This window comes from Podarcis filfolensis (assembly GCF_964270895.1).
Source record: "Podarcis filfolensis genome assembly, chromosome: 8".
Taxonomy (NCBI): Eukaryota; Metazoa; Chordata; class Lepidosauria; order Squamata; family Lacertidae; genus Podarcis; species Podarcis filfolensis.
In genome coordinates, this window is record NC_139611.1 from 49,459,160 (window position 1) to 49,597,035 (window position 137,876).

At 42.5% G+C, this 137,876-nt stretch overlaps 1 protein-coding gene and 2 long non-coding RNA genes across 4 annotated transcripts; 2 read left to right on the forward strand and 1 right to left on the reverse strand.

The window, feature by feature from the left end:
- Positions 1–40,270: 40,270 nt before the first annotated feature.
- On the reverse strand, positions 40,271–44,677 carry LOC310769996. The gene is made up of 2 exons (XR_014551915.1): positions 43,196–44,677; positions 40,271–42,354 (listed from the first exon to the last, which is right to left on the reverse strand). It is a non-coding gene; the product is annotated as an uncharacterized lncRNA (long non-coding RNA).
- Positions 44,678–45,163: 486 nt separating this feature from the next.
- CDYL2 (chromodomain Y like 2) lies at positions 45,164–117,670 on the forward strand. Of its 2 annotated transcripts, none has more exons than XM_083629824.1 (7): positions 45,164–45,463; positions 89,251–89,845; positions 98,844–99,061; positions 103,118–103,290; positions 107,874–108,084; positions 108,575–108,718; positions 112,819–117,670. In XM_083629824.1, the coding sequence occupies exons 1-7, from the start codon at positions 45,425–45,427 to the stop codon at positions 112,975–112,977; spliced, it is 1,539 nt and encodes a 512-aa protein (XP_083485950.1). In that variant the 5' UTR covers positions 45,164–45,424; the 3' UTR covers positions 112,978–117,670. The 2 variants fall into 2 exon arrangements, with proteins under 2 accessions (XP_083485950.1, XP_083485951.1); XM_083629825.1 differs by lacking the exon at positions 45,164–45,463 and adding an exon at positions 45,569–47,109.
- On the forward strand, positions 111,043–111,947 carry LOC310769997. Its single transcript, XR_014551916.1, has 2 exons — positions 111,043–111,483; positions 111,717–111,947. It is a non-coding gene; the product is annotated as an uncharacterized lncRNA (long non-coding RNA).
- Positions 117,671–137,876: the final 20,206 nt, after the last annotated feature.

Consider the following 137,876-nt stretch of genomic DNA (forward strand, 5'->3'; position numbering starts at 1 on the left):
CATTCAGCAAAGGAATTCCCAGTGGTTGATTTTTAAAGATGCTCCAAGTTTCGGTTGCTTCCAGGTTCCCTTCACCCCATAGTTCAACGACAGCACTTTCCTTTATGCTCTGCAAAAGGGCTTTCCAGAGTCCTCTGACTACTGGAAACAGAATGGTGGGAAGAGATCTGCAGTTGAGAATCTTTGGCCCTCCAGATATTGCTGAACATCAACTTCCATCAGCCCTAACAGCTGGGATAAATGAGAGTTGTCGTTCAGCAACATCTCTGGCACAGGGGAGCAAAGGTTCCCCACACCTGAGCTAGATTGATTTTGGTCTCACCTACCTGGTTCATCCTTACGTTCTTATCCATGACATTTTTTGCCACAGGAGACAGTCATATTTGGTTGATCTTCCCCACTTAATCATCTGATGGGATTGCTAGCAAAGAGTGGAACCTGACACAGAGTACTTTCCTCATCATATAATTCAATTTTAATATGAATTCATTCTTCCGCCATCGTTAACAGTTAACATGTCCCATTTCTTCCCAGTTCTAATTTACCATCTGAGGACTTCATTACTGACTCTCTCTTTTTTAGATGCCTTGAAAAAATGAGCTGGTGTTCAAGAAGATAAGAGGCAATATCCCACACTACAGATCAGCTGTGTGCTTTTACAAATGAGATTCTGGCACTAGAAATATTAAACTGTTGTTGTTTGGCAAAGGCTTAGCCATAGGCTGCAGCTGCACTGTGTTTGAAAACCAAATTGATTGGCAGCACACTATATAATTGAGCTTGTTTTCTACTGCTAGGTGAGGGAATATTTTCTCCCTTTATTTTGATGTTTCTACTTACAAGCTACCAGATCTGCAAGCTGGTTAAACTGAAATTTCTGGCTTTAAACACATGCATACATATTTCACTGTCTAAATTTATCAAAGTTTTATACCCTGCTTTTCTGTCCCCTAAAACAGAGGTAGGAAACCTGTGGCCCTCCAGATATTGTGGGACTGGAACTCCACTGATCCTTGACCATGCTGGCTGTGACTGATTGCAATTGTCATCCAGCCACAAATGCCAGCTCCCCAGCTCCCAATCTTCTCTTGCACAATCTGCTTTTTAAAATGCTTCTTGTTTGTTTTTAACTGCCGTTGGTCTCACAGATTGAGCAGCGATATTCAAGAGACACTATATAGTATCATTGGATAAAGCTTGCATCAAATCTCCAAATCTTGTTGATGTCTTCCAGCAAATTGTAACAGAACACAGGCCCTATTTGATAACATCTACAATTAATAACTACACACAATCAACATACCATGGTTGGTTTGACGGTCAATGCAAAGTGAAAGTTCTGGCTAAGGGATTGCATGAGAATCCATGGAAAATTTGATCAAAGGTACATTGGAATACAAGAGTCTGCTCAAAAACAAGAGAGCTGAATATACAAAAATCCAGTGGCAGGAACTGGGACTAGCAGTAATGGAGCAGGGGGGATACAAATTATGAGAACTGGTTGCCCGGGGTTTAAATGAAGTGAGATCATCATTCCTGCCTCTGGTTGGGTTATGTAAAAATTTCTTCAACATACGTTGGTGTCAATCTGGGCAATCACATGTACCAGCAGTGTGTGTGGATTTCTCAAACCTACCTGAATGGCCACTAGTCTCCTGTAATGAGACAATGGCCTTTATTTCCTGCATGAAATCAAATAAAGCTCCTGGAGAAGATATGCTTCCACCTGAGCTCTATAAGGAATACATAGAATGGTGAACACCTATCCTGGTAGGCTTATTTACCTAAACAACACAGACTATGAGAGATATTTCAGATTGGTAACATTGACTGCAGACTTCTGCTATTGATCCAAGAACTATGCAGCAACATAGAAACGAGGGTCAGAGTAGGTTTAAATGGTGGTATGACTGATGCTTTTAAAACATCATGAGGAGTGAAGCAAACTTACTCTCTTGGAAGTGTCATATGGAGGCAGTGAAAGTCAAAGCACAGAAAACCACAGGGGCATTGATGAAATTCTGTTGCAATAAGGGAGGACAGCTGATTGAACCTACTCTAAAGATATTTGGTGGCTAAGTGCTTACTCAAATGCTCTGTGGTGTTGAAATCTGGGGCTCTATTTGAATTCCATTAAAGTTTTGGAAATTGTGCAGAATAATCTTTTCCCCCCCAGAAGCTATACTCTCTACCATCAGGAATATCAGCAGCTCTTCCTTCGTTCAGAATCCAGGTAGCCAACAATTCAGGCAAGAGTGGACTGCACTCAGTTAAAGTATATTTTGAAAATAGCTACTATGCCTATTGAGCATTTTTCTGCACTGTGCTATATGGAATTGGGCAATAACCTATCATACCAGTTTTGTATACAGTGGTACCTCGGGTTACATACCCTTCAGGTTACATATGCTTCAGGTTACAGACTCCACTAATAGTACCTCGGGTTAAGAACTTTGCTTCAAGAAGAGAATAGAAATCGTGCTCCGGCGGCGCGGCGGCAGCAGGAGGCCCCATTAGCTAAAGTGGTGCTTCAGGTTAAGAACAGTTTCAGGTTAAGAACAGACCTCCGGAATGAATTAAGTACTTAACCCGAGGTACCACTGTAGTTAACAAGCAATCACTTCTCTGTAAGAATGTGGCCTCCATCTGTGCTGTTAGCAGGAAATGGATTATTAATAGCTTAAAGAAAATATCTTAATTTGCTCCTCAAAATAATAATAGCAAGACCAAGTCTAGGTCTTTAATCACTGTAATAGTCAGGATTTTAGAAATCATGTGGAATACATCATCCCAAAACTTCCTTACAGGCTAACACTATAAGCAAAATATCAACCATTCTCAAATGTGACCTGTGTGTTTCATTCAGGTGGTCCAGGAAAGATTGTGTGTCATGAACTGACAGGACAGCAGGGAGGAGAAAGAGGATCTTAGTGAGGGATATAGCCATGACTGGGGGACAATGGGGCAAGCTGGAGATGAAGAAGGAGAGGATGGTGTAGAAAGTACTCACGGGATGACGGAGGATGGCAAGGGGATGGAGGTCAGTGCACAGGAACCAGAGCAGCAGAACCCATCACCAGAGCCAGAGGGGCTCCTGTCTCCCTGAACATGGCCGGCTCTAATGCATAAGAAGCAGCAGGAGGAACACTCTAGGACAGTGGTGACCAAACTTGGCCCTCCAGCTGTTTTTGGCCTACAACTCCCATTATCCCTAGCTAACAGGACCAGTGGTCAGGGATGATAGGAATTGTAGTCCCAAAACAGCTGGAGGGCCAAGTTTGGCCACCACTGCTCTAGGAGGTGGAGGCAGGCCAGAGCCCAAAGCCCAGATCACTAGCTGGCCAGGTGGAGCATGTGAAAGAAGGTGTGTGATTCCTCAGCTGGAGTGGGCTTGGAACATTTGAGGGTGACATGCCTTGTCAAACCCAGCTGCTGCAATCAGCATGCAAGGTATAAAAGAGAAGCAGAGGTGACATGTTGGGTCTTCCCATGTCTTGGGTTTTCCAGGGAGCTCTTTAGGACTGTGCTTGTGCAGGACTGATCTTCAGGTGCTCTGATCCCTGGATCAGCTGCAGAGGCAGGAACCTGACTTGAATGTACTTTGGACCTGTTGGCCTGCCAGAATCTGCCATGGGATTGTGCAACTCCAGCGGGACTTGCCGCCAGGTACCCCATGGTTCAGGACATTGTGTAACCATCTAGAATATTTGTACTTGACCCTACATTTGGTTCCCTCACCCACCCATGGCAGAGATGAAGGCAACTTTGACCAGGGCAAGGCTATTAAGGATCTAACTTGGGATGCACGATTTTCTTTAAATGGTGCTGGTGAACTCTACTAAATTTTCTCTGAAAGCGGCCAGTTCTCAGCAGCCTGGGATAGGGCGAATGATTTTCACAATGTGGCACTGGTTTTGACAATTCCTACACTGAAAGAAAACAGTGAGTTGCTTTCATTCATAGAAAAAAAAAATTCTTCATTCTTTTACCAGTTTTCAAGTGGCACACACACATTCACACATGCCCACACCCACGTATGAGAATTGCTCCTAGGACATGGTTATCAGACCCCTCACTACCCTGGTCTACCTCCCCTGGATTTCCTCTAGTTGGTCAATTTTATTCTTAAAACATGACACCCATAACTGGACACAGGACTCCAGATGGATGAAACTGCCAGTTTGGTTTCTCTCAGTATCTCATTTTTCCAGCCTTAATTTCAGTTTGCAATTTTTTAATTAAAAAAACACACATTGAAGTTTATTTGTGTCTAAGTGTGCACAATGCAGTTTGTATGCAATTTTGCCTAATATAGACATTTCCCCCTTAACAGAATAAATTTTGTATGATATATACACTAATATAAGCATTTATATGCGCGCCCTAGTAAATGCAATTTTATACACATCACTTGAATAGAGAACTATATTGGAGAAGTGCATGTTTCAAAGGATGGCTGCGTTTCAGTACATGCATTATTTTGGAGAGTTCAAATTTGTTAGGTCCTTGTTTAAATGCAAACTAAATCAGATTTCTCTCCCATCCCTATCCCTGACCAATGCAGAATAAAGCGGGATGATCAGGCTATATGCTATTGCAAACAGGAAGATGGGCTGCACGGACCTTAGGTCTTGCCCAGCAGTTCTCTTCTGATGTTCTCAGCATTTCAGAAAACTGTCAGAGAGGTCAGACGCTTTCCACGTTCTGTGTATTTGCTGTGACCAATAGGATTGGGAGCTCCCTGCTCTCAGTCTCACACGTCTGGCATCTCAGTACAACATTAGCGGCAAGGGGGCTATAGAACAGGTGGAGAATCAATAAGGACCCGCTGAAAGTTATTTGCAGATGCTAGGGGGAATGGGAAACCACAGCAAGAAATGGCACATACTACTTATTCAATAATAAAAGGACCCTGCTGGAAATGGAAGAGGAAGCATTTTCTGCAAAGCCTCCAGGTTTTCAGGGGGAAGGGCTTGTGGGAGCTAACAGCAGCACCAGTTTCAGCAGCAGCTACTCAAACATTCCAGCAGGTTTGAAATGGCAAAATTCTGAAGATAAAGAATTCAGGGAAGGGTCACCATGTATCCTACTTTTTGTCCATGTATTTTATGGATCTACTGCAGCTTCTAAGTTATACTCAGAGTAGTTCCATAGAAATTAATGGACCTAACTGAGCAGGTCTAACATAGGATTAGGGATGGACAATTTTTATTTCTCTGTTTTTCTTTTTTCCAGTTCTTATGATTTCTGCATCAGCTTGTGGTTGTTTTTTCCCCCTCAAAACAAAACAAAAGTTCTTGTTAAAATTTGCCAGCATTTTTGTGCAAATTTCTCCTAATATATTAATTATTGCAAGCAGATTTCACTAATATAATGCATTATGTATCTCTCTATAAAATTTTAACTTATATATACTTTTTATGCACACTTTCCCCTAGTAAGTCACATGATGGACTGTGTGAAAGTTGCTACAGATTTACCAGTGAGTACCTTAGTTAGCAGGGAGAATGCATAGCTATAATGACTCATTCTTCTCATCAAAACCATGCCTGTTCCCTGCAAATGCTCATTTAGCTAAAAGCCACTTTTTGATTCTGGGTTTGTTCAGCTCCATTCTACTCAGGGACTAGCTGGAGCTATTTTTGTTGCTTAATCACCTGCGTTCCTATAGTTGCATAATCAATCTGTGTAGACGGAGATTTGCTAGATGACTGAACAAATGGAAAGAGTTCAGGCCAGTGTATGGGTTTGTAAACACAGCCCAAGAGCAGGCTTGGTTCAGAAAGAAAGAAAAAAGTGGTTACTGGGAGGAGGAAATAGCCACGGAGTGGAACTCACAAAAACACACAGGCCCACAGAAAACAAAATCTGAAAGCAAAGGAGAGATTCAAATAAAAGTGATTTTCTCATTCATTTACCACAATGGACAGAGAAAAGCATCCTCTAATACACTGGTAATATGCTACACATGAAAATATTCCCACCCTGCACACACATACAATGTATTGGTCAATTTTGCCTTTTTATTAACATGTGTAGGTGTTGTGTTTTATGATTATTTTATGCTGTTAGGGACATTCTTCTTTGTGTAAGAACATCTTCCATCAAGATTGCCCAGGGACTGCAGAGCTGAGGGGCAGCATACTCCGGCTTCTACCTCAGTCACAAAACTAGGACACCCCTTGCTTCTCAGGAAACCCATGAGGGCAGAGGGAAGACCATGGTGTAACTCAGACCCTCCAAGTGTTCCTATTTCCCAGGGACTACCCTGATTTAAAGAAGCCGTCCCTGTTTCTGTTTTGATTCCAGAATGTCCCACTTTTCCTTAGGATGTCCCTATTTTCATTGGAGAAATGTTGGAGGGTTGTCTGAAGGCGATCCTGTAGAGGGAAGGGTTTTTTTAATGTTTAATGTTTTATTATGTTGGAAGCTACCCAGAGTGTCTGGGGCAATCCAGTAAAATTGTGTGGAATATAAATAGTAAAATTATCATTATGGAATGGGACATCCCTATGTTCATTGGAGAAATGTTGGAGGGTCTGGTAACTTCTCCTGTATCAAAGGCAAGAGGATTCTGAATTCCAACTGCTGCGTATCACCATTGGGAGAAGGTTACTGAGCTCATGTTCTGCTTGTTGGCTTACCACAGGCAATTGGTTGGTCACTGTGAGAACAGCATGCTAGTCTAGATGGGCCTTTGTTCTGATCCAATATGACTGTTCTTAAGCTGTCAGTGTGTAAGACAATCAGTAGAGGTAACTTACTTACTTACTTTATTACATTTATATTTCACCTTTCCTCCAAGTACTTCCACTTCTCACTTATCTCATACCCTCCAACATTTCTCTGATGAGCATAGGGACATCCCATTCCATAATGATAATTTTGCTATTTATACCACACACATCTTATTGGGTTGTCCCAGCCACTCTGGGCAGCTTCCAACATAATAAAACATTAAACATTAAAAAAAAAGAACTTTCCTGTACAGGATTGCCTTCTGAAGGCTTGGAGGTTGGATAACTCCATAGAACTCCAACATTTCTCCAATGAAAACAGGGACATCCTAAGAAAAAGCGGGACATTCTGGGATCAAATCAGAATCCAGGGCGGCTTCTCTAAATCAGGGATGTCCCTGGAAAATAGGGACACTTGGAGGGTCCGTTATCTTCATGATGCCATGTTAAATCCATTTCATTTTGGAAAGCTTGTAGAAATGAGGCCCAATTGCCCATCTAGTCTAGCATCATGTTCTCAAAGTGGCCAGTCAGATGCCTCAATGGGAAACCCACAAGCAGGACCCAAACACAAGAACACTCTCCCCTTATGCAGTTTCTAGCAACTTATACTCATAAGTATTGCTGCCTTCAAATGTGGAGGTAGCATATAGCCATGTTGGCTAGTAGCCATTGACAGCCTTGTCCCTCATGAATTTGTCTGATCTTCTTTTAAAGCCACCCAGGTTGGCAGCCATCACTGCCTCTTGTGAGAGTAGATTCCATAATTTAACTCTGGATTGTGTGAAGTACCATTTTCGTCTGTCCTGAGTCTTCCAACATTCAGCTTCAGTTGATGTTCCCGTGTTGTAGGGCTATGAGTAAAGAAGAAAAGCTTCTCTCTGTCCACCTTCTCCACTCCATGCATCATGCTGTACACCACTATCATTTCGTCTTTCACTTGCCTTTTCTCTAAACGAAAATTGCCCAAAGGAAGATGCTTTTACCATTTTGTCGCTGCTGCACTATACATGCAGAGCCCCTTCCCCAAGTGACATTATGCCTGTTTTGAAAGCTGAAGGAGTGGACAGGTACATGGGGCAGCATAGCAGACCCCCCCAAACCCAATCAACACAGCAACTGTTACAATATCATTTTCCCCAACCAAGATGGCTCCATTTATAAAGCTGAAACCTTCAATTAAGTGTAATGTGCTAAACCCAGCAATTCAGGAGAGACATAAAATTGTATAGACCAAATCTAACCACCCAGGAGAATTCATAAAGCTAATTATCCCTTGTTGTTCACAGCTCAGATTTGATCTAAATGCAAAATATTTATACAGAAATGTTTTTTTCACTTAGCACTCTTTATGGTAGCTATCTGATTTTGCCAAACTTATTGCTTCTGTGTCATGCAGTACTTAAAAAAAAATACAAAAAGACATATCATTTATAAAAATATTGGAGTTGCTTGGGGGGAAGCAGAGAAACTGGGGGGGAAACAAAGAAACTGGTGGTTAACGATGGCAGGCGAATAATTCTTTATGCATTTTTCACTGAAAAAGGCAGCTTTATTATGACATATGATGGGAAACAGACACACACAATTTTGATATTGGCTTTGATTGTATTTACAATTTTGTGTGTGTATGCCAAATATTGTCTTTGAGTAATATACAGGGAGAAGAATGCTCACAATGTGCTGTGTGTTTGTTTTTGGAGAGAATATGGAACGGGACATGAAATCTTAAATGTAAGGGGAACTAGGGACTGAAGCATAGAAAGACAGGGGAAGAGCTGTAGCTTAGTGGTAGGGCATCTGCTTTGCATGCAGAAGGTCCCAGGTTCAATCCCCATATCTCCAAGAAGGGCTGGGAGTGAACCTGACGTGAAATCCTGAAGAACAAGATGGACCAGGGGTCCAACATGGTATATATTCTAGTTGGGATGGTGATGGTGATGGTGATTTGGTTGGTTGTTCATTGGAACAGGAAAGAGGATGTACGTAGGTTAAAGAACACCCCCCACAACCCAAAACCAACAGCAGTGATACCATCTTCTTTCTCACACAACCAAAAAGATGAGAGAGGAAAAGATGTTATATTTGCATCATACTTATTGATCTGCTCAGGTGACCAGTTCATCTGAATGAGAAGCATGAGAAAATAGTGAAGAAGTAGGGATATATTTTAATATAAGCCGATTTTGGTTGCAAATCCAAGCAAGTTTAAATGCCACTGTCAGGTTGCAAGCAGGCTAACTGTATTCAGGATTGCTGCAGTAGAGAAGCGCTTGATGAGATGAGGGGTTTTCAGAAGTACATTTTGGCAGATTATTCAGAAGTGCCATCAGGAATGTCTCAAAGTCATTTTCTCTGCCATTTTCCTCATCAGCAACCACAAATCCCCATCATTCATATCAGTTCTCAGGTAAAATTATGCCTTCAGTCACTTTCTTGAGGTGCAAAAAGCTTATTTCTGTGAGCAAGCACAGTGGTGGCTAATGTAAGTGCCTCCCCTCACCCCCACCTCAATTGGGTCAGTCATGGTAAAAATGTGGGTAAAACCTCAGCGCCTAGGACTTGCCGATCGCATGGTCGGCGGTTCGAATCCCCGCGGCGGGGTGAGCTCCCGTCGTTCGGTCCCAGCTCCTGCCCACCTAGCAGTTCGAAAGCACCCTTAAGTGCAAGTAGATAAATAGGTACCGCTTTATGGCGGGAAGGTAAACGGCGTTTCCGTGTGCTGCTCTGGTGCCGGTTCGCCGGAGCAGCTTCGTCACGCTGGCCACGTGACCCGGAAGTGTCTGCGGACAGCGCTGGCTCCCGGCCTCTAGAGTGAGATGAGCGCACAACCCTAGGGTCTGTCAAGACTGGCCCGTACGGGTAGGGGTACCTTTACCTTTACACTGTGGTAATGGCACTCTTGTAGGTATAGGGTAGTTGTTCAAATGCTTTATAAGTGTGGGTGTTCTGTTCAGGAAAGGTTTTGGTTGTGGGGGGTGGAAGGTGGTGTCACTGCTGTTGGTTTTAGATTGCATTTTTATATGTATTTATTTTGTTTGTAGTGGGGTTTTTATGTTGCGTTTATATTGTTATGTTAAAGTTTTGCCAATTCTTAGACCACAATTTAAGACAGGCATAGCTTGGGCAAGGTGGCAATACACAAACAGTCAGAATGTTTACTGTAAGTAATCACTTAGACGAATGGGTAAGCCAAGGATTAGGATGCTTCGAAGACCATCTGCTGCTTTATAAACCTACCAAGGCCTTTGTAGATCGTTGATATGACTGTTTTTACATTGTATGTTGTATTTTATTTTACATTTTGTGTATCACTATGGCAACCTTTGAGCTCTTGTACTGATGTACTCAGGGTGACTGTGAAGGATTTGGAATTTCAGTCACTTTCTCTTGGGCTTTTGGTTGCAAAATATAGAATATAAAGGGGTTGCTTTTTCCTTTAAGGGCTCTTGTGCATAGGAGGGTCAGAAGATCATATGGAGGTTAAAAGTTCAGTGGGATGTTTTGCTCAGGGAGTTGTTCACAAGAGAGTCAAAAGTTTAAGAGGGGATGTTATGCTGAGGAAATTTTGCCCAGGAGGGTCCAAAGGTTCATCCCAGGCAGCTAGAAATTAAAGAGAAAGAGAAACTAAACCAACACTCTCCTCTCCTTCTGAATCACTAAAAAGTTGGAAAGGAGAGAGTGTGCAAATACTCTATATGTCAAGCTAGAAAAAGTGGAATAGGTGGAAGGTTGTGGAATCAGAAGTTTGAAGAACTTCATGAGACAGGAAGAAAAGTTGGAATAGTGGAGGGCACTGGCACTGCAGGAAGAAGGAACCAGGAGAAGGTCATGAAGTGATCCAGAAGCTAAACTTAGCAATGTGAATGGATAAATATTGGTTTGGTCAGGGAAATAATTTAGTAAAGGTATAACTAGATATGTTTATTTTAAAATTTTCTCTTATGGGTAGCAATTTCCTTGAAAACTGTGTAATGTGTTGTCTTTCTAAATCCATAAGTAAATGCCTCATGTCTTTGGGAGAGAGGGGAATTAGTCTAAGGCCTTGTTATGCACCCCACACCTATGTACCATATGACTCTACTCACTATTGGGAGTAGGTTGGGTCACTTAAAGACCAGAAGGTTAAAGGGCTCTTTAGTGGAAGCAGCCAGAGAAAAATTAACATATTCACTTGGCAGTGGTGAAGTTAATACAAAGGAGATGTTGGTTTGACTGGTTTGCTTGCCTCCCTTCTCTCTTATGATGCACTGTGTAATCACAGTGACTAACAACATAGGTATAAACAGTAATAATGAAATACTCAGCTGATGGGTATATGCATGCAAGGCTGTGTATTTTGTATATTGACCACCATGCTTCTTGATCTTTCTTTTCTGCCAAGTGTGTGGAGTCAGTTTCTAAAACTCACTTAAACATGAATCACGCAGCAGTCTCAGAAGGATGAGCTTGCATTAGTCATAAACAAACACAATGGTGTAATTACAAAAAGACATCTACGGTGAGCAGGAGGAGGAATGAGAGCATGAAATACAGTTATTTTTGTCAGCAAAAACAGTGCACATACATTAAATCAAATTAACGTCAACATTCATAGCCAGCAGAGGGAGCCTGGACAAGTGCTTAACACCCTGAGAAAAAGATTAATAAAAATAAACTTTTTAAAAATGCAAATACCTCCCCCGCCCCTTTGCACATGTCAGGTGCTTTGCTGCCTTCTGTGATTTAGAATTACTTGGTACATCAAATGCTTCATGCCATTGGGAGTTCAATGCCTCTTCCTAGTGTTACTTTTCTATGAATGATTCTGTTGAGCTTTGGAAACATAGTCAAAGCTTGATTTAACAGATCAAAATGTCAATAAAGGTAAAGGGACCCCTGACCATTAGGTCCAGTCGTGGCCGACTCCGGGGTTGCAGCGCTCATCTCACTTTATTGGCCGAGGGAGCCGGTGTACAGTTTCCATGTCATGTGGCCAGCATGACTAAGCCGTTTCTGGCGAACCAGAGCAGCGCACGGAAAGGCCGTTTACCTTCCCGCCGGAGCGGTACCTATTTATCTACTTGCACTTTGGCGTGCTTTCGAACTGCTAGGTTGGCAGGAGCTGGGACCGAGCAACGGGAGCTCACCCTGTCGCAGGGCTTCAAACCGCCGACCTCCTGATCGGCAAATCCTAGGCTCTGTGGTTTAACCCACAGTGCCACCCGCGTCAATAGACCGGCATAAAGGCTTCTTGCTTCGTTCAGCCCATATTAAATGCAAATGAATCTCAGGCCACCTCCTCCCAGTATTTGAAATCCCATGGTGTCCAACATATGGTTGGACATTGGACCCACACATATTACCCTCTGTTGTGAGAATGGTGTAACATGTAGCTTGATGTGTGATTACCTCCATGCATATATCTGGCCAATCCATGTAACCTCTTCATTCCACATATTGAGAAGGGAGAATAATGAGATTTATATGATACATGCTTACTTATGTATGTGCATATGTTCCCTGTAATATTTATGCTATACTTTCCCCAGCTGCATATCAGACAAGTGCTGCTTCTGTTGTCTTCTCAGCACCTGTTGAAGATCTTCCTTTTGCTACAAGTCTTTTAATTGGATATGGTTACACTTAGATGCCTCCCAAATCTCCAAGCAGTAGAGAGAGTTCAGGGGCACCAGGTGCGCTTATCAGGGTCTGTGTTTCTTTTTGGATAATGAGGCACAGCAGAGACTGTGGTGTCTTTATGATATATGGTTTATTTACACATATACACAACCTAAGTCTAGAGGGAGAGAGGGCAGAGTGTTCACATCCCAAGAGGGTCCTGTTCCTTCCATTGCTGCAGCTTAGATACCAAGAGACTGCAAACATTGTGTCTGAGTCACTCTGCAGCATAAAACAGAACGCCCGCCTTCTGCTCTGGCCCCTCTCTCTCAGACTTGCAAAACTGACACTTTTTCCTGCTCATTTTCATCAGGCAAACTGAAATCCTACACCCTTTAAATCCTTCTGTATCTTCCCACTAACACACAGCTGGAGGAAGGGCTCCTTGTCTTGCATAGTCTTTGCCTTCCTAATGGACTCATCTTATTTCCCTCTCTTTCCAGGGAAGTCCTGGAGTTTGTAGTTCTGTGAGGGGAACAAGAGTCTCCCCAATAACTCCCAGCACCCAAGGTTATTTGGGGGAATCCAGGAGTGCTGAAGTGTTGTCAGTGTGCTTTAAATGTATAATGTCCCTACTCCATGGGTAGGCAAACTAAGGCCCAGAGGCCAGATCCGGCCCAATCGCCTTCTAAATCCGGCCCGCGGACGATCCAGGAATCAGCATGTTTTTGCATGAGTAGAATGTGCCCTTTTATTTAAAATGCATCTCTGGGTTATTTGTGGGGCATAGAAATTCGTTCATTTTTTTTTCCAAAATATAGTCTGACCCCCCACAAGGTCTGAGGGACAGTGGACCGGCCCCCTGCTGAAAAAAAATGCTGACCCCTGTCCTAAACCGTTTAGTAATATCTGTTTCTATGTTGCTATTTTTATCTACCATAGAATCATAGAATTGTAGAGTTGGAAAGAGACCACAAGGGTCATGTAGTCCGACCCCTGCAATGGAGGAATCTTTCACCCAACGAGGGGCTCAAACCCACAAACCTCAGATTAAGAGTCTCGTGCTCTACCGACTGAGTTACCATGTCACCACCTCATTCTTAAAAACCTAAAGCAGGATGCTGACATGATAGGAAGGACATAATTCTAAGTCACATGTTGTTGGACTACAGCTCCCACCATTCTTTAAACTATAACTCCCATATCCCCTCACCATTGGCTGCTATAACTGGGGCTGATGGGAGTTGGAGTCCAGCAACATCTGGCAGGCCACAGGTTCCCTAGTCCTAGTCTAACACTTTGACTGGATCATGTTCTATATTTCCTTATTTCAATCACTTTATCTGATCTTCTAAGAACCTACAACAGCCTTTACTATTGGCAATGACATTATTAATTCAGGGCTACAAGAGACAGTTAAGAGTTTGGTGCCTTCCTTCATGTGCTACTATTCTCTTCCGCAGTGGCAAAGCATCAGAGCTGTTCACCCTGAACTGCAAGAAGCCACGATTCTGTTAATGTTCTTTGAAGCAAGGAAGGCAAACCTTACTTTGCTTTCTGTTTATTTGCTGATCACAAGTATCGATTGACAGTTTCTATTTATATAGAGGGTTTGCAAGCTAACTGCAATCCACTTCTAACACCATCCTAGCTTAAGCTAGAGAATAGCTCAATCCATCCAAACATTGGAAATTTGTTTCTATTTGTAATAGCAGTAAATTTCAAGAGCTCTGATTCAAACTATGGCTGTTAAGAGCATTTTATGCATTGCTGTGTTTAGGACAAGAGTAGGCAAAAGGTAAATCAGGATCAACTGGGAGATCACTGAATGATAACCCAGAGGGTTTCTGACTCCCAATTAAGTTCCCATATCGGAAATTAAACTTTTTCATCCTTGAGCAGTAATAAATGTACATTTCTGGGTTTTTTAAGGATTTTATAACAGATCCCATTAGATTCTTACAACATATTACAGCATCAGACACAACATTATATTCAGCCATTGCCCTGAAAATGGAGTTTAGGCAACACATCAAAAATAATGTCCAAATAACAAGTTTCTATTCCAGATAAGCATTTATATAGAAGTTTATATACAGTTTATGCTAAACAAAAAAAATTTCTAATGTGAGAGGAGTCCTCTGTTTTCATTTTTAGCCATGTACATAATAAAGTTGTATCAGTCGGCTATAAAAGAATCTCTGTGCTCCAAACCTTGTGCCAATTTTATTTTATTAGTCAATTTTTCTATAAGTGCTATTTTCAATATTTTATTGTATCATATTGTCAAAGAAGCATCCTCCATATTCTTCCAGTATCTTGTGATTATGAGCCTGGCCGCTTGTAAAAGATAGCATTAAGTTACAGTTCAAACTCTTAATAAGTTATCTTCCATGAAAAGACTTAGCAGTGCCAGCTCTGGACAGGTAGAGGCTTTTTGTCTGGTAATTGCTTTTATTTCAACAAATAGTTCCTCCTAGAACTGGGCCATTTTCACATGTGTCCATCACATAAGTTGAATAAAGCTTAACATTCCATATTCTCTCTAGCAGTTCAGCAAATAGGAGGCGGCAAAACAGGCCAAGCATATAGGTGTGAGATACCATCTGTGCAATGTTTTAAGTGTGACCTTTCATTGAGGTTGTGACAGATTTAGAAAGAAATTTCTCCCACACTCAAGTCCAGACCTCTTCATTGATAGCAATCTGCCAATCAGCTTCTCACATCTGCTTTAGACCATTATCCAGTCTGTTAAGATTGGCATGCTACGCAGTCTAGACACTAGACACTGTTCTATATTTTGGGAGTCCAACAAAAATTCAAAATGGGCAAAGTCCCTCAGCCTGTTCTGTGGTGTGGGTTTGGCATATAACATTTTCACTTTGGCACCATATCAACCAAGGGATTCTACATTCCTTAAGTTGGGATTTGCACATATCTCTTGGGTGTAGTTGGGGTAGAAGAAAGAGATTTCTTCTGGCTGTACAGATGCCATTGTTAGGAAAGGTTTGGCTTCCTGGACTGTAGTCTCCATTTCCTTGAGGAAGGACTTCTGGCAAGAGATGGGCTGTACCTCACAGTGGTTGACAAGAATGTGTTTGCTAAGAGTCTCACGAACCTGATCAGGAAAGCTTTAAACTAAATTCTGAGGGGGGAGGAGACTATATTATGAATCACAAAGGAACACCTGGTATTAGGAATAATAATTGATGCACAGGAAACTGAGGTGGTGCTACAGAAACCTGCTAAAGGGCTGGAAACTACAAGAAGGAAACAGCAAGAGGGAATGACTCATGATTTTGCTTGTCTCTATACTAATACACAGAGTATGGGAAACAAGCAAGATGAATTTAATATCTTAGTACAGAATGGCAAATATGGTCTAATAGGCATAACTGAAACCTGGCGGGATGAGACTCATGACTGGGATGACAGTTCCATGAGTTCTTTATCAGGTAATAACCCAGAGAGCCCCGTCAAGGAGATATTCCCCATCAGATTCAGGGGGTCTTGGCTGTCCTGAAGGTCCATAATCTGTCGTCAGATCTCTGATGGCTCCATGTTTGTCAAAAAGTCAGGACTAGGCATGACAAAGTATTGAGAATCATTGGATAAAAAGCACCTTTTGTATTTTCCATAATATGCCAGTGGCTTTAACAGGTACTGAGATTTCTTCTGAACAAGTGGTGAAATTCATTAAGGGAGCTTAGAATGTGAGCAACTTGCCCTGAAAGCAACTGACAATGTATTATGACAAGAATGGCATTTCAATAGATAAATTATTAGCCTATTAAAGGTTACAGCCTGTCCTAATGACCCATGATTAACAGTCTGCCTCACACTATTATTTTGAGCACTGAAGGAATAAGGTTTGCAAAAGGCTTTCGGCAATAAAAGTGCTGTATAAATGATGACAGTAAGGACAAATTTTGAAAGCAATTAGAATGAACCGTTACTTCCCTGCCACTTAAGCTCCAATCCTTTACATACTCATTTACCTGGAAGTAAATCCCACGGAACACGGTGGCAACCTCTGATGTGTAACCAGGGCGTGCCAGGACATGGCAGGGTGGGCTTGCATAGATGCTTTACCTTCTTTCCAGGCTAAGTGCTCCTGCATTCCCACAAATGTCCGAACATAAGTAATACCAAACATATGGAAAGGAAGTCCATTCTTGTGCTTGGTTTCAGAGGAGGCATTTCTTCATGCTTGATGAAACTGATAGAAGCGCACGCTACTCATCAACTATGTTCTCTCCCAATTAAAATATAAAAGCAAATACCAATCTCTAAACTGCAAATGCTTTCCTGTTGAATTATCAGCAGTAAAATATTGTAGCAAACTAAATAACACAAGATGTACAAATAGTCCCATTAAGTAGCCTCAGAGGTGATGTGTAAATAAGATTATTTTTTTTAATTTCTCATCAAGATTCTGCATGTTCCAGTCCAGCTAATTTGTATCAACTTGGTAGCAGTGGAAATTTAATTAAAGAGATCAATAAATCATGATTCTTTTTTTTCTTTTTTTGCAGTGCAAACTTAACTTTAAAAGCTCGTTACATTTATAATTCGACAGTCTGAAGCTTCCGCTTGCCGCCAAAGCTGCAGGGGAGTAATGTAGAGACAATATTCTCTTATCCGTTTCAGAACACAGCCTAAGAAGATATGAATGAGGAAATGAAGATAGCCTGCTTGTAAAAAAAATACACACTCTGGACTAAGAGAATATCAGGATCTAAATATAGAGAAACTTAGCATACAAGTTAGACAACCATAACACCTAGGAATACACCTTCAAAGTGCAGTAGACAGTTGTACCAGCTAACTTTTACTTAGAGTGGACCCACTGAAATTAATGGACCTAAGTTAATTATGTTTCTTAGTTTCAATGGGCCAATTCTGAGTATGACTGACACTGGATGCAGTCCAAGGGTTTCATTCCTGTTATTTTTTAAAAGCAAGGTGGGGAATATTTTTTGGCCTTTTGATCAAAGTTCCAAAGACTACTTGCCAGTCATGGGCAGAGGCAGAGGCAAAAAGTTGGTGGAGTAACAAATGTTAATTTTGCCTTTGAACATTACACTAGTTTCCACTCATATCAATGCAGATAAGCAAGAGGCATCATCAGAGTTCAATTACTCATTTCAGGTAGGCCAAAACACTCATGTGGAGGGTAAGAAACAGAGCCACTAGGGGCTGGGGCTGGGCAAGAAGTCTGCCCTGGGGGTACTCTGAGGACCAGCTAGACAGGATCAAAGGATCACTATGACCCCCTGAGCAGTGGCCTTGCAACGGGGGTTGTGGGGGAGTGGTTCGTCCAGGGTGCCATGTCTGGGGGGGTGACAAGAAGGCACCCCGCAGGGGCTCGCACCGCCACAAGCAGCCATCGCGCCACCGCAGCCGCATGTGGAGGATCCTCCGTTCGCAGCTGCAGCCGCAAGCAGAGGATCCCGGTGGCACCGGCAAACTGCTGTGTGCGGCATCACAGGCATGCACTGTATGTAACAATGATGCACATGCGTTGTACATAGCGGTTTGCCGCCGGTGCCGCTCGAGTGCCGTATGAATGGCAGTGGGACCCCTCCGTCGCCGCTACAGCCGCATGTAGAAGATCCTCCGTTCTCAGCTGTAGTGGCGCCAGAGGGATCCCGGCACCGTCTGTACAGCACTGGAGTGTCGGCGGCAAATCGCTATGTACAGTGCATGTAGCGATGCCACGCATGTGCCCTACATAGCGACGCCCTGCCCCAGGTGTCACGACGCCTTCGTTCACCCCTGCCCCTGAGTTCCCCACCCCGAGTTTAAAGATGCGCTCAAGGCTGGTTTTAGAGTTGAGGGTTCTCTTGTCCATGTGCCAGCCAGTGAGACCCAAGGGACAGCTGTGCAGCCACCATCTTAGCCCCCCCCCCAAAAAAAATGCCCTGCAAATTCTGTTGTGCTGGTTATTGTGGGTAAAAGCATGGCAGCTCACAGCCACTATGTTTCTATGGTGACCACCATTTCTTCTTGCCCACAGTGCACTGGGTTGATATGGCAATAGTACATAGGGAAAACTAATATTGATCCATAGTCACTGGAAGTCTAAAACAGAGGTTCAGGCAGTAGTGGGAGCCAGCAGGTGTCACCATCAACCATGAACTTTGCAGCCTCTGAGGATACAGGATGGTGAAGCCGGGGAAATACATCTCATGCTGTCTATAAAGACTTATCTTCTACAGCTACCAGCCACTACTGAAAATTGATATTTTAATCACAGGGATCTTACCTTTCTTCAATTTATTCAAAACAAAGTCCCCCTGTGTCCACTGGTGCTTCCCTCCCAGGTAAATGTGCAGAGCATTGTAGTCCATGCTGGGGTGTGTGTGTATGTGTATCCCTCAAGGCTTTGCATTTCTGATAATAACACTGGCCACACTCCAGACAAAAATGAAACAGTGCCTTAAAAAAAACACCCTACTGATGCTTTTTACGGTAACTGAGCAGCACACAGCAGTTTTACAGAGTGATGTATTTCCTTTTTATCACGATAGGCAGCCAAGTTTCATGTGATCTTATTTTCAACTGCAAAATTACTTCCTGTAGTGACTTCAACTGCTCAAAAAAAAAAAAATTGCAAAGAGCCCAGCTCTGCAGGAAACAGTCTTGCCCTATTTAAATATTTTCTCATTATACAACTTGCTTCCATCCAGATTTCCCCTCCCCCTTCCATTTCCAAACTCTGAAAACTTTATTTGGTTAAGATCCTAATGTACAGTAAAGTTTTTCTTTTCTTTTTTCCCTTTCATGCTTTTTAAAATAATAATACCCAATCTCTTCAAAGAGAGCTTTTATTATACCTGATGAATATTTACGCTATCTTTTCCAACATCAGCAATAACAAAATGAGGCAACAACTTCTGGTAGCTTCAGCAGATCTAATGAAATTGAGGTTCATGTGAAAATGAAATTTGGATTTTCTACTCTGATAGAGGCCAACGTATTCATTCCAACAGTTTTATAAAATAAACACACTATGCACTAGTGACTTTTTTCAACTAGAAGCTTTTTATTAGCTGTGTTACATATATCAGGTGTGTATCAGGTGTGCGTTACATATATCACATCTAAAAAAATTTATAACCATGCTAGGATTTTTTATCATATAAATTCAGCTGTTTGAGGAAAGACCAGGAATGGGTGAATCTGTCAATTTGCATTTCTCTCGATTGCTCATTTTTAAAGTTTTCAGTTGAGTTCTTCACATTTCCAAATCAGTTTGTGATTTTTTAAAAAAAAAAGTCCTCATGAAAATTTATCAGCATTTTGATGAACATTTCTCCTAATCTGTGTATATTGCATGAAAGTTTCCCTAATATGCACACCTTTGCAATACAGTTTTCCCAACAGGAAATATTTTCTGTTATTTTCACAAATTTTATTATGCAGATTTCATTTTAACCCATGCATGTTTTTGTACATGTCACACTACTGGAGAACTGCATTGCAAAATTCAGAGAAATGTGAATTTTAGTGTGAAAGGCTATGTTTCATTTTACATATTGTTTCTGAATATGCAAGTTAGGTAGGTTTGTCTTTAAATGCAAACTGAATCAAATTTCTCCCCCTTCCCTATTTCAATTCTCTGTAAAATCTTGCTAGTATTTTTTTATCAGATATATTCAGATGATTCTATTTAGGAAGAGATAAAAATGCAATAGGGACGCGGGTGGCACTGTGGGCAAAACCTCAACGCCTAGGGCTTGCCAATCGTATGGTCGGCGGTTCGAATCCCCGCGGTGGGGTGAGCTCCCGTCTTTCGGTCCCAGCTCCTGCCCACCTAGCAGTTCGAAAGCACCCCTAAGTGCAAGTAGATAAATAGGTACCGCTTTATAGCGGGAAGGTAAAAACGGCGTTTCCGTGTGCTGCGCTGGTGCCGGCTCGCCAGAGCAGCTTCGTCACGCTGGCCACGTGACCCGGAAGTGTCTCCAGACAGCGCTGGCCCCCGGCCTCTTAAAGGAGATGGGCGCACAACCCTAGAGTCGGACACGACTGGCCCATACAGGCAGGGGTACCTTTACCTTTACCTTTAAAGATGCAATGGCATTCAGAGATGCCATATATGCAAACAAATCTTATGAGAGTCCAATAAAAGTAGTTTCAAGCACAATGGAATACTGGGTCCCCTTAACAGCAAAAGTTACATTTAGACCAGATTGACTTTGGAAGCTACCTACTTGGTAGACCAGTTCCCACAAGAAGCTATGGCAGTGGCAGCTTTATCAAAGTTTGGTCAATATGGCTTAAAACACTTCCATTACAGGATAACTGCCTTGGCTAACCACTCTTTATCTTATTTGAAAGCATGCTAAAAATAGAAGGATTGAGAGGTTTGCAGATCCTACATGGAGAATAGTCAAGGTGTTAAATAAAAACCCATCTGTTCTTTAAAAATAAGAAATAAAGTTTTTACTGATCAAACCCTAAACTCTGTACCAATAAATGTTGAATTCTGCTTAAATTATGCCATTTCACAAACTTTGCTTCTATATGGACGCTATTATTATTATTATTATTATTATTATTATTATTATTATTTTAAAATTTGTATGGTACTTCCAAATGCCTTGCATACATTATACATATATTTGTATTTATTTAGAGAAGGTCTGTAGCTCAGCAGTAGAGCATGTGATTTGAATGCACAAGGTCCCAATCTCAATCTCTGGCATCTTTAGGTAGGGCTGGGAGAGAGAACCATGTCTGAAACCCTGGCACTGCTACCAGTCAATGTAGACAATATTGTTACACTCATATATTTGCATGTACACATTCCTACACTTGAGGCCTTCCTTCATTTAAATATCCAATAAATGCCGCCATCTCTGCAATCCAGCCTGTGTGCAGGATTGCAGCCCTAGACACTGCCCCTTTTAGCATATTTTAACTCAGAGTAAGTTGGCACAATAAGACCAATTGTTTATTTTCTCTCATTTGTGGCATCAAGATGTAATTACATTACAAGCAAAAAAAAAAGGATTCACCCTCCCTTTTTTCCGCCATAATGGCAAACTCCATCTGGAATTGAAAAATCAGCTGTGTTTTTCCTTTTGCTTGAGAAACATCACTAACGATAAAGATTGTTCATTTGCAACTTGCGTTTCACAAAATCTGTATTCTTGAGGGAGAACAGAAGCCAGCTAAGCCTCCCAGAAAAGTGAAAGTAAACTTATTGAGGTGACATTCAGTAAAACAACTGCATTATACCACAGATAATATGCACAAATTATATATACAGACACACACATACATCCAAATAAGCTAGTGAAGTGAAATGTCAAGCTTAAATTAAACACTCAATAAGTTCTAAAAGTATGTTTGAGACCTGGGGCATAATTTCCTGTATGCACAGATTTGGCTCACTAGGCACAGCATCCCTGGGAGTAAGAGGAAGATCCAAGGAACACCAACGCAGGCTAAAAATGACATGAATTCAAGAACCAAAAGCCTGGAGAAACAAAACTGCCTTAGCATGGAGCTGAAAAGCCAGCAGTGGTGCCAGGTGAGCATTGTCCTGGAACCTTCAGGATCTTCTCCTCCATCACCCCTAAATCAGGCTTGAAAGAAGCACTGCATTGTAGCCAATGGAATCAGTTGGGGTGTAGGATTGATTGCAGTGTGTGTGTGGTGCTCACAACAATTTCTCCTGTTTGCAGATATTGGCCACCTGTGGCCCAGAACAATCTGTGGCCATTGGGTAAAAAGGTCATGTCGAGGAATGAGCTAGATTATACATTTGATGAAGTGAATCCATCAATCCATTCATGTCATTGCATTTATGAATTGCCAGAAGGAGCCCAATGTAGTATACAATATAAGATAAAACAGAAACATAATCATGGGGTGTATCCAGCTTAGTCCCACTCAGAACAGACCCACTGGAACTAATGAACTTAAGTGGGTAATGTCCATTTACTTCAGTAGGCCAGCTCTGCACAGAAATAGCATTGGATACCACCCTGTATATTTATAAAATAACAAAATCATTAAAACACAAGAGGGCACTTACTGCTCTTGGTCTCGGCAGGAAATGTAATGATTTATTTTTATCTGATGATGCTTATACTTTATTTTGTTAGTATCTTTGGGCATCTCTATGTTGGAAATGCAGGTTATAAGCCTATTTATAAATAAACAAAATAACACAGTGTCTTTCCTAACTAATAGGTTTGTATATTGCACTGAAAATGCTCCATTAGTAATCATATAAAATATTTGTTTCACAGGCACCTAAACTGCACCTTATTTGCTATGATCAAAACACATAGGACACAAACCATGAACAGCTAATAATTTGCTGTATTATTCTCCCTCCAGTCTGTGAAATCCTTTCGGGAGTTTGTGATTAATTTGTGATGGAGGACTGGGAATATGACTAACATGCAAAGCTATAAATTGCATCAAAATAAAAGGAGATAGCTGTAATGCTGTGAGGGGGTTACAGTTGGGTATTCACTGCAAAAATATGACAAGTTAAGTGTCTATTAGCCACTAATGTCATCATGAATAAAGGATGTTTCGCAATATATTGTGAAGGCATAGATTTAAACAGAAGTAGTCTGACATGAGAGGTTTTATTTTAATAAGAGTATTATAGTTTCCACAGTAAAAGAATGAATGATATATTATTTAGTGTGGTGCAGTGGTTAGAGTGTTGGACTAGGACCTGAGAGACTAGGACCTGAGAATCATAGAATTGTAGAGTTAGAAGGAACCTTGGGGGTCATCAAGTCCAACCTCCTGCAATGCAGGCATCTCAGCTAAAGCATCCATAACAGATGGCCATCCAACCTTTGCTTAGAAACCTCCAAGGAAGGAGAGTCCACCACCTTCCAAAGGAGTCCTTTCCACTCTTGAACAGCTCTTACTATCAGGAAGTTCTTCCTGATGTTTAGTGGGAATCTGCTTTCTTGTAACTTGAATCAATTGTTTTGAGTCCTACCCTCTGGAGCAGGAGAAAACCAGCTTGCTCCATCCTCCATATGACAACCTGTTAGATATTTTTAGGTGGCTATCATAGCTTCTCTGTCTCCTCTTATCCAGGCTAAACTAACCCAGTTCCCTCAACCATTCCTCATAAGGCATGGTTTACAGGCCCTTGATCATATCAGTCGTCACATGTTCCAACTTGTCAATATCCTTCTTAAATTTTGGTGCCCAGAACTGGACACAGTACTCCAGGTGTGGTCTGACCAAGGCAGAATAGTATAGTACCATGACTTCGCTTGATAGAGACACTATACTTCTGTTGAAGCAGCCTAGAATAGCATTAGCTTTTTTGCTGCTGCATCACACTGTTGACTCGTGATAAGTTTGTGGTCTACTAAGACTCCTAGATCTTTTTCACATCTTTGAGTTTATCATGGAAAGTTGTGGTATAAAGGTCAAAAGAAAGATACAAAAGACACAGTTGGTCGCTTTATGTGCCTGTACTTGGTCTGTGGTTTTGGTGTGCTTTAGTGACTCATAAGAGCCCTATTGAATCAGGCCCAAAGCCCATCCAGTTCAGCAAACTGTTCTCAGTGGCTAGCCAGCTGCCTCTGGGATGTCTGGAAGCAGGAAGTAAGTGAAGCAGCACTCCTCACCACCACCTCCCAGCAACTAGGTATTCAGAGGCTTACAGCCATTGCGGCCAGTAACCTTTGATAGTCTTATCCTCCGTGGATTTGTCTACTCCTCCCTGAGATGAGGCATTCTCCGTGGTGGTACCCTGGCTACAGAACTCCTCCAAGGGAAATCAGACAGTCCTCCTCTTAACCTGCATTCAGGAAACATTCGACTTTTCTTCTTATTCTATTAGAATGCAAAATCAAGCATAGAACAAAATAATCACAGAAAGTAGGTAGGAAATATCAAAGCAGAGAGAAAACTGGGGTGGGTGGAGAAACATTCATAATACTGTCCAGTCCTTTAAAATATATTTTTTTCAGGGCCCTGGTCTATAGTTTATGAAGGTTTTACACTGCTGGTTTTTAATAGCTGCCTGCAACATGTTATAATGTTGTCATACATTGTTTTTGTCTGATTTTATCATTGGGAGCTGCTCTGAGTTCCTTAAGGACGGAAGGGTAGGTTATAAATTTGAAACACTAATATCATAGACTAGGGGTGAATAAATCTGTCCGTTTCAATTCTTCTTACTTCCTTATTATTCCAATCTTTGGTTCAGTTCTCCACATTTCTGCATGTGGTCATGAAAATTCATCAGCATTCTCCTGATATACACAATTTGAATGCAGTTTTACCTAATACACATTTCTGCACATTTTCCTTAATTTTGTATGTTATTTTCATTAATATATACATTTTAAAGCACACTTTAACAAATTTGTTCACAAATTTGGAGAAATGCAAATTTTGAAGTATGTCTGTGTTTCAGTTCACATGTGGTTTCAGGAAGTGCAAATTAGGCCTATTCAACTTTAAATGCAATTTGAGTAAAATTTCCTCCCAGTGTCTGCTCAAAGAAAATATTGTGGCCTGTCCCAGTTGCTCCCAGGGTAGGCGCCACTTTTGCCCTGAATTGCATCACTCACAATGTATACACATGTAGAGAACGTTCAAACAAACTCGGTTCCCACCAGTCACCTGTTTCTAGATTTTTTGCTAGGAAAAGACACATCCATTTGTGTGCATAGGTCAATCAACCACAACTTGACTGCAGTGAAGAAGTAATCCACAGTTTATATTCTTGAGCACAAGATTGGAAAGCGGTTTCTTGCCAGTAAAGTCCCTCACTTCATTTAGCTTTTTTTCCCCCCACCAGGAAGCATTTCTGGAAAAGGAGTGGCAATTGATGGAGACATTCCATTGTTGTTGCCTCTATAAATTCTTCTATGAGGGCCAGCACAGGCAATCACAGAAGAGACAAAAGGTACAGTATGTGTGAGTGAAGGTGAAGCAAAGAATTGGACTATCTGAAAGTGCGACTGCCCCCTCTTCACAATTCTTGTGGTGTGTTTGTATTTCAGAATCTCTGTCCCCAGTAAATGGAAAATTTATAGATAGAAAATTTATTGTGGGTTTAGGGCTCAGCTCCGAGCTGAAAAGAGGTGGGTGTCGAATGCATATGAGAAGGCCAGTGCTGGTGCATGGTGCTTAATAGAGTAGCAGCATGAAAGCAGGTAATTCTCTTACTGGACTGGGATCTTTTAATTTCCAGGTGAGTTTGAAAGAGCCCTTCCATCCAATGGGCCCTGGGTCATTCTTACAGCCATCATAGTTTCCCCAAAGTTCAAAGAAGTTCCATCTTTCTAGGGCACTGTAAATTCTTATTTTTTAAACAAAAAACAAAACACTATGGTGGCTGTCAGAAAAACATGGCAGAACTGAGGCAACAACCTTCTATAACTGAACATGCTGAGAGACTTGCTCTGAAGATTCTATTCACTTTAAAGATACAATAGTGCATGTACATGTGGGGTGTGTTCACAAAGGGGACAGCGGAATAAGAGAAGAGGATTCGTGTAAGTGGGGAGTGGTCCCTGTGCAACTGGGTGTTTAAAAAGGAAGGAGGGAACAGGGGGGTGCAAAGGGGGCTGCACAATAGGAGAAAGGAGAAAGTATGGAAATGGGGGTGAAGTGTATCCACCCAGGGAACTCTGAGCTGTCCATAACTTGTGAGGTTAAGGTGACATTCCTATGTAAAAATGTAATGAGAGCTCACCAGACTGGGGTGGAATCTAGACACATATTTAAAAAGGCTGTGAAAATGCATTTTTTTTAAAAAAAAAGTTTTGGAAAAATATATTGAATTTGCCATAGCTCACCATCGCCACCTATTGTCACATTTGTATAATGCACTTTACAACACACTCAAAATGTTTTATTTGCAGCTGTATAACTGAGTCCTAGGTATACTTGGTGTTTTCAGTTGTGTGTGTCATTGTCTAATTATGATCAAAAATGACCAGGATTAGCTGAAAGCTATGGTTTCCTCTTTATGAACCCTTGCTCTTATTGACTTCTTTCCCTCTCGCTTTTCTAGCTGCCATTCTGAGATTTGTACAAAGTATGGCTGAGAGAGTTAGAGAGATCGGAATGATTCACATCTCAAGTGCCCTTGCACATAACTCGTCACACCACCACTCCTTTTAATTACTATTTGCTGTTTGTGTCTGCACAGACGATCTCCACCCACAAGTAGTAATTTGACCCCTTGCATTTCATGTGCAGACGTGTCATTACTGGTGCAAAACTTTCAGTAGGTGTCCATGGGGAAGAATTTATGAAAAACATCTCAACCAGTTTTACCGGGCCAGTAAAGGCCAATGGGTTGCTTATCCCAGTGTCCGGCATCTAAAACGTATATCTGCTTTTGGCACAGGATTTCTTCATATGAGGCATCTGATACTAGTGGTGCATCTGAAATTAGCGGCCAATTTCTTCCTGGCTTTTGAGGTTCTCAATTATTCAGTCTTGTTTCTGGAGCCAGTTTTTGTTTCTGAATTTTGTTACAAAATGCGTGTTCAGCTTGTTATAGATTTAAATGCCTTCCGTTCCCCTCTGATTCCTTCCTCCCCCCATTACATAACCTAGGCACATACATACAAGGGCAAAACACCCCCCTTAAAAAAATATTTATATGATTTGTACACCTGATTGCATCAAGATTATTTCTGTGAGTTGGGGCAGTGTCAAATGTTAGTTCTACTCAGAGTAGACCCATTTAAATTAATGGCTAGGATGAACTGAGGCCCATGAATTTTAATGGGTCTACGACTCTGAGTTGAATGGAATTGGCCCAAACCCTTATTTCCCATTAGCTGCTAGATTAGCAAATGGAATGAGTAAAAGTACAAAGAAATTGTGTACAGTGGTACCTCGGGATGCAAACGGGATCCGTTCCAGAGCCCCATTCGCATCCTGAATAGAACGTGAGATGTGACGGCACGTCTGCGCGTGCGCGGGTCACATTTTGCCACTTCCGCACATGTGTGTGACATCATTTTGAGCGCATGCGCATGCGCGAGCGGCGAAACCCGGAAGTAATGCGCTCCATTACTTTCGGGTAGCCGCGGAGCGCAACCCGAAAGCGCTCAACCTGAAGCACATTCAACCTGAGGTATGACTGTATTGGGTTTTAAAATTAATTTTTTTTTCTTTGCATAAAGGGTATAATTTTTTAAAAAGTGAAGAAAAGAAGAAAGACTACAGTACAGTGGTACCTTGGGTTAAAGATGCTTCAGGTTACAGACGCTTCAGATTACAGACTCCGCTAACCTAGAAATAGTACCTCGGGTTAAGAACTTTGCTTCAGGATGAGAACAGAAATCGCGCAGCGGCGGTATGGTGGCAGGGGGAGGCCCCATTGCTAAAGTGGTACCTCAGGTTAAGAACAGTTTCAGGTTAAGAACGGACCTCCAGAACGAATTAAGTTCTTAACCCGAGGTACCATTGTATATCACTATAACAACTGCTACCAGTTAACAATTACAGTTTTTTAACCTACTGTATATTGTATAAATGAGTTCCAAATTGCATTATCCTTCTCCATGCAAAGTCTACATCTATAAGCAATCCGCTCATAAATGGCAAGTGTAGACAGGTCTTCAATCCACAGAATAAATGGAGCTGTATATTGATCTTTCCAATGCAGCAGTATCAGTCTCTTGGCCACTGTAAGGGCATGGAGAATCTATTTATGTTGTCCAGTTGTCAAATTCCATGTAGTAGGTATATAGTTCAAAAGCATATTATCCTCTGTAGATTTTACGTTTTTCCGCACCGTACAGTCATGATTATATAATCCACTACTTCCTCCCAAAACTTACTAAGTATGAGACATTTTAAAGACATGCTTTCAAGAAGCATTATCCTTATTCATGAGATTTAAGGGTTTTCCTATTGAATGGGGTTATGTTATCGAATAAGATCCTATCAAAGCAGGAGGGGAAATTGGGATTTTATTTATTTATTTAATGGCATGTGTACGTTAGTAACGTGGCAGGTGGAGGGAAGGTGCAATTGATATTAACACTGCAGCACACTGCATGCTCCAATTCTAGAATTAATTTCAAAAATTCTCAGAGTTAAACCAGAATTCAGAAGGAGAAGAATGCAAGTAGAGTAAGCTCATAGTACAAAAAATGAACAGAATGGATGAAACCCTTTCATCCCTATCTGACACCAATGGAGGAAATGGCAGGATTACTAAGGATGACAAGAAATGGATAAAATATGGGACACTTGAACTGTAGCTGTTTTGGTCCTCCTGCTATACCATGAATCTGGCTCAAAGTACCGTATTTTTCGTCCCATAGGACGCACCTAGTTTTTTTGGGGGGGGGAATAAAGGGGAAAAAAATTCCCTTTATTTCCCCCCCAAAACCAGGTCGGGGAATCCAAACCAGGTGGGGGACCAGTGGGATGGCGGCGCTGCGCCTCCCTGCTGTCCCCCGAGCTTGTGGGGCTGGTGCTTGGGAGAAGCGCACTTCTCCCCAGCGCCAGCCTCCAAACCAGGTCGAGGAACAGTGGGATGGCGGCGCTGCGCCTCCCCGCTGTCCCCCGAGCTTGTGGGGCTGCCCAGTCTGCCCGAAGCGCGGGGCGCTCTGCTTCAGCGCGCCCTGCGCTCCGTGCAGGAGGCTGCTATCCGCAGCCTAGGGAGCCCTGCGGGAACTCCCGCCGGCTCCCCAGGCTTGCTGATAGCTTCCTGAAGCCTGGAGAGCGAGAGGGGTCGGTGCGCACTGACCCCTCTCGCTCTCCAAGCTTCAGCGAAAGCCTGCATTCGCCCCATAGGACGCACACAGATTTCCCCTTCATTTTTGGAGGGGGGAAAGTGCGTCCTATAGAGCGAAAAATACGGTACGTTCAACAGATTGTTCCTCCTGGCTTCTAGATGAAGAGTACACTTATCCATTCTTAGTCCATAAACAATGAGTATTTGTGGTCCCCATTACAATAATTGTCAGCCTTTTTTATCACATGCATTCTGAGAATGCAGAGTACATATTTTTCCCTGCTGCAAAACCAACTGAAGTGAAAGCTGCACCACTGGCACATTCTCGAAGTGAAACTTGGCTGCAACGCACAAAATTAGTAATTGAAAATTACCTTAAGATATAGGCAAAGGATTGTTAGATCATTGAACTACTGTATTTATGTGAATCTAATGTGCCATAGAATCTAATGCGCACCTCCGTTTTCAAAACCTTGAAACCCAAAAAGTATTTGCTATGTCAGCGGCGTTTTTCAAGCTTGCAATCGAATCTAATGAGCCATCAAATCTAATGTGAACCTTAATTTTCGTGACATAATTTGGCCAAAAAATGTGTGCATTACGTTTGAGTAAATATGGTATATACTGTTGGTTAAAGGAAGAGTTGCTTTCCATCCTAGAATGAAATCTGAAAGACATATGTGATGTTGAACACAGTAAGAAGAAGCAGTTTACTTGGCATAGACTGCAAACTATTATTATCGAGTCTGGACCTTCCATTTCCAGTTTGCTGTAGTCCACATTGAATGAATATAATCTGGTACTAGTTTTGGGGTCTCACCTTGTTCCACATGGGGAGGGGTGAGAAATTTGGTTCAATTTGCAATTAAAGGCAGACCTACCTAACACACACTTCCTAAAGCATTATGTGAACTGAAAAACAGCCATCAGCTCTCCAGCCAAACAATGTGTGCAAAAATGCACCTACTAGCTTGCAAAAATGCATTTTAGTAGGTGAAATTGTTTGTATATTATACAAAACTGTAATGTAGGAGACATTTTGACAAAAAATACTGATTAATTTTCATAAGGACTTTTTTAAAAAATAATAATCTCAAATTGATGTGAAAATGTGGAGAACTGAACTTCAGGCTGGAAAAATTAGAGACATTGACAATCTCATCCATCCCTAGTTCCTTTTTTTTATAAGATATTTATTGAGATTTTACAAAAACATAAGTTTACAAAATAGAAAAAAGTCATATAGAAAGAAAAAGATAAAAAAGAGAACATACAAAAATACATAAAAGAGAAAAAAGAAGAATAAAAATACAAAATACCAAAAACAAATAGATGAAAAAGAATTAAAAACAAATCCATTTTTTGTAACTTTAAACTCATTAGCTTGTTTCCTTGGCCTCCTCACACCTCCCCTTTTTGTATTCCCATTTAAATAATAATAATAATAATAATAATAATAATAATAATAATAATAAAAAATTTTATTTATATCCCGCCCTCCCCAGCCGAAGCCGGGCTCAGGGCGGCTAACAACAATCAAATAATCAAACAATCAAATAAACCAACATTCTAAAAATATTTCATTATAAAAATTAATTAAAATCAAGTTGATGGCAACCATTAAGCAAAACTCTGTGCAGGTTGCCAGAGGAGGGAGTCAGGCTGCGCCCTGACCAAAGGCCTGGTGGAACAACTCTGTCTTGCAGGCCCTGCGGAAAGATGTCAGGTCCCGCAGGGCCCTAGTCTCTTGTGACAGACCGTTCCACCAGCTTGGAGCCGCAGCCGAGAAGGCCCTGGCTCTAGTTGAGGCCAGCCTAACCTCTCTGAGGCCTGGGACCTTCAGGATGTTTTTATTTGCAGACCGTAGGTTTCTTTGTGGGGCATACCAGGAGAGGCGGTCCCGTAGGTACGAGGGTCCTAGGCCGTATAGGGCTTTAAAGGTTAAAACCAGCACCTTAAACCTGATCCTGTACTCCACCGGGAGCCAGTGCAGCTGATATAGCACCGGATGAATGTGGTCTCGCAGCGAAGACCCCATAAGGAGTCTCGCCGCGGCATTCTGCACCCGCTGGAGTTTCTGGGTCAGTCTCAAGGGCAGCCCCACGTAGAGCGAGTTACAATAATCCAGTCTGGAGGTGACCGTCGCATGGATCACAGTGGCTAGGTCAGGGCGAGAGAGATAAGGGGCCAACTGCTTAGCTTGGCGGAGATGAAAAAATGCCGCCTTTGTTATAGCTGTAATCTGCGCCTCCATAGAGAGGGAGGTATCGAAGATTACACCCAAACTCTTAACGGACGGTGCTGGCACTAACTGCACCCCCGCAAGAGATGGGAGTTGCCCCCTCAATCCCATATCGTCCCGTCCCAGCCAGAGGACCTCTGTCTTCGAAGGATTTAACTTCAACCGGCTCCCACGTAACCATCCAGCCACAGCCTCCAGGCATCTGGTCAGTGTGTCTGGGGCCGAGTCAGGATGGCCATCCATCAACAGATAGAGTTGGGTGTCATCGGCATACTGATGGCAACCCAGCCCAAAACTCCGAACAAGCTGGGCGAGGGGGCGCATAAAGATGTTAAAAAGCATCGGGGAGAGAATCGCACCCTGAGGCACTCCACACACCAAGGAGTGGCGCGATGACAATTCCCGCCCAAGCTCCACCCTCTGTCCCCAACCAGAGAGAAACGAGCGCAGCCATTGGAGGACTGTGCCCTGGATCCCCACGTCGGCAAGGCGGTGGTCTAGGAGTTCGTGATCGACCATGTCGAAGGCTGCTGACAGGTCTAGAAGAATCAGCAGCCCTGACCCGCCTCGATCCAGCTGCCTGCGGAGATCATCTGTTAGGGCGACCAGAGCCGTCTCGGTCCCATGACCAGCGCGGAAGCCGGACTGGAATGGATCGAGAGCCGATGTTTCATCCAGAAACCTACCAAGCTGTTCAGCAACCGCTCTCTCAATCACCTTACCCAGGAATGGAAGATTCGAAACCGGGCGGTAATTGGACAGATCTAAGGGATCTAATGATGTTTTCTTTAAGAGCGGACGCACCACTGCCTCCTTCAGTTCCCCTGGGAATATCCCGGTGCCAAGGGACAAATTGATGATATCCCCCAGGGGGGCCCGCATCTCATCTGGACACGCTCTAATCAGCCATGACGGGCACGGGTCAAGAGGACAGGTGGTGGGCTTTCCAGCTTGGAGGAGTCTGTCCACAATCAAATCAGCAAATCCTTACCCTCTTTCGTTTATCTTAACTCTGTATCTTAACATATTATAACTATATTTTCATCCATTATCAATTCATTTTTGCATATTTTTATTAGCTTTGTTGCTAATGCCACTTATTTTCAATCCAACATCATTTTAACATTCATTAATTTTCCAGTGTTTCTGCAGATAGTCTTTAAATTTCTTCCAGTCTTCTTCCACCAACTCTTCTCCCAGGTCTCGGATTCTGCCAGTCATTTCCGCCAATTCCATATAGTCCATCACCTTCATCTGCCACTCTTCCAGGGTGGGTAACTCTTGTGTCTTCCAATACTTTGCAATAAGTATTCTTGCTGCTGTTGTTGCATACATTAAGAAAGTTCTATCCTTCTTTGGCACCAATTGGCCGACTATGCCCAGGAGAAAGGCCTCTGGTTTCTTCAGGAAGGTATATTTAAATACCTTTTTCATTTCATTATATATCATCTCCCAGAAAGCCTTAATCTTTGGGCATGTCCACCAAAGGTGAAAGAATGTACCTTCATTTTCTTTACATTTCCAACATTTATTATCAGGCAAATGATATATTTTTGCAAGCTTGACTGGTGTCATGTACCACCTGTATATCATTTTCATAATATTCTCTCTTAAGGCATTACATGCCGTAAATTTCATACCGGTGGTCCACAACTGTTCCCAGTCAGCAAACATAATGTTGTGACCAATATCTTGTGCCCATTCGATCATAGCAGATTTAACCGTTTCATCCTACGTATTCCATTTTAACAGCAAGTTATACATTCTTGAAAGTATCTTAGTTTTGGGATCTAACAGTTCTGTTTCCAATTTTGATTTTTCCACCTGGAAGCCAATTTTTTTATCCAAATTATAGGCCTCTCTTATTTGATAATAATGAAGCCAGTCTCGCACTTTATCTTTTAATTTCTCAAAACTCTGCAATTTCAATTTCTCTCCTTCTTGTTCCAATATTTCCCAATATTTCGGCCATTTGGCCTCCATATTGAGCTTTTTCTGAGCCTTCGCTTCCATTGGTGACAACCACCTTGGGGTTTTATTTTCCAGTAAATCTTTGTATCTTATCCAGACATTGAACAATGCTTTCCTGACAATATGGTTTTTAAATGCTTTATGTGCTTTAACCTTGTCATACCACAAATATGCATGCCATCCAAAAACGTTGTTAAAACCTTCTAGGTCCAAAATGTCTGTGTTCTCAAGAAGCAGCCAGTCTTTCAACCAGCAAAATGCTGCTGATTCATAGTAAAGTTTAAGGTCTGGCAGGGCAAATCCACCTCTTTCCTTTGCATCAGTTAATATTTTAAATTTTATTCTAGGCTTCTTGCCCTGCCAGACAAATCTGGAAATGCCTCTCTGCCACTTCTTGAAACAGTCCATCTTGTCCAAAATTTGCAATGATTGAAACAGAAATAACATTTTTGGCAATACATTCATCTTTATAGCTGCAATTCGACCCAACAAGGAAAGCTTCAAATTTGACCATATTTCCAAATCTTTTTTCACTTCTATCCAACATTTCTCATAGTTATCTTTAAATAAATTTAAATTCTTAGCAGTCATATTAACCCCCAAATATTTTACTTTCTTAACTAATGTTAAACCTGCCTCCTTCTGAAACCTCTCTTTCTCAATTGGTGTAAAATTTTTCTCAAGCACTTTAGTTTTTGACTTGTTCAGCTTAAATCCTGCCACATGACCAAATTCTTGAATCAATTCTAATACTCTTTTCGTACTAGATTCTGGCTCCTGTAACGTCAAAACTAGGTCATCTGCAAAAGCTTTCAATTTGTATTGTTTGGCTCCGACCTGAATACCTTTAATCAGACGGTCCCTTCTAATCATATTCAGCAAAACCTCCAGAACCGAAATAAAAAGCAATGGGGAAATTGGGCAGCCTTGTCGTGTCCCTTTCTCTATCTTAAATTCCTCTGTCATCACATTATTAACTATTAACTTAGCCTTTTGTTCTGAGTAAATTGCACTTATACCATTTTCAAACCCTTGGCCCACCCCCATTCCCTGAAGATTTTTCTTCATAAAATTCCAAGAAATATTATCAAAAGCTTTTTCCGCATCTATAAAAATTAAAACTGCTTTGGTATTGATGTTCACTTGCAGCTTCTCCAAAATGTTAATTATATTCCTCGTATTGTCAGACAGATGTCTACCTGGGAGAAAGCCGGCTTGATCTTTATGTATCTCTTCAACTAATACCTTTTTTAATCTATTAGCCAAGATATCAGCAAAAATTTTGTAATCCACATTAAGCAGGGATATGGGGCAGTAGTTCTTGAGTTGTGTCTTTTCAGACTCAGTTTTTGGTATAAGTGTAATGTAAGCTTCCTTCCACGACTCTGGCGCCTTTTTCCCCTCCAAAATTTCATTACAGACCTCCTTTAGTGGCTGAATTAACCAGTCTTTCAAAGATCTATAGTATTTGGAGGTTAGACCATCCGGCCCTGGAGATTTACCCAACTGCATGTTCTGAATGGCACCTTCTACCTCCTGTTCTGTAATTTTGTGATTCAACATTATCTTATTTTCTTGAGAGATTTTTTGTAATCCATTTGTTCTTAAAAATTGGTCTAAATCAGTCTCTTTCTGTGGCCCTTGTGTATATAGTTGTTTAAAATATCTCTGGAAGCACTTTCTAATCTCCAATGGATTCTGTATGTTCTTTCCTTCCACATCCAGATTTGTGATGGTGTTTAATTTTTGTCTTTTTTTCATCTGCCATGCTAGCAGTTTCCCGCATTTATTAGCCAATTCAAATGTCTTTTGTCTCATCTGCTTAATTTTCCATTCTACTTCCTGATTTATCATTTTCATATATTGTACTTGATATAGCTTTATTTCTCTCAGAATCTCTTGCGACTTTGGTTTCGCTCTTAATTTCTTCTCTCCTTCTTTTATTTTTTCCAAGATTTTATCTTTTTTCTCATTTTGAATTCTCTTCTTTATTGCGTTCTGTTGAATCAGAAACCCTCTCATGACCGCTTTGCTTGCGTCCCAGATTACTCTTTTTTCAACCGTGGTATTCAAATTTATCTCAAAATAATCTCTCAAGATTTTTTGGGCCTTCTTGGTAACCTATTGATCTCTAAATAAGGTGTCATTCATCCTCCATCTGAAGGAACCGATTGGTGTTAGTTTCATCTCCATCTTCACCGCATTATGGTCGGAGCAAGTTTTTGGGCAAATTTCCACTTTTCGAGTCTTAGGTGCCAGTCCTCTAGTTATCCATATTTGGTCAATTCTTGTCCATGTCATTTTGGCTTGAGAGAAGAATGTTCCCTCTCTTCCAAGGGGGTTCTTAGTTCTCCAAATGTCAATCAAGTCCATATTGTCAGTCAGTTCAAAAAAAGTTTTTGGTAGTCTGCCATCTTTAGTTACAACCTGTCTCTGCGACTTGTCCATATTTGTAGATACCACTCCATTCATGTCTCCCATCATAATAATGTTGTAGTCCATATAGTCAAGCAATGTCTCATGCAATTTCTTGAAGAATTCAGATTTCCCCTCATTTGGTGCATAAACTCCTACAATCAGAAATTTTTCTCCTTGTGATTGAATCTCAATTGCCACAAATCTTCCTTGTTCATCTTTAAGAACAAATTTCGGTGATAGGCTCTCTTTGGCATAAATAACAACTCCTCTCTTTTTAACCTTGTCCGATGAAATAAACTCTTGACCCAATCTTTTATTAATCAGTACTTTCCTGTGAAGCCTTATCATGAGTTTCCTGTAAACAAATTAAGTCCAATTGTTCCTTTTTCAATAAATGAAAGACTTTCTTCCTCTTCTCCGGGGAATTAAATCCATGAATGTTCCAACTTAATAACTGCAGAGACATGGTGTGGTTATTCTATTCTCCTCCAACTGCTCCCAAAAGTTCTTCTTGTTCTGACGGTGGCATCGCTTTTTTTAGTTTGTCCAATCCCAAAGGTGGTGGTACTATGTCTATTACTCCTGATCTTAAAGCTCTTAGCTCTTCTAGTACTTCTTTTTGCAGGTCTTCTTCGTGGTCTCTCAAAAATTTTCCCTTATCTTCCACTGATCTTATTTTGAACTTTTTCCCTTTAAAGGTAAAAGATAGTCCCTGGGGAAATTCCCACCTAAAAACAATTCTGTTTCTTCTCAGTAGGGCCACCAGATCTCCGTAGTTGGTTCTAAGATCCAATAGATGTTTCGGTATATCCTTAAAAATCTCCACTCTCGAATCGTTGATCTCCAAAGTCTTCTGGAAGTGCGCACTCAGTATTTTATCTCTCTCTTCTTTCGTTCGGAGGGTAACCAAACAGTCTCTCACCCTGTTTTTTCTCCCTCCTCTTCCAAGTCTGAACGCACTTACTATCTTAAAATCTTTCTCCACCTCCAAATTCCAAAATTTTCCAAATTCCTGCATAAGGTAGTCACTTAGGTTATCTTTTTCAAATTCCGGTACGGCCCTGATCCTCAGATTGGTCTGTTTCTCCCTCAGTTCAATCATAGACAGAAGTGACTGATGGTCCCCAATCTGTTTGCGCATAGGTTTTATTTCTTCCTCTACAGCCCCTGCTTTTTCTTTTGCTTCCTCAGCTATTTTTCGATTAGACGCAGATTCTTCCAGCAATTTTTCAATAGATTCTGTATTGGAATTCACCTTCTGTCCCAGATTATTAATGCTGGCAGTATTCCTGTCTATTTTAGTTGATTGTTCCGTAACTTGTTTGCTTAGGCCTTCCAATTTTTCATAAATTTTATTTAACACAGAAGTAAAATCCCCTTCTGAAGCCATTCCTTTTGACCCAGCTTGTGCAAAATCTTCCCCCTGTGTCACAGGAGGGCCGGGAACAGATGATCTACGTTGCTGGGAAACTGTGCTGGGCTGCTGCACTCTAGCCTTGCCCGATCTTGTTGTCCTATCAGTCATCACACTTTTGTCTATGAATCAAGGTCGATCCCACGGTCAGGTCTTACCGTGGAAAATCCCCAAAGTCAAGAATGGAAAAATCCCCCAGCTGGGTGTGCAGTTTCAATGTTCCTCTAGGGGGACACTGTAGCAGTCACTAAAGTTACAATAAAGAATCTTTTCCAACTTTCCTAAGTCCCCCTCAAGAAAACAAGCAACAGTTTCAAGTCCAGAGAAGACCTTCAACAAGTATCTCCTTTGCAGAGTTAACCATTAAAAAGTTACATTGTCTATAAATAGTGCGACTCTCAGTGCAACAATTCTAGTGAACCTGGCAGTCCGTTCCCAGGAGTTAGATAATTGTCTCTATTTTTTCCAGAAGTAAAAAAGTCACTTTTCCCTCTCCCCCCCCCCTCTCCAATAGCCTGGGGGGGGAGTTCTTTTACTTTGATGTTCGGATTTGGAGCTTTTATAACACCGCTCTCTAGGTCTTTAGCTTAAAGAGTCTTTGCTTTGAACTGTGTACAAAAAACGGAAAGGCGGACTTCCTGTTTACACCTTCCCGCTTCAGTGCCGAATTAATCCTTTTTTTCCTCCTTTAAGTCCCAATTCTTAAACTTCACCTACTCACGGGTAGTTGTTTAGCAGCCGAATTGTCACAGGAAAAAGGTCAGCGCTCTCCGGCAACAGCTGTGCGGCTTCACCCCACGGAAAAAGCGATCGACTCTCAGCACCGCGCCAAACTCCCGTTGCGCTCCGGAGCCCCTTACGGGGTCCCTTCGCTAGTCCGGGGGGCGCTGCAGGCGCCCGCCGAGTCCCACGGTCACAGGCTTCTCCTGCCTGTGATTTTCACAAGGGTCTCCGCTTCGCCGTAGTGGACAGACCCGATTTCCGTGGAGCTTCTCCCTCCGAGCTAGAAGGAGACCGCCATTGCTGTTGGCGCCGCCTCCGGAAGCCCATCCATCCCTAGTTCCAAGGTTCCAGGTTGCTCTTTTGTCTCCTAGGAGATCTGAGTAGCAACAAGCAAGGTCAAAATAGGAACGATCAAGGCACTTTGTATGCAGGCCTGCAGCAGTTACTCCAGCACCAAGAAATATTGAAAAGGGGAATCCAAGCTTTTTCACCTGGCTGAGCACAAGATGGAAGTAAGCAGAAGATGCATTAGCAACCTTTCCTCCTTCTCCTTCCTTCTCCATTATTATTGTTGTTGTTGTTGTTGTTGTTGTTGTTGTTGTTATTATTATTATACCCACCCACATTCAAACACAATACAGTGGTACCTCAGGTTAAGTACTTAATTCGTTCTGGAGGTGTGTTCTTAACCTGAAACTGTTCTTAACCTGAAGCTTCACTTTAGCCAATGGGGCCTCCCGCTGCTGCCACGCTGCCAGAGCACGATTTCTGTTCTCATTCTGAAGCAAAGTTCATAACCTGAAGCACTATTTCTGAGTTAGCGGAGTCTGTAACCTGAAGCGTATGTAACCTGAAGTGTATGTAACCTGAGGTACCACTGTATTAAAAACAGTTTAAAACCATTTGCAATCACAAAAATATGGTGAGTCCTTATGTACACCCTTCACCAAAAAATGGTCACAGAGCAGTTTCCAAAAAATAGTGAAACATAATACATAATAAGCAAAGCATTATAAGGATTCTTATAAATTGCATAATTTATAACCTCACTGCTGCCCTGCCCTGCCCCATCTTCATCCAGATAAACGACAGCAATGCTAGCATCTGGAGGGAGGCTCCATTGTTCTGCCCCCACCATACCAGCCACTACGGCCTATATCTTTTTTATGAAGCAATTCCACACATCCAGGGAAGTTCTAGAATCCTCAAGACACCATATCACTCAAGAATTCACAATGAAGCAGAAGTATGGACACGTGAAACTGTTGTACTGAATCAAGCCACAGAACCATCTAGCCAAATGCTGTTAACTTTGGTAGCAACTCTTAAAAGCCAGGGAATTAAATCTTACACATGCAAACATGTGCTTTGCCATTGAGCTATGGTTCTTTCTCATATTAATCTCACAACTTGGATTTTTGCATGAAAGAGCTATTGGTCATCCTGCACAGCTTCCAAATCCAAAATGACAAAATAGGAAATTTGATGTATGTGATGTGCAAAATACTGATTTGAGTAATGGGAAACCATATTGCTTTGCAAATGAGTAATTCTCAACCAGAGATGCACTTTCGTAGTTGCCTGGCCACAATCAGGTGACAACAGTGAGTCAGCATTCTTCTTTCCAGTTAACTCTGATCAGGAACGGAGTGTAAGATGACGCTGGCAAGGCATTTCCCTTTAACATATTTTCTCTTTGTAGACTAAGAGCAGTGCTATGTGGAATGCCCATTGCAGGGACGCTGAGAGGAAATTCCAGAGCTATGCTGCTATAACCTGTTCCCTTCTCAAGAATGATTAAATATGCATTGTCAAAGCGTATGATCCTCTGCTGTGGCACTCTGCTAGAAAACTCACATTGATTGGTTTCAAAAAAGAGCCATCTCCTGCCTGAGTCATAATTTCTTATCTGGAAACTATGGTTCCTAATATCAGTCATAAGAGCAGAAGTGGTATAGTGCTTATGTACTAAGTTGGACTGGGTCAAATTTTTGAGGATGTGGTAAACTGGATCGCTTGTCAATTCCATTAATGCTCTCTAGAGCAGAGATGGAGAACTTGTGACCCTCCATATGTTGACTGAATCCCCACCCCCAGTGCTGTCCAAAGAACATGTTGGCTGTGACTGAAGGGAGATGGAGTCCTACTGGAAAAATCCTACCATCTGCAGGAGGGCAACTTTGCATTTAACCTACTGTCTGATTGCCACAGCAGTTAATATCTGAGAGAAATCTATGGGGTGTCAAGATCCAGGTTTTCATCACATCGAGCACCTAAACCTTTTAGTGACTCTGTGAGATGAATCCAGTGGGGTGTGCGAAATCAGGGGCAAGGCTAACAGAAATAGTTCCCCTCTCCCTCCGTGTATGCAGGGCTCTATTATGTGACCTGTTTATTGAGCTTTTATCCTGATTTGCTTGATAATTAATATGCCTCTGAATCACCCGTGGTCTTTTAATAATTGATTTATTATTATTTTATTAAATGGATAACAAACAAGACTAGCAGGGTATTCCAACAATTTCAACAAAAGGTGGGGGAACCAACTGAGCACGGTCAGGTAAAAGGTAAGGAGATGAAAGATATCCATAAAAATATCGGAAGAAATTTGAACAAAAGAGGCAATACGGCAGTATTCCAAGACATAAACAGTGGGTCAACAACTCGTACAGTCAAAAACACTGAGCATTTGTTCCAATCTGTCAGGAAGTTATACAGCAATGGGCATTCATCCTGCCTAGGGTGCTCAAGCATCTTCCCATTATTAATTTGTTCACCCTACTTTTCAGTGCATTTCCCCATCATTGTCCTTGCTGCACAAACTCTGATTCTTTTTGAAGTGCATTTGTTGCCCTACAGAGACCGAGCGCTTTAAATCCACTTTATGGAGCAAACCTAAATTTTCTGGGATGCACTTGAATCCTTCCTGTAAAATACTAACAGATTGGATGTGCCCATTGTCTACTCATCAAGGTTAACTTGTAAAGATGGCTGAAGAAATTATGGGAAGTATTTACTTACTTACTTTACTTACTTACTTATGGCATTTATAGCCCAACTTTTCCTCCAAGGAGCTCAAGGCACCATACATTGTTCTTCCCCTCTTCATTTAATCCCCACAACCACCCTATGAGGCAGGTTGGGCTGAGAGGCAGTGACTGGCCCAAGGTCACCAAGGTCAAGGGGGGAGGGATCACCTGAATGTGCACTAGGCGCCACAATTTAAGGACCCCTCCAGAGTGCTGCTTATTAGTTTTTAGGTGTATTCTGCAACATGTCATTGACACAATAATAGTGCACTAGTGATGAATTTATACTGGACCATACACACATCATTCTATTTTATTAGCTGTTCTGTGATGCTTCCCCAATGTTACTGCATGATTGCCATCGGGAGGGGCACTCTTATACCATAGCACAACAAACACGAGACAAAAAATAAACCGGAACATTTGTGATAGAAAAGGATACGGGATTTGAGCAGGAGGTTACAGGACATGCAATGACCGGAAGCAAAGCAGTTTGCCTGCCCTGGAACCTTTGCAGAGCCAAATAGTGTTGCAAGCAGGATCGTGTCTAGTCACCTGACACCATCATAAGCCCAAATCATAATGAATAAAAAGGGTGTGTGGATGGACCCTAAGATGCACCACTCTAATATGTCTTCAAGGATGTCACCAACAAAACACTTGGGGAAATAGAGTTGGGAGGAATGTTTAGCCAAACTATTTCACAGAGCTGTAATGAACGAGCTGATCTCTTTATGTTCAAGTTACGAGTAGCAGGATGATCTATGGATAGGTTTTATGAGAAATGCAATCCATTTGTTTTGCACTGCAATGCTCAGAATGAGGACTGTGTTACTGCAAACTGGCAATATAAGATTGCATAATTTATCTTCTTGTTTTTGCTTGGTTTTCTTTCTTTCTTCTGTGTAATTTAAATTTGAAAAATAAGGGAGGGAGGAAAAGAAAGTACGTATTGAGCGGGGGTCATGGAGTCCCAATTTTCTGGCTGCTGGATGATCCATAACGTCAAACACATCCCAACACATTTCTAAATATCTGTCCCCAGATGTGTCCTGGATTAATTTATTGGATCGTGGCTCCAGCAACAGCCAAGACAAAATAGCTATTGAACCATAGTTTTATGATTAAATAAATAAAAGGCATACTGGAGTGGAAAACAGAGCAATAAGAATTAAAGGTGTTTACTCAGCTCTTAGCAATAAAACAACTCTAATAACTTTTCAGTGTTCAGTTGCCTATACAGAATGCTTGGTAAATTCTGCTCTTCTAATAGAGACCACAATTTTGAGAGATGGTAAGCTTAAAAATAAAATAAAATGCATGGTACCATTTCCAGAATGCTATTTGCATTATTGATAGTATTATCAAGTACTGTACAGCAAAAGATTTACAAAACTGTGCAGTTAATGCAGAACAAAACATTTCCTATCCACATGAGTATAGATACTTGTGAGTTTCACTTGTGAGTTTCTCAAGTTTCTTGTTTTAACTAAAGACTTGGTCTGTTCAGAGACAAAATATAAAGAATGTCAGGTTATATTCTTAACGACACAAAGCACAGGGGTTAGCCTTAGCCTAACACAGCCTTGGCACCTGTCAAGGCTTCTACTTTCAGTATGTCATATTGCACTAATGCGAATTTAGAGGAGTTGAGAAGAGATGAAAATGAGCAGGATTAGGCAAAACCAGTTCCCTTCATTCAACTTAATTAAGGTGGCAATGTTGGGTAAGCAGTCCTATGGCTAGAAAGCCACAGACCCCAATCCACAGCACCCAAATCATCCTCATCTCAGGAAAGGAGATAGAAAATACTGGAAATATCTTGTAGGAAAGACCTCTCTTTATTTTACCTTGCTCCCTTCCACTGGAGCCAATAGGGTTTACATCTGACTAGACATGCATAGGATTGTTCTGTTGGTTAATGAGTTTTGTGCCTTCACAACTACGCTTTGGAATCCCCCCCCTCCTTGAATAATAGGCACGTACAGTCTTTGTTGGGACGCGGGTGGCACTGTGGGTTAAACCACAGAGCCTAGGACTTGCCGATCAGGAGGTCGGCGGTTCGAATCCCCACAACGGGGTGAGCTCCCGTTGCTCGGTCCCTGCTCCTGCCAACCTAGCAGTTTGAAAGCACGTCTAAGTGCAAGTAGATAAATAGGTACCGCTCCGGCGGGAAGGTAAACGGCGTTTCCATGCACTGCTCTGGTTTGCCAGAAGCGGCTTAGTCATGCTGGCCACATGACTCGGAAGCTGTACGCCGGCTCCCTCTGCCAGTAGAGCGAGATGAGCGCCGCAACCCCAGAGTCGGTCACGACTGGACCTAATGGTCAGGGGTCCCTTTACATTTACTTTACAGTCTTTGTTGTCTCTCACTGCCCACTGAAGGCCTTTCTTTTCCAACAAACCTTGAGTATTGGAACTGTTTTTAGGTATTTAAATCATTTCATTGCTTGCTTGTTTGCTCTCCTGGACATCTTTGAGATGAAGAGTGTGATATAAAGTTTAACAACAACAACAACAACAACAACACATCGTTATTACTCCAATTTATAAAACACTTTTCGTTCAACATTTATATTTAAAGGATGGCATCCAATGTTAGTCATACCCAGAGTACACCCACTGGATTTAATGGACATGACTACCTTAAATGTATTAATATCTATGGGTCCACCCTTGACTGTGACTAACACTGGCTACAACTCAACTACATCTGCCTTACAAAACAAAGCAAGCAGCTACAGTTCAGTAAGCAATTTAAACTATCTGAAACATAATGAAAATGCAGTCAGCAGTCCTGTAATTACACTATAAAACTTAATAAAATATTTATACTAAAACAGCAGAGGACAAACATTAATATTCTATTTGAATATGTGAGTTTTCAAAATTCATTTGAACATGGGAAGACATGAAGCCTCACAGGTCAGCCCAAGGAGGGAATTCCAAAGTCCGGGTGCTACCACCAAAAGGACTCTGCCCCTTGAAAATAAAAGTCCTACTCACTTTATTTGTGTATGAAGGGAAGGGAGTGCTTATTATGGGAACATACTGGTTGAGAAACTGAAAGGAACTGAAAAGTACAAAGAGAATCTTGCTCCAGTATCTAAGAAGGCAATGTTCTAAACTTGTTCCTTAATGATCAGAGTACTACACTATGTTCTGAGAGCTGGATTTTTTAAAACAGTAAACCATAGTCATATCTCTAACATTATGGTTCCATGTGTGGTGAGTGAGTTGGGTGATGCATGTGTATCAGTGAAAGGCTGGTCGACCAGGGCAAATGGTGTTATCTATATAAAATAAATTTTGATGATATGCAAAGTAGCAGAGTAGCTTACAGCTAGGAAGCTAAATAACTCTTCTCGGTGATTGATAGTTTCTTTGTAAAGACTATACAATGTCCAGACTCTTTATATTCAAAAGAACTTTACTTTCATAAACATATAACTAAGAAGAATATATTTACAATCTCATGCTTATTCAAACATGGGTACGTTCTCAGTTGAATTGTAGACTGAAGTCTACTTACTTAGTCTTACAAACAAAATTGTATTGAGACTTGCACCAAAGTTTTACCTAACTCAGGGCTTAACGAGAGCTCCTGCACAGGTTTCTCCCTATCAACGTTTAGGGATCTTCTGCTATCTGTTTCACATCAGACAGATCACATTGAGACCATACCATCCTCAGCAGTATCCTGAGCAGCCTCTCTTAGCAGCCATTCTCCCTCACACACATAGAGAGAAGAGAAAGCAGTTAAAAACAACAGTAACTGGAATAACAGTCACAATAGAATGGAATGCCTCTCTCATGTGACTCAACAGTCAGCCAATCATATGAGAGCCACTGCCTGAGGCGGGGAAAACCCTATGTTTAAAGTGCACAATAATTTAATATAAATAAATATTCCCATTTCAGGAACTTAAATCATTATCCTTAACTTGTCTGTCATTGGCTCAGGCTCTACCTACTGTTGGCCTCCATCCCTTCTGCCCTATGGGTCACAATGGGCTCCAGTCACCAGTGGAGTGTATATATGATTGATCATGTTTTTAAGAGATGAAATTGCATGCAAGATGCTTTCCAACACTTGAAAGTGACACAGTAGATGGACTTCACAGGCTTAAAAGCAACACAACCTTATTTTTATTTATTTTTTCCACAAGGAGAAAGGGAAGAGGAGGAAATATTTTATAGATTTTCACACAACACCATTATCAAAATGGGTAAACTTTTGAGACTGTGAAAAGACATACCAACAATCTATGTTCCTAAATAAAGATCCAGGTATGAAGATGCTGAATCAGATCATTGGTCCCATAACTAAATATTTTGTTGAGTGGCAGAAGTTTTCAAAGTTTTCAGGCAGGGGGTCTCTCCCAACCCTAACAGGAGATGCTTGGGACTTTCTGCCTCCAGGGAAGGTGGTTGTTCCACTAAGCTATGGTGGAGGAATGAGTTTTCATCCCCTAGCAACAGAATAAGCCAATAACTAGGAGGGGAGCAAAAGCAACAACAGAAAACTACAGAGACAACCACAGTCTGCACGGCTGCATTCATCTCTAGTACATGTTTAAGAAACAAACTTCCCCATACATTTACCACTTGGTAAGTTGATACGTCTTCACCCCATGTCTCATTACTTGATGAATGCATGTCCAAATACATGAACTGCTTTCACTAGAAAGCATCAGTGCTGATATGAGGTGGCATGAAATTTCTGTCCCCTGTGGTATTCGATTGGCAATGACTCAGTCACACGTGCAACTTGCCATCACCTAATGTTGCAGTCATGAAATGATAGGAAAGTAGTTGGGAAGACTCAACAAAGCTGCTATATGAAATTTTGGTGATGTATTCTATTGGAAAACTGTCTAGAGTGGTAGCCATGTTAGCCTGTTGCAGTAAAAAGAAAAAGGTCTTGTGGCATCTTAAATGTATTATGGCATAGGTGCTTAATCAACAGGCAAGATCAGAGGGCTAATGCTTTACTGTGAAAATGGGGATAAATTTCACTGCTTCCTACTAGGGAGTAAGTGGGAAACAACATGATGCTTGGCATGGCATTACCTCTGAACTGGAAAGTGTGACTTGTTTCGCTCCGAACCAACCCTGATCTTGGCTTTGTGTTTGTGGCTTGTTTTAGTGAAACCAACTGCAATCTCCAGTTTGGATGTAACACTAAAGACTGTAGTTGGTTGTGCTCACTAGCGGCAAGCAGCAGGAGAAGTGATCAGCACATTCACAGCAATCCGTCAACCGTGGTTTATTGTGACACATTATAGTAATCAACATGCACTTGGGGTCACAGGTTGTGTTGTGTATATGGCTGGTCTACCGAGGCCCATCCAAGCTGCCAAAAAATGTTTCTACTCCCACCCTACCCCTTGCATCTATAAGCAGGTGGATGGGATGTCTTTGGGACAGGTTGAATTTGAGACTGGGAGGCAACTGGAAGGAGATGAAACCAAAGAACCTGTCAAAACCCTAACCCCCGCCCCAGACAAATCTGATCTGAGTTGGTCCTTAAGATGATGCCGATGTCTTCCTTTTGGAAGGTAGGAAGTCAACACGACACAGTCAGGCCTCTGGCTCAGATGGCCTAACAGTGAGGGGCAGGGTGGCTCTCCAGGGTTTCGGACTAGGCTGCGGATGGAACCTGCGTGCAAAGCAGATGCTCTACCGTGTGAGCCCTTTCCCCTTGGTCAGCCAGCCCAGGACCTCTGGCGGGTCTCTTTGGAGGAACAGACAAACGTGTGTGCAGCTGCGGCGGCAAAAGGTGCAGGGACTTTTGCTCGTTGGGGGGTTTGCCACGCGGAGGGATCACCAGCCTTCCCTTTTTTGTCCTCCCCGCCCTTGTGCCGCTTCACTAGGGTGGGTAGTGGGGGGGGGGAGTTCCTGAAGGCGCAGAGACACCCGCGCGCAAGCACACACACACGACTCCTTCACACGCATGCAGAGCGCCGCTCTCTTGCCGCTCCACGGCTGCCACTGCTGCTGCCGCCGCCGCCGCTCTTGCTGGTTACGCCAGCCCGCCCGCCCGCCCGCCTGCCTCTCGCCGTCTCCCCTCGCCTCCGATTCTGCGCACACAGCCTGTCATTCTGCACAGCACAGTTTTTTCGCTCCGCTCGGAGAGCGAGTGGTGGAGAGAGAAAACACACACACACACGGAGGGAGAGCAGCTCAGGAGCCCGGCGAGAGAGCGAGGCGCCCGAGTCCCGCAGCCCAGCATGGCTTCGGGGGACCTTTACGAGGTACGGCGCCGGAGCGGTTGTCCGGGGCTTGGCCGGAGGGCAGCCGGCGAAAGGAGGCGGGCAGGCAAGCAGGCAGGGAGGAAGAGAAGGAAGGAAAGGAGGAAGGAAGGAGGGAGGGAGAGAAGGAGGGACGCCCCGGCCAAGGAGGCTGCGGGGGCTTGTTTGGCCAAGGCGTCTTTTCCGCGCGGGGTCTTTCTCTCGGGGGGCGCCGGGGGGTCTCCTTCGCCCCCTCTGGAGTTCCTGGAGGAACTGAGAGGAAATGGCCAAGGTGGAGAGGAGGCGGAGGGGGGTGGCAGATCGGCTGCTGCTGCTGCTGGCGGGAGGGATGGATGAAGCGCTCCCTCCCTGCTTTCTCTTTCGAGACCCCCCCCCGCCACTTTCCACGGGGTATGAGCTGAGTAGGCCTTAGAGGAGAGTTAGCGGGCCAGGGGAGGGGGCACCCCAGCCGGACAGCCCCCGGGGCGGAAAGTCCAGGTAAAGTCCTCTGGAGCACCTCCTCCTCCACCGCCCTCGGAACCCAACCCGGTAACAGGAAGGAGAGAGGGTTGCGCCCCGGCATGCGGCGGCGCAAAGTCTTGGCGAAGAGGGAGGCGCTGCCTGTTTTTCTTTCTCTCGGGGGCTTCCCAGGCTTGCCCCCAGGGGGCGGATGTAAGCCACGGGGGAGGGGCTTGGTGAGGAGGAGCTGGAGCCTCTGGTGGACACCAGTGCATGCTGGGGGATATTGGGGGGGGAGGTGCACTCAAGGATGCTGGGGTTGGGAGGTGGGCTGTCAAAGTTTGGTGGGGTCTTGAGAGACGAGGTCTTTGGGGAGGCAGGTGTTCCTGGATTGGGTTAGCCTGGAGGTCTTCAAGTTAATTGCTTTGATCAAGTCTTCTGAAGAAAGTGTCACTGATTCTGTGCCGGTTTACTAGTTTATCATACAGCATTGAAGTGCAAAAGGAGAGCGGGATTTGCCCTCTCCCCACCATGTTAACTTGAGTAGATCCTATTAGATTGTTCCATGTGGATTAGAGGATGCTGCCTCTGTTTGTCCCATGATTTTGGACTAGAGGAAGTAAGTGCAGGAAGTAGCACGCCAACTATCTGGTTGGTCAGAGGTCTGAGGTCCTGAATTGGAGCATCTTCAACCCAATGAAAACTCTAGATGACCACCTTTGGATCTCACTCCATGTCAGAATTTTAATGGCTGGTCTACACTTTGTACCAAAGCCTCTCCATCCAAAGTGCCACCAAACCTCTACCTCAGATGACACAGGGTTGTATCTAACTAAGTTCTACTCAGTTGACCCATTGAAATTGAAGGGTCTGTTAGTCCATTCATTTTGGTGGGTGTACTCTATGGGATACAACCCATAGAGAGTTGCTTTATTTTGATTCATACCAGTTGTTGACCCCATCTAGCTCACTATTGTCTACACCAGTGTTCCCAGATGTGGTTGAACTACCATCTCCCTTGACCATTGGCTAAGATGGGCTGGGGATGATGGGAATTGCAGTCCCTCAGTACTAGAAGATCCAAGGTTGAAAAACACCAGCTGGCCGTAGCTCTCCTGGGCTTCAGAAAGGGAATGCTCCCAGACCTACCTGGAGATGTTGGAAATAGAACTTGGGAACTTCTACATGGAAAACAAGTGCTCTACCTCAAAGCTACAGCCCTTCCCCAATCTAAATAAAGCAAATTTAATCTCATAATGTACAGGTACACCGAACTTGATATTGTGTAGCTAGCAACAGCTAGCAACCATCAAGGCTACCAATGGAACAAGTCTGGAAATAATAAAACCCATTTGTTAGAGTTTGACACATAGCATGCCTGAGATTTAAATCGGTTCTGATATTGGGTTTACCTGTGGGGCATCTTATGTTCTGATAGCTGTTTTACACACCACAAAGAAGTGGCAGCAGATGTTCCATAATACAGTCTTGACTTGAGCAATATAGAAGCTCCTAGAAGATTCCCTCTTTTTAAAAATAATGCTCACCCTCCACATAAAGATTATTCAGACAATTAGCAGACTTGTTTGCAGCCAATTAATTGATTAATTAACCAATTCAATGGATTAATTAGCTAATTCAAATTAATGTTAAAGTCTTAATGGTGATTAATCCCAACTGGAAGTTTGGAGCCTCTATTCCTAGAACTCCTATATTGATAATGTGTTTATAATAAAATGTATGAGTGGTATGTTAATGCCTGTGATATTTTGAAGGTAGTTGATGACGTTACTAGTCTTTCTGGTCTGTAAGACATACAAATTATACTTTCTTTGGAAAAATAATATGTGGCAGAGGTGACAACTAATATTAAACACAATGGTTGCAATCCAGGAAACCATGTATCCCACAGTAGATCTTGGTGTCAGGCTCCGCCAAGAAGCTCTGTGAACCATTCCCTAGTTGGCTTTGGGAAATCTGTAACTGCAGTTCCAGAAGTCAAATCACCAGATCATATCTATTGCCTGAATAAAGAAATGTATATTAATTACCTCCAACAATGCTGACTTCATACGCGTTAGTGCTGCTTAAAGGCCATTTGTAACACCAGATTTTTAAGCAGTGACTGCTGAACCAGAGTTATTTGCACCAATTAAGCTAAGTTAGTGGTATTGATGGCTATTTTTAATGTGGTGGTTTTTAACTTTGAAGGCCAAACTTTTGCTGGATCAAGTTTAGATGCTTGAATTACAGCTTTATGCTCAACCTTTGAGGATTATTAGGATGAGCGCTCTGAGAAGAAGGGCAGACAACAAATGTTGGAAAATGGAACAAATGGATTTTTGTACCTCCTGCTCTCTTTATTTGTTTTCTCTATGGAGTAAGCATAGCTACAAGTTGCTTTATCTTTTGTTGCTGTTTTATGGATGATTTAAAGGCACAGGTGTTCAGATATGGATGGAAGAGTCTGGATGCATCTTTAGCATCTGAGTGCCCTTGAGGAGCAATTAAAGTTTTGACCCTTTGTGGTACAACTTGATTTCTTCTGGAGCAAACAGAATCTCTCAAGGTGACATCAGCTACTCAGAAGTCTGCTCCGATATATATTGATGCCTTTAGTTTTGCTTGAAGCTTGCATAGGTTTGAGTTTGTAGCCTGCCAGGGAGCTTATTGCATCGGTTTTCTCTCTTCTCCAACTCCACCATTGTTGGTGAAATTCTGCCTATTGATTACTTGCTTGGTTTAATGTGCTTGCTTGGTTTATTGATATAAATATTTGTTTTGTGCTGTGTGAACTTTATTGCAAATGTTTACATTTATTTCATACTCTGGAAACATTTCAGCATGAATACGCACATGGGTGCTAAAAGAAAGCATTCATCCTTCTCCATGAAGCTGGCATTGCATTCATATAGACATTATTGCTATTCCTACTTTTCTTCAGAAATCTTCTGAAAATATGTGCACTTCAGGATTGTGCCTGAGAAGATAGATTGTTGATTATCTTACATTCTTCATGGAACATACAAATAAATATATCAAGCGGAATTTCTACAAGTAACACTATTATACTATTGTAGTGAACAACACTCTGGGGAATGGTTGTAGCTCAGTGATAGAACATCTGCTCTGCCGACAGAAGTTCCAGGTTCAACCCTTAACATCTCGAGAGAGGGCCAGGAGTAATCCCCATCTGAAACCTTGGGCAGCTGTTGCCAGTCACTGTAGACCAGCTTTTACCAGCCTGATGCTCTAGAGATGATCTAGAGATGTTTTCAGCAGCAGCTCTCATCAGCTCTGGGCTGATGGGAGTTGTAGTCTAAGAAATGGAAGGGACCAGGTTGACAAGTTCTGGTGTAAACTGAGCTGGATGGATCAATGGCCTGACTCTGTAAGGCAGCTTCCTATGTTGCTGTTACAGGATACTCAGCCAAAATCATCTTAACATCACAAGTACCTTTACACTGTCTGACGATCTACCAGAATTGTGGATAGGCAGCTTTGCATATTACTGATTATTGGTTTTTAGGTTGCCTTTTCCCTCAATGGTTGCTTTTACATTAAGTGATATGCAGAATGGAGAACACCTGCATCCATTGTTCGCAAGCATAACTAAAACATATCTTCAGATGGATGACATCAGACCATCACCTGTATGTTGGGCAAATTCTTTGCTTATAGCAAGTGTCGGAAACCTTTGGTTGTCCAGATGCTGCTGAACTACAGCTCCCATTAATCCCAACTAACATGGCCAGGGAAAATGGGACACTCTGACGACATCAAACCCTGCATTTTAAGTAGCTGGGTAACTTATTTTAACATGTTATCCTGGAGAAATGTCTTCACATGTCCTTTTGGTTAGTAATGTCCTTATGATGCCCTGTTTAATATTGGAGATTGTGCTTCCAGGTTTTTGCTGAAGTGTGGTATAGATGATAGTCATGATGATGATGATGATGATGATTAGTTTTGTCATAGCCGTAATCTGTAATGTTTGTAAAATTACTTTGCTACCTACGATTACGGTCTCAGTGATCAAAGAGTCATGACTAAATGGAGCACTTTCAGCATCTGCAGTTCATAATTCATGTTGACTTCTTTTTGTGGCCTATGTATGAGTTCTCAGGAAAATCAGTAAGAGGAGATATGCCAAGATTGAATTAGGGTGGCGCAAGATAGGGTTCTGTTGTTGCTTAGTCGTTTAGTCGTGTCCGACTCTTCATGACTCCATGGACCAGAGCACGCCAGGCACTCCTGTCTTCCACTGCCTCCCGCAGTTTGGTCAGACTCATGCTGGTAGCTTTGAGAACACCGTCCAACCATCTCGTCCTCTGCCGTCCCCTTCTCCTTGTGCCCTCAATCTTTCCCAACATCAGGGTCTTTTCCAGGGAGTCTTCCCTTCTCATGAGGTGGCCAAAGTATTGGAGCCTCAGCTTCACGATCTGTCCTTCCAGTGAGCATTCAGGGCTGATTTCCTTAAGAATGGATAGGTTGGATCTTCTTGCAGTCCATGGGACTCTCAAGAGTCTCCTCCAGGACCATAATTCAAAAGCATCAATTCTTCGGCGATCAGCCTTCTTTATGGTCCAGCTCTCACTTCCATACATCACTACTGGGAAAACCATAGCTTTAACAACTATATGGACCTTTGTCGACAAACTGATGTCTCTGCTTTTTAAGATGCTGTCTAGGTTTGTCATTTCTTTTCTCCCAAGAAGCAGGCGTCTTTTAATTTCGTAACTGCTGTCACCATCTGCAGTGATCATGGAGCCCAAGAAAGTAAAATCTCTCAGTGCCTCCATTTCTTCCCTTCGATTTGCCATGAGGTGATGGGAGCAGTGGCCATGATCTTCATTTTTTTATGTTGAGCTTCAGACCATATTCAGACCTCACTTTCTGCCATCAGGGTTGTGTCATCTGCATATCTGAGGTTGTTGATATTTCTTCCGGCAGTCTTAAATCCGGCTTGGGCTTCATCCAGTCCAGCCTTTCGCATGATGAATTCTGCATATAAGTTAAATAAGCAGGGAGACAATATACAGCCTTGTCGTACTCCTTTCCCAATTTTGAACCTAGTGGTTATTTATTTCATTTATGAATCGCTTCCTGGAAATGATTTCACAATACAATTTTTACAAATTCTTTGGAATAATGTCTTAAAACAGTTAAAACAACTGCGCATATATATATATATATATATATATATATATATATATATATTCAAAACCAGTATCGATCAAACTGGGATAAAAATCTCCTCTTAGAGGTTTTGTTGAAAGAACAAAGTATTGCCTTCTATGCACTATCCAATGTTGTTGTTGTTGTTTAGTCGTTTAGTCGTGTCCGACTCTTCGTGACCCCATGGACCAGAGCACGCCAGGCACTTCTGTCCTCCACTGCCTCCCGCAGTTTGATCAAACTCATGCTGGTAGCTTCAAGAACACCATCCAACCATCTCATCCTCTGTCGTCCCCTTCTCCTTGTGCCCTCCATCTTTCCCAACATCAGGGTCTTTTCCAGGGAGCCTTCTCTTCTCACGAGGTGGCCAAAGTATTGGAGCCTCAGCTTCACGATCTGTCCTTCCAGTGAGCACTCAGGGCTGATTTCCTTAAGAATGGATACATTTGATCTTCTTGCAGTCCATGGGACTCTCAAGAGTCTCCTCCAGCACCATAATTCAAAAGCATCAATTCTTCGGCGATCAGCCTTCTTTATGGTCCAGCTCTCACTTCCATACATCACTACTGGGAAAACCATAGCTTTAACTATACGGACCTTTGTTGGCAAGGTGATGTCTCTACTTTTTAAGATGCTGTCTAGGTTTGTCATTGCTTTTCTCCCAAGAAGCAGGCGTCTTTTAATTTTGTGACCGCTGTCACCATCTGCAGTGATCATGGAGCCCAAGAAAGTAAAATCTCTTACTGCCTCCATTTCTTCCCCTTCTATTTGCCAGGAGGTGATGGGACCAGTGGCCATGATCTTCGTTTTTTTGATGTTGAGCTTCAGACCATATTTTGCGCTCTCCTCTTTCACCCTCAATAAAAGGTTCTTTAATTCCTCCTCACTTTCTGCCATCAAGGTTGTGTCATCTGCATATCTAAAGTTGTTGATATTTCTTCCGGCAATCTTAATTCCGGCTTTGGATTCATCCAGCCCAGCCTTTTGCATGATGAATTCTGCATATAAGTGAAATAAGCAGGGAGACATTATACAGCCTTGTCGTACTCCTTTCCCAATTTTGAACCAATCAGTTGTTCCATATCCAGTTCTAACTGTAGCTTCTTGTCCCACATAGAGATTTCTCAGGAGACAGATGAGGTGATCAGGCACTCCCATTTCTTTAAGAACTTGCCATAGTTTGCTGTGGTCGACACAGTCAAAGGCTTTTGCATAGTCAATGAAGCAGAAGTAGATGTCTTTCTGGAACTCTCTAGCTTTCTCCATAATCCAGCGCATGTTTGCAATTTGGTCTCTGGTTCCTCTGCCTCTTCTAAATCCAGCTTGCACTTCTGGGAGTTCTCGGTCCACATACTGCTTGAGCCTTCCTTGTAGAATTTTAAGCATAACCTTGCTAGCGTGTGAAATGAGTGCAATTGTGCGGTAGTTGGAGCATTCTTTGGCACTGCCCTTCTTTGGGATTGGGATGTAGACTGATCTTCTCCAATCCTCTGGCCACTGCTGAGTTTTCCAAACTTGCTGGCATATTGAGTGTAGCACCTTAACAGCATCATCTTTTAAAATTTTAAATAGTTCAGCTGGAATACCATCACTTCCACTGGCCTTGTTATTTGCAGTGCTTTCTAAGGCCCATTTGACTTCACTCTCCAGGATGTCTGGCTCAAGGTCAGCAATCACACTACCTGGGGTGTACGAGACATCCATATCTTTCTGGTATAATTCCTCTGTGTATTCTTGCCACCTCTTCTTGATGTCTTCTGCTTCTGTTAGGTCCTTACCACTTTTGTCCTTTATTATGGTAATCTTTGTACGAAATGTTCCTTTCATATTTCCGATTTTCTTGAACAGATCTCTGTCTCTTCCCATTCTGTTATTTTCCTCTATTTCTTTGCATTGCTCGTTTAAGAAGGCCTTCTTGTCTCTCCTTGCTATTCTTTGGAAATCTGCATTCAATTTCCTGTATCTTTCACTATCTCCCTCGCATTTTGCTTGCCTTCTCTCCACCGCTATTTGTAAGGCCTCGTTGGACAGCCACTTTGCTTTCTTGCATTTCTTTTTCATTGGGATGGTTTTAGTTGCTGCCTCCTGTATAATGTTGCGAGCCTCCACCCATAGTTCTTCAGGCACTCTGTCCAGCAAATCTAAATCCTTAAACCTGTTCCTCACTTCCACTGTGTATTCATAAGGGATTTGGTTTAGATTGTATCTTACCGGCCCAGTGGTTTTTCCTACTTTCTTCAGTTTAAGCTTGAATTTTGCTATAAGAAGCTGATGATCTGAGCCACAGTCAGCTCCAGGTCTTGTTTTTGCTGACTGTATAGAGCTTCTCCATCTTTGGCTGCAGAGAATATAATCAATCTGATTTCAATGTTGCCCATCTGGTGATGTCCATGTGTAGAGTCGTCTCTTGTGTTGTTGGAAAAGCGTGTTTGTGATGACCAGCTTGTTCTCTTGACAGAACTCTATTAGCCTTTGCCCTGCTTCGTTTTGATCTCCAAGGCCAAACTTGCCAGTTGTTCCTTTTATCTCTTGATTCCCTACTTTAGCATTCCAATCCCCTATAATGAGAAGAACATCCTTCTTTGGTGTCACTTCTATAAGGTGTTGTAAGTCTTCATAGAATTGGTCAATTTCAGTTTCTTCAGCACCAGTAGTTGGTGCATAAATTTGGATTACTGTGATGTTAAAAGGTCTGCCTTGGATTCGTATCGAGATCATTCTATCATTTTTGAGATTGCATCCCAGTACAGCTTTCGCCACTCTTTTGTTGACTATGAGGGCCACTCCATTTCTTTTACGGGTTTCTTGCCCACAGTAGTAGATATGATAGTCATCTGAACTGAATTCGCCCATTCCCGTCCATTTCAGTTCACTGATTCCCAGGATGTCAATATTTATTCTTGCCATCTCATTTTTGACCACATCCAACTTACCCAGATTCATGGTTCTTACATTCCAGGTTCCTATGCAATATTTTTCTTTACAGCATTGGACTTTACTTTCGCTTCCATGCATATCTGCAACTGAGCGTCCTTTCGGCTTTGGCCCAGCCGCTTCATCAACTCTGGATCTACTTGTACTTGTCCTCCGCTCTTCCCCAGTAGCATGTTGGACGCCTTCCGACCTGAGGGGCTCATCTTCCAGCATCATAACTTTTATATGCCTGTTGTCTTTGTCCATGGAGTTTTCTTGGCAGAGATACTGGAGTGGCTTGCCGGTTCCTCCTCCAGGTGGATCACGTTTGGTCAAAACTCTCCACTATGACCTGTTCATCTTGGGTGCCCTGCTCGGCATAGTTCATAGCTTCTCTGAGTTATTCAAGCCCCTTCGCCACAGCAAGGCAGTGATCCATGAAGGGGGCACTATCCAATGGCTATGTAGCAAATGTGGGGAAGGGCTGTAGCTCAGTGGTTAAAGAAAGTCCCTGCTTCTGTTCTCAGCTTTTCCAGCTAGGAGTGAGAGAAAACCCTGCCTGGAACTCTGGGGAGCTACTGCTATTCAGGGTAGATAGTACTGACCTAGCTGGACCAATGGTCTGACTACCTATAAAGCCGCTTCCCATGTTCCTAAATGCATGTGAAGATGACACTTGTAGTAGATAATAGCTGCTACCCTTCCATTAATAGGTGTGGAACTTGTGAAGTTGTGCCGTCTACCCTTCCATTCAATAGAAATGGCACATGTTGGACAAATCCAGTTTTTGAGCCTGTGCCAGTAAGTGCTGCTGTTGCATACTCTCCAACTAAAATTGTTCTCATTCATTTGAAAAGGGGGGGAAAGTAAGCACACGCTTAACTTCACAGCTGAAATCAGTGGAACACAATAGCGCTTGATGTTGAATGGATTGTGCCCCGTGCTTTTAATCTTTCTGACTTTATGATATCATGTTTACATCTTTTGAGAGTTGTGTATAGAATTAATGAAAATGCATGGTAAGTTTAAACATATAAAATGACAAATTAGTCACAGCATTTTGTTTTCCTGATCTATATTTCATATATATATATATATATATATATATATATATACACACACACACACACACTGATGATGTGAAATGTGGTTTACTGTACTACAGTTTAAAAAATTGTGAGCTATTTGTCATTTAGAATGAGTTTACTTAGGTAACTTGAAATACAGTTTTCTCATCTTAGAAATCCAGCCATTGGCCTTTTTAAAAAAGCAAGTTTAAATCCTGCAGAAAGCAGAAAACATATCTTAGGTGTCTAATTAAGGTACCTAATGTTCAATTAAGGAATTAAGTCAATATTATTAATTTAAGTGTTATTTTCAGGACGAAGTATAGCAGGCTTGTTCTGAGTTTGGTTAGCCCCAAACTCTTCACTGTATTTTGCAGACATTTTCAGCACTGCTCCCCCTTCTACTGTTTCTTGGCAATTCCTTTGTGACTGTCTGCCACTTGATTTATATTACTGTCTGTCAATCTGTCTCTCATTTGGATTCATTTCCTCATGTAGCCAAATCACTGAATCAGTACCCTCATTCTCAGCTGACTTCATTTGCCCTCACTTAAATTGTCAATTTCATATCTGATTGGTCATACCAAGTAATGATGTCATCTTATTCACCAATATGGTTGGCTAGAGCTGCCTATGTAACTAAACCAGAAGGAAACAAAGAAGTAAACAGAAGGTGGGATAAAATGGCATTGAAGTAACAGGTGGGAAAAGCACTAGGATAAAACCAGATTGGATAAATGTGCATATTCTGACTTACAGTCAAAGAGTTTTGATGGGTAGGGCTTGGTGTGAGGAAACTATTTCTAAAACTCATTTATTCTGGGACCCAAAAAACTGAAAAAAGAAATTATTCATTTCAGCCCAAATTCAGGAGCCCCACACAGACCACAAATTCTTGCCTATCAGACTTTGAGATGTTCTAACGCTAGAAAACTGGTTCTAACCTGAAACCAGCCTTGCTGTTCAGTCCAAAGGTCCATTTATTCCAGCATCCTTTTCCCCATAATGGCCAACGAGATGCCAAGCAGCAAAGACATAAGCAGGGTTTTCTCTGAGCCCTCCCTGGAGATCCAGAGGCTTGAATCTGGGACCTTCTGCATGCAAAGCAGAATTGTGGCCTCCTTCATAGTAAGAGTGGTTTGACGCTGGAACAAGCTCTGCCACAGGAGGCGCTGGGCTCTCATTCTCTGGGAGTATTTCAGCAGAGGTTGGGCAGTCTATGGTAAGGGATGCTGGCTGCTGCAATGGTCCATTCCAGCTCTATGATTCTATGAAAGGCACCAATTTATGAAATTCCCGCACAGAACCCTAGGCAGACAGAGCAAAAGAAAAAGAGAGCAGTATAAATTTCACCATCGGAAAGTTCCTTACACTGTGTTTTTAACGCAGCAGTCTGTGTTTTTCCCCCTACATGTACAGTTTGAGCAAAAGCCCAGTTTTATTTTCAGCGTTTTGTTTCAATAAAAGAGCTGATCCCTAAGTTTTTCCTAGGAATATGAGAAAGCGTTTCTACAGTTGCTCCAAATGGCTGTTAAAGGAACAATGGGCTGATTCAAAAATACATATATATTTTTTGTCAACACAAGCAGTCAAATGTCCTCTCCTGTTATGCACTTGTGTGGGAAAAAGTAAATGTCTAATGATAAATATGGCTCGTCGAAATTTCTGTGACTGCAGCTGCCAGAGAGGGCAGAATCATAGCAATGATCATATGTTTCCCTATCCAGGACCAGACATTACATTTATTTGCAGAAATGCATGGTTGATAGGAATGTGGATTGTTCACATGGTCAGGAAAGGCATTGTGTGAACTAACCTGTAGGCATTTAAAATAACTATGGCTTAGTTCCAAAGAATTGTGAGCGGAAGGAGAAAACACATTAGGGTTGTTCTGTGAGCTCTTGCAGAAGCGATGTTGACTTCTCACATGGCAGTGCCCTAATGTGTCAGAGTTTGCACTGTTTCAGTGTAAGAAACAGAGAATCAGGAAAATGCAGACTTAAGTGTTTATATACCAACCATGTGGAAGTCTCAGGGTTGGATCTGCACAATGCCTTAACACAAGAATTTGCACCAACGGAAGTACACCTCTTTGATTTGGGGGTGCTTTGGTCAGGAAACTGCTGTTCAGCTAAACTGGAAATCATTCATAAGTGTAACAGATCTCTTGCTATCGATAGCTATTGGAAGGGGGCACTATTGGAAGTTCTCACTAATTTACATTTAGAAAATAATTGCTATGTCTTTGGGTTTCCCCCTCCATTTTCAGTTTCTTGGCGAGGGGCAGAGTAGAAGGAATTGTGCCCAGTCCCAGCTATGGTATCATTTTTTTAGTTTCTCCATTCTTCAGTTTCTCTGTGCAATCTCTCTCTTCTGTCCTACGGGAAAATTAAAAATGGCTTCTCAACGTGAACCAGGAAGTCACCTGTCCAGGCAATGGGATGGTTCTTTCTAGCGTGTGTGTGTGTGTGTGTGTGTGTGTGTGTGTGTGTCAGTGTCATCCTGCTCCAGCCACTCTGTTCTGTTCTTCTATCCCACCTGACAGTTGTTTTCCTTCTCAATTTTTGTCATTGATATATTTTTGGGCTGTTTTGGGGGTCTTTCCGCTCTTAAATTTTCCTGCAATTTTTTTATGTGTTTTTTTACTTGTTTGTATCTCAGGATTACCTTAAGAGTGCTTTTACTTCTCTTATGTGCATTTGTGGTGTGGTTTTGAATGTATAATTATCACGAGAGTGGGAAGACTTGAATCTAGAACATAGATGACGGTAAAGCTAAGAGCTTTTGAATCGCACCGATTTCAGTGGAAGCTCCTACTCAACACCCTTACTGAAAAGAGAGGAAATTGAAGGTGCTTTCTTTGGGGTGGATCATGCCCAGTGTCATTGAACAAATCTAATGAAACTACTGATGACATTAAGTATCCCCATGAAACCCAAATGAAATACTTGTCAATGATATCCGTCAGAGCGTTTGAACACTCTGTTTTCATCCCATGGAAATACTGTAATCCTTTAAATACTGCTGGTGGTTACTACTGACTGCAATCAGTAAAAAGGCCCCAGAATGGGCAGGGAGGGGCTGAGTCGTCACAGGGTATCTACTGCTGTCACGTGACAGCATCAGGCTCCATCTGGGAGCTCAGGAAGCCTGTACAACAGTTTTTCTGTCCCCACATCTACCTTGGCTAGCGGGCCCAACAGTGACCCCCTAGCTCCCTTAAGCCCCACTTGGCAGCAACCAGCACCAGCATTGCACACTTAAGCCATTAATTAAGCAAGCCATTAATTAAGCAAGCGATCCTGGAGAATGTGATGTCATAAGATAGTTGAAGCTAAGCAAATTGTGTCCCTGGTCAGTGCCTGGATGAGCGACTGGCTCCTAGGAGTGTATGTAGGGAAGGTTGTCGTACGTATAATAGATAAATAAGTGATAGGAGGAGGGCATAACCTTCCACAGTTTAATTTTTTACAATTCAGGCAGCTGTTAAGCATGTTGATACAGAGACCTTAGTGATTTTGATGACAAACAGAATTAGTATATACGCTCATAAGTAGTAAATTCCAGCATTGTTTATTGACACTCATTAAAAACCCTTGTTGACTTGGGATATCCTTATGCATTCTCCACATTGTGCTCTGCTCTAGCATGTAAAGGATAATGAACAGTTCAACCTTAAAAGCTCTTCATCAACAAAAGCCCTATTAAAGTTAAATACGGCCTCTGTGAATAGACGTGCTTGACAGCCTCAGAACCAGGCTTAAAACAGAAATGAAGTTCTCGGAGAAATGCATCTCACCAAGATCAAAGCTAGGGCTGCGATGGATTGTGGAAGTGAAAACAGTGGGAGGAACTGCCTTTTGCAGTCCCAATTTCAAATCTTGCAGTTTTGGGTGGGCAGAATTATATCTGCTCACGTTTTAGCAGGTTGTAGCCACGCATCGGGACGCGGGTGGCGCTGTGGGTAAAAGCCTCAGCGCCTAGGACTTGCCGATCGAAAGGTCGCGGTTCGAATCCCCGCGGCGGGGTGCATTCCCGTCGCTCGGTCCCAGCGCCTGCCAACCTAGCAGTTCGAAAGCACCCTCGGGTGCAAGTAGATAAATAGGGACCGCTTACTGGCGGGAAGGTAAACGGCGTTTCCGTGTGCTGCGCTGGTGCTGGCTCACCAGATGCAGCTTTGTCACGCTGGCCATGTGACTGCGGACAGCGCTGGCCCCTGGCCTCTTAAGTGAGATGGGCGCACAACCCTAGAGTCTGTCAAGACTGGCCCGTACGGGCAGGGGTACCTTTACCTTTTAGCCACGCATCAGTTTGTTAAATAAATGATATCCTGAGTCCTTTTGGGCACATGTGCTTTGCTTGCTGCCTCGCTCCACCATGGTTTTTGTAGCTTAAAGCTATATAAACAGTCATTTTCACATATGCACAGTATGCTTGTTCCATAATAACTTACCATTGGCAAAAGCACGGCAAATATTGGAACAGCCGCTAGAATTTCTGGAGCAGAATTCAGTAGTGGCAAGACCCGATTAATTCTGAAAGGTCCTTTATTTTCTTCGCCTCCCCTTCTTTCCCAGACAATCTGTTTTAATCATAGATTGATTTTTAATGTAAAGTGGTCAATTGCTTATCGTGTGTACTGTATGGAACAGAATCTTGCAGTTATCCTGTGTTTCAGAAAATACTGCTACTTGCAAAGGGGCAGGGAGATGTCTATGTGTACCAAACACATCACTACCCCATGAAAAATATTTAAGTTTTAAAAATATTTATGTTTTATTAAGGTGATTTCAATTAAAAGAAATAAAGTGATGCAGGACAAACAACAACAAAGATACATATAAAAGTGAAAACACACACACACACACACACACAAGCAAAAGCAATATACAATATTCCCATACATTCTTGTATACATTGTTATAGTGTTATGGTCCTAGTGCTTATGTAAATGTTAGTAGCCTACTACTATTTGTATACACTCATTCCTTATGTTATTGTATTTATCCGTACAGAGTCTGTGCCTGTAAGCCGTCCGTTCATAAAGTATGAGTGATGTCATATTGTCAGTCCATTCATTGAAGGGTATCATACCTTTATTTTTCCAATTCCTCTTGGCTACCATTAGGGCACGGAAAATCCATTTCCATTGTCCTGTTGATAAGAAAATATATTTAAGTTGCTGATATTACTGTGAAGAAGCTACATAACTGGGTTATGGCAGATGGAGTGGGGGACCTCCACAGTACTAGAGCCTCTCCGCCAGCAGAATCCAGGACATTCCATTGAAAGAGGCAAACATCAGCAGAACAGAGAAGGGAGAAATTCTGTGGATTCCCTCTCTGCTGTAGCCCCAAATGGCCTAATAAATCTGCTCTACAGGACCAAAATTGGACTAGCTTTCTTTACACTTCTCATGCTTGAGAAGAATGTTTGTTCTCCCTCCCTCCCCCAAAAAATCTATCTATCTCAGACAGACAGACAGACAAATAGATAGATAGATAGATAGATAGATATAGATAGATAGATAGATAGATAGATAGATAGATAGATAGATAGAGAGATAGATGATAGGGTTGGCAATACTTGTTGAAATGTTTAGGTGAAAACACAGGGAAGATTATTTTAACCACGATATAGGGCCCATGCCTTTGTTGGACTCTGATAAACATGTGATGAGTTATCCACTTGGTGGAGGAGCTTCTGTCTATGAAATAATGGGGGAAGGGGAGCATCTTCCCTTTCAGATAATTTGTGCGCTTCAGAAGTAGGTACAACTCATGGAGTTTTGAACATTAAACCAGAACCACTGAAAGAGCAAACATGAATCACTGGTTCCTGCCTCTCCCCCCACTTTTTTTTTTTTAACATATAACCTTCAAATAGGTACATATGGATATGTTGATTGCGGTTTCTCTCCCTTTCTGATTTTCTGAATGTTCAGAACTTCTCTATCAGTTTGTGGATTGTTTTTTTAAGCCCTCATGAAAATTAATCTGCATTTTAGTCCAAATTTATCCTGTTACAGACATTTTTGTATATACTTTCCAAAGCAATTTCTCCTCTTATTAGGAATTTCAACACCGTTTTCACCCGCATATGCATTTTTAGGCACACTTTAGCCTAGTATGTACACTTTGGTACATACTATGTGTCTGGATTCTATAGCATTGCAAAATTTGGAGAAGTACACATTTTTAATGTTGGCTGCATTTTGGTTTATGTATTGTTTTCGGTGTAGGTTTGTCTTTAAATGTGTCTTAAGTAAGTTTTTCTTTAAATGTGAACTGAATTTAATCCTGCCTTCCCCAAATCCCTGTCTGCGAAGCTACTCTTATTAGCACTGCTGCAGGTTGTAGTTGTTGTTGATGATGATGATGATGATGATGATGGCATCCGTCTCTCTTGGGTGACAATGGAAGAGTGCGCCTTCGGGGGTGAAGTCAAACCATTGGAGAATTACAGCGCCTGCTGTGACAAGGAGAGAATGAAATGAGAGAGACGTGTTTTATTGCGGATATAGCAGATGAAGACGTCCGGTTTTGCTGCTACAGGTGCACCATGGCGTTTTTTCTCTCCACTCTCCTCCCAGCAGTCATTCTTCCTTTGGTCACTGCTGTAGATACAGCAGTGAATTAATTAAAAGTAAATGAATTTCAGTCAGAGTCTGGGGCATCCTGAATAGGGAGCAAGAGCAGAATCAGCAAGGGCATGAATTCAGCGTTACCATAACCAACCCAGTATGTCCTCGGGTTGCATCTCTTTGCTTTATCCCATACAAATGAATGGCTGCTATATTCCCCTGTGGTGCAAAATGCAGTACTGTACTGACCTTGGGGATAGCGGCGAATGACTCACTCAGCGCTGCTGCTGATTAATCCCTTCAGGTGCTGTGTGGGATGTGTACAGAGAAGACCTTTCTCCCAGCACAGGAAAGGTGGGGAAACGGTTTCTGCCCGAGGACCACGTTCCATTTTGAGCCGCCTTCCAAAGGCCGTGTGCTTGTGTTGGCTGGGACCAGAGGCACAAGTAGGCAGAGCAATGGGCACAAACGTTCCCCTTAATAGAATAAGCTGGTTTCTACACTCACTCGGACACCCCTCTTTATCCTTCATCCAGACAAGCAAGAGGTGTTATCAGAATTCAATGACACATACCAGCCAGGCAAACCTATTCAAGGAGGGTCAGTGAGGGGTGAGGCCTGGGGAGAGTTCAGAAGGCCAGAGAAGAGGCTCAGAGAGGGTGCAGATTGCTCCCAGATCTGAGGTTCCCCACCCTTGCTCTGCAGAAACACGCACTGCCTGTCATAATGCAGGGCAACTTCCTAATTACATTATAAAAAAGCAGAATAATGCAGTGTGTTTCTGGATAGTGACTGCTGACAACCTGGAGAAGCAGACTTGCCTTCATATGCCTTAGCCTCCCAGATTGAATTAGATTAACAACAATATGTGTCTTTCAAGAAGACTGACATAACTGAACTGCAATAATGTAATTACTAAGTAGTACAGGTTGGTTTTTTTACAAAGACACAGCCAATTTTATCGGTGTCAGAAGTAAAGAAAGTGTTAACTGCTGTTTATTGTGCTGGAGTTTTGGAGGGGAAATAAAGGAATAACTGCAGTAATCTAACCTCCGTTGTGTGACTTGCTAGCCCATTACTGTCAAATGTGTTTGGGGGGGATACAAAATATGGAACATAAAGGTGTGTCTAGGGTGTGACTCAGGAACTATCCTTTATGACGTGTCAGAGTTACCTGTGAGAGCACACCTTGGTGTTCTGTGCAGGGATGGGGAACCTTTTTCAGTTTGAGGCTCACATTCCTTCATGAGCAACCTTCCAGAGTCTGTAAGCTAGTGGTGGGCAGGTCCGTAGGCAGAAGTGGGTGGAACAACAAATGTGATTCTTAGCTTTGTAGAGTCAGTGCCTGCAATAATGCCTCTAGAACTTAGAGTCTAAGGTATATGGACTGCTAAGGAACTGGCACCTGCTGAACCACCCTATCCATATTTACTGCATAAATCGGATTCATTCACTTCATCTGACCCCTAAAGTAGCAGCCATATGAATGTGCTATATTACTGATTGCATTCAAACATCACAGCGAGCCATGGTGTTTTCTCTCTTGTCCATACCCAGTTGTTGAGAGAATTTGATAAGGATAGAAGAGAGACACAAAAGTGATATTGTTATGCTCTAGACTTGCCTAGCCAGCTGGAACACATATATGATGTTTCCCTGAAATAGATTATACAATTTTCGCAGAGGCAAGTCATAGTAATAATGAGGACTTTCACCTATTCTGACATACGCTGGAGGTCTAACTCTGTTCCAAGTGGAACATCCAATAAATATTTGACTTGTCCTGCTAACAACCTCACAGCTCAGAAGGTGGAGGGGAAGGTTCAGGAGTCCTGCTATCCTGACCGATAAGGCTGAGGAAGTGAAAGTGGCAGGAACCTTGGGGGAAAGTGACAGTATCATCTTGGAATTTGTGATAGGAAGAGATGTGAGAACCTAAGCATAATAAGACTTTAGGGAAGCAAATTGAAAGGAGTTCAAGGAAATGTTCAGTACGAATTCATAGCTCGAAATTCTGAAGGAGAATGAAGGTTGATGATGGGAGAGTTTAAAAAGTGAAATTTATTTATTTATTAAATTTATAACCTGAAACTTCCTCCAAAAGAGCCCAGGGCAGTAAACATGTCAATACTAAAACAATACAGTTAAAATGTCTAAAAACAGTTAAAAACTCCTAAAAGCAATCACTAAACACAATCCAATAATTTCAAGGTTGCCACAGACAGAACTTTTAGCCATCAAATGGCTGGGCAAACTAGAATGTCTTAAATTTCTCCTAAAAGCTAATATTTAATTATTTATTTGAAAAAATATTTATATATTGTAATACATAAAAACAACCATACACATATACAATAAAAACCGTTAAGAAAAAACTAAAACAGAGTTCAACTAACTACTGCAGAAAGATATCGATAATAGGGAGGGAGACTGGCGCATCTTGCTAAGGAGGACGTTCCACAAACAGGGAACCACCACGGAGAAGGACCCATCACAGGTCACAGCCAACCAAGCAACTGCTGGGGCAGCACCGCAAACAGAGATACCGAAGGCGCAATTACAAACCGTTTCCATGCCCAGTGTGGCTGCACAAGGTGCTCTCTGATGAGCTGAGACTTGAAAACAGGCTTTTGGGACTCTTCCCCATGCCGCTTCCCTAGCCACTCACCCTCCTCCCAGGCCACGCCCCTCACTGGCCCCTCACTGGCTCTGCTTCACACACTCTTCAGTGTTTTTGCCTCACTGGAGATAGCTCAGCATGTAGAGCATGAGACTCTTAATCTCAGGGCCATGGGTTTGAGCCCCATGTTGGGCAAAAAGATTCCTGCATTGCAGGGGGTTGGACCAGGTTTGTGGTTTCTTCCAACTCTATGATTCTATATATGTATATATATCATTGAACTCTGATAATGGCTCTTTTTTCAACTGCATGGAGGATATGTGGATGTGGGTAGAAAGTAGCCTACTGTAAAATTTACATTTGTTGCTCTGCCTGCTTTTGCCATTGGCCCCTCCCATCATTGACATGTTGCCTGGATGGTTGTCCAGGAGGGAATACAGGCTGAAAATGGGCCCCCATCCTTCCTTTAAAAGGACATGCATAGGAGATGTATATAGTCAACAATGAGCAGCCTAGAATACTTCTTACTTGTAATGGCAGTGTTCAGAAAAGCTATAAGTCCAAGAATGATCTGAGACTTAGATTAGATGCTAAAAACAAGGAGGACTTCTCTCATTATGTTTGGAGCAAGAACAAGAAGGAAGGGTTAGGTCCGTTGCTTGGAGAAGATGGTGAAGCCTTAACAGGTGATGCAGAGAAGGTGGAAACTACTCAACTCCTATTTTGTCTTGGTCTTCTCCCACAAGGGGAATTGGGTTCAACCTGGGAAATGTAGAACAAATGATATCAGGAGGGGCTTGCATCCCAGAATAGGTATGGTGATGGTTAGACACACCTTAAATGAGTTCAAATCTCCAGGGCCAAATGAATTACACCCTGGAGTGCTGAAGAAGAGGCAGAAACTATTTCAGAGCTGCTTATTGTAATCTTCAATAATTCTTGGAGAACAGGTGAAATGCCAGATGACTGGAGGTGGCCAAATATGGCCCCTGTTTTCAGAAAGTGAAGAAACTCCAGACCAGTCAGCCTGCTGTTAACACTAGGCAGAATTCTAGCACAGTTTATTAAGACTGTCAGCATCTAAGAAAGACTGCACTGCTTACAATTATTTTATTTATTTATTAATTTCTTCCTATGAACTACCCTGAAGCAATTTACAATATAATATCATATATAAAACAGTTGCACGCACACATTTCATAAAATTATACACCACTTGATTGTAAAAACAAACAAACCCTGAAAGTTGCTTTAAAAATTCATATTTAAAAACGTGAGTGAGATTTAAACAACAGCAGCACATACATAAAATAAATTCAAATCCAAGAGAGATACCAACTGGGATAAAGATTACTAGAAGCCAGCATGAGTTTATCAGTAGTGCATCATGTCAATCTTATTTGATAGACTCTGATAGATCTACTGGTAGACAGGGAGCACCATGGGTTGTATACAGCTAAGTTTTATTCAGTGTTGACCCATTGCTAATGATGTCCATTAAAATAAATGGGTCTGCTTTGGTTATGACTAGCATTAGGCATGACCCCATGGACATTGTATAGCTTGATTTCAGGAAAGCAGTTGACAATGGATACTCTTATTGAAATCTTTGTAGAATGTGGGCTGTGAATACCGGTTTTGAGAGCCCCAAACAATTTGTATTTATGATGTCATAAGTACAAGTTGATGACTTCAGTGGGGACGTGAGCTGTGCCATAAGTATATAATTACCGAATGCTCAGACATGTCCTGCCCCAAACAATCGTAAAATTCAAATGTAGTCAGGATCAACTCCTTTTTTTCATCAAAGAATTGATTGTGACGACTAACTGCTGTGTGTGGAAAAACATGTTCCATTGTCCATTCATTAGCCTTTTAGCAGCCTAGCGTTTTTTGGTTTTCTATAGTTCTCTCTCTCTCTCTTGCTTTGTCTCTCTGTCTCTCATTATCCCATGTATGGGGGGAGAAAACACTTCATAATCTATTGTATGACATAAGCATCTTGGTGGTGTCAGCCTTTTTGAATAAAGAATGAATTGTTCTTAATTGTGAAGAGCACAAGAAGCATCAAAGGTTAATATCCAGCCATCTCAGTGCATGAAAACACTGGTGGAGCAATGGAAATGCAAGGAACTATTCACATCTGAATAGAGATTCCTGAGAAATCTCTATGTGGGACAAGAAGCTACAGCTAGGACAGGATATGGAACAACTGATTGGTTCAAAATTGGGAAAGGAGTACGGCAAGGCTGTATATTGTTTCCCTGCTTATTTAACATATATGCAGAATTCATCATGCGAAAGGCTGGGCTGGATGAATCCCAAGCCGGAGTTAAGATCGCCAGAAGAAACATCAACAACCTCAGATATGCAGATGACACAACCTTGATGGCAGAAAGTGAGGAGGAATTAAATAACCTTTTAATGAGGGTGAAAGAGGAGAGCGCAAAATATGGTCTGAAGCTCAACATCAAAAAAATGAAGATCATGGTCACTGGGCCCATCACCTCCTGGCAAATAGAAGGGGAAGAAATGGAGGCAGTGAGAGATTTTACTTTCTTGGGCTCCATGATCACTGCAGATGGTGACAGCAGTCACAAAATTAAAAGACGCCTGCTTCTTGGGAGAAAGGCGATGGTAAACCTAGACAGCACCTTAAAAAGCAGAGACATCACCTTGCCAACAAAGGTCCGTATAGTTAAAGCCATGGTTTTCCCAGTAGTGATGTATGGAAGTGAGAGCTGGACCATAAAGAAGGCTGATCGCCGAAGAATTGATGCTTTTGAATTATGGTGCTGGAGGAGACTCTTGAGAGTCCCATGGACTGCAAGAAGATCAAACGTATCCATTCTTCAGGAATAATAATAATAATAATAATAATAATAATAATAATAATAATTTATTATTTATACCCCGCCCATCTGGCTGGGCCTCCCCAGCCACTTTGGGCGGCTTCCATAGAAACCAAAAATACAGTAAAATATCACACGTTAAAAACTTCCCTGAACAGGGCTGCCTTAAGATGTCTTCTGAATGTCAGGTAGTTGTTTATTGCTTTGACATCTGCTGGAAGGGCGTTCCACAGGGCGGGCGCCACTACCGAGAAGGCCCTCTGCCTGGTTCCCTGTAGCTTTGCTTCTCGCAATGAGGGAACCGCCAGAAGGCCCTCGGCACTGGACCTCAGCGTCCAGGCAGAATGATGGGGGTGGAGACGCTCCTTCAGGTATACTGGACTGAGGCCGTTTAGGGCTTTAAAGGTCAGCACCAACACTTTGAATTGTGCTCGGAAACGTACTGGGAGCCAATGTAGGTCTTTCAAGACCGGTGTTATATGGTCTCAGCGGCCGCCCCCAGTCACCAGTCTAGCTGCCGCATTCTGGATTAGTTGTAGTTTCCGAGTCACCTTCAAAGGTAGCCCCACGTAGAGTGCATTGCAGTAGTCCAAGCGGGAGATAACCGGAGCATGCACCACTCTGGTGAGACAGTCCGCAGGCAGATAGGGTCTCAGCCTACGTACCAGATGGAGCTGGTAAACAGCTGCCCTGGACACAGATTTGGCCTGTGCCTCCATGGACAGCTGTGAGTCCAAAATGACTCCCAGGCTGCGCACCTGGTCCTTCAGGGGCACAGTTACCCCATTCAGGACCAGGGAATCCTCCACACCTGCCCGCCTCCTGTCCCCCCAAAACAGTACTTCTGTCTTGTCAGGATTCAACCTCAATCTGTTAGCCGCCATCCATCCTCCAACCGCTTCCAGACACTCACACAGGACCTTCACCGCCCTCACTGGTTCTGATTTAAAAGAGAGGTAGAGCTGGGTATCATCCGCATACTGATGAAATCAGCCCTGAGTGCTCACTGGAAGGACAGATCGTGAAGCTGAGGCTCCAATACTTTGGCCACCTCATGAGAAGAGAAGACTCCCTGGAAAAGACCCTGATGTTGGGAAAGATTGAGGGCACAAGAAGAAGGGGACGACAGAGGACGAGATGGTTGGACGGTGTTCTCGAAGCTACAAACATGAGTCTGACCAAACTGCGGGAGGCAGTGGAAGACAGGACTGCCTGGCGTGCTCTGGTCCATGGGGTCACAAAGAGTCAGACATGACTAAACGACTAAACAACAACATTCACATCTGTGTTGGTTTTACATAAATTACAATAGCCCCTTACTTCAGTCTCCCCAAAGGAAGCTGTTATTTCAGAACAGTATTATTGTAACAATTTTTTGTTCATTACACAAGCCTTACCCAGTAGGTTGGTTTCATACATGCATCTTTTCTGTTATCCCTTACCAGTTGTAGCATGTAGGAACAGCAAAATGTTGCAGGTTCTTCAGGTAGTTTCATCCTCTCTGCCTCCCGGTTTTCTGTTTGTCCACCCCTTAGAATCAGCCTGAATTCCACGACTTCTGAACACGCTCAGTCTTCATTCGGCTGGGTTTCTTTGGGGTGGGGGCTCCCTTGTTTTTCCTTTTAAAAAATCACCTTTGTACCTCCCCTTTTGGAACACTTACTCAGTACACTTCCAAAGGCTTCACAGAAATGCGTTTTTCATGGAAGAGAGAGATGGTGGTATTCTACAGGTGTTCTGTGTTCAGGCATGTTTTACCAAGGTGCTGGCAAGCTGGGTGGAAGAACAAGCCCTGCTGAGGGATGTGGCCTAAGGAGAAGGGATATGGCTAGGGAGAGTCCCATGGACCAGATCAAGAGGCCCGGAAGCCTGCATTTGTCCCCCGGGCCTGAGGGTCCCCATCCCTACATAAAGTATCCATGACAGAAAAGCGAGTACGATTGCAAAAATCATACTTTTGAAACCTTTATACTTTGCATGGAACACCGGTGTAATATTAGGTGCCCAGTGGGTGGCAGGGACTCCCCGCTGCTCCTGCATCCAGCATGCGGAGATTGTTGCCTCTTTGCAGGTGTATGAATCATGGCCAAGTAAGCAAGCATGCCAGAATTCACAAAGGCGGAAGTGGGAAGAGGCAGATCGAGAAATCTCTCATACAGGACCACATACGGGATTCATTCCAGAAGAGTTGCATTGTTAAACTGGAGCAGCGGGAGCAGGCGTCCAACCCCCAACCCACATACAACACAGAGAGTGCTGGAGCACATTGGAAACTAGTATGAAATGCAAGCATGGATGTTTTATAGATACAAAGTGCAGGGTTTGAATAGACATTGGCAACTACTAAGCCTAATGTTCACAGGTTTTAATTTGTGCATTGTCAGGAGCTTTCTAGGGCTCAAGAACCAGAGCTCTCAGTTCTGTGCACAGCTGTCTCTGCCCCCACCCCCATCCCTGCTTGCTTTGCATCAACAGAATGTCATATTAATCCTGAAAATCAGAAAAGAAAGAGCCCTAGAAGTATACTCTCAGACTCGTAAGTACCGTATTTTTCCGTGTATAAGATGACCCCATGTATAAGACGACCCCCTTTTTTTTAAAACTCAAAATTAATAAATTAAGTTGTTCAGCTTTTTGGGGGGGTGGGGATCACTTCCACCAATTGCTCACCTGCCTGCCCGCCACTACCAATCGCTTGTCACAGCCATGGCCGATCGCACACCTGGTTGCATCCGCCAATTGCCTGCCTGCTCACCGCCACCAACAGCCCACCCACCCACTTGCCGCAGCTGCCAATCACCTGCCTGCCTGGCCACAGCCGCCAATTGCCTGCCCAATTGCCACAGCCAGTTGCCAGCAGGCCTTGCCGCAGCCACCAATCACCCGCTCAATTGATGCCGCCAATCGTCTGCCCAATTGCCACAGCCAATTGCCAGCAGGCCTTGCCGCAGCCACCAATCACCTGCCCAATCGATGCTGCCAATCGCCTGCTTGCTTCTGCCATTAATCGCACGTCCCCCCACTCTGCATTCACTATCAGTGTATAAGACGACACCCAGCTTTTGTCTAATTTTTTTTTTAGCAAAAAGCATCATCTTATACATGGAAAAATACGGTAATATATGAAAAAAGTGACTGGCTAAAGATAGATAGAATTGACCCTGTTTATTTAAACATTTCAGCATGGGGTGCCCCATCCATAATGTTGGGGAAATAGCCATAGACTTTCATACATGATTCGAAACAGCAAATCAGCAGTCTTGAAGAAAGCACCTCCAACTATTTGTTTCAAAACATTGGAACTCTGAAAGCCACAATCTCTCTGACTTGGAATTATATCCTATTGCTAATGGTCTTGGTGGACCACTTGATGATTTTTCTGCCCCTTGTAGCAAATAAAATGTGTTGTGCAAGGTGCTGTATGATTTTTAATTGTATGTTCATTGCTTCTTTTATTTCTTATATTGTATTTTATCTCCATAGAATTAAAATTGAATAGAATTAAAATTGTAATACAATAAAATACAATATAAGAAATTAGAGAAGCAATTAAATGCAATTAAAAATCAATGTGAACATTTGATGTGCCATCTCCCACCTTCAACAACAGATCCACAGGCATGCTGTGGATTACATGAATGAAGCTCACGGACCACTGGTGGTCTGCAGACCACAGTTTGGGAGCCCTAGTTGGAAGCAGGAAATCTGGGAATATTAGAAAGAAAAGAGAAGTTTTGGAAATATAGACTCAAGACTCTTAACAGTTCATGAACGTAATCTGGAACTATATACACAGTCTTTGATATTCACTTTTTAGAAAAATGTTTAGCTTATGCCAGACTCCTTTAGAATTTTTCCATCTTAAGTGTTCTTAATGGGATTGGATGAAGCTGTCTTGATTTGATTAATGTCTCTTTTATATGTGTTGACCAGCATCCCCACCATCTCCATTATGCACAGATCCTAAAAAAGTCACACTTTTAGCATTTAAAAAAAAAAATGAAGTACCTATTAGGTGTTCAGAGGGCTGTTTTTTTCTTTTTTAAGCTGCTTGGAGAAGCTATTATTAGTACAGTATGGCACCCAGTAAGTAAAATGCCTTTTAAATACTGCAGGAAGGACCCATAAAACTTAATGCACAGACCCTTCTGGAGAATTGTACAGAGAAAGAAAGATGGATGCCTTCTTGTACCCATTGGCCGGCCATCTTTTTTCCTGTACAGTGGCCCTAGTAGCCTCCCATATTTTTTCCTCTATATCATTCCCCAGGAAGGGACTTTTCATTATGACATATTGCTACCAACAGAAGCATTTTTAAAATGCACCACACTGCTTATTAGCTGCTTGACTGTTACAAGAGAGAAAATGTGAATAATTTTGAATATTTCACGCTGGCCCAACTCAAATAGAAGTAAGGAGTACACACCACCTAACACTGGGGGAAAGCTCTGGCAAAATCCCTCCTCAAACAAACATTTAATGTAAATCTCTAAGAAAGCTTCAATAAACTCATTTTTTATTATATTTGACATCATTGTGACTTAATCACATTTATAGCCCAGCAAGTAAACTATGTTAGAGATGCAATACAATAAATGCAGACATGTTTTCTTGACATGTCCCAAGATAAATTCTAGGATAATGTGATAAGAGAAATGGAAGCAATAACAGGATATATACTCTCAACAGATCCATTAGTTATTTTACTTGGTGTGTTAAAGATCTGGCCTTAACAGATGATAGAGAAATGGTCTCGAACTTGTTCATGGCTTCTTGCTTGACTATTTGTCATAACTGGGAAAAGATAAGAACTCTTGACACTTGAAGACTGCGTAACCGAAGTATGGGATGTAGTAAATAACATAAAATGGACTAATATGGTCAGTCAAAGAGGAAAGAGAGCCTTATGACCATTTTGTTGAGGAATGAAACATAATCATAATGTATTGGTATGCAGTAACATACAAGAAAATATTAATCCACTTATGTGGATAAATATCTTGTGAAGTATCTGCTGTGTGAATGTTCATATTCCTTCTAGTTAAGATGTTTGTTTGCCATATTATTAATGGATTGTTATAATTTACAACCTTCAAATTCTCATTAAATAGTCCTAATATATATTTGATTAAAAAATCCTTATCTGGAAAACGGCAATGCCCCTTCTAGAAAACTTTAAGCATCATTGCAAGGTGGTGTCTTCCTGGCGTGTGAAACTGGCATAAGTGCTATATGCACAGCGAAGCAAGGAAGGCACTTCATAAAAAAAGATTCTTCGGGGTATGATCACACTTGTGAGAGGTGAGTAATGGGACTCACAAGAGAATTTCTTCTAGGAAAAGTGTTCTTTTACATCCTAAGTGTGCTGAAGACACCAAAGAAATTTGAAGGGCAACATCCAATTCAGACTGGAACATCTTTGGAAAGATCTCTCCAAACTGAGCATCAGAGTAGAGAGAAAAATGGCATCTGCTGGATCCACTTCTATGGAACTGGCTTCAGGACTAATCTGCCTTAGTGGAAAATATATTCCATAGTAGAATACAAAGGTCATAGGTATGCCAAACATATAAAATAATCATGAATGTTGCTAAAGAAACTCATATTTAGTGTGGGGGGAGGTGTCAGCTATGAGATTGTTTAGTCATATGAATCACAAATGGCCTCCAGGCAGAAGTGAAGTCGCCTTGATAACTGATATTGGAAAACATTTCACGAAGCAGTTTTTCTAAATAAAACTGTGCCTATAAAGTATAAACTTGTGTGCTCTGGGAATAGTCAGAATCACCATTTTCCTAATGAGGTTTCATCAGGCTTCATGAAACACTCATCCTATGAATGCCATAACTCGGCAAGAATGGAGAAAGACCATTTGGAAGCTACACAACCCATTCCTTCTTAGCAGTTTCCTTCCTTGTCTCTTGTCCTCTTCTCATGCACCACCATTAGCTAAGAAATGGCCTTGCAACTTCAAGGGTGTCTTAATGGATTCTGTTCCACATAGCTTTTTAAATGATGCATCAAATCGTAGCATAATGTTGAATTCTGCTTCACTTCTGGTAAGGAAGTATCTATGGACTTCAACACAAAATATTATGGAAAGATCTGGTACAAAATCAGATGTGACTTGTCTAGACATGTATCAGCTCCCAGATGGAAAGGAGGATGGGACTGATGGATGGATACCTGTATACATACATACTATATAGATTTATCCTTCTGAATACCAGTTGCTGAGTGGCAGCATAGAAGTCCTATTGCTCTCATCTCAGAAGCATTTGGTTGATCATGGGAAAGAAAATGTTAGACTAGATGGAGCTTTCATCTGATCCAGCAGGAATCTTAGATGCTTGTGAATGGATTACAGTGGTCCAAACACATGTCCCGATCCATGTGATGACCACACATGTTCAGGGAAGGGACCACAGCTTCATGGTAGAGTACATGTTTTGCATGCAGAGTGGGGCTCAGGTTCAATTTCCAGTTAAATGGTCACATGGCAGGCCATGTGGAAAACCTCTACCTGTGAATCTGGAGGGCTGATGACAACTGAAATACACAATTTGTTGAGCCTGGTGTGAGACCACTTCTAATGTTTTAAATGTAAAGTAATTGTGATTAGAAGAATTAGGTGTGTTTAAGCACATTTACCGGGCCATGTCAAAGTTGTAACAAATGCTTAGCCCCCTTCCTATATAAGCTTAAATTGTTCTTTTTGTCTTTGATGCAATGCTGTGCCTTCGGTCTATGCATTACTGTCACTGCTTCTTTCTGTGCTGTGTTTACAATCACACACACACAGAGGGAGGGAGGGAGGGACTGGTGCTACTTACTTTTTGCTGGAAAATGACGTGCTGGTATGGGATCATAAATTCCATGCATAATTGCAGAGTCACCTAATCCTGGAGCATTCTTTGCCTCAGCAAAAGAAAACTTTCATTTCACTTATGACCTTACAGCAGTTGCCACACCTTCTGGATCCTGTTCACTGTTAGGCTATAGATGCAGGGCAGACAAAAAAAAAAGGTATTACTTCACACAGCACATACTTAATGGAATTTGATCCTGCAAAAGGCAGTGGTGGCCACCAACTTGGATGGCTTTAAAATAGGATTGGACAAATTCATGGATGATGATGCTATCAATGGCTATTAAGCATGCTGGCCATGCTCTTCTTCCACGCTCAGAGGCAGTATGCTTCTGAATACCATTTGCTGGGAACCACAGAAGTGAAGAGTGCTTTTGCGCATAGGCATCTGTGAGAACAGGGTTCTGGACTAAATGGGCCACTAGCCTGATCCAGCGGGCTCTTAAGAATGTTCTTATGTTGGATCCCAGCTAGCTCTGTGGTCCAAAGGCACAGAATTCAGAAAACTTTCTGAAGCAGGTCTATGGTGATGCTTCCTACATAAGAAGAGACTTTCAGGATCAGACCAACAATCCATGTAGTCCAGACTCCTGTGCCCTATAGTGGCTAACATGGTACCTCAGGAAAGCCCACAAGCAGAGCATGAAGACAACTGCCTTCTCCTGTTGTTGTCCCCCAACAAGGCTGGAAATGGTGGCCCTCCAGATTTGTTGGACACCAACTCCCATCAGCCCTAGCAGCATGGCCAATAGTTAGGGAGTTGGAATCCAATATCTGGTCTACAGGTTAGCCACCTCTGTTTCTATGAGACATAATCTCTCTAAACATGGAGGTTCAATTTAGCAATCATGATTAGTAGCCATTGATAGTATTATCTTCCATGAGTTTGTCTAATCGACCTTTGAAGCCATCTGATCTTGCTGTTGCAACTGTTGTAGGGAACCCCTACAATATATGCCATTTTCATACTAAAACCATTGCCCACAAAAACCCAGTGTGGCCCTTTTACTTCTCCTCCTCAACTTTTAAAGCACCTAGCATGAAAAAACCCTTAAACTATTCATCTGTAATTTGTCAAGTTTCTTTCTAGGGGCATTTATCTCATATATGTCATTTCCATACAGAAAACAAAGCAGATATTAAGCAACTCCTTTTTTAACTACCCCAAAATGTGCAGGAAAACCACAGCAGCTATCTTTCTGAAATTTGGCTGGATTCCCCTCAAAAGGGGAATGTCTATAAATTCCAGCTGATTCCGCCAAAAAAGTTATAAATGGTTCATTAAAAAAATATATCTTTAAAGGTGCCCAGCACAAAATCCCTAGACCTGTTTTCCATAATTTGGCAGGCTTTATTCACCCTGAGTAGCTACTATGCATGCAAATGTCATCCAATTCTGTCAAAAGGAAGAAAAGTTATAGGTATCATTAGTTTTACCCATAGTAGTGAATTGGAGAAGAAACAACACTTCATTTTTTCCAAGTCAAATTTGGACCTAAACCAAAGCAGGCAGCCTTCACAGTGCTTCAGACTAAATTTGGCTCCAGATTAGAAGCTTGAGATCAGTGAACACCTTTACCATATACTGTCAGACTATTGGTCCATCTGGTTCAGTATTGTCTACACTGACCAGCAGCAGGATTCCAAATAGTGGGAAGGCTTCAGCTGAACACACTGAGAAGCCGCATTCAGACCTTTCCTCTCAATGCAGGAGGGTCAGGGTGGAGCAGCCATGGATGAGGACACTGATGGTTGGATCAGCATGTCTGCGCCTGCTATTCCTACATACTTTATGCCTACACTCATTCAAAGAACTCATGAATAATGCTCGCAATTTTTTAAGCATCGTACCAGTTTATCTATTTTTACGGGAAGGTGAATATTGATTTTATATATCTGTATAGTAACTGAAATCAGAGAAGCGCCTAGCATTTTAAAATTCAGAAGGCTTTCCCTGAAATGTGGCCCAGCCATTTAATGTAACAATAACTGTAAAATTGTAGAAATGGTTTTGTTCCCTTTAGTTTCCCTGCATTTTATCTTTTATCTTATTTTATTTTATTGTACAGCACTTCAGTAACTTTTGGTTGTGGAGAAACTTATAAACCTGCAAATAAATAGTAACAGACGAAAAATCAAGAATTGTTCAAACCATTTTGTGAGGCCTGGTGCTATCTGATAGACTTGACAGCAACGAACTCAGCTGAAGAAGCATGTTAGATTGGCATTCTATATACCAGGAGTAGGGACCTTTTTTGGTCCAATGGGCCATATCTTTCTCTCCTTGTGTGAACCAACCCACCTGTCAATCATATGATGACATAATATCAGGTAGATTGTCCCAACCACCTATCAAAGTTGGCCCATAGGGATGAAAAGGTATTGTCCACACAGAATTGAACTCCCCGTGCATTGCTTGATGTGTGGAAAGTTCAATCCTGCTCTCTGCAAGTTTGGACACACCAGCCAGTTCCCTGCAGCACCTCACTGACGTGTCCAAAACCAACAGAGCAAAAATATTTGGATACTTTTAAATGACTCAAGAGATGCAAATGAGTAAAGCTCCACCAGCTGAGAAATGTTTACTTACATTCCCCATGATCCAAATTAGTCCTCTGGAAGAGGCAGGGAGAAATAATGTATGTGTAGCATTACATATGATGCCATGTTAAATAAAATCCTAACCTTCCAAGCCTTGTTAAGTTCCTTTCAACAAGGACTCAGGAAGAGCTTTGCAAATTTAAACCTCATTAATAAATTAAGTCTCCTCATTTCCACAAGGTGAGCAAAGTGTAAATAAGGAGCATTTCCAGAATATTAAGTCTTCCGAAACGGTTCAGCATAAGCCTGGTGAACTTCCTTCCTTTAAATAACTGTACTGGAGACAAGTGTGTGCGTTTTCAGGGTAACAAACTATTAAATTAAGCATGACTATGAGGCTTATTTTGGGAGTCTTGGGTTATGCGTGCTTTGCACTTGAACTTAGAGCTGCATTTAAAAAAAAAAATTGTGATTGTTAACGTTTTTTCCTCCTTTAAATGAGAAATCGGCTGCACCAGTGTAAAGGAGGAAAAATACCCCAGTGGACAGGATTGGAATGCCAACGCATCAAAGCCGAGCGTTAGGGAGAAATTGAGCTACTGATGATGATGGGAAGAGTCACCACAGAATGATTTTCTGCATCAAATCACACAGTTTCCTCATAGGGCATCACAGCTGTAGAACATCCTCCCTGTAGAACTGGGGTGGGGAATCTCAGGCCAGATGTGACCCAGGGACTTTTCCCTCAGCCCTCACCGACTCTTCTCTGTGCCTTCCTTGGATGTCCTTGCCTGACTAGATGTTTCCTTGCTCTCTGGCATTCTCTTGCTTCCCTGGATGGAAGGGAGAATGAGTGTGTAGAAACTAGCCTACTGTGGAAAGATAAAATTGGCATTTGATGCTCTGTCCACTTTGGCCCTCCCCACCACTGGCATGTGGCCCCCAGAAGATTATCCAAAAAGGAAGGTCAGGCTCAAATAGTTATACAGTTTTGTACAAGGACAACGTAGTGCCAACTTTGCTGTCTTCTCAGCACCAAGTCAAAACATTTCTGTTTGTGTAGACATTTTAGATGTTTTGTCTGCCCTGTTGTGTTTCACTGCTTCTTAAAATTGCTTTGACTATATATTATGGATTTTAGTTCATGGTTCCATTTATTTTGTATACTGGCCTGATACCTAACTGTTAAACTCTGATCACCTCAGCCTGGCTGGGGATAATGAAAGTTGGAGTCTAGCAACATATGGATTAACTAGACTGGATGCTTTCAGTCTCTTTACAGAGGAGAAGAGGAGTAAGGGAAATATGGAAGCCAACAGCAGACTTTTGTTCATTTACGGAGTGCAGGGATAGCCAACATAGTACCCTGCAGATGTTTTGAACTACAGCTCCCACCAACTCCAACCATTATGACCAATAGGCAGACATCAATAATAGAACCATAGAAGTGTAGAGTTACAGGGTGAGTCCTTTAAAAGAGGCCTTGTGGATACAGAGTACACATGTTCCACGGGGCCTCTTTTAAATGACTCTCCCTGTAGATGGGACACCAAGGGTCATCTAATCAAACCCCCTGCAATGCAGGAATCACAGCCAAAGAATGCCTGACAAATGGCCATCCAACCTCGGTTTAAAAAAAAACCCAATGAAAGAAAATCCACCCCTTTCCAAGGTAGTCCATTCCAGTGTTGAATAGCTCTTACCATCAGAAACTTACTCCTAATGGTTAGTCAGAATCTTCTTTCTTGTAATTTGAATCAGTTTGTTCAGATCCTGTACCCTCTGGAGCAGCAGAAAACAAGCTTGCTCAATATTCCGTGGGACAGCCCTCCAGATATTTGAAGATGGCTTTCATATCAAATCTCACTCTTCTCTTCTTTAGGCTAAAACCAGCTCCTTCAATGGTTCCTCGTAAGGCTTGGTTTCCAGATCCTTTATCACATGGTGGTACCAAAATATCTAAATGGTACCATGTTATGCTGCACCATGATTTTGTCTTATGCGCCAGTGGAATTATAAGTGGCTGTTTCCTGTGTTACATGCTGTGTCAGCCATATTTACAAGTTAAGACATAGCATGCTAAGAACAAAAGAAGTGTTTTCACATCACTGTGAGACTGCTTTAGGTGCAGCAGAGATTAAAGGAAAAGGAAATTGTATGCATTCTCCAATTTCAATTAACAAAAATGGGGAATATAATAATGATTTGGTTTGTATGTGTCAGTTCTAACTGAAAGGAGAATGGATGGGGGAATGGAAAACTAAATGACTAGTTTCTTCCTTTTCAGAATTGAAAATATATTTTGATTAATCTCTAGTAGCCAGATAATACATTTTTTCTTATTAGCAGAAACTCCCTCAAATGTACTTTGAGATGCTGTAGAACGTAAAAGGAGGTTATTGCCAGACTATGAAAGTAGCAAAATACTCACAGATTTTCAAAGCTGGAATAGTGGAAATGAAACTTCTTCTTCAAAGATAATTATGGGTTGATCACTGGAGTGCACTATGAAGCAAAGGGTTAGGTTCATCTCTTGATGATAATCATGTTCTCAGGCTGTATTATGATATTTTCATTGAACCCCATACATGGCGGGCTTGGCACTTGTTCATTCAGCAATCCTGCATTGTGGGAGCTACTGCTTTTAGTCAGTAATACTGAGTTTCAGTGGCACTGCTCTGTGCAGCAGTGGTTGTATATCCATGTGCATTCATTCATTCATTTTATTTGTTTGCACTTTTCCAGACAGAAAAACATACTCAAAGCAGCTTACAACAAAGGAAACAGGAATACGTTTCAACCAAAACACTACAAAAACAATTCCTAACATTGCAAAACAATAGCATAGTAACAGTTTCATAATTAAATAGCAAAACAAAAGCAAACATAATAACATACAAAAAACCCCACATTTCAGTATTATAAATATAACAAGAATACTGTACTTAAACAACAAGCAGCATCCAATAGCAAAAATAACTAGGGAGTTTCTCAGTTTCACCTTAGTCCTGGAAACACCCCTTCCATTTTGCCCAGCATCCTTTGCAAGGCTTCCAAAGGCAAGGGGTGGGGTAGCTGAAAACACTCACCTGCCCGCCATGATGTTGCATAAGCCTGCATCAAGGATAGAGCATCTTTTTAAGCCTGAGGGCCACATACTCTTGCAGGGGTCAGTCATCTACGGGCCGCATAATAAGTGTGGATGCGACCAGATGCAAAAGTGAGTGTAGCAACTGTGGGACTAATAATAATAATAATAATTTTATTATTTATATCCCAGATCACCAATAGTCAGCATGGATTTCTGAAAAATAAGTCATGTCAGACTAACCTGATCTCGTTTTTTGACAGAATTACAACCCTGGTAGATGAAGGGAACGCAGTGGATGTAGCCTGCCTTGATTTCAGCAAGGCATTTGACAAGGTGCCCCATGATATTCTTGTAAAGAAGCTGGTAAAATGCGGTCTTGACTATGCTACCACTCAGTGGATTTGTAACTGGCTGACTGACCGAACCCAAAGGGTGCTCATCAATGGTTCCTCTTCATCCTGGAGAAGAGTGACTAGTGGGGTGCCACAGGGTTCTGTCTTGGGCCCGGTCTTATTCAACATCTTTATCAACGACTTGGATGATGGACTCAAGGGCATCCTGATCAAATTTGCAGATGATACCAAACTGGGAGGGGTGGCTAACACCCCAGAGGACAGGATCACACTTCAAAACGACCTTGACAAATTAGAGAACTGGGCCAAAACAAACAAGATGAATTTTAACAGGGAGAAATGTAAAGTATTGCACTTGGGCAAAAAAAATGAGAGGCACAAATACAAGATGGGTGACACCTGGCTTGAGAGCAGTACATGTGAAAAGGATCTAGGAGTCTTGGTTGACCACAAACTTGACATGAGCCAACAGTGTGACGCGGCAGCTAAAAAAGCCAATGCAATTCTGGGCTGCATCAATAGGAGTATAGCATCTAGATCAAGGGAAGTAATAGTGCCACTGTATTCTGCTCTGGTGAGACCTCACCTGGAGTACTGTGTCCAGTTCTGGGCACCACAGAACTGGGCACCACAGGACACTGACAAACTGGAACGTGTCCAGAGGAGGGCAACCAAAATGGTCAAAGGCCTGGAAACGATGCCTTATGAGGAACGGCTAAGGGAGCTGGGCATGTTTAGCCTGGAGAAGAGGAGGTTAAGGGGTGATATGATAGCCATGTTCAAATATATAAAAGGATGTCACATAGAGGAGAGAGAAAGGTTGTTTTCTGCTGCTCTAGAGAAGCGGACACGGAGCAATGGATCCAAACTACAAGAAAGAAGATTCCACCTAAACATTAGGAAGAACTTCCTGACAGTAAGAGCTGTTTGACAGTGGAATTTGCTGCCAAGGAGTGTGGTGGAGTCTCCTTCTTTGGAGGTCTTTAAGCAGAGGCTTGACAACCATATGTCAGGAGTGCTCTGATGGTGTTTCCTGCTTGGCAGGGGGTTGGACTCGATGGCCCTTGTGGTCTCTTCCAACTCTATGATTCTATGATTCACTCTGGGTGGCTTATAGCACATAAACATGGTAAAACATTAGACATTAAAAATGTACTGATAGAGGGTTGCCTTCAGATGTCTTCTAAAAGTCAGATAGTTGTTTATTTCCTTGACATCTGATGGGAGGGTGTTTCACAGGGCGGGTGCCACTACTGAGAAGGCCCTCTGCCTGGTTCCCTGTAACCTCACTTCTCGCAGTGAGGTGAGGGAACCGCCAGAAGACCTTAGGAGCTGGGCCTCCGTGTCAGAGCTGAACAATGGTGGTGGAGGTACACTTCAGGTACACTGGGCCGAGGCCGTTTAGGGCTTTAAAGGTCAACACCAACACTGTGAATTGTTCTCGGAAACGTACTGGGAGCCAATGTAGGTCTTCCAGGACCGGTGTTATATGGTCTTGGCAGCCACTCTCAGTCACCAGTCTAGCTGCCACATTCTGGATTAGTTGTAGTTTCCGGGTCACCTTCAACGGTAGCCCCACATAGAGCGCATTGCAGTAGTCCAAGTGGGAGATAACTAAAGCATGCACCACTGGCGAGACAGTCCGCGGGCAGGTAGGGTCTCAGCCTGCATACCAGATGGAGCTGGCAGACAGCTGCCCTGGACACAGAATTGACCTGCATCTCCATGGACAGCTGTGAATCCAAAATGACTCTTATCTTTCTACACTAGGCTGCATTGCACCCATGCAAACATCAGAGATTTCTGTACATGTGTACAACTCTCTCTCCAAGTAGGAAAGAGGCATTGATTCAATGAAGCATTCAGGGAAGGGATGGACAAGGACCAATGAGGAAGTTGTCTCTAGGAATGGGCTACAGAGAGTCCTGAGGGCCAGAGCACAGCTCTTGGCCCTTGAGCCTGAGGTTTCCCACTCTTGACCCACACAGATAAGGTTTTAATGCTCACTCATAGCAATCCTAGAAGGAAGAGTCAGCCAGGTTTTTATTACTGTCAACCCATCAATAAGATGGAATAGAAAATATGAAATCACAGCTTCCATTATAACCAATCATTATTATTTAAATGACAAGCTGAGAACTAGCAATCATAGCAGGGCTATTAGAACATTCAGAACTGTTTGATAATAAATTTATTGTTCACATCATGGAAGATACTCCATGTGAGCAGTGCTTTTTTTCTGGCAGTACACAACGGTATGCAGTACCAGCAATTTTTGGCGGAGAAGGAGACAGGAGGGCTTTCAGGCCCTCTCAGAGCACTGTGCCTCCTTCCCTAAGCTGGGCAAATGGTCCCTGGGCTCAGGCAAGGAGGCACAATCCCATACTGGTTGGACATTATGACCCTGTGGTGAAAATAGGCATGTGCAGTTAGGGTCTGTGAGTACAGAAAAAGGTATGGTGTTACAGCAAGTCATTTAATTAAAATGCATTATGCATTATACCAGGATTATACCATGCATTATAACTATATACACAGATCTTAATGAAGTTCTATTAAAACATGTAATTATTATATGTGTAATTGTTTTTCCTAGCCTCAAGGAAATTTTGTGCCCAGGGCAACCGCATGACCGGGGTAGCCAGTGTGGTACCCTTCAGTTGCTAATAATAATAATATTAACTCTGGGCGGCTTCCATAAAAACCAAAAATACAATAAAATATCACACGTTAAAAACTTCCCTGAACAGGGCTGCCTTAAGATGTCTTCTGAATGTCAGGTAGTTGTTTATCGCTTTGACATCTGCTGGAAGGGCGTTCCACAGGGCGGGCGCCACTACCGAGAAGGCCCTCTGCCTGGTTCCCTGTAGCTTTGCTTCTCGCAATGAGGGAACCGCCATATGTGCCTTTCCAAGGGAATAGCTAAATCCTAGCCTTACGCTTGGTTACGCTCTACCGTAGAATTTCTGTCTGCAAGTTTGTGGATACAACTTGTAGAGTGGGGATAGCCAGTGATAACAGGTCACAGCCTACTCCCTGGGTTGTGGTTCTGGGTCCCCGGGAACAGAGGGAGTGGTGGCAGCCCTACCGGGTTTATTTGGTTTTGGTTCTGTAAAACGTAAACACGCCTGCCAGCCCTGCTCAAGAAGCCTGGACTGGCCGGAGAGCAAAGACAGGTGAGGGAGGGGCAGGCGGCTGGAGGTGAAGGACCAGAACCACAACCCAGGGAGTAGGCTGTGACCTGTTATCACTGGCTATCCCCACTCTACAAGTTGTATCCACAAACTTGCAGACAGAAATTCTACGGTAGAGCGTAACCAAGCGTAAGGCTAGCATAATGGGACCACAACTCCCATTAGTCGCAGTCAGTGTGGTCAATTGTCAAGGATGATGGGAGTTGTAGTCCAGCAGTATTTGAAGAGCTCCATGTTGGCCACCTCTAGGTTACACAGGCAGAAAATCTGCCATCTAAAATCTTTTGACAGTAGAACATTAAAACAGGCCAAGAAAATGACTCTATTTTATGTAGGCGGGTTAAACCACAGAGCCTAGGACTTGTCGATCAGAAGGTCAGCGGTTCGAATCCCTGCGATGGGGTGAGCTCCTGTTGCTCAGTCCCTGCTCCTGCCAACCTAGCAGTTCAAAAGCACGTCAAAGTGCAAGTAGATAAATAGGTACCGCTCTGGCGGGAAGGTAAACGTCGTTTCCGTGCACTGCTCTGGTTCGCCAGAAGCGGCTTAGTCATGCTGGCCACATGACCCGGAAGCTGTACGCCAGCTCCCTCAGCCAATAAAGCGAGATGAGCGCCGCAACCCCAGAGTCGGTCACGACTGGACCTAATGGTCAGGGGTTACCTTACCTTACCTTATCTTAAAAATAAAACAGATATGCCTTACATATATTGGAAGAAGCCTAAATCATATCCAACCATGACTAAAAATAAGTAAAACTTAAGGAGAAAAGAAACAAAATCCAGTGGATTCAGGATCCTGGGCTTGGCTCTTGACAGTCCTTTGATATGCCAGCCTCAGTTTTTGACAGCAGAGATAAATCTCAATTAGTCACCACTGCCGTCTGTAACTAACACATACTTCCTCAACATAAAACTCTGAAGTGGAGTCCTCAAAGGGAATTTACGAGCATGGGCAGTTTCATATTTGCCAAGTTTTGGTGATGACCACACATGACTGGGTTAAATGGTGGGGCGGGGAGTGGATTTCTCTAGAAGCATGAAAGGCTTGCTTGCTTCCCACATCCTTCCAATATTTTAAATATGTTTTGTATTTTTCTTATTTTTTGCAGAATATGCAAGCATTACAGTCTGGCTCTCTTAAAAAAATTAAATTCCACAGAGAAATGGACAAAATTAAAATGCACTAGCATCAAACTACAAAAATGGTGTTAAGCTACAGAAGTGGGCAGACTTTAAACTCTGGCCTAGTCATGTGTCGATGACTAGCTGAGTTAAAATTTCCAGCCACCTTGTACACACCTGGGCATATGTTGTTTTATTTTTCACTTTTTGTAAGAAAGACTTTCAAGGAGGATGCATTCAGGAACTGTGTTGTGGTTGTTATACTTGGTTAATCATTGAATTGCACAAGCAGCAGTGTGTTCTTAACTTCTAGGTATTCAGGCACTTTCTCTCATAGCCATAAAGGACAGGGTGGAATCACTTTTATACCCACCTCAGTGAGGCTGTTAGACATTTTGCAGCTGCCTGCATCATTTAAGGCACAGGACTGAAGACAACTTCCTCTGGCCATATTCACACAACCATGCAAACTGGATTCGTCCAGACATCATGGCGAAAGCATGCTTTTGCTGTCAGGAGAGGGATGCGGGTGGCGTTGTAGTCTAAACCACTGAGCCTCTTGGGCTTGCTGATCAGAAGGTTGGCGGTTTGAATCCACACAACGGGGTGAGCTCCTGTTGCTCTGTCCCAGCTCCTGCCTCCCTAGCAGTTCGAAAGCACGCCAATCAAGTAGATAAATAGGTACTGTTGTGGCAGGAAAGTAAACGGCGTTTCCGTGCGCTCTGGTTTCCGTCACAGTGTTCCACTGTGCCAGAAGTGGTTAAGTCATGCTGGCCACATGACCTGGAAAGCTGCCTGTGGACAAACGTCGGCTCCCTTGGCCTGAAAGCGAGATGAGCGCCGCAACCCCATAGTCACCTTTGACTGGACTTAACCGTCCAGGGGTCCTTTATCTTTACCTCTTTACCTTTGCTGTCAGGAATAGGCATCATGTCTATTTTCATTTACTTATTTCTTTGAAAATTTATGCTCCGCTTTTTGAAGAAATTCCTCCACAAAGCAGTTTACAGTCCAGTCAAAAAAACCAACTCCTACCTGCCAACAAAAGATAAAAATACAAAACACCCCATTACAATAAAAACCAGCACAAAAAGTGGAATATTGAAATACAGTAGAGTATTAAGCATACAAACATAGGAAGAGCCTTGCCTATTGTGACTGTCACAATATTTCCAAGAAGGGTAGCCTTGTCTCTGCTGTTGCAGCAAAAACAATGGAGTTTTGTGGTGTGTTAGTCCCCATCTGCACTACACACTTAAAACTGATTCATAGCACTTTAAACAGGCGTGGCTTCCTGCAAAGCATCCTGGGAACTGTAGGTTGTTCAAGGTGCTGAGTGTTATTAGGAGACCCCTATTCCCCTCACAGAGCTACAGTTCCTTGCAAAGAGGTTTTTAAACCATTCTGTGGGGAGAATAGGGGTCTCCTGACAACTCTCAGCACCCTTAACAAACTACGGTTCCCAGGATGCTTTGGAAAACCATGACTATTTAAAGTGGCATAGTACAGCAATAAATGTACAGTGGTACCTCGGGTTAAGTACTTAATTCGTTCCGGAGGTCCGTACTTAACCTGAAACTGTTCTTAACCTGAAGCACCACTTTAGCTAATGGGGCCTCCTGCTGCTGCCACGCTGCCAGAGCACGATTTCTATTCTCATCCTGAAGCAAAGTTCTTAACCTGAAGCACTATTTCTGGGTTAGCGGAGTCTGTAACCTGAAGTGTATGTAACCTGAAGCGTATGTAACCCGAGGTACCACTGTATAGTGCAGATGGGACATTGCACATTTAATGTGGCATCATTTTGTCAGCTGCATAAAGGAAAGCTTTGGCAGTTCTGTGAAGGAGAAAATTGTAAGGTGAGTATTGAATGGCAATGAAATGCATAAAATTAAAGTCAGTGATCATTAGAACACTGCTTAACATACATTTAAGCTGGATGACAGACGGGCTAAAAACACAGGCACAGTCAGTACAGGATTCCTCTTTCTAACTCAGGGAAAGAATGTGATCCATTAAGTGCACTCTCTCAGAATACACTGTTTAGCTTTTCATAAGAGAGATGGCCGTTGGGTTGAATGACAACGTGCTGTCATTTCAGAAATTCTCTTTGAATACTGTAGAATTTCTGTGTTGCTTTTTTGCCCTTTATCGCCCAGAGAGAACCCACTGTAGAGTTTCTAAGATTAGATCCTGTCACACTGTGACAGCGGAATCATATGTTCTACTAAAGTCGGTTTCATGGGCAAAAATAGGGCATCTGTTAAAGGGATTGCAGTCAGTATATAAAATGTATAACTTGGTTGGGTGTTTTAGATAGCAGCCATTTCATTTTATTAGGTGATAGAAGGTTGAAGGTAGAATCCAGTGCTAGTCCTACTCAGAGTTGACCCACTGAGTTAATGGACATGGCCTGCTTAGGTACATTAATTGTAATGAGTCTACTGTCGGAAGGACTTGGTTGGATACAATTCTAAGGGGGCAATCCTAACTTCACTTGCATGGGACTGAGGCCCATTGAATTCAGTCGGACTTACTTGGCTAGGACTACTTTTCTCATATTTTCATATGTCACAGGAAAGAAATACAGAGTTGGAATAAATTTATTGATAGTTATTGAATACTTTCATAATAGAACAGCTTTTCAAAATGCAGTTTTCTTTTTCATTCATCTAAATTAGTTACTTGTATTTTACAAAGAGAAACATTATCATGTTATTATCTGTGGCTAGAATAATTTACAGGGACCCTCCCACTTACGTGGGAGCTGTGTTGCTGCATGGATAGGTGAAATTGTGTAAAGTGGGGAGCACATCACTTTACTACATAGGCTGCATAGCAAGGAGAGTGAGATATTCATGTACACTGCCAAAGCAGCTACTTTCCCTCTCTCAGGGCTGCTGCCCAACACACCTTTCCTCACCCCGAGCCTTCCTTCCAATCCCTCCTGGGCAGTGTCCCTGAGTGACTTCTGAGCTGAAGTTTGATTTCCTCCTCCCCTTCCCATTTGACCCAGCTGCTCTCATTGCCCTTGACTTCCCCGATCAGATCAGCTAAATTATTTATTATTATTATTTTATTTATTAGATTTATACGCTCACACTCTTCCCCCACCACTCATTTTCTCCTCCGCACCCCAGTCCCACCTTGTTTGGAGATGGATTCGCACCTCTCCTGCTGGCCCAGGGCAGTGTGGCTAATGGGGCACTGGGTCGCTCATCCTCTAGGCTGCACTCAAGAGGCACTTTATGACCCAACGGCTCAGCAGGCAGGCACCGATCCCATGTTCCCTTGTTCCAGCTTACCTTTTTTTTTCTCCACTTAGGTTGAGAGGATCGTAGACAAAAGGAAAAACAAAAAGGGTAAATGGGAATATCTTATACGGTGGAAAGGTTACGGGAGCAATGAAGACACCTGGGAGCCAGAACATCACTTGTTGCACTGTGAGGAATTTATCGATGAATTCAACGGACTGCATGTCACGCGAGAAAAGCGAGCAAAGCACGGGAAACAAGCCAGCACGCCAAAATTTTTACGCGAGAGCAGAGCGTCGTCCCTCGACAAAATACCACATAGGCCATCTGACTCTGGGAAGAGCAAAGGGCTGCCCCATAAACGGAAGCGCATGGCCCCATCATTTCAAAAGCAAAAAAAGGGTTACGCGGCCAAGCCAGCACCTTCAGGAGACAGGGCTGCTAAAACAGTCTCTTACCGGACTACTCCCAGCGGCTTGCAGATTATGCCATTGAAAAAGCCACACAACGGCTTACAGAATGGAGATGCCAGTTATGAAAAGGATTCTAGACATTTTGGGAATGGCCCCCCAAAGCCAGACTTGGATTTAAATGAACATGAAGCAGAACCTGATTTGCCTGGAGTGTTGGATGTGAATAATGAGCCACCCGTCATGAATGGAATTGGTAGGTGATGTTTGTTTTAAGCATTATTATCATTATAATTTTTTTGCACAAAATCATGCCATGTGTATTAGATATGTTATATGTCTGCATATGTAGTATGTTACGATATTGACATGCTAGCATAAATGCAGGCAGAGAAATCTACATGTTATTAATACATTGCTTCACGGTGTAATCCTATGCTTTCCTATGCAAAAATATGTCCCACTGAATTTTACAGGCCTTTCTCCCAGGTTAGTTTGTATAGCAGAGTAAGCCACAGGTTTGTTGGACTACAACTCCCATCAGCCCCGCCGAGCATGGCCAGTGGTCAAAGGTGCTGGGTGCTGTAGTCCAGCAATTGGCAAGCACCACATTGGCAGTCCCTGGTGTATAGCATGGCCACCTAAATATTTCAGTATGATATCGCCTTGATCCAGTCATATGGACAATATTTTCTATCCCTTTTCTTTGGAAGATATGTCAGATTGCCCCTTATCCTGTCTTTCCGATTTAAAGTAGCAGCATGTTAACTATTTATTTATATTTTGATACTTTATATAGCACTCAAACATAATTATCTCTAAGTGGTGCACAAGTAACCCAATACAACAAAAATAAAAGTTAATTAAAACTATAAATTCAGGCGTCTATTTTTCAGCTAGCCTGGAACACCCAGGAGCCTTGAAACAATATTTTAGTATTTCCCCACATCATTGGGGATCACCTTGATGTGTCCATAAATGTGCAAAATGGGAAGCTTAATGAGCATCAGTCCTAATGCCTGGTGCTCTTGAAATCTATATCATGCATATATGATGATGCTCTTTTTATTACTGTTATGTTCCAATTAGTTCTATTTATGTCCCTTTGCACTGTATGTACAGGTGAGAAGCGGTATTCCTAAATCCCTTCAATTTTCTTCTCTAGGCCACACAATCTCACTATCTTCACAGCCTTCTTATATGGGAGTCTTCTCTGACCTCCAACTATTTTTGCTAATCATTTCTTGAGCCTTTTGTCTTTCTATTATATCCTTCCAGAGATTATGAGATCAGGGCTGAGCACACTGTTCCAACGAAGGATGTCAATGCAATATGTGAGATTCAGTGTGTAGAGTCTTTCATCATCCACCATCTCTCAGTGTCTTTAACGCTTGTAGTGCTCACTCAGCAGAAGTTTTGAAATGGTCAGGGCAATCTTCTGCTGGAGTTTCATTTCAGACTAAGCAGTTTCTTGCTTCATGCCTCAGACTGCCTTGCCAGGGCCCTTTTTAGGGCACAGAGTGACCTAGAGGCTGAATATTCATATGGTCCTCCTGTTTCTTCCCATTGCATCTGCCTTCCTTCCTTCCTTCCAAAAATGTATGTATGTCATCCTTCATGCCAAAATTCTCTGAAAGCAGGGTACATCAAAATGGACACATCATATTTTGAAAATAGGATCAGGACAAACACAGCTTCTCTACTCAAGGCTACGGATGGGGGAGGAGTTTGACTCAGTTATCATTTCAAGGCAAACTTAACCTAATTCACACTTTCCCAAACCACACACAAACGGAAACACGGCCATCCTTCGAAATTCACATTGCTCCAAATTTTGCAATGGCAGGCCAAACGATGTGTGAGAAAATCCGCACACTGAGGTAAAGTGTGCATATGTTGCTGAAAATAAGATGCCAGAATGCATTATATTAGGGGGGATCACTTTGCAAAAAAAAAAAAAAAAGTGCATATTGGGGAAAATTTACACTAAAATACTGGTGAATTTTCACAAAGCCTTTTTTTAAAAAAAAAATGGTGTGGGAATGTGGAGAACTGAATTTAAGACTTGGAAAATGAGGAACAGAAAGAAACAGAAATGGACAGGTTCACCCATCCCTACACAAAGCTGAATAGCCAGGCAAAATGCTTTGCCAAGGGATGTTTTGAGTGTCTTGTGTTGATAACATTCTCCCCCCCCCCATGTTTGTTGGTGTGTGTTGTTTTTATTGTTTTTTTCAAATTATTTTTCACATATAGTACATAGGAACATAGGAAGCTGCCTTATACCAAGTCAAGCCACTAGTCCATCTAAGTCAGTATTGTTTACAGTGACTGGCAGTGGCTCACCAGCGTATGAAACCTGGGACCTTCTGCGTGCGAAGCAGATGCTACACCACTGAGCCCTTCCCTGAGATAGCTAGATGTATATGTGTTCGGCTTTTGGACACACTGACAAAACCCTTACAAAGTGTATTTGGATGGAAGGTACCCCACTCCCTGCCCTGCTGCCTTGCTATATTGCACCACTGCCTTCATTTAAGCCTGTACACTCCCCTCACTGTCACCTGCAGCAGTAAAAGGAAGGTGGATTCCTTTATCACTACATCTCTGAGCCTCGGGCTCGCCTCTTCTGCAAAGTCTTTGCTTATGAGGTTCGGATGCCAGCCAGTGTTGTTTCGCGCTGGGCAACCATGCACACACACACACACACACACACACACACACACTGCAGCAAAGCTGAGAGAGCAGAGATGAGGCAGTCACAATGCAGTGGGGGATGGAGAGAAGCAACAGAGGAGAGGAAGAACTGACTGTGGACCACAAGTTAAAAATAATGGGAGTGGGGTGGTTGGTACTATAACCATCATGGTAATCAAATTAGAATCATTACAGTATAAGGCCTTTCAAAAAAATTGGAATCCTTTCTGTCAAGCTGTTGCCAAAATGACAGTGACTAGGAAGAGTTGTTCTTTTTAAAACATTGATTAAATTATCATTAAAGCATGGGTACCCCATGTTACTGGACTACAACTCCCATCATTCCTGACCATTGGCCTTGCTGGCTGAGGCTGATGGGAGTTGGAAACCAAGAGAGCTGGGGGGGGCCCACATTGTTGCACTATAACACTCTTCCATTGAAGTCTACAATTTTAGCCATAGATGTGGTTCAGTGCTAATTAAAATATTGATTAAAAAATCAACAGGGTGATAAATAGCCCCCACCGCAAAGTTTACACTAAATCTTCACTGAGCTTCAAGTGGCCACTCAGCTGAATTGGGCCACATCACACTCACAGGTGTAGACAGCATCCTGGGGTGAACACAGGGCAAAAGTACAATACCCCTGATAGTGTGGAAAGCCAGTTGCAATTCTAGCTTATGATTTTTGCATTTATTGCATTTATATCCTGTCTTTTTCTCTGAGGAGCTCTAGGCAATGTCTATGATTCTCCTCCCGCCAGCAATCCTGTGAGGTAGAATAGGCTGAGAGGCAGTGACTGGCCCAAGTGAGCTTCATGGGCCAATGGGGGTTTGAACCTTGGTCTCCCAGGTCGTAGTCCGACACCCTAACCTCTACACCATGCTGGCTCAGCAGGAGTACAGTGATTATTTGCATTAGGAGAAACCCATCTCAAGAATCTGGTGTTCCCACCACAGAGAAAGCAACACAAAAACCCTCAAGTGCTTTACGTAGGACAAATGGGACCTGCAGTGTGGCATACTCCTGCCCTAGCCCCCTTAGGACATTGATATTCCATTCCCACCCATATATTTTTCTATTCACTTGTGGTCGCTCGGCGTTGGTCTCATCCCGCAGTCTCTTCTTACATTCACATGTTCTTAAGGAACGTGACACAGGTTGTATGACCCAGGTTGCTATGTGGATGAAATGGGGAGGGGAGAGAATCAGCCATACCACCTTCCGTTCTGAGGAGGAAAATACGTAGCAATAAAAACAATGAGTAAATAAATTAAATAGTTGCCCGTCAAGCTACAACTGGAAACTCTTAGTTCAAGTGGCAAGCTAGCTCTCCCAGTGTCTTGCTATCAGCCAGCAGATGTCAACACTTACCCAGGGTGGGAAAGTCACCCAGCCCACATCAACCAAGCCCTTGATAACATAGACAACATCTGTTGCGGTTTCACCGAACCGACATGAGCATTCCATCATCTTCCATTGGTGCTTGCTGTCTTCTTTTGTCAGGTTTCTTGACAGCATTATTAAAATCAAAAAGCAATCCCTTATATTTTCCTTTCTCTCTCCGTCTCTATTGATCTAATTCTCTGCACCGTTTGCTAAAGATTGCCCTTTTCATTTAGCTTTACACTGAGTCTTCTTTTTTTTATTTTTACCAACAGACTCCAGGGATAATCTTTAATTGCAATGCTAGTTTTACTCCTAAGGAAGTCAATGTTTGTCCAGCTAATATCACAGCTAATAAAATTCTACTGCGCTTCTTAAGTTTGAAAGGGTGTGCCTTGTAGGTTAACCATTTTTGTGGCTTTTAAGCACCCTGAAGAAGGCTGCAGACAGAAGGGGAAGACGATAAGTGTGGACAGTTTTTAAATGCAAATTTGAAAGCAAAGTTTTGTGCGCTCTGCCTCCTGGAGTGGGAAAATGCTCCAGTGGCAAACATTATACGAGAGACCTCCCTTCCAAAGTTCAATTTTGAGATGTGCTTGTGCTGGGTGGATTCAGCCTCAACTGGTGCCTCCCACCTCCCAAACCATTTTTTAAAGATTGCAGGTATTTTCAGGAGTCCCAGTCACCCCCCTTCTCCTGATATGGACCCCTGGACTGTGCCTTGTGGCCTCTCTGAAGCTGTAGCATCCATGATGCTCCACAACAGAGGGATGGAACCTCAGGCCTGAGGGCCAAATGTGGCCCATGAAACTGGCCCCTGGATCTCTCCTGGGGCCATCCCCCTCACTGCCCCTGCTTCACATTCTCCTTGAGCGTTTTTGCCTGTCCCTTGAACTCTTACCATGCCTCTTCCCTGCCTGGATGGAGGAAGAAAGGCATGTGTGAGTGTGTCTATAGTCGATGGTACAAAGGTAAAAATGTACATCTGTTGCCCACTTTAGGATTTGGCCGCCAGCAGGTTGCCCAGGTGGCCCTCTTGCTGAAAATCCCCCTACATCCTCCCAGCATTGTCCACCCTCCACCAACACCACCACAGCAGATTTATGCTATTAGCTTTAAAGGTAAAGGGACCCCTGACCATTAGGTCCAGTCGTGACCGACTCTGGGGTTGCGGCGCTCATCTCGCTTTATTGGCCGAGGGAGCCGGCGTACAGCTTCCGTATCATGTGGCCAGCATGACTAAGCCGCTTCTGGAGAACCAGAGCAGCGCACGGAAACGCTGTTTAGCTTCCCGCCGGAACAATACCTATTTATCTACTTGCACTTTGATGTGTTTTTGAACTGCTAGGTTGGCAGGAGCAGGGACCAAGCAACAGGAGCTCACCCCATTGTGGGGATTCGAACAGCTGACCTTCTGATCAGCAAGTCCTAGGCTCTGTGGTTTAACCCACAGCGCCACCCGCGTCCCTGCTATTAGCTTTAGCCTTCCTTTAAACTCTGCAATAGGAAAAGTTTGCACAGCAGTCAAAGGTTAGAAGGGAAAGGGGAAGGTGATGATGAGCCTTATTACTTCCCCTACACCAGAGACATAAAACCACCCCATTCTTTCCGTGCTGCAACCTGATACATCTCATCATATTGCCGCTGTCGTGTCATTTTGTGAGAGGTCCAGAAAGCCTGTGTGAGGTTTAGGGCTGCTGCTAGAGTAGGCAGATTAATGTGTGTGTGTGTGTGTGTGTGCGCACACACGCATAAAATAGCAAAGCCCATGCCTGCATCGGATCCCATTACACGCCGCCATCTCTTCTCTGCTCCTTTTTTGTTTTCTCGCAAATGTGGCAAGAGTTCTCCTGTGGACCAGCCATTGGTTGCTTTTCCCTCCTCTCCGCAGAGAGGCTTTGCTTTGCTTGGGGGACCTGCTGTGAGGTTAACAGCCTCTTTTGTCACCTCTTCAACTCGCTTGCTAGGTGCTCTCTTTGAACAAATGAAGAAACAACAAATAATGATGATAACCTGATGGATGAGAGGGTTTATGTTGTGTTAGATTTCCCCGAAGGATTAATCCCCTGCCCTCTTCCCTTACCATCTGCACCTTCAGCAGCTGTTGCTTATTCCTCAATAGCATATAAATTTTCCAGCCCAAGTCTGCCTTCATCCATTGCCCAGGCACTTGCATGTGATTTTTCAGAGTTCCCTGTGCAGACCTACTTGAACCTGTTTAGATCTAATTCCTAACAGACACATGGCATTCTTTTGACCCTGAGCATGATCAGTCCTTGTTGGGAGGTTGCTTTTTTGGCAAGGGGGAGTTGCCCCTTTAGATTTCCCCCCACTAAAGGTAATTTGTACTTCTGCAAACCTGAGGTTGCCTCAAGCATTCTGATGATACCTCTCTGTTGTTTCTTACTGGCCCCAGTTACAATCTGGTCAAAGTACTTGCCAGGTGGCTCCACTATTAGAGGGAGTGATTATTATTTGAAGATTTGCCTAGTGTATTTGGAGAAAGAAAAATTATACTCCCTGAGTGGGCTTTAACTGGTGTGCTGGAATAAGATCTGGGAAGAGCCTTTGCCCTCGAGGGAGACAGTTTTCAAAACATGGTGAGCAATCTTCAAACAATAATAAATGGTTGTTTTCAAGCAGCAGTCTAGGGTTTTGCTTCACCTTGTTTGGGGCTTTTGGATTGCTACATTTACTTCCACCTGCAGCTCTCCTCCTCTTCAATGCATCCACTGACATGGGAGGTTTCAGTATATATAGAGATCAGTTGGTCCATCTGACTCAGTCCTGTCTATTCCAGTGGGACCATAGCTCAGTGGTAAAGTATCTGCTTTGCATGCAGAAGATCACAGGTTCAAATCCCAGCATTTCCAGCTTGGAAAAATTGTTTGTTGGGGGGGGGCTTAAATAAAACAATACAAATATTTGGCATTTGTCTGTTTTGAGACCATTAGATTGTGTCTTAATGTGTAAAAATAGTATCAGTGTATTAATATCCCTAATTATGAAGAAGGCAATAGGTGAAATATGTAAGGTGAATATGTCTTGAATATGTTTATAGAGGCCTCACTGTGTGGTAGGATTAGCTGTCCAATCACAGACTCTATTAACTTTTTTTCCCTCCAACACCCTCAAAAGTACATAATCCAGACCCTAGTGACATTAATTGAAAGACTTCTCTTGCCTTTGGTTACTCCCTGAGAGACTAATTTACCTTAAACTCCCATGGCAGTCCACCAGCACTTTCACTAAGCAAAGATGAATCCAATCTACAAAACTCAGATCCAGGTCCCAGTTGTACATCTTTTGATTATGATTGAAATTACACCAGGCTGTCTGGAGCCAAGAAACAACTTTGTTCATTGCAATTCATATATAAGGGAAACAAGAGAGAAGTTTGGATTTAAGAAACATTTATTTGGTTGATTTAAACCCCTTACAAAGCAGTTTGCAGCAATGAATAGATACAGTGGATTATATCCAATGTGAGTTCTGCTCAGAGTAGATTCACTGAAATTAATAGATATAGCTAACTTATGGCCATTAACTTTAATGGGTCTACTCTGAGTTTTTTAAAAAATGGTTAAATGCAACCAAATACATTGAACAATGCAAACATTAAAAACTCAACTGGGGATGAACTATTAAAACAGCAGCAACAAACATGAAGCCAAATAAAGCCATCAATAAAAAGCAGAGTGGATTTAAAGGGGGGCGGGTTCGAAGCAATGCAGGAAGTTGGACTAGATAACCCTTATGAACCCTTCCTATTCTACAGTTATATAATTCTATGATTCTAAAATTCACTTAAAAGACAACAGTGAGGGGCCCATTCACACTTCCCAAATAAGGGAAGTCCACAGCAGATAACGCCCTGTTTTTGTTCCCCTCCAGTCTCATGGTCCTTGGGCCTGGGCAGGTTCATCTGCTTAGAAATGCTCAGTACTGTATTTCCTGTCTAGGGATGGAAGAGAAATATACAAATTTTGAAGAATAGTCGTGTTTCACTTTGTGTATTGGTTCGAGGAATTGTCACATTAAAATACAAATGAAATTGAATTTCTCCTCCACCCCTCGTTACTTATTAGCCATCTCAAGCTTTTTTTGAAAAGCCAGCATATACAAAATATATATTTTTTGAAAAGCTAGACAAAAAAAAATCCAGTCCAAATCAAATGTATGAACAGCATGATCCTATATATGTCTACTGATAAATCAGTGTCATTGAGTTCACTGGGGTTTGCTCCTTAGGGAAAGGGCATGGGGTTGCAGCCTGAAGTCCCAGTGATTTCAGTTGAAGTCATTTAAGCACACACCTTGCTCTTCCCTTTAGCTAGCACAGTGGTAGGTAACCTCAGGCCTGCCAGGTCTGATGATCTGACCCTTGAGGTTCTCATCAGGCCACACTGTTCACAGGCACTGCTCTATGCCTTCTGAGTTCACTTTTTACTGGCTGGCATGCATATCTCAATTCTTTCTTGTCTGGATGGTGGATGGAAAAGATACTGGGAGTGAGCATTGAAAGCTCTGGTTTCTGTGTAGCCTTACTGCACAAAGGTAGAACTCACATCCATTGATCTGCCTACTTTTGCCCCCTGATCACTTTGTCTCTGGCCTCACCTGCCAGAAAGTTTCCTGCAAAAGAAGGCGGCCTGGAAATGGTTCCCCGTGCCTGAACTAGAGCATGTTGAGACAAAATATGTTTCACGAAGTATGTACTTATTTTTTTTAAGGGGCTGAGTTTACTTTCAAGGAAGGCAATAGTATCCATTGGCTTTTGATGGAGAAACTCTAGCAGTTGCCACTGTTCAACTCCCTTAATTACTCCATCCTTTAAAGCAGAATAAGAGCAATTCAACCAAATGAAGAAGGCATCATATGAAGCTGAAGTACATCAAAGATGTACTTCTTGGGGAGAAAGGGGCCATGGCTTAGTGGTTCAGCATTTGCTTTGCTTGCAGAAGGTCACAGGTTCAATCCCTGGCATCTCCAGGTGGGCTGAGAAAGATTCCCTGTCTGAAACCCTGGGAAGCCCGTGGTCAGTCATTGCATAAAATATTGTGCTAGGTGGACCAGTAGACTGGCAACTTCCTATGTTCCTGTGCTTGTCTCTTGGGGGATTCCTAGAGATAATGACATGTGTCTCTTCTGACTTTTTGCCTTTTGAAAGGTTCTTCTCTGGCAAATGGAGGCCTGAATCTTCATAGCACTGTGAAAAGGAAGCTGGAAGGGGAGAAAGATTACGTCTTTGATAAGAGACTCAGGTACAGCGTGCGTCAAAACGAGAGCAACTGTCGGTTCAGAGACATTGTAGTACGCAAAGAAGATGGATTCACGCACATCCTCCTCTCCAGTCAAACCTCAGATAACAATGCACTGACTCCAGAGGTATGCAGGTGAACATCAAAGCAAAGGGGAGAGGCCCTGTAAAGTGGGAGGGCGATAGTAGCTAGAAAGCTAAAGTCAATCTTAACCTGAGTTTACCATTGTCTCCTCATCACCCATGAAGAAGCTCCCATTTCAGACTTCCGCTGTTGATGCTTGCAATATTTTTTAAATGAAAGAATAGAATCGGAGGTTGCAGATTTGTAGTCTGTACACAACATTTTTATTTTCCTCAGGGTTTGAATGGAGGCCACGGGAACTTAAGTGATGCTTGCATTATGAGTTGATGACTCCCCAACCCCATCATGTTCACATGGCGGCCAGTTGTGTGGGGTGGTGGTTCCTGATTGCATTCCCAAGTGGCAGGATATTGAGACTTACTGATGGGGAAGGACCATAGCTCAATAGCAGAGCACAGACTTTGGATGTCAAAGGTCCCAGGATCAATCCTTGACATCCCCAAGTAGGTCTGGGAATGTCCCCTTTCTGAAACCCTGTAGAACTGCTGCAAATCCATGTAGACAATGCTGAGCTTGGTGGACCAATGATTTGATGGTACAAAGCACCTTCCTATGTTCCTTCCTATCATCTCTCAAGATATTTGAACTTTTGGCCATTCTCCAGGGTGAAATAAGTATCAAGAGCTTCCTGCTTCATTTATTATTATTAATAATTTTTATTCCAAAAAAACCTATGGGTAAAAAGGTCACCTCAGAGTTAAGTGTATCATGTCACAAAAAATACAAAGCTGCGTACAGGTGGTACAATTCATAAAAATCTGGAGAATATTATAATGCTTTAAAAATTCCACTGGAATGACTCCTATTCCCATGGTTTGCCTACAGCCCTGATTACTGATCAGATGAGCCCCTAATCAAGGATCACTTCCCCCAAGCTCTTTGAATCTCCACTTCACATTCTGAAATAGCACAATATCCTTTGGGGCTTTGTTTTCTGAAGGCAGTGGCTTCTGCTGCTTTATCCTCAATTAATTAAAGGTGCCTCAGAACCTGGTAATTGCATTTCCATTCTTTGCACGGGTTTAAAGCAAAAACAAAACCAGAGCAAATGTTTTGTCTAGCAGAAGACACAAGCAATGTAATGTGCTATCAGAATTGTTTCTCCCAGACATTCAAGGCAATTTGAGGGGCACACTTTTATGAAGGCATTTGTCTCTGTTTCTTCTTCTTCTCTGGTGCTTCAGAGGTTGTTGGACTACAACTCCCATCATCCTTGGTCATTGTCCATGCTCTCTGGGGCTGATGGGACTGGATTCCAACACAAGTTCCTCATCCCAGTTTCTTAGGTCTTCTCTTTGTTGCCCCAGTCCATGACCACTTGTAAACATCAGCTTTCTTAACAATACCTTCAGAAATGGCTTTGAAAATAGATTTTTAGGTGCTTCAGCTGTTCCTAATTTCTCCTAATGAACACATTTTGTATGCATCTGACTAATATACACATTTTTGAAATGCAATTTCCCCTAATATAATGGATTTTTGTATGTTATCTTCACTAATATATGCATGTTCATATGGAGTTTGCCCTAGTTCATGCGTTCTTGTGCAAATATATGGCTGGAGAACCGCATTGCAAAATTAAGAGAAGTGGAAATTTCAAAGAATGGCTGTTTCAGTTTATGTTTTTTTACAAAAGTACAATCAATCATCATTATTACTATTTATATGCTGCCTTTTTCCAGACAGCTTACAAAAAAACAGGCAGATTTGCCTTTAGATGCAAACTGAATTGAATTTCTCCCCCATTGCTATCTGAGAGTAAGGATGGATGGATTTGTTGATTTTGATTTCTCCTAGGACCTAGGTTCACAAATTCCCAATCTTAAGCTTGGCTTTTCCACATAAGTTTACATACATAGATAGATAGACTCCCCATCAGCCTTTTTTGTGTGCCGTTCTACCATTTCTCATACACACCTTTATGCAGTGTAATCCTATTTGCATGCAATTTGCCTAATATACACCATTTTGCATGTTATTTTAACTAATATATACAATGCACACTTTCCCCTAATATGCACTTTTTTTCGTTCAAGGGCTGCACCGTAAAATCATGGGAAGTGTGAATTTTAAAGGATTGCTGTGTTTCAGTTCATGTACTGTTTCGTAATGTGAATTATGAAGGTTCATGATAAAATTCAAGCCAAACCAGATTTTCCCCACATCCCTACCAGAGAGCAAGTTCCCTTGAACATGGTGGGTTTTGAGTATGCCTAATTTTGCCCTGTGAATACGCCTGAGCTGCTGATCATAGTAAGACAGGTTCCACTGCAGTAAGCATTCTATTAAAGATTGTTTGGTCAAGGGCCTCTTTGGTCTGATCTGACACCACTTTCAGAAGATAACGCAGGACAGGCTAATTTCTGGGTAAACGAAATGCCGTGTGAAGCAGGCAGGAAAGAACTTTCAGCAGTAGTAATGATACTGGGTGTGAGAACGTGTTTTTAAAACACACCCAGTAACTTGTTTATTTTATCAAGACAATTTATACCCTGCCCTTATGGTGCAAAGCACAAGATAAGCAGTGGAAGTCACAGTGTGTAGCTGAAGCCAAATCATTCCTAAATCCTCATAAACTAAAAGCCTGCTGAAATTAGAAAACAGTTTCTGAGTGCTATATGAATTATCTTAAATTCGTAAGAAATCAAGGATATGAATTATTTCATCTTCCCAAGGCTTTTAATGTTCTCTTCCTTACAGAATTACAGTGTCAGCAGCCATGTTGGTGTACATAATAAAATTTCCAATACACCTGATTCTCAGAAAGCTTTCCCAACCCTCTTTGATTCTCCCAAAGAAAGAGCCCCACTAACCAAGCTGGAAAGCTCATTTCTTGCCAAAGATGTATTCGTTTTATTGTCACTTGACTTCCATCACTATTTTTTTTTTTTAGTTTCCTTTGCCAGTCTCTCCAAAGAGAATAGCCATACACTGTTGGCGATTCCAATAGTGCTATGCAGCTCATGACATGTACATTGAACGCATATTATTGAAAATCAATTATCTAGAAGCATAGCACAGCATTTTCCCCTTGGCATATTACTTGGGGTACACTATGCAGTTACTGGGGAATGGGACCTAGGTGCATGGAGACTTCTGTACACACAGAGGCTTTGTCAGTTCAGACATCTGTGCCCAGCACATTGATGCCAGGGGTTTTGTGCACTTGGAAGCTGAGACAGGGTTAGAGATGTATCCTTGATCCCATTCATATGATGAATGTGTCAAGGGGGTTCTATGCCAGGTAAAGTGATTTTACCACCTGTTTTAAATAAAGACAGCTGGCATGTTGCTAGATTTGTTCTTGCAGGCAGGCATGCACATACTCAACTGCTAGAAAGTACAGAATATTCAAATACAGAGGAAAGCCCACACTTACACAAAGTGCGGTACTCAGGAGGGACAGAAAAATGGGCATGATCCTGCTCTTCCTGCAGTGTGCATTGGGTTGTGGGTGTGGGTGTGGGTGCTATACTCTCAAACGTTTCTCCAATTTGCAGCCATTTGCACACCTGCCCACGGCCCCCAAAAAGGTTGACCAAGCCCTGTTCCACACATTGAGTCTACACAGTCTTTTGAAGAGTCTGTACAGTTTCTGAAGGCATGAAAAGGAAAAATAGCTCTTCTGGGGCCCACACCACTTCACAATACCCTTGTGTGGTAATTTAGACAAGCTTTTCTGGAAGAAAAGCAGAGGGTACAATTTAAAGGGTGGCAACATGAAGCCTTGGGAAGTCTGAAGCAAACCAATGACCTTAAATTTCCTTCCTCCTTACTTCACTAGCAATACCTTTTGCTTTTGAAAGTTGCAAAGCAACTTATAAATAATGAGTGTAGAGCAGAGATAGCAAAAGTGGAGGCTTCTGGATGTTGTTAGGCTTCAACTCCCAACAGCAAAGCCATCCAAGGGCCAAAGTAGTATTGAATATATATATTTGAAACGTGTAGTTGTAGCTGAAACAGTGTGAAGCTAGTGATCAATTTAGCTGTGTTTGTGTGTGTGTGTCAAAGAACTGTTCTAGTTTTTTGGTCTTCACAGATCATGAAGGAGGTCCGGAGAGCACTGTGCAATGCGTCAGCCGACGACAGTAAACTCCTGCTTCTCAGCGCAGTGGGTAGTGTCTTCTGCAGTGGCCTAGACTACTCCTATTTAATCGGCAGGTTATCTAACGATAGAAGAAAAGAAAGCACGAGGATCGCAGAAGCTATAAGGTGACTTTGTCTTGCCTCTGTTGCTCAGGAGTTGCTGTGCTTGGGGAGGAGGTCTTAAGATTTTTTTTAGTTTAGTTTTTGTGGTCACTGTACATGTTTATGTGTTTCTTTGCTTAATGGGGTTGTTGTAATTGAGTTGTTATTGTTTTTTATTTTGATTATGTATTTTGTGATTTTATTTTGTGATTTTATCTTGTGAACTGCCCTGAAAACTGTGGGTATAGGGCAGTATACTACTACTACTACTTCTACTACTACTACTACTACTAATAATAATAATAATAATTCACTTATACTAGCAGCCACTCTGAAGTTTTATTACAATCAAGAGGTATATACATTTTGTTAAAATAAACAAGCAAAATTATCATGAAGAACAGATACCCTCACAGCTTAGAAATCAGTGTAGGACAAACTAAAAAATTGTTGTTGTTGTCACTATTTTACCCAACTTTCACTCTAAGGCCCAAATGTGGGTTACAACATTGAAACACAATATATACAGCAGATGGCACACATAATCAAGCCTGGAGAGTTGACTTCAGTCAGGGATAGGGAAGCTGTCGGCCTCCAGAAGTTTGTTGGACTACAGCTCCCATCATTCCTGTCTGTTGGCCATGCTCACAGGGGCTGATGAGATCTGGAGTCCAGCAATGTCTGGACAGCCACCAGTTCCCCATCACTGGCTTGGGCAGTGATCCTTGGCGGGAGATGTTACAAGTGCGTCCCCATTTTCATCTGGGAAATTTGAAAGGGTTGAGCTCACCTGGAGATCACCAAGATGAAGTATAAGCTCTGTAGAGGTTTTGATTGTAGCTTTCCTTCCTTCTGGCATGTCAGATATTGCCTCGGGGACTTCAGCATATTCATAAATTTCAGCACTCATGATGATTCCTACCATGGCAGCCTTGCTTGATTAAAACAGGATTGTGCAATATGGCTGAGCCTAACAAAGGAGGTGTTCTGCTCTTTTCCTTAGAAGTAAGATGACCTCATTTACATGTAAATGGACTACCAGTGCTAAAATGTGGCCTTCCTTTAATAAGTGTCATATTATTTTTAATAGAAATCTGCCTAATGTGAAGCACGTTCCTTAAATCCGTTGCCAAACATGCTCCTTCCTGTTTGGAGCCCAATCCCAAACTGTTGCCAATTAGTGCCCATGCAATCATGACCCATTTGTGCCAATTATGTTTCTGGCTCGGTGTTGCGTTTGGGAAGGTCTGTAGCTCAGGGGCAGAGGACATACTTTGCATGCAAAAGATCCCAGCTCCAACCTCTGACCGCTCCGGGTAGGACTGGCTAGGGCTCCTACCTGAAATCCCAGAGAGTTGCTGCTTGTCAGAATAGACAATCCTGAGCTACATGGACTCAGTATAAGGTATCTTCCAATGTACTTGAAAAAACTTAGTTTGTAGTGTACCCAAAAAATTGCAGAGGAAATTGCCACTCAAATCAGGGGTGATTTCAGAAGTTGCACAGGCATTTTAAAGTTTCAGGAGGCTACAGTGTCATAAAGCAGGGGTAGGGAACTTTGCTCATCTCAAGGGCCACATTCCTTTCTGAGAAACTTTTCAGGGGCCACATGCCATGGGTTAGAGGCAAAAGTGAGCAGAATTTGGCCTTCGGTACAGCAAATTAGTTTCTTCACATGCAAGCCCATCCCTCTCTATCCTTCTGTCTAGACAAGCAAGAAGCATGATAAGAGTTCAGGAATACATTCCAGCCAGGAAGGAACCTTGCCAGGAGAGTGCACAGCATGGCTGCTGAGGGATGTGGCTCAGAGGAGAGTACAGCCTGAGGAGAGTCATGGGGGTTGCATTTGGACCCCCTGAACATGAGGTTCCCCATCACAAAGCCATCACATCTACGTATCTCAGGATCATCTGTTTTAAAGAATATTTGGGTGTTTCTCTTTTAAGGCATTGGGATGTGGGTGGTGCTGTGGGTTAAACCACAGAGCCTAGGACTTGCCGATCAGAAGGTCGGCAGTTCAAATCCCCACGACAGGGTGAGCTCCCGTTGCTCGGTCCCAGCTCCTGCCAACCTAGCAGTTCAAAAGCACGTCAAAGTGCAAGTAGATAAATAGGGGCCGCTCCAGCGGGAAGATAAACGGTGTTTCCGTGTTCTGCTCTGGTTCACCAGAAGCAGCTTAGTCATGCTGACCACATGACCCGGAAGCTGTCTGCGGACAAACGCCGGCTCCCTCGGCCTATAGAACGAGATGAGCACGCAACCCCAGATTCGGCCATGACTGGACCTAATGGTCAGGGGTCCCTTTACCTTTTAAGGCATAGAATCATAGAATCAAAGCACTGTAGAGTTGAGAGGGACCCCAAGGTTCATCTATGCAGGAATCACAACTAAGGAATCCCTAGCAGTGAGTTAAATGCCCATGCAACATTTGACAAATTAAAGACAGGCAGTCAGCCTGTTTGAAGGAGAGTGACAGCTGAGCCAGCACTGAATTCACTGGCATGTGTGCACCACTTGTTCAAGGGGCAAAGCCAGCCAGATGTGTAGGGCTCGCATTGCAGCTGAAGGATGCCTTTCTTCACCCTCCGTAGACATCAGGAAACCACCCCAAGCCAAGATGGGTGGGGAAGGGCTGCAGTCCAGCAGGCAGGGCATCTGCTTGGCATGTTGAAGGTGAATCAGTAAAAACAATGCTGAGTTAGATGGATCAAGGGTGTGTCCCAGTATAAGCCAACTTCTTAGGTGTACTTGCTGCTCCGGGGAGCTATAGATCAGCAGGTAACACATCTGCTTTGCACACAGAAGGTTCCAGGTTCAGTCTGTGGCATCTCCAGGTAGGGCTAGGGAAAAGGCTTCTGCCTGAAACCTTGGGGAGCCACTATCTGTCGGCATAGACAGTTCTGAGCCACATGGATCAATGGCCAGACCCATTATAAGGTAGCTTCCTGTGCTCCTATAGGTTGCAAAGGTGAATCCATTTTCAGAGGGAATAGGCATCAGTGCTAGGGAGTGGCTGTCTCCAATGGGCTTTATTTGTGAGGTTCTCTTAAGTTATCTGGGATGCGGGTGGCGCTGTGGGTTAAACCACAGAGCCTAGGACTTGCCAATTAGAAGGTCGGCGGTTCAAATCCCCGCGACGGAGTCAGCTTCCGTTGCTTGGTTCCTGCTCCTGCCATCCTAGCAGTTCGAAAGCACGTCTAAGTGCAAGTAGATAAATAGGTACCACTCCGTCGAGAAGGTAAACGGTGTTTCCGTGTGCTGCTCTGGTTCACCAGAAGCGGCTTAGTCATGCTGGCCACATGACCCAGAAGCTGTACGCCGGCTCCCTTGGCCAATAAAGCGAGATGAGCGCCGCAACCCCAGAGTTGCTCACGACTGGACCTAAATGGTCAGGGGTCCCTTTACCTTTACCTTTACCTTTACCTTTACCTTTACCTTAAGTTATCTGGCTCCCTTGCCAAAGGTTTCACTCGAATCCAGCAAGGTCATTCTCAAGTTTGTTTCCTTTTATTGCATCACTATATATTGTAATCATATACCGTATTTTTCCCTCTATTACACGCAGATTTTTTCTCCTAAAAAGTAAGGGGAAATGTCTGTGCGTGTTATTGAGCGAATGTGTGGTCCCTGGAGCTGACAAGCGCGAGTGAAGGCAAAAATCAGGCAAATATCAAATCGTCCGGAGAAGGGAGGAAAGGAGGAAGCTGCTGCTTTCCTGCATTCTGCCTCAGGGTCTTACTGCCCACCCGCTTCTGTTTCCTTACTGTGTTTGCTCAAACGGAACAAAGAGCAGAGAAAACCCCTCCCCTCCAGGCAAGCAGAGCGTCCTTCCTTCTAATTCCTCTCCGTGCGTCTGGGACTCGAAGGCAACATGCAGGTTGGGGGGGGAGAGAGAGAGAGCTGGTTGGCTTGTGGGGGGGGGACTTTTGCCTTCCTTTCCTCCCTCCGGTAAAACCCCTCTCCTGCATTCTTAGCCAGCTGCTTCTCTGCACACCCCTCTCCTTGTCGCTTCTATGTTTTTCCTTCCCTCCCTACTTAAAACGTGGTTCCAATCACGGATCCACATGGATCCTCAGGATCTTTGCATTGAGTCACCCCAAATTCACCATCAGATCACATAGCATGTCCATGGCTACAGTCTGCACCAAAAAAATCACGCACCCACTGTTGCCTGGGGCTGCAATGGTACAAAAACGTGGTTACAAAGCATGGATCCACATGGATCCTCAGGATCTTTGCATTGGGTCACCCCAAATTCACCATCAAATCACATGTCTGTGGCCACAGCATGAAGCACAAAAATGATACATCCACTGTTTCATTCAGAATTTTTTTTTCTTGTTTTCCTCCTCTAAAAACTATGTGCGTGTTATGGTCAGGTGCGTGTTATCGAGCGAAAAATACGGTATATATTACACGCACATTAACACAGAAGGTTTCCAAGCAGGGCACAGCATGCAGAAAAGGGAACAAAAATGCAAAATAACAGAGGTTCTGCACTAAAAAGTGTTCTCAGAATTGCCAGCAATTTCCGGTAATTTCCCAATGGGTTGATTGACATTTTTTGGAATGTGATTAATAACAGTTCTCCTTCTCTAAAACTGCAGGGATTTTGTCAAAGCTTTTATCCAGTTTAAGAAGCCAATCGTGGTTGCGATCAATGGACCTGCTCTCGGCTTGGGGGCTTCCATTTTGCCACTCTGCGACATTGTTTGGGCGAGTGAAAAGGCCTGGTTTCAGACACCTTATGCAACTATTCGCCTCACTCCAGCCGGCTGCTCTTCGTACACGTTCCCACAGATACTGGGTGTCGCTCTGGTAAGTCTGCTTCCTGGATGATTTCGGTGGTCCAAATCCAGGCAAATGGCTTGGATCTAAAAGTGCCCTTCTGCAGCCACAAAGCCTCATTATCAGCTCATAGAGAAACCATTTCTGACTTAACGGAAGAGGATTGCACAAGGAAAGTGAGCTGAACCCAGAGTTTCTCTTCTGTTGGGACAAATCCTCATTCAACCATACGTTCAATGTTGCTTGCTATTTCTTCCCCTGAATCCCATACCTTTATGGTTTTAACTCACTTAATGCAAACCGAGTCCTTACGCTTTTTCAGCCTGAGGGCAGCATCCCCTCATAGCCAAACTTCTGGGGGCCACATGCCAGTGTTGGCGGAGGGGCTGAGGCAAAATTGGGCGGAGCAAGACCCGTGACTCTTACCTTTGTACCAGAGGCTACATTCCAGCCATGCAGAAGTCTGAGGAGGCTCTACACACACATTTCAGAGTCTTGACTCAAATATGTTTGATTGCAGGCAAATGAAATGTTGTTCTGTGGAAGGAAGCTAACAGCACAAGAAGCCTGCAGCAGAGGACTCGTCTCCCAGGTTTTCTGGCCCACAACGTTCGGGCAAGAAGTGATGTTGAGGGTGAAGGAAATGGCATCCTGCAGTGCAGTGGTAAGAAACGGGCAGTCACTGGGATTGGCTGAGGCATGACAATGTTCATTTTTGGAAACGAAACTCACAAACTGATATAGGAGTGTGGAGACATGGATTTAAGCTTGGAAATATAAGAAACCAAAACTGATAGGTTTGCCCGTTTGTATAAAAGCATCAGCTACAATAACCATATATATATATATATACACACCCACACATAATACACACACACACACACACACACACACACACACATATATATATATATATATATATATATATATATATATATATATATATATATATTTGGAATGCTTCTGGTTTCTTAACAAAAGTCTTTTTAAACATTTTTTTTTCAATTCATTATATATCATTTCCCAATAATTTTTAACCCTTTTGCATTCCCACCACATAAGATAAAATGTACCATCTTTTTCTTTACATTTCCAACAGGTTTTAGATCCCTTTTTATACATTTTTGCCACTTTCTCTGGTGCAATGTACCATCTATACATCATTTTCATATAATTCTCTTTCAGTAAGATACAATCTATCATTTTAAAATTCACCTTCCACATCTTTTCCCAGTCTTCCAATTGTATATTATCAACTAAATCCTGAGCCCACTTTATTTGTGCTGACTTTACCATTTTATCCAGCGTTTCCCCATATAACAGGAGATTATACATTTTTTAAAAGTAATTTCGTATCATTATAATATCCTTAGGTGCTACCTGGCTTGCTCTATTTTTCAGCCTGAAGGGAATAGTTAAGACTTCTTTTATGTATTTACTTTAAAAGCTAATCTCATCTCTTCCAGAAACTTCTAGTTAATAACTAACTAATAACTAATAACTAATAACTTCTAGTTAAATTTAATAATAATTTAATATACTGTAAACCACCCTGTTATCTTCAGGTGAAGGGCAGTATATACATTTAATAAATAACAACAACAACAACAACAACAACAACAACAACAACAACAACAACAACATAATTAATATGCAGTGCTTTGAGGACTCTAAAAAACTACATAAAAATATTTTGTTATTCTTGTTGCTGCAATCTTGGGGGGCTTTTTAGGGAAAGCTGGCAAGGATGCATAATCCTTTACCTGGGACATTTTATTCAGGGATGGGGAGCCATGTTTGTCTAAGGACTGCATTATCTTCTATGTGATCGGGGGGGGGCATGTCATTGGTGGGCGAAGGCAAGGGCAAAAGTGGGCAGAGCAAGAAGTGTAAATTTGAGCTTTGTACAGTAGGCTAGTTTCTACAGACATTCCTCTCTCTCTTCTCAATCCAGGCAAGCAAAGAGGCATTATCAGAGTTGAAGGACACATTTCAACCAGACAAAAGGAGAGGGTGTGAACCAGGGTGGGTGACAGGTGTTGCTTGAGTGGGTGGGTGGCATGGGGAGATCCTCAAGGGCCAAACAGAGAAATTCGGGGAGCCTGTGGGTGGACTCTTAAGCCCGGAATAAGCTTGCGTTGGTAAATAGATGGGTGAACTGGTGGATAGGAGTAGTGTTAAGCACTCTCCCTTCTGCCCACCAGTTTTCCCCTGCAAATTTCTTCCCCACCCCTGGAGCAGGGAATATTTTTCCATGTTGTCTGGCAAACATATGACAAACCCAACTTCATCAGAACAAACCCAACTTCCTCCATCCTGTTTCCAACAGGCGCCAACCAGATCCTTCTGAGAATCATCTTTGCTAAGCTTGCTTTTTATAATTTGGATACCTAAATCTGCCTTATAATGAGCCAGACCATTATTCTATGTAGCCCAGTGCTGCTTATGGAAACATTGTGGGGCTCATGGTGTCACAGGCACTAGCCAATCAAGGCTATGAGCTTCTGCTGCAGACTCAGTTTCTCAGAGATCCACTTCAGAGAGGAAATCGTTCATTTGCACAGACTACATATGCACAGTAAAAGTTCTTCAAGAGTAGTCCTGATTTTCAAATAATGTGTCATGTGTGGGATCTGATTTTCAACCCAAAGAAAAATAGAATATTTTTCTCACCTTTTATAATAAAAGATTGTAGCTCTGCCACACACTTCTCCAGCAAAGACAGAGCAGGTACTTGTTTCAGAGGCAGGGTTTGGAGACACAGTGAGGCACTTTTAATTAAATGAATTGCAGATAACATCTCACGTGGCATGAGAACCACAAAGAAGCACAGACTGAAAAGGCACTGAAGCTCTTGCGGATAGTGCCGATAAGCACATAAATTGATCTGACAATACCCCCAGCCGGATCCTGCATTCCCCATTGTTGTTTCCATTGTTATCCTTGTTTCTGATTTCATAAGATGATGAAATGTAGCTATGCACATAAGGAAGCCTGTAAAACAAGGGTGGGGAGTGTCAGGTCTGTATTTCTGACCCTCAGGACCAGGGCTGGCCCAAGACATTTTGCCACTTGAGGCAAAACAGAAAATGGTGCTCTGCCACCACTGTCTCTGCTGCCGCCGCCTCCTGAGGCAACTGGGGGCAGCCTGGGGAAGCCCCAGCGCACTGAAGGCAACAAGAGAAGCAAAATGGAGGCCTGAAAGGAGCAGGCAGTTGCAGCCTCACTCTTCCCAGGCAGTGGCTGTGGGCAAAAAGCACAGGAAAAGTCCGGTAGCATGGTCCTCAGGGGCCCAGATTTGCCACCCCTCCCAGCTGCCCCGAGCCTGCCACCTGAGGCAACTGAGGCTACCCCTCACTTGCCTGGGTAGAAGAATGTGTGTACATGTGTAGAAATGTCTGGCTTTGCATGGCAGGAAGGCAACCTGTTGTACAAAGGTACAGTGGTACCTCGGGTTACATACGCTTCAGGTTACATACGCTTCAGGTTACAGACTCCACTAACCCAGAAATAGTACCTCGGGTTAAGAACTTTGCTTCAGGATGAGAACAGAAATCACACGGCGGCAGCGAGAGGCCCCATTAGCTAAAGTGGTACCTCAGGTTAAGAACAGTTTCAGGTTAAGAACGGACCTCAAGAACGAATTAAGTTCTTAACCCGAGGTACCACTGTATATCATCCTCACAGCTCTACTCACTTTTTTTCTCGGGCTCCACCCATGGCTGGCCTGCAGCCCCAGAAGGCTGCCCATGAGGGGAGCATGGACTTCAGAATAAAAAAGCTCCCATTTCCACTGTAACAGAAGAAGAAAGAGTGGTCAGGCGGAGAGTCACGAGCGAAGGTTACAGTGCTCAATGAGCAATGAGCAACCTTCCAGGGGCCACATGCCAAAACTGGCTGGGACCAGAGGCAGAAATTGGGCAGAGCAACAGGTGTGCCTCTTACTTTGATATCTTAGGCTACATTCCACCCCCAACAAAAGGCAGAGGCTTCTACACATACATCTCTCCATCCAGGCATTATTGCGTTTCAAGGACACACTGCATCCAATAAACAGCACATGGAGAAGGTACAGAGTACCTAGTGAGGGTTGTGGCATGGAGAGAGGTCTGAGGGCCAGATAGATAGGCTTTGAGGGCCACATTCTACCCTGAGGCCTGAGACTCCCTACCGCTGGTCTAGCACATAAAATAAAAGTCTGCCAGAACAAAAAGTAATTCAGTAACTGGTGGGAAACGTTGCATAAAGAGGCCAACTGCACATCATGGAGCCAGGTGCTCCATAATCTGGCTTTAGCCACTGAGAAGACCTTTTCTCTTGTCCCATCCAGACATTCTTCCCCCATAGGTGAGACACAGATAAGGGTCTCACCTTCTGGTCAGAGTCCAGAGACCTTCCAAGCTGCATAGGAAAAAAGGCATCATCTTAGCTGTTTCATCCTTTCTCCAACCATCTCTTGTCACCCCATTATCCCACCATCCAACTACAGTACTTAGAAAATGAATGTGTTAGATTTAGAACCCTCCTTGCCTCTTCTCTGGGGTTGTTTGTTTCACTAACATTCAGATGTTTGGTTCCTCCTAAACTCCTAATCTGGCCGTCCTCTTGTGTAGTGACACTGGCCTCACTCATAATGGGTTTTACAGAGTTTCTACCTCAGGAGCACCTACTAACACTTTTGCAGCTGCGTTCTGGGCCAGCTGATGTTTCCAAAGAGTGAATAAATTGAAATGATGAAATGGGCTTAACAATTTCTTTTCTTAGGTACTGGAAGAATCTAAATGCCTGGTCCGGAGCTTCCTTAAATCTGGCCTCGAAGATGTGAATGAGAAAGAATGTCAGATGTTAAAACAGCTCTGGAGTTCTTCCAAAGGACTAGATTCATTGTTCAGTTATCTGCAAGACAAAATATACGAAGTCTGACATCCTTGCGCAACTCTGAAAGAGCAGGGAGGAAGAATGTTCCAAGAGTAAAGCGATTTCAGGCGTCACCAGGGTTTGAGAAAATAATATAAAAATCAAACCCAGACCCAGCAAATCCTTCAGAGGAATTTGTGATAGTGTATCTAACATACCTATGGTTGTGTCAGTTTCCTTGTGAGTTAAATAGAGAAGTTCAGTGGCTGTTCCTAGCAGGTTTGATTATTGTTCGACAAAGGAAGAGACAGATGTGTTAAGAACTGCATCTCAATGTACACTTGCCTAGAGAGAAGTGTACATTGCATGTGCTAGAAAGCACGAGTGTATCCCATCAAGGCATACTGCAAAAATCAATTGTTGTCTCTTTTTTAAAATTTAATTTATTCTTGCTACTGTAAGCAACTTATCTTTGCGTTGACCCAAGTGGCTCAGTTTAGAATTTGGGCCGAAGCCACGCTTTCAGGGCCCACTTTAGAAATAGTTTAATAATTTTGTTTTGTTCGTTGAAAGAATAACCATGGAAAAAATTTAAAAGGGGAGAGTATAATTTATATGTATGATGTAAAAAAAAATATTTTGGAGAAAAGAAAAAGAACCTACTTGGATTTGTGTTTTCCCCGCTCTGTTTGTGAATTTATTTAATTTATTTATTTGTGTCTTGCTCTGTGTGTGTGTGTGTGTGTGTGCGCGCACATACAGACACATTTGATTGTTCGTCTAGTTAATATATAATTATCATTTTCAGATTTCCCCGGATTGGACAACTGTTTTGCACGAGTACACAAGCTCTGTGGTTTACAATAAACGAATTGAGCTGTGCGTACAATAAAAACAATATAAAGCAGGAATGCTGTAGGGCATTAAAAAGCAGCAGAGAGTAGACATCATTTTAGATACCTTAAGAAAACCAATCAAATGCCGAAGCTGTGAGTTTTAGACAAGTCTCCTCCTGACAACTTGAGGCATAGGTAGCAGGTGCTACATTTAAAAGAAAAGCTAATATGTTTACTATTTTCTTATTAGCTCAACATTAATAACAGGGTGAATGGTGCCTAACTTGTGGCGCCAACAAAGGATTAAGCATTCCTTTGTGCTATGAAACTTAGAACCTTACCTTCATGAGCCTCCTTCCCCAGATGTGATGTAGTATATTTTGGAAAACGTTGAGAGAGGCCAGCAAGAAGCTGCTAGAGGATCATGAATTAGATGGGGAAAGGCTTTCATACTTCTTTCATTCTCCAACCCTCGGTGGCCAGACTCTCCACAGGTTTCCCTCAGGACAGTCTATGGTCATTTGCTATTAGAATGTGACCCTAATGAATAGATTCTTCCATTTTGCATCAGTTTATTATGTGTTTGAAGTCTCTGGAAAAATACCAGAAGGAATGCGTTCTTCAGATTAAGCAAAGAAGCTGGCAAGTCCAATCAAGATAAAAGGTGTGGGCTGTTCTAGTGCTTTGTATGGCGGCTCTGCATCTTCCGACTACTCTAAAAAATTATTGTTCTCTTAAGATTGCAAAAAAGAAAAAAAAGGAATCCTGGGAACAGACTGAGGGTTCACATTATCTCTCAGATTTCATGGAATACAGAGATTGACTTCCACGATTTCCCTATCTGTCTGTCTGTCTGTCTAGTTTGCTGCCCTTTCAAGGTTAAGTAGAACACACTTTCCATTTCTTTTTACTTTTCAGAGGTTCCAAATTAGACTACTGGGCTTGGATTTTTTTTTATTTTGTTCCGTTTTTTGCTTCATATTTGGCAAAGCTTCACCTTCTAGTTAGAGCACATCCACGGGAATCTACTTACAAATCAATGCAGAGTCTGGCTTCTTGTTCAGATTTGTCTAAATATTTTTGGAAAGCAATATTCAAGGTGGCTTGTGGAATGCTTGTTACCCACAAGTGTTAGAAGCCAAGGCCGCATTCCTCAGTCAAGGGCTGATGCCTCCCTTATTCTCAGCCGTGAACCGTCTTAACAAACCCACAAATCATTTTCGTCCAGTTGACTTCCATAGAGTCAATGTGTGAACTGGAGTCATACGCTTGAATGTACACTTGCAGGGCAAATAATTGCATTGAAATATATGGGGAAACATCTTTCAAAAACATGCTTTCATGTCTCTAAACAAGTGATGCAACCCCAAATGATGTGTTAGACATTTTAACGAACCAGTGGAAAGTCCTTGCAGCATGGGAAAATTATTGCTCTGTGTAGACTCTTGGGAGTGCGACATTTTGGGTTTTGAACAGCAGTTTTTCTTAATGTATCTGATTTTTCAACATTGTTTCTTCAACAGCATTTTCAAAACCGTCTCATTTGCCTTGGCAAATTAATAGCTGAACAAAACTGAGTACCATTTCTTCATAAAAATTAACTCTGAAAACTCTAAAGCTTTCAAAAAAAAAGAATCATGTTTAGGTGGTTAATTTAATTTCCATTTAATTTTTTTAAGAAAAATGGGCAGTGATTATTTTTTAATACACTTCCTTATTTTGTTTTCTCTTTCTATTGTCACTGGGTATTCAGCTGTATAGGTATACTGTATATATTAGACCGAATACTTTTATGAATATTCACAGTATTTAATTAAAAAATACATGCAAATTTGTTGTTAAGTATGTTATATTATTTCATGTAAATTGTTTTGTACAAATCTTTAAGGATTGGCAGTTTTTGCATTTGTAGATACGGTAAAATGAAACAATTTATTTCTGTGTGTTTCTCTTGCATGTACATTTTCGCTGTACATAAAGTGTGGCTTTAGTTGGGTAACCTTCTGTTTCAATGAATAAGCTGTCCAACTTTAATAAGTATATATTTTCAAAAATATAAACTTTTATATTTCCGTGGTAGATTAGGGTAAGCGTTTTAGGCAATCTTTTTCCACAATGGTTAACCATTATTTTAATCTCAAGCATCCTGGGGTTGGTGCCAATTGTTTTCCTCTTAGAATTCTAATACACACTTTTACACTTATATATGCAGGCAGGGTGTTGTTTTATTATTTCTTTTGTTTTTTCCCCAACCTTGAAATAACAGAGTTTAAGGTACAATTTGTAAATTTAGTGCATTTGTGAATAAGCCTTACCACTAGGTTGAATCAAATGTTGTTAACTGCATAAGTAAGATGGAGGGTCCAGTTAGATGTGATGGCAACAGACCCATGTTGTAGAACATTTATTCTTCTTGTTATAGTTGCCATCATGCAGATATAAAAATAGAGGATGGGGAAAACTTCATGCCGGCCACCTTTCTTCACACATCTTTTTCCCCACTGAAACTCCCCCCTCCGCTCAAGTTGCCTCCTCCTATCCAGACTCTAAAACCAGGTATAAGCTCTCTAGAGGGGCAAGTTGCTAGGGAGAGGTGGTTCTCAGGATAGGAAACACACAGACAGAGAAAGTGTTCAGTACAACCTACCTTCTAAGGAATGTGTTATGTCATCATCATGTCTAATTAGATCTGAAGAAATTTCCTCTAACACCCCCCCCCCCCCGTTGAAGCATTCAGACATTTGGCAAATTTAGAATGCAAGGCCTTAATTTTTTTCCTTGTGATATGGATTAATACGGGTTGTTTCTTTCAAACAACATAGTTAGGCTTGTCGGTGTGGGTATTGTTTGATATAAACTCTGCATACTGTCTGCCCAGCCACATTACTCAATCTCAGGCTCTCTCTTTTTTCGGTGGCTGGGTCTATAAAAGTCAAATCTGACTGAAGCCAACTCTCTTTAGGAGGCACTAAAGAAGTTTACATAAGGGACTTACAGACAATCTTAATCGTAGTGCATCTAAGTACTCCGTTTCCTGGATGTGTTATCTCTGTCTACCCAATTAACTGTATGTTTTTAAGCCATACTTAAATCTCTTTGCCACTACTTTAAATACCACACAGGAATTTAATTGCTAATTCACTGACATTGTCAACAGGATTTTAACTTCTAGGGAATAATATATATAAATATATATGTATCTTCCATTAAAAAAAATAAGGACCAAAGAGTTATCAATTATCCTAATGAATGAAGTTAAAAAAAACGAAGCAGTTTATCTGTACAGCAAAGGGTCGTCTGTTGATTCCCTTTCAACATGCATTTTGTATCATTCATTTCAGGGATAGAGAAAAGGGCAGGATAGCCATTGTGGGTCTATCTGCTTTTAACATGTTGGAACATGAAAGATAGCCAGTAAAGATGGAGTGCCTATTGGTAAGGCTTATTACCAAACTTTGGAGATAAAGCAAATAACCAAAAAAAAAAAAAGCAGAATTGCAAATTTAATCTGTGAAGATTGTTTGATTTCTAATGAGTGTCTTGCACAAAGGAATTAAAACATTTTCTGATTAGGCCCATAAGTTATTTTGTTGTCCAAATAGCATAGAATAAGATGGGAACAGTTTCCAATATTTGTGATGAAGGAGAGTGCACAGTATATAACAAATATGAGGGTATAGGGCACCCCTTAACCACAGTGTTGTAAATAATATTTTGGAAGCTAGTTCAGTACTAGTTTCTTCTGATTTATCAAATATTGACTGTCTAGATCAAATTGTACACAATATATTTGTCAATGGTCCTGTAAACTAGTGTATGAACACATTTTTCTGGGTGCCTTAGAAGTTGTATTTTTCATGTGTGTTAATATGCAGTATTTATACATTGTGAGAAGCTGCTTTGAATAAAAACATTGAAACTTCCATTTTCTGACTTTGGGGTTATAAAAATGGCCATGGTGAGTTTTGCCAAGGAGTGTCAACGTGTATATCCATTACTGCCAACATCAAACTTAAGGGGAAGGTGCATGCCAGATTTTCCAAGCAGTCACAGGGGGTTCTTCACCCATGATAAAGGCCTGACATCATCACCTGGCAACCTAGGGGAATTTCTCCAGCAGGGCCTACCAGCACCAACCTCAGCCCCTCCACGTTGGACAGTTGGGTCTGTGAGCCTTCCTTTACATATCCCCAATGTCCTGGCATGACACTAGGTAAGACGCTTTGGGGTATTGTGATTAATCAAGATATTGATCACTGCACTCGGCAGAAGAGGGCCTTCAGTGGAGATCTTATCAGGAGATCATTTCTGCCCTCCCATTAGTCCTACTGAGGACCTTTCTCTTCCAGCAAGCCTTTTCAATCCTTATCTTTCCCAGGCTGTCTCTGTGTTGGAATTGTTCTAAGCTGTTTTATCATTTGAGGGTTTGCTGCCATGAGCCCCTTTAGGAGGAGGGCGAGATGTAAATTTAATTCATGCGTAAATGTAATATGGCGGCTCTCACCCACCCTTGCAGGTAAGATGGACAGGTAAGCCCATCAAGCTCAACTTAAGAGGTGCCCGCCAAAGTAACTTTTCCTAGTATTCCTTCACACCTGAAACTGTCCCTGCACACGTCCAAAGCAAGTCAAAGGATAGATGAGTCCATATATCATGGTCAACCACCTTACAAAACATGCCTGTTACAGCCACACCGCATTGTAATAACACACTTCATCAGAGAATGTGCATGAGCTTTCTACCTGCATGTGCCATCATTTCTCCTTGCCTTGCTATTATTATTATTATTAATTGAGTTTTCAGTTTTATAGTTGCAACATTTTCCATTCTTTTACAGCAGTCATTTTGGACTTCCCACCCAGCGTTCCATAACAGTTCTTTACAAATCTTACTTGGCTGAATACACATTAATTCCTTCACCTTATTTTCCACATTCTCATAACCTTTACATTGTCAACTGCTGGTCATAAGATACCCCCTGCCTGGAATTTATATTTGAGATCAATTTTTGTTTTGTAAATATTCCCCTAAATACTCCCACTCCTCATCCATTTGTCATCTTGGTTTCTTACTTTAGATATCATCCTTGCAAGCTCACCATATTCAATTCATTTATTTAACCGTTGTTCTTCCCCTGGGGTCTCTTTGTTTCCAATATATTGCATATACCATACTCACAGCTGTTGTTGCATATAGAAATAGTTTGTGGTTTTTTGGGGGTAACTCATTCCCAAGCATGCCTAGAAGGAATGCTTCCAGTTCCTTGGAATTTGTGAATTTCAATTTTTAAAAAAACTCGTACACTATCTCCCATAATTCCTTTGCCCGGTTGCATTTCCACCATAAATGAATAAATGTGCCCTCAACTTCTAGCCATTTCCAACAAAGTTTTGAGCCTCTTTTATACATTTTAGCCAATTTAACCGGTGTCAAATACCATCTATATTGCATTTTTTGCTTATTTTCTCTTATTTGATAGCATTCAGAAATGTTCAGTGTAAAATTCCATAATTTTCCCCATTCAACGATTTCGATTTCAATATTATGCCCAATGTCAATGACCCTTTTTATCATTGCCTCCTTTATAAGTTCATCTTTAGTCTCCCATTCTAACAATAATTTATATAATTAGAAATTAATTTTTATTAGGTCCCAAAATCCCTTTTTCTAATTCTGAACCTTCTTTATCTTTTTTCTTTATCTTTTTTTAAACACTTCCCTTGTTTGAAAATAGTGAAACTAGTCAGGTATCCAGTTAGAAATCTCCTGTCTATCTCTTAATTTTATATTACCTTCTTGATATTCAAGCAGATCTTTATACTTTCCCCAAGTCCTATCCATATTTACCCTTGCTGCAACTGCTTCTACCAGTGATATCCAGCCAGGAGTTTTTCTTTCTAAGATATCTCTATGTCTCATCCAGACCTTATATAAACTTCTAATCACATGATTAAAAAATCCCTTGTGAACCTTGGTTTTTTCGTACCATAGGTACGCATGCCACCTATAAATCAAATTGGCCCCTTCTAAATCCAATATGTTCACATCCTTCAGTTCAGTCCATTCTTTCATCCAACTTAAACAAGTTGCTTCATAGTAGAGTTTCAGATCTGGAAGAGCAAATCCCCCCTCTTTGCCTTTCATCTATTAATATTTTATATTTAATCCTCAGTTTTTTTCTTTTGCCATAGAAAATTTGATACGTCTTTTTTCCATTGTGTAAAGCCTTGCTGCAATTAATTCCTGGACTAATTGATCAGTTTCTCATGTCATCCACGTTGTGAAACTATGACTATCAGGTCTGGAACAAACCTGGCTCAGAAAATGCAGTTTGAATTTAAATGGGTGTCAGCTATTGTATTTGAGCTAAGTGGACCTCAAATCTGATCCAGCAGGACTCTTCCCATAACAGGGACATTCAAAGCAAATGGGAAATTGACAGCATCTGGAAGACCAAAGATTCCATCTTCTCTGGTGTATATTTGCTTGAGTTCCATTTGATATCCCATTTGATACATTGTGATACTTCACTTCCAAATCTAAATTTAAACAGTCAATATTTAGCAGTATTGAGTAACTAAAACAAATCTTCTTTAACATTTGATATGCAATGGTATTTTGTATTTCATAGCCTTTTGCAGGTAGCGTACAAACACACACACACACACACCAACCATTGTTTTTACTGGAGGGAAGTGAGGAAATGAGGAATTTCTTTTGTTTTGGCAGAAGTTCCATATTTCCTGCAGTTACAGTGCATTTTACATCAATGTGCAGGTATAATAATATTTTACCTGTATGCATTATTTACACGCCAACTGCAGCGTGACTTTGTTCTAAAGAAAAGATTGCTGAAAGGTGCTGAAATGTGCTGGAGCAGGATAAACGTATTCGGTGTAATTTCCTTGCTCAGCTCCAAAGGTGTCAAAACAATATTTTACGTTGGTGCTTCCTTTTGTTTCATTTGTCATTCTAAAGCAGACGCTAAATTTAAATGAAAGCGTTGTAAAACATTTATGTGCTATCATAAGGAAATGCTTTGCTTTACAATCATGCAGGCCATTAAAAAAAAAAAGGAGTTCATAACGTGAAAACCATTTCATACGAGTGAAGGAGCCAGGGGAAGGATTATCAAAATGAAACAACCAGCTCCATCCAGTGCCATTCATGGTGGGTCAGTCCATGCAATGCTTCCTTGTAGCAGCTACCCACCCCCACCTCCAGCCTCCCTGGGGCCTGTACCATGTGCAGGAGAGTGTCCATAGCTAACACAGAGTATCTCCCTCTGCTCAGCCCACTCTTCCGCTTTGAAAAAAACTGCTGCCATGAGACGGGTTTGATATTTCCACAAGGCTGCCCCTTATCAATCAGCCTCCAAATTCCCCCCAAGGCCCTCCTGAAGCTTTTTAAAGTAGTGTGGTATTATAGCTCCTAAGTGTGAGAGGGTTAAAATAAGATGACACCACACCAGGTTTATGAAACGGTCTAAAGTGTTTTCTTTTTAAGACAGAAAAAATAATGGAAATTTAAGGAAAAGATATGTGTAAGTGATGGAAATGAACCCAATTTGGTCAACTGATTGGTTAATCTAGTTTAGGATTGTCAACACTGACTGACAGCAGCTTTCTGGTGTTTGGGGCTGTGGTCTTTGCCATCACCTTTTAACTGGAGATGCCAATCCTTTAACTACCCAATCCTTTTAACTTGAGGTGCCAGGAATTCAAAGTATGAGTTCTGCCACCAAGATACAACCCATCATTTTCCTAATTACTCCAATCCCCTCAGCCTTGTTCTCTCCTTCCTCCTCATCCATTGCTGCCTCCTTAACTCCCTCTCTACATCCTCAAGTCTCCCACCATCTCCTGTTCCATGTTCGACACTCCATCCTCCTGACATTCAGGATTTAGATACCTCCTCACCTTCCAATAGTGCAAGCCAAATTTGGGGTGGCCTGTAGCTTCCCAATGCTTCCTGCCAAAGTCACTTGCAGCTGCTGGTGCCTGCAAACAGACTAAGTCAAGACCATCAGCATCAGGAGACGAAGGAGAGGGTGCACGAGATAGCCCTCAACAGCTGCCAACCCAGACTAGGATAGCAATCGCAGTAGAAGTTGTTCAAAACCTGGCATTCTTGTTCAATCTATCCACCAGTGTGTTCTGTATCAAATCTATCACATACATACTTGCACACATATGTTTCTATGATTCCTTACCAAATGCTCCTTTCTGATCATGTCAGTTGTTTGGGTCTTAAGAAAACAGGAGACTGCCATACCAAATCAGATCATTAGTCCATTTTGCTGAGTATTGCCAACTGACTGGCGATGGTTCTCCAGGGGTTCTGGGGTGAGTTAGTCCCTGCCCTACCTGGAGATGCTGGGGGTCAAACGTGGGACTTTTTGCATGCCAAGCAGATGCTCTTCCATTGAGCTATGACCCTTCCCTGATATTAATTTCCCTTTAGTTCCAACTGGCGTCCCCAAAGGAGATTCAGTTACCAGTGGTACCAAAGAGACAAAGATGAGGCAGACAGACAGACAGACAGACACACACACACACACACACACACATACCCTGTGTGAATAATAATTATTGAATAACTGAATGGTGGACAAGCACTGTCTTGTTAATCAGAAAGCTGTATTGTATGCTAATAAGACCTCCTTATTCTTAGCCTACTAAACAACATTACAGTCTCCTTATTCCATCTCCTCCTCAACTGCATGTATATATTAAGTTCCTAATATGCTCAAAATCCATAGTGAGTAATTATGCATATTTTCAAACTGGTGCATTGAAACTTCTAAACTTTCAAAAGAAGATGTGTTCATTTAAGATTTTCTGGAAATGGTTTATTGGATTCCATTTGAATTCTATGAACTTCTCTATAACTCCTTGACACGTCAAGTAGTGAATGATATCTCTGAGTCTTTACTTCCCATCAAGATACTTTCCTGTCTGTTTCGATTTACTTTCACCTACTTCAGTTATAGTAACTGTATGACAGGTAGACAGATGGATAGATACGTTAATATAAAGTTTTTAAAGCATTTTAGAAAATTTGAAAATCCTGACAGTCAGGATTCATGCTGTCCATAGGCTTTTTATCCTGCTGTTTGTGTCCAGAGATTGTGTGGGTTTAGGAAACACAGGGATTGTCTATCATATGAGAGAAATCCAATCTTTTAAAGGTTTTTGTGCAGGAGCACATGGCAGAACAAGATGCTCTGTGGTGTATTTGTTTGAATAAAGCTCTTTTAATGAAACTCATCTTCATTCTTGGTGCCTGTTATTGGACCCAGAAACAATACACTACCTACTGCCCACAGCTATTTTTAAAAGAAAAACTTAAACAGATAGGAGATTAGTGTATGGATCCTTCATTGTCTCATCTTATTTAGACCTGTTAGTCTAATCTGCATTGAAATTCAAACTGTGTGGGAACATGACAGTATTTATAAGAATATTCAAATATTCACTTATATCATCCTATGAGCAAGGTGATCATAGGTGCTTAATAAGCCAATCAGTGATAAATCCAAGAATGGAGGCATCATTCTCAGTTCTTATGACTTAACCTTCACAAAGAGGAGGGAAAGACTGCAAACAGAAAGACACTTTCACAATTAAAAGGATTCGGGGTGCAGGCTGGCAAAACAAGGACAATTACCGGAAGCCTGCAATTACACAGAAACCCTTAATTGTACAACCTGAATTTGCTGGTATGTGGTTGAATCCCAAAAACCCCAAATAGTTAAGAACATAAAAAGATCTTGCTGGATCAGGCCAATGGCCCATTCTAGTCCAGCATCCTGTTCTCACAGTGGCCAACCAGAGGCCTGTGGGAAAGCAGTAAGCAGGATTAGAGCAAAGAGTATTCTCGCCTCCTCTGGTTACCAGCAACTGGTATTCAGAAGCCTACTGCCTCTGAATGTGGAGGCAGAGGATAGCTATCATGGCTAGTGGCCATCAATAGCATGGATTGGTCTAATCCTCTTTTAAAGCCATCCAAACTGGTGGCCATCATTGCTTTCTGTGGGGCGAGTTCTATAGTATGTGCTGTGTTTACAGTCTGGAAGCACCTTCCGAGTGGCGGTCAGCAGTCACGTGTCTTTGAAGCAATGGAAGAGCCTCTTGGTGGGGGATGTGGCGTGTTCTTCTTGAGTTCTTGCCCATTATGAGTCTGGTGGGCAAACAATTATCGAGGAGGAGGTTACGCCTGACTTTCAATCTCTGTCAAACAGCTCACTCCAGCTGCACAGGAGACCAGGAGATGAAGGCTTCGCATAATGCCACTCTTGACTAATTAGGCATGGGGAGTGAGTTTTCCAGTGATGCCATTATCCATTTAATGACCTCTTATAGAAAACGGATACCCTGGAGCTTGTTTGGAAGGCTATGTAATCCGTAACCAGAAGGCTGGAAAGATAAGGCAGTGTACCTCTTCTAATATCTTTGACTGATATAAGGCTGCAGTGTTTAGTCAATTAATTGGTACAATTAAATTGATTAAAAACGTTTTAATCAACTAAAAGGTACCCCCATGTTTTCCAAAACATTTTTCTGAGACTGGCTGCGAATTAAATGTTTACATATTCTGTAATTTTAACAGCTGGTTGCCTGTGTTTCCTCCTCCCACCCCACTCCACACATAAAGCATCCCCTTTTCCCTTTGTATGTATGTGTATCTTATGGTTTATAAGGCCAAGGGCAGGGACTGTCATTTTTATTTTTATTGATCAGCAAGCCATTACAGCAGCATTTTTGGCTGAAGAGTGAGGCAGAAATGCTTAAAAAAATTTTTTTTAAAGTAACTAATGTTTTAAAATAATAGTGCCCTGATTAAGAAGGCAGGAGATTGTTTTTTTTAAAATGCATACATACATACACTGCGTGTCATCTACTGCTAGACATACTCAGAGAAAACCCACTGAATTTAATGAACATGGCTAATATAGGTCTGTTAATTTTAATGAGTCTACTCCAGATAAAATGGAAAAAATATGGATATAACATTTTATCATTTATTATTATTATTATTCTTTTGTATTATATTGTGGAAGCAGCAGAGTTTTTACATTAAAAGAGGCATTCCTGCCCATATTGTTTTACATTGCTGTTTCTATACAGCTGTTATTTTAAATGTTGTGGTGCTTTTGCACCAGGAGGGCAGCATATAAAATGTACATACATACATGGGATTGCTGATATGAATAAATAACTAAAAAGACAGCAGAACACAGAAGCATACCAGCAAACCACCAGCTGCCTTATTGCACAGTCCTAGCTATGCCTGCAAACCCATTGATTTCAGTGGGACTCCCCCTGATGCAAACACGCATAGGATTGCAGTCTTAGGCTACTTTAGGGAAGCCACAGAAATCCCAGTTCCTACACTAGATTCCTCTCTCCACATTGTATGCCTAGTGCAGTGGTGGAGCTTCACGCTCCAGCACCGGAGGGCAGAGAGCAGGCGGGGGTGGGGCTGGTGCGCGTCCTGGGGCCATGGTGTGCCACCCGTAGCACCCAGCGCGGGCGGGGAGGCAGCCATGATGGCACCCCGCTGGGATTGTGCTGCCGGGGGCAGTGTGCTCCCCCTCTACACATCTTCCCCTGCCAGTGGCCTAGTGTACAGAATAGCAGAAGAGGTAGTGATGCTGAGTTTGTTAGGGAAGCAGACAAGGTTTTTTTTGGGGGGGGTGGATTTTGCATGTTGTCAGGGAATCAGGAGCAGGAGCACTGGGGAGAGAGGAATTGGAGAGCGAAGGGAAGAATCCGAGGGAAGCGTAGGGGAGTATGACAGTGGCCCGAGAGATTCCATGAGCTTCTCCAGCGAATCAGAAGATTCCCAGAAGGGGGCTCCGATGGTCAGGTCAAGGGGGGTCCCAGGGGGGACGCACCAGAAACAAGGAGCCAGAGGGGAACCCCAAAGCAGCAGTGGAGGATCGGGACCAGTTTCCCCACCAGAGCGTAGTGGGGGGGAAGAGTCACATGTGTCAGGGCCAGCGTCTCCTCCGGAGGGGAGGGAGAGTAAGTCAGGGCTGACCACGCCTCCATCGGAGAGTGGGGGAATGGAGGGGAGGTCAGTTGCAGCTAGCCCACCCGAAGGGGGAAGCAGTGACAGCAGCAGTGAAACGGTTAGGAGGAAAACGGCTGGCTGGGCGCGCGCGCCAAGTTCAAATGTACAGGCGCGTGGGACAGCAGGAGACCCGGATGGGGAACCAGCTCCTAAAGCCCGCCGGAGGGAGGGAGAAGGCTCAGGGGAATCAGCGTCAGAGGAGGCTAGGAAGGGCGAGACCCCGGCGGGCAGGCGGACCCAGAGGAGGAAGGAGCAGCGGAAAAGGTGGAGCAAGGCTAGGGTCTTAAATTGGTGTACAGGGGGAGGAGATTCAGAAGGGTCATCAGCGGTCTGACAGTTGAGACGTGGGGCTGCGCGCTGCGGCTCTGGAAGTGAAACTGAACTTCAATAAAGATTTTTGTATTTAATTAGAAAGCAGCGTTGGTCCTTTGTGAGCTGGGACCTTGGGCAGCCTTGACACATGTGTTTTTCTTTTTTTAAAAATGCTTGCATATGCCTATGCTGGTCCGCTGAGTTTGGGCAGCTTTCGAGAAGGAAATTGTGTTTAGCCATAGGCGATGTACTCTAAAACAGGAAGCAGCAGAAACCACCTTCTGACAGGAAAATAAATAACAAAAAAGAGAAAATGTGTGGTAGAGAGAGTGATGCTTTGTCTCACTGGAAACAGATTCGGATTCTGAATGCCTCCATTTTGGAACGTTTCGGCTCCTGAACACTGAAAACCCGGAAGTAAATGCTCCAGTTTTTTAACGCTTTTTGGAAGCCAGACATCTGACGTGGCTTCCACTTGAGTGCAGGAAGCTCCTGCAACCGACTGGAAGCCGCGCCTCGGATGTCGAACATTTCAGAAGTCGAACGGGCTTCCAGAACGGATTACGTTCGCAACCAAGGTTTGACTGGACAAGGAATCTCAGAACCAGGAGCCAGGGCCAAATGTCGACCTTTCTGTCACTCGGAACTGTCCCCCAGACCACAGCTCCTCCCCAGCCCTTCACTGACTCTGCCTTGCAGCCTCCTTTACCTGGCTGGAATCTGTCCTGAACTCTGACAGTGCTTCTGCCTTGCCTGGGTGGAAGTCAGAAAATAGTGCGTGAGTCAATTGATATTTGTTACAGCGCCCACTTTTGCTTCTGGCCCCACCCGCCACTGGCACGTGGCCCCTGAGAGGTTGCCTATAAGGAAATGTGGCCCTTAGGCTGAGAAAGCTTGACCACCCCTTTAGCAGCTGCTGGCAGGACCAGAGTGAAAAGTGGGCAGGGCCAACAGCAAAAATGGGCGGGGCCATAGCTAAAGGTAGGAGGGACCAGAGGGGTGGAAGGATTTGTCAGCTTTCGCTTCTGTCAGTTTTGTCTTCTCTCAGCTACTCATTTTTCCCAGTCTTAAATTCTCCACATTTCCTCATCAGTTTGTATTATTATTATTATTATTATTATTATTATTATTATTTCCGCAACCACCAGCATTTTAGTGTGCATTTCTTGTAATAAGCACATTTTTACATGTGAGTTTCCATAGTATAAGAAATTTTAATGTTATTTTTTAAAATATATGCATTTTAATGGACACTTTCTGCTTGTATACAAATAATAATAACAACAACAACAATAATAATAATAAATTTTTATTTATATCCCGCCCTCCCCAGCCGAAGCCAGGCTCAGAGCGGCTAACAACAATAAAATAATACAACATTATTGTACATGTTATTTGATTGGAGGCTTAAAATTCAGGGAAGTGCAGATTTTGAAGGACTGCTGCGAATCAGTTTACATAGGATTTTGGGGAAGTGTGAGTTAGTTGCAAACCAAACCCAATTTCTCCTCCATCCCTATGGATGAAGCCTGGGAGAGACAGAAAGGCTTGGATGGCCACATCCCCGCCCCGTCCCCCCGCCCCAGGCCTGAGGTTCCCCACACTTGGCCTAGTCTTTTGACACTGCTCTATTCCTCAGTCAGCTCAGATAGTGTCTGGACCGACTCAGGTTCCACCTCCAATCTAATTGCCTCCCAAACCAATTCATTTGCCTGTGTTCTTTCCCAAACCAGTGGGCTCAGGATCTTATTTCTGATATAAAAACATTTAGCAAATGTACTTAATTCATTGAAGCTAGAAGAAAAGATAAGGAAGGGTCCCTGCCAGGCTTCAGGTCAGATGGTGTCAATGGATTACTGGTGAATTTCACTTCCTTTAATTCATCTCAAAAAAGAAGATTGTTGTCTCTTGGCTTGTGGGTGAGTATTTGTTCCATTCCCAACCCTGCTTCAGTTTAATATCAAAAACGCATTCTCCATCTTGCAAGGTGGCATAATATCCTGTGGAAGAGATAAAAGGCAATCGCCAGGAAATTGAAGAGAGAGGGAGAGAAAAACAGCAACATCAGATTAGTGGGAGAAACATAGTAATGAAATGTTCATTGTTAATAGTATTAATTGAAGTTTTGCAACTCTCCTCACCCATCCCTCTTACAAATACAGGCAAAACGCAAGTGTATTATACCCAGATGTATGCTGAATAAAAAGTTTAACTTTGACCAAAAGGATTTTGGCTCTTAACTAATCATGTGTGCTTTGAGGTCTGTGGCTGGAAAAGGGATGGTTAAGAGCACTCTTGGCTTTTAACCATCTTTCCAACTTTTATAGTGCAGGTCTCATTGCAAGTTTGATTACTGATAGGCACAGCGGTGGTTGGTGCCTATTGAAACTTTTAGGGCGGAAGGCTGACAGTAGATGGAGCCTTTGCTCAGGTGGAGGTGTCAACTGATTCTAGTTTTGTCCCCCTCCTCCTCCCTGCTGAGTTCAACAAGGGCAACACTGAGACAAGGAGGAAGCTGGCAGGCAGATCCACGCCCCCTGGCAGGCGGGCAGGAAGGTGGAGGCATGGAAAGGAGGGCAGACTAATGTTGGTGGGGCAGTGGCCCATTCTGCCTAATGGATCAGATGCCACATCATACATCCAATGTAAAACAGCAGTTGAAACTCTGTTACAAGGTATATAATATAATAATATAATATAATATAATAATATAATTTAAATGTTGTTGTTGTTTAGTCGTTCAGTCGTGTCCGACTCTTCGTGACCCCATGGACCAGAGCACGCCAGGCACTCCTGTCTTCCACTGCCTCCCGCAGTTTGGACAGACTCATGTTTGTAGCTTCGAGAACACTGTCCAACCATCTCGTCCTCTGTCATCCCCTTCTCCTTGTGCCCTCCATCTTTCCCAGCATCAGGGTCTTTTCCAGGGAGTCTTCTCTTCTCATGAGGTGGCCAAAGTATTGGAGCCTCAGCTTCAGGATCTGTCCTTCCAGTGAGCACTCAGGGCTGATTTCCTTAAGAATGGATAGGTTGATCTTCTTGCAGTCCATGGGACTCTCAAGAGTCTCCTCCAGCACCATAATTCAAAAGCATCAATTCTTCGGCGATCAGCCTTCTTTATGGTCCAGCTCTCACTTCCATACATCACTACTGGGAAAACCATAGCTTTAACTATACGGACCTTTGTTGGCAAGGTGATAATATAATATAATATAATATAATATAATATAATATAATATAATATAATATAATATAATATAATATAATATAATATTATATTATATTATAATATAATATAATATAATATAATATAATATAATATAATATAATAATATTTTGAGGCAACATATTTTTGCAATTTCAACTGAACACAGCAGGAAACTGATAACACCTCAGTATCCCTTACTGGGTTTTTTAGCTTTTAAAAAAAGGTCACAAAATGTTCTTCCTTGGCTTTCCTAGTGACTGAGTCGTACGATGATCAGAACTAGGGCAATTACTGCTGTCATACGCTGCTTGAATTAAAACATTCTGTGTGACTAGCAAAACAAAACAATTTTTAGCTCATCCTGCTAGAGTTTCAGTTGGACCTGCCTAGCTGGTTTCAGTTCGTCATTATTCTTTCAGTAAAAGAAACATCTGCAGGACTGTCTCAATTTAAAAGTGTGTGGCTGGTCCACATATGAAGGATCATCACACAATGCCTGTAACATCGTGATAAGTTCCACACATGGACATTCTCACTTAGGCTCCATTTAAAGCAGTATGGTACCACTTTAAACAGTCATGGCTTCTCCCAAAGAATCCTGGGAACTGTAGTTTGTTAAGGGTGCTGAGAGTTGTTAGGAGACCACAATTCACCATTCACAGAGCTAAATTTTTCAGAATGCCCAGCGATGAAGGATTGATTGTTAAATCAATCTGGGAATTGTAGCTCTGTGAGGGGAAACAGGAGTATACTAACAACTCATAGTTGGACCTTAAGCCTTTTCTCTGCCTGTTCTGCTTTGCAATCTGATTTCCTAAGCCTAACCATCAAGTGGGCTGCAAAATAAGGGACATTCTATCACCTCTGGACCCCTTTCCAGATTAGTTTACGCCTCTGCTGTTGGTATCACTATTTTTGGCCAAGGGCAGAAGGGTGGTCATTAAAGAGGGGTTTAAATCTCTCAAACGTTGCACTGTTCTTCTAAAGTCATTACCTAGGGAGACTGTTAATTTGGCTTTGTTGTGGAGGGGGGAAATGCCAGGATGAGTCATTATAGTGTTATTAATCTCTGAACCTCCAAGGCAGGCTCTTTCATTCTCATTTCCTAGCTCAAATGCTACTTTTTCTATTCGCAAAAGTGGATTGGTGGTTTTACAAGAAGTATTGCATATGGGCACCTTCAGGGCCAGCCCTACCATTAGGGAGAGTGAGACACTGCCTTGGGCGGCAAATGCTGGAAGGCAGCAGCAATTGTCCTTGGATGCAGTATTGAAATAAGATGTAATGGCTAGATTAGTCACCCTCTGCTTGGAAAAATCAGAGAAGTGCAAGGTTTGAAGGATGGCTGTGTTTTACTTCACATATTATTTCAGAAAGGGCCAGTCAGGTAAGTTCATGTTTAAATGCACACTGAACAGAATTTCTCCATCACCTTTAATGGAGAATTACATGAGCAAGCTGGCACTGCACTCATAATACCTTGGGCTGATCCAGCAAACAAGAATGCACATGCATAGCCTTTTAAAGGAAGCTAGAATCCTGCTGGGATCAGGGTGCTCTTTGATTCTTTCTCTCCCTGAACTATGAATCTAGAAGCAGATATTCTATGAGGAGTAGAGAAGGGAATCGGAATTCTTTCTGTCAACACATTTGATTGCAAAGCTCCATTTAGCTGCTTCACATCCTGAACTGCTTTCATTCAAGTGGACAGTAAAAGAACTTGGTAACTTTAAGAATGAATGCCTGTGTTTGCTTGTTTTCCTCAGAGGAACATAGTGAACTAACTGCCTGATACTGAGTCAAACCCTTGGGTCCATCTAGCTCAGATTTGTCTTCAATGACTGACAGTGGCTCTCTGGGTCAGAGGGCATTCCCATACCTACATGGAGGTACCCGGTATTGAATCTGGAACACTTTGCATGCAAAGCAAATGCTTTATCACAGGAGTTATGGTCATAGAACTCGAAGGGAACCCAATGGTCATCTAGTCCAACCCCTGCAATGCAGGAATCTCCTTGCAGTCTCTTCCTCCCTTTTTTATTTTTTGGCCGTAACGTTTAGATTGCAAGTCTGCAGGCAGGGACCATCTTGTTGGGAGGCTGCTTACATATGCACCTCTGAAAAAGAGGAAATGCTCCACCAAAATAGAAAATAGCTATTTGCATATGCTGGTGTATATTTGTATAGATGCAAACGTAGGAATATTTACCTGAAGGAGCGTGTCCACCCCCATTGTTCTGCCTGGACGCTGAGGTCCAGGGCCGAGGGCCTTGTGGCGGTTCCCTCACTGCAAGAAGCAAAGCTATAGGGAACCAGGCAGAGGGCCTTCTCGGTAGTGGCGCCCGTCCTGTGGAACACCCTCCCATCAGATGTCAAAAAAAGAAACAACTACCTGACATTTAGAAGACATCTGAAGGCAGCCCTGTTTAGGGAAGTTTTTAATGTGTAACATTTTAATGTATTTTTGATCTTTGTTGGAAGCCGCCCAGAGTGGTTGGGGAGACCCAGCCAGATGGGTGGGGTACAAATAATAAATAATAGCATTATTATTATTACTACTATAATTTAAAGAGAAATACACCCCATCCCACCAAAGAAGGAAGACTGTGACCTGGTGTGTCTGTTAGCTAGCTGCTGGTGGGCAACTTCAGGACCCTTCTTGATTTCCCTTCTTTTGGTTCTTTATCTTTAAGACACATTTGGGGTAGACAGTCCTTCAACTACAGGATGCAGGTCATGCTTGTGGGCATCCCATAGGCAACTGGTTGGCTGCTCTGAGAACAGGATACTGGACTGGGCCTTTGGCCAGATCCAGCTGCAGGGCTCGTCTTATGTTCCTTTGTAAAGTAGGACGACTATGCTGCCTGGTTTGTTCTTGATCTTATCTAAGCTACTCTGGGAGCCTTTTCAGCTGAAAAGAGGGATAAAAATACTTTATAAACAAACAAAAACTTCAGGAAGGCTGGCCTGGAACCTACGTCATCATCCTTTGGGCACCAAACTCCCCATGTCTGTTAAGGACTTTTAATCCGAAAAAGATTGGGTTTTAATGCTGCTTTTGCCTGTCACTTTAACAGAAAAAATGCTACTGTTGTCAGGGAACTGCCATCAGCTCAGAGGCGAGAGGTGGAAGGGCAGTTGTGTTATATGGAACTTCCGAAAATCTTGCGAAGCAGTTTCTCCTCTGGCGAGGAGGGAAGCCCCACCACCAGTGGAGAGGAAGTGGTGAGAGCAGGGGATGCTAGGGAGAGCCTCAACACCGAGCCTGAGCAAACCGGAGGAGAGGGAAGTACCCCTTTGCCAGCGCCCATGCTGTGCAGTAGGTTTAGGCGCAGGGAAGGGAGGAGAAGGTTGGGGGTCACATGACTGTTATGCTGGAGGAGGTATAAGGACCGCCCACTCCCAGATTCTGCTAGCGAGTGAGCCAGACATGAACTTGCGACGCTCTTCACTGTAAATAGTTTGCACTAATAATAAAGCCTGGAAAAGACAGGTCGGAGTCTTGCCTGTTTGCTCTCAAGCAACCACACCACCACCTGACAGCTGTGTTGTTCTTCTGCACAGCCCACTGTGCAGAACTTTACAAGCCGCAAGGTTGATCTGATTCTCAGGAGTTGCATAGGCTCACCTAGTGTCACGGCTATTCGGTAAGAGAAATATAAAGATGGCTCTTTTTAAACTCCCATTGACAATGAATGGTTCTTTGCAGTTAATTTAGCCTGGGTTGTGTCCATGGAAATTACACAATTTCCATGGCATGAGGAGCAGGAATGTACCCTCAGGAATGCAGTTTAAACAGCAGCATCACCAAGATGTCCATTCAGGGTTAAAAGGGGTGGCAGTGCATAAAGGCAAGAACCACATCCATTGCTGTGCTTACTTATGTCTTGGTCCCACTATCCACTGGCATGTGGCCCCTGAAAGCTTCATTAAACAGAAGCTCTGGAAATTCCTGCTAATGGGTAGAACAAAACTTAGGGATAGCTCTGTTGGTAGAACATGAGACTCAGGGTCATGGGTTCGAGCCCCACGTTGGGCAAAAGATTCCTGAAGTGCAGAGGGTTGGACTAGATGACCCTCATGGTCCCTTCCAGCTCCACAACACTATTATTCTATTCAGTATTGTTTAATTTTACCCAGTTTACATCATCATGATGGGAAATGTTTCTGACACTTAACTAGGAACCATAGTTCTGGAGAGCCGTTGCGGTGCAGTTGTGGGACTAGAACTGGCGAGACCCGGGTTCAAATCCCTACCCAGTCATGAAACTCACTTGGTGACCTTGCTCCAGGGGCTTTTTCTCAGCCTAACCTACCTCACAGGGTTACTGTGAGAATAAAATGGGCCTGAAGAAGAACACATGTAAACTACCTTGAGTTCCTTGGAAGAAAGATGTGGCATGAATGTAGTAACTGCTTAAATAGATGGAACTTGCATTTGCATTTATAAATTGTGACGATGCGCTTTCTTTTTTCCTCACCCCTTTATAATCAGGAGTCTTGAAGGCAAGAACGGGAAGCCTCGTCGTGTGGGGAATACACTCGACGTCTTCTGGGCTCCCAAGCCCGGCAGAAATCAAATTGGGGAGGAGCGTAGTGTCTCTTTCTCTTTAACGGACTGTAGATAATCAGCGAGGCGCTCGCAAGAGACCACACTCTGGAGAAAACCCAACCTGTCCCCAATTAGAGCATTTCACTGAGACTATTATTTTCTGAAATTATACACTGGGACTCAATCCTCCAAGGATCCAGAAAAAAAATAGTAGCTCTGCAGCAGCCACTGCTTCTCCAGACGAACTATTACTGGTGGTTAGGGATGAGGGACAGATTCAGTGGAGTTCGCATATAAAAGCCAATCTAACTAATTCACACTTTCTGAAACAGTACAGGAACTGAAACACAGCCATCCTTTAAATTCAGGTCTCTGAATTTTGCAATGCAGTTCAAGGCATGTTGTTAGGGTAAAATGTACATAGAAGTGCAAATATTAGTGAAATGAACAAAATACATATATTAGGGGTCATTGGTTTGGGGGGGAGTATATTAGGCAAAATTGCATGCAAATGTGTATATTAGGAGAAATTAACACCAGAATGCTGATGGATTTCCATGAGGACTTACTTTTTAAAAAAACTGGTGAGGAAATGAGAACTGAATGTAAGATTGGAAAAATGAGAAACCAAGAGAAACTGCAATTGACAGATTTCCCCATCCCTACTGATGGTAAAAGTGGATCTTATAATCTAGAGCTGGTGAACACGAAGATAGACTAAGGCTCTATTATCTTGTGGGCAGCCATGTGCTTTTAGGAAACCCACAAGCATGACAGGGAATCAACAGCCCTCTGCCACGTCAATCACTATCAACTATCCCTAACTTGAATTTTGTCTATGTCACTTTTAAGGTCATCTAAGCGTGTGGCCAACACATTTTATGGCTATGAATTAATTGGACATTGTGTGAAGAAGTGATTTCTTTGATATGTGCAAAAGATGCTGTTAATAATTTTCATTTCAATAATACACCTAGTATTATGGGAGAAAAGGAACAAATTATCTCTATCCACTCTCTCAACACCAGGTATGTGGATGTTCCTCCTTTATGACAGCAGACTAGTTTAGATGGCTCTACCATCCTCATCAGTTTTCATGATTCTGTGCTTTTACGAGTTTTCCCATTTTAGAATTGAGCCCTCTGTCTTTTGTTGTCAGACTGTGCAGAAGCTGAGACATTTGTAGGTGCAGGTAGAATTTCAGTCATCCTCCTTAAGACCACTTCCCACTTTGCATATACTAACCTACCAACAGCATCAGGGGAAGCGATCTTTTCGGGGGGGAATTAACCCCTGTTACGTGACAAAGCTAATTGGCAACAGAAACTCTACACTCCTGCCAAATTCATCTGTTGAAATCAGATCATTGGGTTGTCCACAACAATATAGGTTTTGGATTTTGAACGAGGAACAAACATAGAGTGCATACATGTTTTTGAACCTTCTCGCCAGAGTGGTGCATGCTCTAGTTATCTCCCGCTTGGACTACTGCAATGCTCTCTACGTGGGGCTACCTTTGAAAGTGACTCGGAAACTACAACTAATCCAGAATGCGGCAGCTAGACTGGTGACTGGGGGCGGCCGCCGAGACCACATTACACCAGTCTTAAAAGACCTACATTGGCTCCCAGTACGTTTCCGAGCACAATTCAAAGTGTTGGTGCTGACCTTTAAAGCCCTAAACGGCCTCTGCCCAGTATACCTGAAGGAGCGTCTCCACCCCCATCGTTCTGCCTGGACGCTGAGGTCCAGCGCCGAGGGCCTTCTGGCGGTTCCCTCATTGCGAGAAGCAAAGCTACAGGGAACCAGGCAGAGGGCCTTCTCGGCAGTGGCACCCGCCCTGTGGAACGCCCTCCCATCAGATGTCAAAACGATAAATAACCACCTGACATGATGGCCTTTGTAATGCCTAATAAAGGTTTGGCAAAGTACATACTATGCATTGTAACAATTGTCACAAAGTTCTTCCTAAGGTTTAGCTGGAATCTCCTTTCTTGTAGTTTGAATCCACTGGTTTGGGTCCTACCCTCTGGAGGAGAAAACAAGCTTGCTCCATCTTTCATGTGACAGCCCTTTAGATATTTGAAGATGGCTATCATATATCCTCTCAGCCTCCTCTTTTCCCAATTCCTTCAACTGTTCCACATAAAGTTTTGTTTCCAGACCCTTTATCATCTTATCAATATCCTTCTCAAAATGAGATGCCCCAAACCAGACACAGTAGTCCAGGAGTGGTCTGACCAAGGCAGAATAGAATTGTATTATTACTATTACTTCCTTTGATCCAAACTCTATACTTTCATTTAACAGAATGTCTCTGTTTTGTCTGGCTCCTAAGCAGGTGAATCTTAAATTCTGAAGGGGTCTCTTTCACTCAGTATTTTCTACATACACTTACTGGCAGTGAGTCTCCAGAGTTTCAGATGGGAATCTTCCACAGCTCTACTCAGAGATGGTACTTGGGACCTTTTGCAGGCAAAGTGTTTGCTCTACCACTGAGCCAATGATCCTCGGTCCAATATTTTATGTTTTTCTTCACGAGGAATGCAGTGAGTCAAGGGAAAGCGTCCAGCTGTTTATATCAATAGGTGCACTTCACCTCATTACTTTACTGGACTGGACAAGGCTACGCACAAGCTGAATCCTACATAAGTAGCTCACATAAAAGGAGTATTATGTAGCATATCTATAAATATCCATTTTATTTTTAATTCATAACTCTGCCAGCTACTGGCTGCTGGCCCAGGAATGACAAACTCAATACCAGGCTCCCTCGCAACAATGTGAAGTGTGCCAACCACTGCTTCTTTGTAAATAAATACAATATGGAAACCAGCCTTGCATGCATCTATGTATGTGTATGTGTGTACACACACACACACACAGAGAGAGAGAGAGAGAGAGAGAGAGAGAGAGAGAGAGAGAGAGACTTAGAATCATAGAACTATAGAGTTGGAAGGATTTGAGGGTCATTTAGTCCAACTTTGCAAGGCAAGGAGTAGATCATACAGGACAGATGACCATCCAACCTCTACTTAAAATCTTATGAGAAAGGAGAGTCCACCACCTCTCATAGGAGTCTTTTTCAGTGTTGAACAGCTCTTGCTGTCAGAACCAAAGACGTTAGTCAGTTTGCTTGTCTGAAAGCCTGCCCATCTGAAAACCTATCCTTATGTGTCACACATACACATCAGCGAGCAAGTTGGTCTCTCCTGCCCAACACACAAGCTTTATAAAGGCTATGGGCACAGTTCAGGCAAGTAACTTTGCAAGTTGAAACTGTCAGGTGCAGTTACTATACCACATTAAATTCTTGCACATTTAAAGCATCGTCTAAGGACAACTTTGCCTGTTTGGGGTTTATTTTTTATCTCCACATAATACTCCTTACATTCATCTATTTATAAAAGTATTTATATACCACAATATCAAAAATGATCAGGGCAGTTCACAACAACATTATATATAGAATAAAACACACTCAAAACAGTACAAAATATTCATTAAAAAAAAGGTTCCAAGATGTGTAAGGCTTCACTGACAGGGAAACATGGCTTTGCAGACAATTGATGGTGCCCTCCAGATGATGTTGGACTACAAATCCTAACATCCCTGACCTTGGCCATGCTGGATGGGGGTGATGGGAGTTGTAGTCCATCAACACCTGGAAGGCATCCTATTAGCTACCCAGATTTATTCCAAAAGAGTTGTCTGTAACTCCACATCACACACACACATACAGTTCTCACAGTGCCCTATTATAAGACATTTCATTTTATTGCTGTGGATTCCCATTTCAGATACAATCATGAGCTGCAGCATCTCCAAATTATAACCTCACATGATGGCAGTATAGTGCGCCATAAATGCCAATATCTTGATTTAATGTGGTGATCCGGGGAGCATGATATTGCAAGCACCATAACGTAGCACAGCTCATGTATAAAACACCTTTACGATGGGATTTTATTAGCGTTGA

Excerpts from the sequence above, each read along its gene's own strand:
- CDYL2 (XM_083629824.1), top strand. The coding sequence starts at position 45,425 with ATGTTTAAGAAACAAACTTCCCCATACATTTACCACTTG. Across the intron at positions 45,464-89,250 it reads CCCCATACATTTACCACTTG|GTTGAGAGGATCGTAGACAA; the intron begins GTAAGTTGATAC and ends TTCTCCACTTAG. Across the intron at positions 99,062-103,117 it reads ACAATGCACTGACTCCAGAG|ATCATGAAGGAGGTCCGGAG; the intron begins GTATGCAGGTGA and ends TGGTCTTCACAG.